The 116,238-nt window shown below is 39.5% G+C and overlaps 1 protein-coding gene and 1 long non-coding RNA gene across 3 annotated transcripts; one reads left to right on the forward strand and one right to left on the reverse strand.

Annotated features, from left to right (window-relative positions):
- Window positions 1-3,355: 3,355 nt before the first annotated feature.
- GMPS (guanine monophosphate synthase) lies at window positions 3,356-70,422 on the forward strand. The gene is given in 16 exon segments (NM_001131091.1): window positions 3,356-3,622; window positions 26,635-26,816; window positions 31,003-31,117; window positions 36,964-37,061; window positions 39,277-39,380; window positions 43,809-44,002; window positions 44,232-44,397; window positions 47,504-47,655; window positions 49,123-49,296; window positions 52,346-52,451; window positions 55,300-55,415; window positions 58,336-58,461; window positions 62,634-62,749; window positions 65,806-65,936; window positions 67,143-67,315; window positions 68,405-70,422. Coding segments are annotated over 16 exon segments (2,082 nt in total). The 5' UTR covers window positions 3,356-3,595; the 3' UTR covers window positions 68,507-70,422.
- On the reverse strand, window positions 68,982-82,082 carry LOC129058694 (uncharacterized). 2 transcript variants are annotated; one of them, XR_008523989.2, is made up of 4 exons: window positions 81,991-82,082; window positions 80,539-80,655; window positions 79,410-79,556; window positions 68,982-69,428 (listed from the first exon to the last, which is right to left on the reverse strand). It is a non-coding gene; the product is annotated as an uncharacterized LOC129058694 (long non-coding RNA). The 2 variants fall into 2 exon arrangements; XR_008523988.2 differs by having other exon boundaries at window positions 81,835-82,048.
- Between the last annotated feature and the right edge of the window lie 34,156 nt (window positions 82,083-116,238).

Here is a 116,238-nt window from a genome sequence, read left to right on the forward strand (position 1 = left end):
TATCATTAAAAGAGACTTCCATTCAGCAGGCATGGATCTACAGGAACAACAACAAAAAAGGTTTCCAGACTTCTGCTTCTATCAAAGAGGAGGCAGCAGGGATTGGATTTACCCTCCTGCCTGAACCAAACAAAAAAACTCAGACAAAATATATGAAACAGGGCCAGGCACGGTGGCTCATGCCTGTAATCCCAGCACTTTGGGAGGCTGAGGCGGGAAGATCACTTGAGGTCAGAGTTCGAGACCAGCCTGGCCAACATGGTGAAAGGCAGTCTCTATTAGTAATACAAAAATTAGCTGGGCGTGGTGGCGCACACCTGTAATCCCAGCTACTCGGGAGGCTGAGGCAGAAGAATTGCTTGAGCCCAGGAGGTGGAGGTTGCAGTAAGCCAAGATTGCACCATTGCACTTCAGCCCAGGCGACAAGAGTGAAACTCCATCTCAAAACAAACAAACAAACAAAAAAAGCAACCATTGTAATTTAACACATTCAAAAACTGAAAAAAGAAAAGCTATATAGTCATTTGAATAGCCACAGAAAAAGCATTTGACAGCATCCATTCTTGACCAAAACTCTCAGCAAAATAGGAATAGAAGGAAACTTCCTCAACTTGATAAAGGGCATCTATGAAAACCTACAGGTTATTGGTGAGAGACTGAATGTTTTCTCCCTAATAAGTGTCAATGAGTAGCCAGGCGTGATGGGGGCGGGCCGGGGGAGGGGGGAGCGGTGACGCTGTAATCCCAGCTACTCGGGAGGCTGAGGCAGAAGAATTGCTTGAACTCAGGAGGTGGAGGTTGCAGTGAGCCGAGATTCGCCACTGCACTCCAGCCTGGGCAACAAGAGCGAAACTCCAACTAAAAAAAAAAAGAAAAAGAAAAAGTAAGTGTCAATAAGAAGTTTGGGAAGAAGTTTTGTTTTGAACTTGTTGAGTTTGAGGCCTAATATGACATTGACAATCGAACTGAGGATGAATATAGTTATCTGGGTCTGGAGCACAGAACAGAGTTGTTAAAACATAGAGCATATTAAGGGTATTTTAACAACAAGTCCATATTTTATTTATTTATTTATTTATTTATTTATTTTGAGGTGGAGTTTCACTCTTGTTGCCCAGGCTGGAATGCAGTGGCATGATCTTGGCTCACTGCAACCTCCGCCTCCCAGGTTCAAGAATTCTTCTGCCTCAGCCTCCCGAGTAGCTGGATTACAGGTGTCCACCACCACGCCTGGCTAATTTTTTGTATTTTTAAGTAGAGACAGGGTTTCACCATGTTGGCCAAGCTGGTCTTGAACTCCTGACCTCAGGTGATCCACCCGCCTTGGCCTGTCAAAGTGCTGGGATTACAGGTGTGAGCCACCGCACCTGGCCAACAAGTCTATATTTTTAAACAAGTGCTCCAAGGAAGAGTAAGATGAGAAAAGGATTAGGAATAGAAATACTGAAGAAATCCAACACTTAAAGCTCCTGAAGGACAGATATAGGAAAAGGAGCTAGCAAAGGCAACCAAGAGCAATCACAGAGATGAAAAGACAACTTGTTGGTGCATTTTAAGGAAAATCCAGTTTCAACAAAGAGGGATGGGTCAATAGAGTCAGAAGCTAAAGAGGAAAGAATATCAGGATCCTATATTGTGTGCATGCCAACATTCTTAGCCATTAAGCACAGGTGACCACTAGAATTTATTTATTTATTTATTTTGAGATGGAGTTTCACTGTTGTCGCCCAGGCTGGGGTGCAATGGCATGATCTTGGCTCACTGCAACCTCCACCTCCTGGGTTCAAGCGATTCTCTTGCCTCAGCCTCCCGAGTAGCTGGGATTATAGGCACATGCCACCACGCCTGGCTAATTTTTGTATTTTTAGTAGAGACGGGGTTTCATGATGTTGGCCAGGCTGGTCTGGAACTCTGACCTCAGGTAATCCACCCGCCTAGGCCTCCCAAAGTGCTGGGATTACAGGTGTGAGCCACCACGCCCAGCCTAGAATATATTTAAACTAAGCATTGTTTAAGATAGATGGGATTTACCCAATCCTTAATGCCAGTATATCACATCACATTCCATTCCATTAGAGGTGGATATTTATGTAAGTTGAGGTTCTCCTATTGGTTACTACACTCTTCTTTAGATTGTGCATACAGACCTACCCAGAGAAGCCAGTATCCATGGCTTTGGAGAGTTCAAATATTCAATTTTCCGTTCAAAAAAGGGTAAGCGAAATACTTGAGTCTCAGGCCCACTAGGACCTTAAGGCTATCGTTTTTGTAAATATTTCACTGATAAACTGTCTACACTTTCCCAGATTGGGCAGGCCTTACATTCTATACTGAGAGGCACATTATCTCACTAAGCCTCAATTTCCTCATTTGTAAAAAGGATAAGAACATCAATCCTACCTTACTACTTTCACGGGATTGGTTAAAGTTAGCTTTTAAAGTGTTTTCTCACTCTGGCTCCTTAATACCCTAACTACAGTCTGACACAAGAATGACTGCAGCAAAATGTTGGCTGTATTATAATAACAATATTTGTGGAAAGGCTTTGTTAGCTGGAAGCCATCTCAAGTATTATTCTTTATACCCCAATCTCGATTTAGGCCTCTAGGTAACCAAATTCAAAGTAACACCTCATCTTGATGGTTGCCAAGGGGTAGGTGGAGGGACTGCAGCCCCTTCCCCACAAACAATTCCAATAAAAACACTGTTGTGCAAACAGAGCTTCACGACCAGTTCCCTGGGCCAGCTGCTCACCAGATTACCACTCCCAAACTCCCTTTTCTTTGGAAATACTGCACCTGCTGTAGAACTTTTTGTGGGGAGCTGTATAACTTTTGAAGTATCTAAGTGATCAGTTCCTACAATGACATCCTTGAGACATGGCCACGGAACTTTCCAAAGCAGCCTTGGCCTCCCTCATGTCCAACAACCTGAGATAAGGCCACGCCACCAGCTAAGAGTCCCGCCAGGGGCCCAGCTCTCAGGAGGCCTCTTCGGTGCCGCCAGCCTCCCGCAGTCGTCCAAGGTAGCCGGCAAATCCGGTAGCAGCAAACTAGCTCGGATTCGGCTTCGGTTTTTCTCCTGGCCGGCGCCACAGGCCCCTCCTCCCGGGGCGGGCTCCTCGGTGCGAGGGCAGGAGGGGCGGAGCCGGTGGATGCCGCGGGCTCCTCCTCCCAAGGGCGGGCCGCCGGACACCCGGCCGGCTTTGCCGGCGGGGACCGGGCTGGGGGCGGGGCCGGGCGCCGCGAGCCCCTCCTCTCGAGGGCCGGCCGGTTTGGCGGTGGCTGCGGAGGGTAGCTGAGGCTCGGCTGCCAAGCCGAACGGGCTCTGGCTCCTCCCAGTGGCCGGCCGGGGCGGAAGCAGGAGGCGGGGGCAGCGTGCGCGCTGCTGGTCTTCTCTCCCGCGGCGCTGGGGCCCGCGCTCCGCTGCTGTTGCTCCATTCTGCGCTTTTCTGGCGGCTGGCTCCTCTCCGCTGCCGGCTGCTCCAGGACCAGGCCTCCTTCTCAACCTCGGCCCGCGGCGCCGACCCTTCCGGCACCCTCCCGCCCCGTCTCGTACTGTCGCCGTTACCGCCGCGGCCCCGGCCCTGGCCCCGATGGCTCTGTGCAACGGAGACTCCAAGGTCAGCGTGGGGGTCCCTGCAGCACCGCATCCCGGCGGAGGCGAGGCTCCCGAACCGGGGAGCCACCCCGCGGGGCCCTTCCCCACCCCCTTCCCGCAGCCCGTCCGCGCAGCCCTGCGGCCCGGGCAGCCACGCGTCGGAGAGTCCCTGGTCGGGGCCTGTGGCATGTTTTTTCTCGGGAGCGGCGATGCTTTGTTGATTCTGTCTGCGTGTCGAGGTCCGGGCGTCGGGGAGGGCATCAGCTCCCCGCGGCCGCGTCGCTGGCCCCCGCCTCCCCCGCGCCGCTGTGGGGCGCAGAGCCCGCGAGCGCGGCGCGAGGGTGGGGGTAGGGAGGCGAGGGGGCTTGTGTGTCTGCGTGTCAGGGTGGGAGCATCCTCGGCTCCCACCGCGTCCCTTTGGGAGGCTGGGGGCCCGTTGTGGCGATCCCGGGGCCCGCCGAAGGCAGGGCAGGGTCGGGGCCTCCTGTGCGGCGTTGGAGCTGGGCCGGCCTCTGGTCTTCCCGCCACCCCGTTTCCCGCCTGCCCTCGGCGAGGCCCGCTCCATTCCCCCCGCCAGCCCTCCGCGGCGGTTAGGCCGGTTCTGGACGAACCCTGCGGAGCTGCACCGTCTTCCCCCAACCCCCACGCCCCTGCAGGCCCGCGTGAGGGCTGGTGGCTCCAGGGTCGCGCACTCCGTTTTCCCTCCCCGCTTCCTTCTCAGAGAGGAAAGGGTGTGTGTCCAGGTCCCGCCCCCGTCCAGCTTGCTCCCTGTTGAGCTTGCTGGTTTGCGGGGTAACCCGCTTCCCCGCCTTTGGGGTCCCTCCCCGGGACGCGAGCCTTGCCAGCTCGCCCGAGGGCTGGGCAGTCCGGAGTTCCGGAGGGCTGGGCAGTCCGGAGTTCCGGAGTGCTGGAAAAGTTACCGCCTTGACGTACCCGGCGGGGAGAGCACGTTTGACCGCTTCTGCTCATCTCGCCTCCAACTCACTTTTTTCTTAGACCGTTCCTCTTACTTTCGTCCCGCTTCTGAATTGGGCACCTTCGCTTTCACCTCTGTATTAAAATTTTCATTGACCTGGAGTTCTTTCCGACCTTCACTAAGTCAGTTTTGCCAGCGGGAAACCGTGCAGTTTTGAATTGCGATTTGAGTAAGATATACCTCCTCCTGTACGCTGTTGAGGGCCTAGCTTTAGGAAAAAACTTAATTAAATTTCATCCGGGGGGGTGGGATTATATACTTCGAGTGGGATTTGGTGCTCTACGTCAGATAGTAGTGCCTTGTTCAGGCAGAATTGTAACATTGTTTTTAAAAGGTGGTGCTCAAGGGTCACATCTTAGGAGGTCCTCTTGAACGGTTGCTTAGCACCCGGTAATCATTCAAAAAGTATTTGTCGAACAGTGAGTAAAAGATTATAAGGTAGCTGATTTTAACTCTTTTAAACCAAGGCACCAGTGGTGCTTAGGTCCAGGGAGCTCTTAAGACACAAACCTTTAGTTTCTGACCTAAGGAGCAAATGTAAACCCCATTGTCCAGCTCTTTCCCGATTACTAGTCGACTTGCAAAGCATTTTTCTGCCTAGTTTTGAGCCTTACAACTCATTGGAAAGATTCGTGTTTATGCTGATAGATGAAATAACTGGTGTTAGAAGGACTGAAATTTAATTTATGGGCTTTGAAAAATACATAGTGCATTTGAGAGGAGTATTTTCACAAAACTAAGTGACAGGAAAGTATAAGATTTGTTTCCAGAGTATATAAGAGGATTTTTCTTTTTCCTAACTGGTATTTTTTCTTTATTTTGCTCGAGTTGGAATGACAAAGATAATCTTATCAGTTTGCTATATTTGAGCCTAAGGTGAATTAATTTTATTTCAAGGTTCTTTATGTTTTATAGCATAATTAAACATTTTAAAAACTATGTTAACAATTAATTGTGGACTGAATTGGAAGCATTTTCAAGAGGAACTTCTGGAGAATTAACATATTTCATCAAATCTGTGACTATTATATGTACCCCTGAGGAATAAAGTCCTGACAAACCATAACATGCCATTGATCATGAACATTTTAAGTAAAGAGATATTAAATATGGGGAAATACCTTATATCACCTACTTTATTATGCCTATTTCTAAGAGGCCCACCTGGAAATAAGTAGGAGTCTTATTTTCCATAGCCTACCACTGAACCACCTTTCCCTTGGGAGGAAAAGCTTACTTTGTGCATTGATTGGGCCTTTGCTGTGTGTATCTTAGTTCATAAATTAAAAGTTGGGCAAGAGCTGGTTTTGATTCCTGTTTCTGGTACATTTCAGTTATCAGGATTTTCTAAAACAGCATTTTTGCATGATAGAAACTACAGAGGGGCCTAAAAGCTATAAAAGCATTTGGGTTATTTTAAGTATTTTTTATACACAATATTTTATTTAATTTTTAATTTATATTATTTTTTTGAGACAGGATCTTGCTCTGTCACCCAAGCTGGAGTGCAGTGGTGTGATCACAGCTCACTGCTGCCTTGACTTCTTTAGCCTCCTGAGTAGCTGGAAGTACAGGCGTGGATCATCCTGCCCTGCTAATTTTTATTTTTTGTAAAGACAGGTCTCGCTATGTTGCTCAGGCTGGTCTGGAACTCCTGGGCTCAAGCTATCCTCCCACTTTAGCGTCCCACAGTGCTGGGATTACAGTAGTGAGCCACTGTGCCTGGCCAGCATTTTATTTATTTAAATTTTTTATTTCCGTATGTTATTGGGGAACAGGTGTTGTTAGGTTACATGAGTAAGTTCTTTTTTTTTTTTTTTGAGATGGAGTCTAGTTTTGTCGCCCAGTCTGGAGTGCAGTGGTGCGATCTCGGCTCACTGCAAGCTCTGCCTCCTGGGTTCACGCAGTTCTGCTGCCTCAGCCTCCCAAGTAGCTGGAACTACAGGTGCCCGCTACCACTCCCGGCTAATTTTTTTGTATTTTTAGTAGAGACAGGGTTTCACCGCGTTAGCCAGGATGGTCTTGATCTCCTGGCCTCGTGATCCGCCTGCCTCAGCCTCCCAAAGTGCTGGGATTACAGGCATGAGCTACCACGCCCGGCCATGAGCAAGTTCTTTAGTGGTGATTTGTGAGATTTTGGTGCACCCATCACCCGAGCAGTATACACAACACCCAGTATGTAGTCTTTTATCCCTCACCCGCTTCCCACCCTTTCCCCCTGAGTCTCCAGAGTCCATTGTGTCATTCTTATGCCTTTGCATCCTCACAGCATAGGTGATCAGCTTTTCTTTAAAAACTTTTTATTATGGCAAGGGTGTATTTGACATAGTAACTTGAGTTTTATTAAGGCAGCATTATCAGAAGAGTGCTTTGGGTGACTTGTCAAGTTTCCTACTCTTTTCCCCTGTCTAAGGGTGAAACTCCTCGTTGGAGTAAAGGTGGTACCTGTCCTATCACCTTCATTGAGAGGTTATCACTAGGTTATATCATACTTGGATGAAAGATGTTTTATAAACACTCCCTTAGTGATTGCATGTGATACAGAATCTTTAATGGCATTTAATAATGTTAATTTTAAGTTTGGAATTTCCAAATTTAAGATTTTGAATGGAATGGGAGTATAACTTGGGATTTTTATCTGGGATGTACTGAGAATTAAACAACTGTATCACCTTTTGTCACAACTTAGTAAATTTTTTAGTTAGATAAAAGTTAGATTTTTCAGATTTTATTCCGTTAGGCTATTCATTTACAGTGGAAGAACTGCTGCAGACAAAAGGAATGGTTTTTAGTGTAGTATGTTTTTAGACCTGAAAGGTTTTGAAGTTTCTCCAGGAATCTCGGATGACATTGCCTTTAGCGTGGGCCAACTTGTCACTTAAGGAAAATAATTCAGTCTTTTAAGAATTTTTACAAAAAGTATAGACTTGTCCTATACTTGTACAAATGCATTTGATACTTTTTTAAGGTTAATGAATTACATTCCAAAGGATGTTGTTTGAAGTAAAGAATAATTATTTGCTACCCAGAATAATCAAATTTTACTGTTGTGGTACATTCTTAAACTTTCTTTTCTTTTTTTTTTTTTTTTTTTGAGACAGTCTGGCTCTGTTGCCCAGGCTGGAGTACAGTGGCACGATCTTGGCTCACTGCAACCTCCGCCTCCCTGATTCAAGTGATCCTTGTATGGTCCTTGTACCTCCACCACCCAAGTAGCTGGGATAACAGGCGTGTGCCACCATATCCGGCTAATGTTATATTTTTAGTAGAGACAGGGTTTCACCATGTTGGCCAGGCTGGTCTCGAACCCCTGACCTCAAGTGAGTCGCCCACCTTGGCCTCCCAGAGTCGTGGGATTACAGGTGTGAACCACTGTGCCTGGCCTTAAACCTTGTGTTTTGTTTTGTTTGTTTTTGAGACAAAGTCTTGCTCTGTCACCCAGGCTGGAGTGCAGTGGCATGATCTCCCCTCATTGCAACCTCCGCCTCCCAGGCTCAAGCAATTCTCCTGACTCAGCCTCCCGAGTAGCTGGGACTAAATGCGCATGCCGCCGTGCCTGGCTAACTTTTGTATTTTTAGTAGAGATGGGGTTTCACCATGTTGCCCAGGCTGGTCTCGAACTCCTGGGCACAGGTGATCTGCCTGCCTCGCCTCCCAAAGTGCTAAGATTATAGGCGTGAGCCATTGTGTCTGGCCCTGACCTTAAACTTTGTTTTTATGCCTCTTTCTAACCTAAACCATATTTAGATGCTGAAAATGAATGAAAGTGTCAGGGTTAATGCATAATTCTGAAGCACTTTGTGAATCAACAGAAAAGTAATTGTTTCATAGAATTTTAAATCTTTGTGTGGCATATACAATTCTAGGTTGTGTAGAATATTTTTTTCATGCTTATTGTGGAATAAAGATGCTTCTGTATTTGCTCAAGAATGATGGCGGTTAGAAAAATTGCCTTATTATAGTAAAAACATAACAGTCAATTGGTTTTCTTGTTGGTGGATCCTTGCTATGGCTGAGGTTTATGGTTTTGAGGACCTAGGAGATTATATAGTTAAGTCTATACGCTCATTAAGATTGTTATAATGTGAAAGGGAATAAGATCTCTAAATTGGGGCACATTAGCATAAAAAAAGAAGGTGTGGAAAATTTAAATTTATAATAATTGCTGCAAAATAAAATATTACATACAAAAAATTGTAGATTTACACAATACAATTAGTAAGTTAATGGTAAAACTCCTGTAGCAAGAGTGTTCAGATTACTGTCTTCTGGACATTATACACAGGGACATATAACATCTCTTTCCTGCATGTGTTACACAAATACCCCATATTTCCCAGTGACCCAGCTTATAATGGCTTCGAGGCTCCTTTGCATCTTGCAAGGTGAGGAGTGGCTGTAACACAACTGGGAGGTACACTGAGTAGCCGGCAGGAACAGCAACTTCAGATATTTCTCCTGTCATCACCCAAGACTAGATAGAGTTAGCTATCCTTAATTGCCTGTGTCCAAGAGTACTTGATTTTATTAGAAAAGAGTCAGGAAAGATGTGTTACCAGTATTTGGCATTCAGACTGAACGAGAAGTTAAAAATGAGAACCATGTTTACTATGCTTGCAACCCACACAACACTAGACAAAGCCATAGCCGAAGGTGGTATTAGATATAAGGTGAAAGTTTAACAAACCTGTCCTATTTTACTTTAAGGCAGTTATTCATAGTATGTTGTTAAAAAGGAAAATCTGAGACAAATGTTAAGCTGGGTGGGATATCGGAATAACAGATGTACATCAGGAGAGTCCTGGGCAGACTGGACCATATGGTCACTCCAGTTATAGAGCACATATTGTTCTGAGTTTGGCTCTGATTTCTCCCCAGTGATGTGTATTTAAAATTTGGCTAAAATTTAAGTCTAGTGTGTATACATTAGCATTATTTTTCTGAGTGAATTATATAATGAGTATTATTCTAAAATTCTTGAAAATTGAGTGTCATTAATTATCTGTGTTTTAAAAGTGGTGAGCCAGCAGTACTGAACCTGACCGAAAGGTAAGATGATCTTCTCTAGTCTGCTATAACACTTGCAAGGGATGTTTCCCAAACCTTTAAAGCTGCCTGGACATGTGAAGTTTTCTGTTTAGTTACTCCTGTTTGTCACTGGAAAAACAGTAACCTTTTAATCTCAAAACTCACAGCGGTCCATGTAAATTTAATTTCTACCTCATTTGCAATTTGGAGAACAAGTCTCAGTAATTCTCCTGAATCCTATTATGAATGTAAATTTAGGACTCCAGATTTCTAAAATTCTACTTTGGACAAATTTTGGATCAATGATCTCTGATTAATTTGGGAAATTTTAGATGAACAAAAGTACCTGTAGATATATCATTATTTTGATGTTATTGGTAGTAGTAGAACTTTATTATACTTATTATTTGGCAAGCAAATTAAAAGAAATTTTAGTCAACATCCATGTCCACAATCTGGATTCTACCATTTACTTTTCCTAAAAAAATTTTTATAACAGCTTTATTGAGATATAATTGACACACCATGTACTTTGCTTATTTAAAGTATCCAACCCCATAGTTCTTAGTGTATTCACAGATTTGTACAACCATCACCCCCCATTTGTACAGTCAATTTTAAAACATTCTCATCCCCCCTCCCAAAAAAAAACCTCTACCCTTTAGCAAGGGTCCCCATTTTCCTGCAACCACTCCTCCCTCCCAATCCTAGTCAACCACAAATTCATTTTCTGTCTGTAGATTTGCCAATTGTCTTAGTCTGTTGGGGCCGCTAAAACAAAATACCAGAAACTGAGTGGCTTATGAACAACAAAAATTTCTCACAATTCTGAACGCTGAGAAGTTCAAAATCAAGGGACCTGCAGATTCAGTGCCTGGTGAGGGCCCACTTCCTGGGTCATAGAAGTGCTTGATGCTGTGTCCTCACCTTGGGGCTTTTTTTTTTTTGAGACAGAGTCTCACTAGTACAGTGGCGCGATCTCAGCTCACCGCAACCTCCGCCTCCTGGATTCAAGCCATTCTCCTTCTTCAGCCTCCCAAGTAGCTGGGCATGCGCCACCATGCCCAGCTAATTTTTGTATTTTTAGTAGCAACGGGGTTTTGCCATGTTGACCAGGCCGGTCACGAGCTCCTGACCTCAGGTGATCCACCCGCCTTGGCCTCCCAAAGTGTTAGAATTACAGGCGTGAGCCACCGTGCCCAGCCCCTAGGGCCTTTTTTATAAGGGTACTAATCCTACCCGTGTGGGCTCTGCCCTCATGCTCTACCCACCTCCCAAAGACCTCACCTCTTAATATTATCACATTGGTGATTAGGTTTCAACATACGAATTTTAGGGGGACACAAACATTCAGACCATAGCACCTATTTTGGACATTTTGTGACTAGAATCTTAAAATATATGGTGTTTTGTGGCTTTCACTTAGCATAATGCTTTCAAGGTTCATCTTGTAGCATGTATAAGTACTTTATTCCTTTTTATTACCTGCTAATATTCCATTGTATGTATACCACCTTATATTTATCCACTCATCAGTTGATGAACATTGGGTTGTTTTCACTCTGAATATTATGAATAATGCTGCCATGGACATTTCTGTATAAGTTTTTATCTAGACAAAAGTCTTCATGCTCTTGATTATATACCTAGGAGTGGAATTTCTGGGTCATATAGTGACTCTGTTTAAACTTTTAGTGAACTGTCAAAGACTGTTTTCCAAAGAAGCTGCAACATTTTATATTTCTGTCTGCTGTGTAGCAGTTTATGTCAGGATTCTCCAGAAAAACAGTAGGCTATAGATAGATAAATAGATAATAGATATGTATATAGAGAGATATATGAGAGGAAATTTGTTAGGGGAATTGGCTGACGCGATTATGGAGGCTGAGAAGTCCCACGATAGACTGTCTGCAGGCTGGAGAACCCACCAAGCTGGTAGCATTACTTAGTGTAAGTCCGAAGACCTGAGAATCGGGAGTCCATGGTGTAATTCTCAGTCTGAGTCTGAAGGCCTGAGAACCTTGGTGGGAGAGGGATGGGGGGAGGGTGATGGGAGAGTGGCTGCTGGTGCAAGTCCTAGAATCCGAAGGCCACATCCTGAAGTTCTTATATACAAGGGCAGAAGGTGTCCTAGCTCCAGAAGGGAGATAATTCGACTTTCCCCTGCCTTGACTTTGTTCTGCCCTAGTCTCAGCTGTTGGATAATGCCTGCCCACATTGGATGAGGGTGGATCTTCCTTTCTCAGTCTACTGATTCAAATGCCAGTCTCTCCTGGAAACACCCTCAGAGACATACCCAGAAATAATCCTTTACTAGCTATCTGGGTATTATTAGTCTAGTCAAGTTTATACCTGAAATTAGCCATCACAATTTCTCCACATCCTTTTCTGCACTTGTCTTTTTTTTTTTTTTTTCCGAGACAGAGTCTCTGTCACCCAGGCTGGACTGCAGTGGTGCTATCTCGGCTCACTGCAGCCTCCACCTACCCAGTTCAAACAATTCTCCCACTTCAGCCTCCCAAGTAGCTGGGATTACAGGCATCCACCACCACACTGGCTAATTTTTGTACTTTTAGTGAGTTGAGGTTTTCCCACGTTGGTCAGGCTGACCTCGAACTCCTGATCTCAGGTGATCCGCCTGCCTCGGCCTCTCAAAGTGCTGGGATTACAGGCATGAGCTACCACGCCTGACCCACTTGTCTTTTTGATTATAGCCATCAGAGTAGCTGTGAAGTGGGATCTCATTTTGGCTTTGATTTGCATTTCCCTAATGACTGGTTATGTGCATTTTTTTCACGTGCTTATTGGCCATTTCTGTATTTTCTTTGGAGAAATGTCTGTTCAGGTCTTTTCCCCTTTTTTTTTTTTTTTTTTTTTTTTTTGAGGGGGAGTCTTGCACTGTTGCCCAGGCTGGAGTGCAGTGGTGCGATCTCGGCTCACTGCAACCTCCACCTTCTGAGTTCAAGCAATTCTCCTGCCTCAGCCTCCCAAGTTGCTGGGATTTCAGGTGCCTGCCACCATGCCCAGCTAATTCTTTTGCCCATTTTAAAATTGGATTATTTTTCTTTTTTATTGAGGTTTTTTTTTTTTTTTTTGAGACAGAGTCTCGCTCTTTCGCCCAGGCTGGAGTGCAGTGGTGTGATCTCGGCTCACTGCAACCTCTGCCTCCTGGGTTCACACCATTCTCCTGCCTCAGCCTCCGGAGTAGCTGGGACTACAGGCGCCCACCACCACGCCCAGCTAATTTTTTGTATTTTTTTTAGTAGAGATGGGGTTTCACCATGTTAGCCAGGATGGTCTTGATCTCCTAACCTCGTGATCCGCCTGCCTCCCAAAGTGCTGGGATTATAGGCGTGAGCCACCACGCCCAGCCTTTATTGAATTTTAAGAGTTTTTTTTTTTTAAGTATAGAGATAAGTTTCTTATCAATATGATTAGTGATTATTTTCTGCCATTCTGTAGATTATCTTTTTACACTTTCTTAATGGTGTTCTTTGAAGCACCAAAACCTTTAATTTTGAGGCTTAATTTATTTATTCTTTTGTCACTTTTGTTTTTGATGTCATCTAAAAAACTGTTGGCCTCATTCAATACATATCACAAAGATTTGTGTAATTACCTATGTTTTCTTATAAAAGTTTTATAGTTTTTGCTCTTATTTATGTCTTTGTTTCATTTTTAGATAATTTTTGTATCTTTTCTAAGGTGGGTTTAATCTGACTTAGGGTTTTTTAACAGACTGGCTCTTAGATTTGGATGATTGTTGGCCTTGTTATTGACCATGGCAGAGCTTGACCATGAGTGCCCCGAAGGCTGAGGGTAACAGTTGCTCATTGTAGTATCTTTTTGTATCAGTTTTTCCTCTTTAGTATCAGTTTGTGGAGAGAGGTGGTAGTTTAAAAAACTCACTAATAGGTGTTTTGTTTTGCTTGTTTTTATTGTGGTAAAATGTACGTGCAGTGAAGTACATAGATCTTTAAGTATGTAGTTTGAGTTTTGACATATATATGTACTCATGTAACCATCACCCCAATCAAGATATAGAACATTTCTGTCACTCACAACATTCCCTTGAACAATAAATAGAATCAGAAGCACTCTGGATTTAACGAAGTTGTTTTTAAAAAATGCAAACTTGGTATTGGTGCAGTATTTTTAAGTTAAAAGTTTTTTTAGTTATTAAGAAAATCTCTATCGGTTTGTCTGTTAGGCGTATTATCTTGCCTAAGGTGGTACATCTTGGGTTAACCACGTCTGGCTCTCTAGAGGTTAATAGTGCTTCTCAGTGGTTTCTTTTCTCTGATGTCTTTCCTTCATTAGTTACCCTCTTATTAAAAGAAAAACATGTGCGTTTGTATTTTAATGTCTGAAGCTAAAGAATCAGTGTAATGTTTATCATAAAGACAAAGTCACAGAGAGATGACCATAATTATAGACATTTTGTACAGTTTTGACTTACATTCTTATGTATTTCTGTTAGCAAAGGCGGAATCAAAATATGTTATTAATATTTATTTATTGTATATACTTATGGGGTACAATGTGATGTTTTGACGAAGTGTTATTAATTAAGAGCCTGCTATGGATGCTTTGATATTAGTTTTTTGTTTGTTTTTTCTTTTTGAGACGGAGTTTTGCTATTGTTGCCCAGGGCGGAATGCAATGGCGTGATCTTGGCTCACTGCAACCTCTGCCTCCCGGGTTGAAGGGATTCTCCTGCCTCAGCCTCCCAAGTAGCTGAGATTACAGGCATGTGCCACCATGCCCAGCTAATTTTGTATTTTTAGTAGAGACAGGGTTTCTCCATGTTGGTCAGGCTGGTCTCAAACTCCCAACCTCAGGTGATCCGCCCACCTCGGCTTCCCAAAGTGCTGGGGTTACAGGCGTGAGCCACTGCTCCCGGCCTGATACTAGTTTTTTAAATGTTACTTAAGCTGGTGGTAGAAATGTCTTCACAAAGGCATATGATGATACTAGTTTTTAAAATTGTACTGTGGCATTTCAGTTAGCTATTGCCACGGTAATGCTGATTAACAATCACAAAATGTAAGTGGCGTACAAACATAAGCACTTATTTTTTGCTCATGAGTTTGTGGGTCAGCTGACATTGCTCAGCTCCACTTGATCTTGTCCTTTTCCTGAGACTAGTACACTCATGATGTTCTCATGGTGGCAGAAGTCTAAGAGGCAAGTGGAAACATTAAGACTGCTTAAAGCAGCACGGCCTGGTGGCTCACACCTGCAATCCCAGCACTTTGGGAGGCTGAGGTGGGCATATCACTTGAGCTCAGGAGTTTAGAACAGTCTGGGCAACATGAGGAAACCCTGTCTCTACTAAAAATACAGAACATTAGCCAGGCGTGGTGGTGCACTCATGGGTGGTCCCAGCCACTTGGGAGACTGAGCTGGGAGGATTGCTTGAGCCTGGAAAGCAGAGGTTGCAGTGAGCTGAGGTCGCACCACTGCACTCCAACGTGGGTGACAGAGTGAGACCCTGTCTCAAAAAAAAAAAAAAAATAAATGAAGACTGCTTAAGACTTGGTGTACTATGACTTCTGCCCTCATTATATTGGCCAAAGCAAGTCTTGTGCTTGAGCCCAGTGACAAAGGTGAGGAAGTATGTTCTATCTATAACAGGACAAGCTGCAGACTTAAGTGATAAAATCATGGGTACAGGGAATGATGAAGAATTAGGGCCAACGATGTTATATACGGAAAATTGAAAACATTTGCATAAGTACAGTGAAGAGTATAATGATCTCTCATGTCCCTATCCAGTTCAGCAGTTATCAACATGTGACCAGTCTTTCATTCATGTTTATGTAGTGCATCACGGTAAGAGAGTTACATATGTCTGGTTGTCTGTTTTTGTATGTTAAGCTGCACTGGTTTGAGATGTTACTAGCTTATCCATCATTATCAGTTTTCTCATTAACCTTTGACTTAATGGTTTTAATAGCCACCGTTCAGTGCTTCTCAAACATCTGCAATGAAGACCATTTAAAAAACATTTCCAGTACTGAGGACTGCTACTTTTGTAAAATACAATAAATTTCTAGACAAATGAAAATTTAAAATCTAATATATTTTAAAAGCTCCCAATTTTTATTATAGATGCAACAGAAATAAAATTACTTTGTCAACTTGTTATGCAAATTTATGGATGCTTATATAAAACTTATGGATTCTTTTTTTGTCATGAACTGGTAACAGTTTGCTTAAAAACGTTCCTTCACTAACTGTGTGGTTACCCTAGTAGAGTCAGAATACATGCTTGATTCATTCTCAGTATTAATATTATTTTACCAATTTTGTAAATAGTTTTTTCAGATTTTATTCATTATTTCCAATGATGCAATTAATGTATGCTGTATAATAGAAAGGGTCGTATGTAGAAAAGAGACTGCGTTTATGAAGTACAGAAACATCTTGAAAAATGGACCACATACTACCACATACTAAATATTTGTGAAATTGTGACACTCTATTACTTGAAGTTTAATTTTTTTTCTTTTTCTTCTTGAGAAAGAGTCTCACTCTGTCGCCCAGGCTGGAGTGCAGTGGTACTATCTCAGCTCACTGCAGCTTCTGCCTCCTGGGTTCAAGCCATTCTCATGCCTCAGGCTCCTGAGTAGCTAAAACTGTAGGCGTGCGCCACCACGCCTAGCTAATTTTTTTTTGTATTTTTAATAGAGATGGGGTTTCACCATGTTGCCCAGGCTGGTCTCAAACTCCTGAGCTCAAGGGATCCACTCGCCTCAGTCTTCCAAGGTGCTAGGATTACAGACATGAGCCACTGTGCCTAGCCTAATTTTTTCTTAAGGAAAAAAATGTATAAATGTGCTAATATTTTAGGAATAGTGATCACATGATAATCAAAATTGAGAGTGTTCACCAATTCAGTATATTTAGAAAAATATAGCCCTTTGATTATCTTTCATCTCTTCATAAAAACTGTCTTGTATTTTAAGATCATCTTTATTAGTGCACTGATAGTATGGGAAGACAAACTGAAAAGAACGAGTCAGAGTTTGGGTATCCATCTGTATTGTTTTCATTTCTTCGCTTCTTTGCAAGATGCCTTTGGTTCTTCATGCAAACAGGCTACACATGTGCACATACTTGAAATCACCTTCAAAAGTAATTTTTGTTAAAATACTAGATCTCAGTCACCTCAGGAATGCAGAGTGAGTCAGGACAACTAAAGGTGAATGTAAGAAAAAACCCGAGGAGTTTAACAGAACAACTAATCAGACTGAATATAGTTCAGAACTTTTCCTTCTAGTATTTTAATAGTTTGACAACAGTTTTTACTGAATGTTTACCCTTTTCAAAATTGTGTATGTTGCCAGCTTTAGGAAACAAGCAGGTTGATTCGGGCTGATTGATATTGGTTTAAACCTACCCAAAGATAACCTTGTTCCTCAGTTGGCTAATGCTTGTTATTGAATAGAAAAACTAGCTATAATAAATATTTTAATCTTTATTATATTAATATATTAATATTAAAAGGATTTAAATATCATGAGGCAGGCCAGGCATGGTGGTTAACACCTGTAATCCCAGCACTTTGGGAGGCTGAGGCGGGTGGATCACCTGAGGTCAGGAGTTCAAGACCAGCCTGGCCAACATGGTGAAACCCCGTCTCTACTAAAAATACAAAAATTAGCTGGGCATGGTGGTGGACTCCTGTAATCTCAGCTACTTCGGAGGTTGAGGCAGGAGAATCACTTGAACCTGGGAGGCGGAGGTTGCAGTGAGCCGAGATTGCACCACTGCACTCCAGCCTGGGCAACAGAGCGAGACTCTGCCTCCAGAAAAAAAAAAAAGAAAAAAAATCACGAGGCAAAGAACAGTATACTTTCATTTTAGTCAACAGTGCCAACTTTTTGTAGTTACTTGAGAACTGGTCACATACGTATATTGTGTCAACAAAATAGTATTGCCTTAACTTTCTGGAAAGACAGGTCTTAGGATAATTGAAACTCACAGGTCTTAGGATAATTGAAACTCGAGGGGAAAATAGGCTTTGATTTCAAAGATTAAAAAATCAGATTAGAAATTGTGGCCCTGGACCAACTTTAAATTTCCCCTCAAATTTGAAGAAAAAGATAATAGAGAATTGTTCTATTTTCTTACCCCTAGTGTTCATAATGTACACATTACATACAGTAGAACTGTATTCAGTTTACCTGAGAAGATAGAATTCGTCAACCCAATTCCATGGTTAGGGTATGTGTATGGGGTTCTGGCTGTCTTTAGGTGGGTGCTAGAACTGGTATCTAAGTTGAAGCTAAATTGCTTTTTAGTTCATTGATTTAGATAGTGCATTCAGCTGTTCGTTATGTTCTGGGAAGGTGCCCACATGAACTTGAAAGGAGCTATTGGCCCTTTGTAGATAGGGTAGAAGAGAGTCTGGATTACTTTGAAAAACTAAGAGATGTGTTTGGTTAGCAAAAGAAGATGAAGCTGCAGTCAGAGGTACAAACTGGTTCAGTTAAGGAGGAAAAATAATTGAATTTGAAACAATATACATAACACGTAGAAACTAAATAGTAGTCTTTAACTAGCTTGAAATCTCATTAGGTAAAAGAGTTTTCTCAATGTATGAAGTTATTAACCAAGAGCAGTGAAAAGCTGAGATAACATATGTCAGTAGAGACTTGTATTTCCCAAGTCTATCAAACATTGAAAACTTAAACATAGTAATTTATTGAAGGCATTCCCATAGAATCCTATGTGTTGTGTACTCAGATTAAAGGAGATAGTGAAAATGAACTCAGATGAATTAAGTGATTGAAATTTTTGTTTATATTTAATATTTACACATTTGTTAATATAAGACTAATGGAACAAAAGTTAGTGATCATAATTTAGGCAAAATGAAACAGTTGGTAATTGGTAAGCATTGTTTATATGACCAAATGTAGATCTAATATTGTACATTATTACATCAGGGTATGTCTTGTGACTTCCAGATTTTTCTCAGGTATAAACACAGTTTTCTAAAGGCATTTTATACATTTGTTACCTAAAATGAACAACTGTGTAACTGTCAGCTATACCTAGAATTTTTTATCAGAAGTATTTCAGATTTTGGATTTTAGAGTATTTGTATTATACTTACTGTTTGAGTGCCACTAATCCAAAAATCCAAAATGCACCAGTGAACATTTCCTTTGAGCATCATATCAGTGCTCAAAATGTTTCGGATTTTTGGATTAAGGATGTTTAACCTGTATATAGAAAGAGACTTATTTAGACAAACTTGAAAGACTCATGTACTACTTACACATAGCGTTTTGTTTTGTTTTGTTTTATTCTATGTTTTGAGAGAGTCTCGCTCTGTCACAGCCCAGGCTGGAGTGCAGTGGCATAATCTTGGCTCACTGCAGCCTCCGCCTCATGGATTCAAGTGATTCTAGTGCCTCACCCTCCGGTGTAGCTGGGATTACAGACATGTGCTACCACGCCTGGCTAATTTTTCTATTTTTAGTAGAGATGAGGTTTTGCCACGTTGCCCAGGCTGGTCTCAAACTCCTGGCCTCAAGTGATCCTCCCATCTCAGCCTCCCAAAGTGCTGGGATTACAGGTGTGAGCTATGGCGCTCAGCCTTCAGTTGGTTTTTAAATGTTTTGCTGACTAAAATATTAAGGGATTGCACTTGTCCATTCATAATTGTAGGAATAATAAGTTGCTACACTTTTCTAGGGATCTTACTCAACTGTTTACAGAATACATAGAGAAATGGCGTACTTGGTGAGTTATATAAAAATCTAGCATGTCTGGCTGAGTGCGGTAGCTCACACCTGTAATCCCAGCACTTTGGGAGGCCGAGGCAGGTGGATCACGAAGTCAGGTGTTTGAGACCAGCCCAGCCAACACAGTGAAACCCCATCTCTACTAAAAATATGAAAAATTAGCCGGGCGTGGTGGCAGGTGCCTGTAATCCCAGCTCATCAGAAGGCTGAGGCAAGAGAATTGCTTGAACCTGGAAGGTGGAGGTTGCAGTGAGCTGAGATCGCGCCACTGCACTCTAGCCCGGGCTACAGTACAAGAGTCCATCTCAAAAAAAAAAAAAAATTTAGCATGTCTATTCCTGATGACTTTTTTTTTTTTTTTTTTTTTTTTGACATGGAGTCTTGCTCTGTCACCCAGGCTGGAGTGCAGTGATGTGATCTCCGCTCACTAGGTTTCACCATGTTAGCCAGGTTGGTCTCGATCTCCTGACCTTGTGATCCGCCCTCCTCGGCCTCCCAAAGTGCTGGGATTACAGGCGTGAGCCACCGTGCCCGGCCTCCTGATGACTTAGCTGGGCTCACCTCTGTTTCTTCCCTTGAAGCCTTGGGATGTCTTCCTGTTCTATGGGAAATTCCTTGAGACACACTGGGAATCCCTTTCCCTTAAGGAAAAGCTTTTCTGCAACTTTATGTAACTCAATATGAGTTAACATAATATTAACAATGGCAATGATAGTTGTGTCATTGGACTAGTGGAATTTTAAGATATTAATATTTAAGATATATTGTAATTTCAGAGATGTGTGGCTTCTTTCACTTGGCAAGTTTGAAATGATTCATTTATGTTTTGGGGATTTTTCAGCCGGAAAGGACAGCATACCACTCTGGAGCAATAGAGAATTTTAAAAGAGCAGTTTTGGCTAAAGAGTAGGCCAGGTTCTTATAGGTCTTGGGAAATATTTTGAGCTTTATTGAACAGTCTAAGGGGAAGTCACTGTAAGGTTTTGAGCAAAGGAAGATTTGAATCTGATTTTTTTTTCTTTCTTTTAAGCACACTGGCATGTTATCCAAACTCAGTATCACCAGTAATGGAACAAAATGACATTGTGTCTTTGCCACTGTATCATATCAACAGGAGGCATGATAACATTACCAATGTAAATTTCTTGTCAAATGTTTATCTAGAATCTGATCATGATACAACAAAGAGATCCAGTGTGGGACATTCTACAAAAAGCTGGTCTGATCTTTAAAAAAGGTCAATGCCATAAAAGACTATAAAAAGGTGAGGAGGTGAATAGTTGAAGGAGACAATGTATGACAATGTGTGTACTGTGTGTGTGGTCCTTGATAGATTATGGAATTTTTTAAAAACCATAAACACCTTGTTTTTGACAATTGGGGAAACTTATATGTAGATAATTATCAATGTTAACTTTCTTGGATGTGATAACGATATTGTAGTTACATAGGAGATTGTCCCTGTTTGTAGGAGATGCATGCTGAAAAGGTTTTGGGGGAGTGAAAGGTATACAGTTTATTTTTAAGTCGTTCAGGTGGAAAAAAGTATACGTAGATGGAAATAAAGCAAATACAGCAAAATGTTACTGATCATTGATATAGATGAAGAGTGGTGTTTATTGTACCAAACTTTCAACTTTTCTTTAGGTTAAAAATTTTTTAAATAAAAAAGGATAGGGTAGAACAACAGAACTACAGAGTCTTACTTTTTGATTTAACACTTTAGGTTCCAACTTCATTCAGTGTTATATGTGAGATGATGGCCTCTTATGAAAAACCTCAGTAAAATTGACCAACATTCCTTTATTTTAATTATTAAAAAATTTTTTAAGAGATAGGGTCTTGCTGCATTGCCCAGACTAGTCTCCAATTCCTGGGCTCCAGTAATCCCCCCTCCTTAGCCTAAAAAATTATGTGTGCTTTTAATTTAAAATACCCAAAGGCTTTTTTTTTTTTTTTTTTTAATCTAGTAATTTTGTTGGAGTATGTCTTAGGGTTGGTCATTCTGAGTTCATAGACTAATTTTGATTCATGTTCTCTCTTGCCTTGTGTAATTTTAAAAGTATCTTTTAGCTACTATAGAAATAGTAGCTAGTTTTGAGCTGAGGATGTCTTTCTTGCTTATTCTCATAGAGACATCATTGTGTTCTTTATTCCCTCTCTTTTTTATTTTTATTTTTTTGAGACAGGGTCTCGCTCTGTCACCCAGGCTGGAGTGCAGTGGCATGATTGTGACTCACTGTGGCCTCAACCTCCTGGGCTCCTCTCACCTCTGCCTCCCGAGTAGCTAGGACCACAGGCACATGCACCCACTCCCAGCTAATTTTTTTTTTTTTTTTGAGATGGAGTTTCACTCTTATTCAGGCTGGAGTGCAATGGTGTGATCTCAGCTCGCTGCAACCTTCACCTCCAAGGTTTGAGCAATTCTCCTGCCTCAGCCTCCCAAGTAGCTGGGATCACAGGCATGCACCACCACACCCAGATAATTTTGTATTTTTAGTAGAAATGGGGTTTTACCATGTTGGCCAGGCTGGTCTCGAACTCCTTACCTCAGGTGATTCACCCTCTTTGGCCTCCCAAAGTGCTGGGATTACAGGTGTGAGCCACAGCACCTGGCCTAATTTTTGTATTTTTTGTAGAGACAGGATTTCTTTATGTTACGCAGGCTGGTCTCGAACTCATGGGCTCAAGCAATCTGCCTCCCTCCACCACCGCCTCCCAAAGTTTTGGTATTACAGGCTTTAGTCACAGGGACCTGGCCTCCCTTTTTTTTTTACTTTTAGTAAGTTTGTATGGGATTTAACTTTTATACTTTGTTTCCTTTTTGTGCGAATTTAGTTTTCCTCAACTTTTAAAAGGAAGCTAGTCAAGATAACGTTTCTAACTTCATATAACTTCCTCTTCTGTTAAAAAATTATGGCACTTGTCTGCTAAGGATTCCTGGCTCTGTCCCTGTGCCCCATGTTAGTCTGTTCCTTCTCTGTTCCTTCTCCTTTTTTCCTGTCCTGTTAATTTTGATCATCTCCCAGCAGTGGCTCTTCATAGCAGGCCCTCTCCTGGAAAGGATCTCTGACTGGTTAGTGTCAAGGGTTCATGGGGGTTAAACTCCTCTGGCCCCTTTATGTCTTACCTTGGGTTCCCTGCCACTTGTGTACTATTGGTGTGAGCAAACCTCCTCCTAGCGCGCTGCGGTTCTCTAATTGGGTGCTGTGCCTTCTGGGTTGTACCTCTTGGGTGTTGGGAATTCTCCTGTTTTCAGGTCCTTTAATAAGGCTGGATTGCTTCCCACGTAGGTGCTATAGATAGCACTAGGGTTTGTGGCTGTGGTAGTTTGTCACCACCAACTTGTATTTTGGGGTTCTTGTAAATGTCTTTGCTATCTAGTTGTTCAGTGATTATGTGGGATCCAAGAAAATCCCAAAACATTTCCATAAACATTTCCATCTCCACTTTTCCAGAATCTGCTAGATCTTCTTGCCCTATTCTTAAAGAGTTTACTGTATATGGTTTAATTTTTTCCTTAATATTTTTTCTTTATATCTTAAAATGTATCTATGAATATTGCTTACTTTATTATGATGCACTCAGGGCAGTGAGGGATATTCACCTTAAGTCTTTAGGCATTTGTCTTTTTAATAGCTTTATGTAAATAGATATGGTAGATTTTTCTGTCTTGTGATGCTGAATTTTGTCTCTGCATTGATGTGACTAAGTTTCTTTTTTCTCATTAGGATGGTTTTTCTAATCTCTCGAATCTAATTATCAAACTTTACAACTGTGTGTGAAGTGGGAGCAAATAAATTCCAGGTTTTGAGGAAGAGGAAGTTTGCTTTTACTAGTGGGAGCCTTTTTGTTTTCTCCTGAATTGTCAAAGCTGTGACAGTTGCTGCATAGGCAAGGTCATACCCACGGTAGAAGGAAATAGGGCAAGGATTCAGTTTCTTCAGTAACCTCTTGTGTCACAGAATTGAACATTTATTGCTAAGGAAACAGGAAAATTCTTTTAAAATACATTTTTTGAGTAAAGATTAGTTTACTTAAATAAATACAGGCAGTCCTTGCTATGCAGGATAAGTAAAACAGCTAAAAATAATAATGCAAGCTGAAACCATGCAAAACAATTTTAATAGTGGGAAAATTACAATTGTTTTGTGATCTTTAAACATTTTTGTTAAAACACTAAAAACTTTTGTCAATTACAAAAGTGTAGGGAAATAAATAGTAAAACTACTGTTTACTACAGTATAACTTAAAATACTAGGAACATTGAGAATTAAAGTATTTTATTTCTTTGTAAAAAGCTTATCAATAGTAGTTTAAACAGCACTTCTCTGTGTCTTTTCTGTGCCTTGGTTGCTTCCAACATTTTATCCTTTGCAGTTTTAATGTCATGAAATATCTCCTAGAGTTTCTTTAATGTGAAGTATTTTCCTGGAGTCACTTCCTTTGGGACGTTGCCATTCTTTCCATCACAACCAGTTTCCTCACTGATATTGGTAAGTTCTGTGGCTGTGTATCTAGAGGCTCTCAAACCGTGTCAGCCTTGCCACAGTCAGTATTTTCTTCTGTAACTCCATATATTCAAATTTCACTCCAGCATTATCACTTTTCATTTCTTTGCTGCACTTTAATCTTTGTTGGCCAGCCCCCTGTTTGGATTATCTGTATTTGTAAAAAGTCCTTTGGGGTTTATCACTGTGAGACAGGCAACACACTGCACTCTTGGCTGTTTGTTGTCCATTGACCAATCACCAATAGAATGAAAGAAGGGAGGTGATTGGTCACTGATCCTGATGTTCATCTGTTATTTACATGGTGGTTTGTGGACTAAAGAACTGGCAATGAAGTTTGTCCTTTATATAATTACTCACAGTAACGTATGATAACTGAAATTTGAGCCATGTTGTTGGGGACTGGTAATTAACTAAACCTTGGTATAAACCATGGTAATTGAAATTTGTGCATATTAGGATTATGCAAGGCAAGAACTCTGCCTGTAATGTAAAAAAGCATACTTAGATTTGGTAAAAATGGTAAAGATAATAATGGGACTGAGTCTGAGAAATTTATGCAATAATGTAGTGTTTAAAAATATTTTTTAAAAAGTTAAGATTAAGGAATTATAGAGAAAATCCATGAAGGGGTGTGTGTATGTGTATACATTAATACTAAGTAAGGGTAAAGGTTTGAAAGGACAAAGTTGTAGTTTGTTCTGTGATTTCACTTTTCTACATTATTAAATATTCATATGACCAAAACCTTCATTTCTATGACCTGAGTAATTTCTTCTGGCACTGGATTGGCTCCCTCTCAGAAATCCTCCTCTGTAGATGACTGACTTGCTTGTTACTTTTTGTTTGTTTGTTTGTTTTTTGAGATGGAGTTTCGCTCTTGTTGCCCAGGCTGAAGTGCAATGGTGCGATCTTGGCTCACGGCAACTTCCGCCTCCTGGGTTCAAGTGATTCTCCTGCCTCAGCCTCCCGAGTAGCTGGGATTATAGGCGCCCACCACAATGCCTGGCTAATTTTGTATTTTTAGTAGAGGCAGGGTTTTTGCATGTTGGTCAGCCTGGTCTTGAACTCCTGACCTCAGGTGATCCGCCTGCCTCAGCCTCCCAAAGTGCTGCGATTACAGGTGTGAGCCACCATGCCTGAACGCTTGTTCCTTTTTGCAGCAGAGGGAATAGTGGTGTTGTAGGTGAGGCCTGCATTTATTTTTTGCAGATAAATGGAGAAAGGAGGAATGATGGAAAAGATTACACAAGTGGCTAAAGGACTGACTTAAGGTTTTTATGTGCAAATTTTACAACTAGAGGGAGAAAACCTCCCTAAATATGTTTGTTGTAAACATTTAGGACATATTGAAGAGTATAAAGAAATAAAAATATAAAATCACTTATAGTTCCATTACTTAGATGAACTGCTTCATCACTCTTAATATTTTGGTGTATGTCCAGCCATACTCTTCCTTTTTTATACATGTATACAGACTTTTGCACTTTTATACAAGACATATTGAAGTGGCATTGTACTGTACATGCTTCCTATAAGTGGATTTCCAGGGTACACACAAACTTTTAAAGCGTTTCTTTATGTAAAATTTAAAATATACAAACAAACAAAAAAGCAAACAAAAAAACCCCCAGGATAGAAACCAGACTAGTACAATGAGCTTAATGTACCTATCACCCAACTTAAGTGATTTCAGTACACGGGCAATCTCGTTTCATCCATAGCCACCTACTTTTGCATTATTTTGCAGCATCTTCCAGGTATGTATTTCAGTATATTTCAGTTAAAAACTTGACATTTTGCCAAATTAACCTTCCAGAAAAGTGTTATCCATGTATACCTGACAGCGATTAGATTTAAAAAGTCTTTTTATTTTTATTTATTTTTGAGACAGAATTTTGCTCTTGTTGCCCAGGCTGGAGTGCAATGGCATGATCTCAGCTCACTGCAACCTCCACCTCCGGGGTTCAAGCGATTCTCCTGCCTCAGCTTCCCCGGTAGCTGGGATTACAGTGCCCACCACCACGCCCAACTAATTTTTTGTATTTTTAGTAGAGACAGGGTTTCATCATGTTGGCCAGGCTGGTCTTGAACCCGTGACCTCAGGTAATCCACCTGCCTTGGCCTCCCGAAGTGCTGGGATTACAGGCGTGAGCCACCGTGCCCAGCCTAAAAGGCCTTTTAAAAATCGTAGTGTTATGAGTTAGATGCATATATATCATTTTCCTCAGATAATACACAAAAATCCTAACACAGTGAATTTGGCCATGCTTATACTCTAGCATCAAACTTCTAGTTTCCCCATCAGTATATATCCCTCATAAAAATGTCATGACTATTGATAGGGTGACCAAATAACTTATTGTCCAAACTGGGACACTTTGAGATTGAAAGGATGCACTGTTAATAATAATGCCCATGTAATGAACATAAACCAGGACTATATTTTGGCACAGCTGGATTGTATGCTCATCCTACCATTAGATCATGCATGTAAGATATATATACACATGATCACTATATTACATAGTCAATAAGTGGTAGCATTTATTAAGTTTAAGTGTTTAATATATGCCCATGCATGGATATATATTAAAATCTTCCCTTTAAAAGGGGTATTTTGAATTGGTAACTCAGAAAGTCCTAAGTTTTCATTCCCATGTGTTTTTGGAGCTGACAGTGATCATTAATTTTTTTTTTAAGTACTGTAGCTTTAATTTTCATAATTGAGACTTTGTATTTGTATTGATATTTGCAGCTGGAGAATGCTGGAGGAGACCTTAAGGATGGCCGCCACCACTATGAAGGAGCTGTTGTTATTCTGGATGCTGGTGCTCAGTATGGGAAAGTCATAGACCGAAGAGTGAGGGAACTGTTCGTGCAGTCTGAAATTTTCCCCTTGGAAACACCAGCATTTGCTATAAAAGAACAAGGATTCCGGTAGACTTTTCACTAATCTTTTCATGAGGAGATTGAACTTAGATTGTGGAATATTTTATTATTAATTTGCTTGAGCACTGAATTTTTCTACAAAAATAAGATATGGAATGGTTTTATGAGAAATTTCCCATGGCTCTGATTTGGGGAGAAAAAGGAAAAATTTAAGCTTTCAGTTTAAAAAGATTAATTTTAATTGCACAGTTAAAACAACTTATTATCATTTGAGTATTTTATGTTTTACAGGATTTGTGGGTCAGAGTTAGATGTAGCTGTTGTGGCCATTCATTCATTTACCCAAAAGCATTTCATCAAAGGAAAGTAGGAAGTCGGCTAGAATACTCCAAAGAGAAGAAATCTGTGTACAATAAGTGTTTTTGCTTCCTATCCCAATAGACTAGTTTCTAAAGTATGGAGAAGATTTCTTAAATCTAATATATGGGCTAATTTTGACAGCTTGTACCCTTAGAGCTAGTCAAAATAACAGCCAGCTTATGTAGTTTCTTCCTTTAACAACTATTTTTGGTTAATGTCATGCTTTCTTTTTTTTTGAGACGGAGTCTCACTTGGTTACCCAGGCTGAAGTGCAGCGGCACGATTTTGGCTCACTGCAACCTCCACCTCCAGGGTTCAGGTGATGCTTCTGCCTCAGCCTCTCGAGTAGCTGGGACTACAGGCGCATGCCACCACACTTGACTCATTTTTGTATTTTTAATACAGAATGGGTTTCACCATGTTGTCCAGGCTGGTCTCGAACTCCTGACTTCAGGTGATCCGCCTACCTAGGTCTCCCAAAGTGCTGGGATTACCGGCGTGAGCCACCATGCCCGGCCAATGTCATGCTTTCTAATGCTTTTTTTTTTAATTGTTGTTTTTTCTTAGATTAAGACTGTTACGTAGAAGCAAGCAACTGTAGTTTATGTCCTTAATTGGCTCTTAAACTCTAATATTAGATGTACTATGCTTCTCCCAAAATTTAAAATTTTATTTTTCTTAAAAGAATTGTCTTTCCAGTGTGAAAGTGGTTAAAAGAACTTTTAAAGACTTCACAGACATGTGTGCATTATCCTGTGTTTTGTTGGTTCTGAAGTAGAGTGAATTAGAAATTAGAAAAGGCGGGTTTAAATTTAACTCTGCTCTAGTGTTAGGATACAGATAACAAATGACTCTTTCTTTTAAACTATGGAATTTTAGAGTAATAAGGGACCCTTGAGTTTATCTAATTCAGCTGACTTTATTTACCAGTAAGAAGTAGTTTTTTAGAGGGATCAAAAAACTATATGATAAATCTGAATGGCTCTCTGTCAAATCAGAGCTCCATCATTCCCCTCACCCAAAACAAACAAAAAATCCCCAGCAAACTAACAGACTGAACAGATACTAGAATAGGATAGCTGAATACTTGGCAAGAGAAATCTAACGGTGTTTTATGTCACTTGATCATAAACAGTGTCTAGGTTCAGCTTGTACCTAGAATTTCCCTTATGTAGTAGGAGAATAGGAACTATACTGCTGTGGCTTTTATTACTGTAATCCTTTCTCTAGAAATAACTATTTGACCACCCCTTTTCTAGAACATTTTGTGACATGAGAGACATCTTAACCTACCTATTTTTATTTTTATTATTATTTTTTTGAGATGGAGTCTCACTCTGTTGCTCAGGCTGGAATGCAGTAGTGCGATCTTGGCTCACTGCAGCCTCTGCCTCGCAGGTTCAACCTGGCAGATTCTCCTGCCTCAGCCTCCGGAGTAGCTGGGATTACAGGCATGTGCCACTACGCCTGGTTAATTTTTCTATTTTTAGGAGAGATGGGCCATGTTGGCCAGGCTGGTCTTGAACTCCTGACCTAAGGTAATCTGCCCGTTTCAGCCTCCCAAAGTGCTGGGATTACAGGCTTGAGCCTCCCTGCATGGCCCACCTATTTTTAGAAGCTTGATCTGCCTGATACATAAAATTGGTATTTGGAATGAATTACGGCTTATTGGGCCTTGTGACTGCAAGTTACTTTCAGAATAGCAGGGTAGAAATGGAAGACTCAAAGAGTGATTAGCTTTTAAAGATTTGTTGAAATAAGACTTTCTTAATTGGTTTAAGTACTGCTTGAGTTTTATCCTTAACTAAGTCCATGACTTTTTTGTTTTTTTAATAGCACTAAGAATCTTATATCCTTGAGTTCTTTAGCAGATTAAGGGGTACTGGGCCGTCCCATGGTGGTTATCCTTTGTGAAACTAAATATAATATAATAGAATCTAGAGGTCTTGATTATTAAGTATGTGTTTTATAGAACTTAAGCTTCTGGTTTTTTTTTCTGAGACGGAGTCTTGCTCTGTCGCCCAGGCTGGAGTGCAGTGGTGTGATCTCTGCTCACTGCAAGCTCCGCCTCCCAGGTTCACACCATTCTCCTGCCTCAGCCTCCTAAGTGGCTGGGACTGCAGGCAACTGCCACCATGCCCGGCTAATTTTTTGTATTTTTAGTAGAGACAGGGTTTCGCCATGTTAACCAGGATGGTCTCGATCCACGTGCCTCCCAAAGTGCTGGGATTACAGGTGTGAGCCACCATGCCCGGTGTTAGCTTCTGTATTTTTAATGAGTTAGGTTATAGATCTACCCTTAGGGGTAACCCCATCCCCCTTTAGAATTGTTATCTTAAATATCTCATATTTATCATCTGAGTAGGTTGTCTTCCATCTCTCTTTTGCAGGACACACACTAACAAATGTTTACCACATCTCAGGTTGCCCATACAAAGTTCAAAAGGTGCTTTTGAGCTCATTGAAGTTGCTGTTTTTTTTAAAAAATGATCTAGCTTGCTGAGTATTTTTTTTTTCTCTCACTGTTTTGGTTTTTATTTTTTAAAATTTTTTGTAGACATGGCGTTTTGCCATATTGCCCAGGCTGGTCTCGAGCTCCTGGGCTCAAGCAATCTGCCCGTCTCTGTGTCCCAAAGTGCTATGATTACAGGTTTGAGCCTCCATGCCCTGCCTTACTGAGATTTTTTTTTTTTTTTTTTTTTATAAATTTGACTTACGTTGTATTATTCTTCTGGATGTATTATAAATCTAGCAATATACTTTGTATATTTTTATATGACAGGGAATCACTATTTAAAAAGTGTGTTGCAGTCCAAATTTGTAAGTAAGTTTTGATGAGATTTTACAGTGCCTTTTTCTTTGAAATACAGATAAATCAGATTTATCTGCAAACTCAAAGTGAGTTAGAGAGTACCTTAAATTGAATAAAGGGCGCCTAAGTATACCTTCATTGTGTGAGTGGGCATGTGTGGCAAACTGGAGAGCATGTGTAGCTTGAAGATGCAAGCCTCTTTATGATTCCAATTCATTGTAGTTATGCAGGAGTGAAGGCCCAGTGTTTCCAGATTTTTTTTTTCCCTAAAGAAATTCCAGAAATCTGAATTTTTGTGAAATTCTTGATATTAAAATGTTTTAGTTTTTTTGAGTGAATACTGATGGCCAGTGTAGATGTATTAGTGGCCAGGAGAGGAACATAGGCCTCAGTTGGCAGTTTTCCCTTATTATAGTAGTTTGACTCCCAAGTTAACCCATGCTCTGCAAATTATAAGGTAGCTAAATTATACTACTGACCTGATTTCTGAGAGCAGGGCATGTGGGGCAGAATTGTTATTAGCTCCCTTTCCTGGGCTCAGGGAAAATTGTTGGGGATGGTGGATGCTGTAAACAGGCAAAGTTAGGTAATTTATACTTTCTATTCTGCCATCTTTTGTTGTAGAGTATTTTGCTCTGAGCCATCCAGGGCCTTCATAATACCTTCAGTTGTTGTTCTGTGACCTGCTAGGCTCTGAGAAGACCTGTATTTTCACCATCTCTAGAATTCTTACGTACTTCTTCCATTGATAAGGAAACAAGTAAAACAAATCCATGCTAAGTATCACAGATAGAAACATTGGTATTACCTATTTGGAAGTTTGTGCTTATTAACAAGTAAATGCTGAATTGATAGACTTCTAAACATTGCAGTAAAGTACAGTAAAAATAATTAAACCATGTAGGATGATAATTCGCTGTGATATAATTAGAATTTGCTACATTCTACCAAAAACAACGCAATTTATCGATCTGTGTTGTTTCCCTCAGTGGTACAAGGGAGAGAGGGCATAGACCTTGTATAAAAATTAACAGAGATTCTTCACTGTTCCTTAAATCACAGTGCTATTATCATCTCTGGAGGACCTAATTCTGTGTATGCTGAAGATGCTCCCTGGTTTGATCCAGCAATATTCACTATTGGCAAGCCTGTTCTTGGAATTTGCTACGGCATGCAGGTATGTCAGCAAATTTGTTTTGAAAGCTTACTTATATTTTATTCTGTTTGTGAGTCATACTGTATTAGCATTTTCTCTCTTTAGGATATTTAGGATACTTAGTTGGATGAGATAACTTGTGCATATTATAACTATGTGAATTGCCACACTAGTATGGCAGAACTGGCCTGATAGGGAATCTATTTTCAAAGTAGTAAGTACACTATTTCATGTAACAAAACACTATCCATTTGAAAAAACCTTGGACATGCAAATTTACATAAAATTTTCAGAAATAGTACACAGAGCTCCTGTATACCTTTACCCAGTACTCCAGTTGTTGACATTTTTGAACCATTTGAAAGTTGCACACATGATGCCCTGTTACTTATATTTCCTAAATATTAGGACACTCTTACTGCATAACCACAGTACAACTATCCAGGTCAGAAAAGTTAACATTTACTCATTGTTAGAATCTAATCCACAGACTCCTTCACATTTCACAGTTTGTCTCATTAATATCCCTTATAGGCCACAGATCAGTCAGGACTATGTGTTGTTTTTAGTTGTTGTTTCTTTAGACTCTTTCAGTCTGAAATAGTTCCTCAGTGTTTCCTTCTCTTTCATGACCTTGAAAGTATTTTTAAAAAGTATGTGTTAGTTATTTTGTAGAACATTTCCCAGCTTTGGTTTCTGTGATGATTCCTCATTGTTAGATTCAGGTTATGAACTTTTGGCAGGAGTATCACAGAATTGGTGCTGTGCTTCTCAGAGCATCTTATCAGGAGGCACACGGTGTGGGTTTGTGGCATGACAGATGATGTTAACTTGGATTATTTGGTTAAGATGGTGTCTGTCAGGTGTCTCCACTGTAACATTAATTAATAAGTGTATGTACCTTGGTTTTATATCAAAAGTAAGAATAGGCCAGGCGTGGTGGCTCATGTCTGTAATCTTAGCACTTTGGGAGGCTGAGGCAGGTGGATCACCTGAAATCAGGAGTTCGAGACCAGCCTGACCAACATGAGGAAACCCTGTCTCTATTAAAAATACAAAATTTTGGCCAGGCGCAGTGGCTCACGCCTGTGATCCCAGCACTTTGGGAGGCCGAGGTGGGTGGATCACCTGAGGTCGGGAGTTCGAGACCAGCCTGACCAACGTGGAGAAACCCCCGTCTCTACTAAAAATACAAAATTAGCTGGGCGTGGTGGCGCATGCCTGTAATCCCAGCTCCTTGGGAGGCTGAGGCAGGAGAATCGCTTAAACCTGGAAGGCGGAGGTTGCGGTGAGCGGAGATCATGCCATTGCACTCCAGCCTGAGCGACAAGAGCAAAACTCCTTCTCAAAAAAAAAAAAAAGTAAGAATAAGTAGGACTTACTGAGATCTTGAGATAAGATACTCTTCTTTTCTTTTCTTTTTTTTTTCAATTACTTTGTTTTTAGAGGGGTTTTAGGTTCACAGCAAAATTAAGAAGGTACAGAAATATCTTTTATACCTCCAACCTCTACACATGCATAGGTTCTCCCATTATCAACATCCCACACCAGAGTGATACATTTGATATAACTGATGAACCTACATCAACACATTATTATTCCCAAAGTCCTTAGTTTAGATTAGGGTTCATTCTTGATTTTTGTACATTCTATTGTTTTGGACAAATGTATAATGACATATATCTACCGTTGTAGTATTATACATAGTATTTTGACTGCCCAATCCTTTGTGCTTTACCTGTTCATCCCCCAAATCCTGGCAACCACTAATATTTTTTTACCATCTTTATAGTTTTGCCTTTTTCAGCATGTCATGTAGTTGGAATCATACAGTATGTAGCCTTTTCAGATTGGCTTCTTTCACTTAGTAATGTGCATTTAAAGTTCTTCCATGTCTTTTCAGTCTGGGTAGCTAATTTCTTTTTAGCACTGAATAATACTCCATTGTATGGATGTATCACAGTTCATTCACTCACTCATTCAGTAAGTGACAGTTTACTTATTCATCTACTAACGTCTTGGTGACTTCCAAGTTTTGGTAATTATGAATAAAGCTGCTATGAACATCCATGTACAGGTTTTTGTGTTGACATAAATGTTCAACTTTTTCAGTATATTCTAAGGAGAGTGATTACTAAGTTGTTAAGAGTATGTTTAGTTTTGTAAGAAACTGCCAAAACTGTGTTCCAAAGTGGGTGTACAATTTTGCATTTTATAGTAAAAGCCTCTTTTTTCCTTTCAAAGTTCTTTGAAAAGTGTTTGATTATGAGTTTGACTTGGCAAAAAGAAAGATTTTTTCCATCTAGTAGTCTTAGAAGAGCCTGCACCCTGATTGAGTTGAATATTGGATATTGGCTGGCTTCTTTTTTTTTTTTGTCCCAGGGTGTAATATATTTATATAATTTATTGATTTTCTTTGTCAGAGTACTCAGTGTTAATCATATAGCACAACTTATAATTATATTAAATGGTTGTTAGTATATTGAGAAGCATTGTAACATTTTCTAAGGAAGAATCTCACAAGATATATTTTTAAGGCCTACTTATAGTGAAATATGTCTGAAAAATGCTCCTTTGATTTAAGAGATAATGGCTTAGTGTTTCCCCATTATGGCAGTTTCCTGATATAATTATAAGGCCAAATTGTTCTGTCATTCACTAGGATTTCTTATAGCCAAAGCCAGGCCTGCTGATGTTAAATGCGTAACAATTTTTGCCTTTATTATCATCTGAACTTTTGTAGTAAGATAATGGGATATGCTGATCTTGGTTATTTGGGCAGAATTTGTCCTTCCATAAAATAATGATATATAGATGATGCCATCTAGCTAACGTGTTGTTTGTAAAGGACTGCCACTTAGTGACTAGGTTGGGTAATTTTAGGACCTAGGTGTATACCTTTGCCTCCCATGACATTCTGAAATTTGAGCAATTTCAGTGTCTTATATACCATCTTTTCCCACTAACTGGACTCTCCTGACAGAGGCTTTCTAACTGCTTCCTGGTGATTCTTTGCTTTAGAAGAAAAATGTCTATACTGCTGCCTTTATATCTCTTACTGATTTACACCCCCCAGCCTAAAAAATAGAATATTGGTAGAGCTTTTGAAACTTTCTTTGTATGTCTCCATTCACATTCTTCTCTTCCTATCAGAGGTGACCAACTTTCCTGAATTTTGTTATTCATTCCCTTTCTTTTTTTTATAGCTTTATACATATGTTTATATTCCTAAATAATATGTTAGTTTTGCCAATTGACCTATATATAAGTGAAGTCATACTACCTGTATTATTTTCAACTTTGGTTTTGAGATTCATTCATGTTAGTACATTTTATTGTAAATTATTCATTTTCACTATTGAATTTGTTTGAATATAGCATGTTACTTTTACATTCCAGTGTTCATAATGTTGGCTTTCTAGTTTCTTTCTATTATAGACAATATTGCCATGAATATTTTTTTACTTGTTTTCTAGTGTTGTACATACACAAAATTTTCTCTAGAGTAACTGGCAGTAGGAATGCTGGGTCATAATGTACATTTTCAGCTTCACTAGGTAAATGATATTTTTTCCCCTCAATTTATGTTCCCACAGCAATATATAAAAAATCTTGTGCTCTATATCCCTGCCAACCCTTGACATGATTAGATTATTTTTTTTTGTATTTTCTTATCTGCAAAGGTATTAAAAGGGGGTCACGTTGTAGTCTTAAAGTTAATTTCCTTGTTATTGTAAGATTCATACGTTAATTTGCCATTTGTGTCTGCTTTACTATAGACACTTGTTCATTTTTATATTAAATTATCTTTGTTATTGTGTTGTGGGAGCCTTTATATATTCTGGATACTAAACTTTTCCCAACTATATATATTGCAGATACCTTCTGGATTGTGACTCGTCTCTTCACTCTTTATGGTTTACACTTGGCTTCTTTATGTACTCCCACAAGATTTTGTCAAATTATTTTTACTGGGCAGAATTTCCTTCCCTTTCTCCCTTCCCAATCTAAAACTTATAAAACTTTGACATATAAGAAAGATAAGAGGAGCTGATCTGATTAGGTGGTGGACCTGGAGTACTATATGGGTTTCTTTGAGGCAGTTAGAACCTTGGGGTTTATCCAGGAATCCATACTGGCCACATACTTTGCTAGGGCCCTTGGGCTGTGAAGAGACCTGAAGACATGGAGGAGAGAACATAGTCTATTTTGATAATCACTTTAGTTTGAATGGACTGGAGTAGGAAATGAGGGGGAAGGTGAATCCAAAAATTAGACAAGGGCCAAGTAAGGAAGTCTTGTGTTTAATATAAGGAACTTGGATTTTATCCTGTAGACCAGGCATCAGTAAGCTATGGCCTATAGACCAAATCTGGCCTACCACCTGTTTTTGCATGACCTGCAAGCAAAGAATAATTTTTTACATTGTTAAATGATTGGGAAATTGAATAAAAATTATATTTTGTGATGTGTGAAAATAAAATTCAAGTCTGTGTCCCTGATAAGGTTTTATTGCAACAGTCACACCCATTTCTTTATTATAAGTATTGTCTATGGATGCTTTTGAGCTACAGTGGCAAGAGCTGAATAGTTGCTACAGACACAGTAGGGCCTGCAGAGGCTAATATTTTTCTCTGGCCCTTTAAGAAAATTTACCAACCCTTGCTGTAGATGCTAGAGGGCTAATGAAGAATTTAATCATAGACTAACACAATCATCTTTATATTGTAGTGGCTAACATTGGTAGGTCTCTAGAATATTGCTGGAAGATGGGCAAGACTAGAGTCAAGGGAACTGATTAGACTGTAGCAATGTTTATTAAATTGCATGTTAGTTAATGTGCTACAGAAGAGAGTTTTGTTTCTGAGTCTTTAGTTTGACAAATACTGTGTTAAACAAGTGCTAGCAGGTGTTTTTACTGCTGGAGTGAGCTCAAACCTTTATTGTGGGACAGTTTACTGTGAATGCCTAAGAGGAGAATGTAGAGGGCACCATTTGCTAATGGTTTTGAAGAATATGCTACTCTGAGTTATAAGAATGAACATTTATTTAAGTCATCTGTCTTATTTTCTGTCAGGGGCTGGGTCAACCTGCATTACACATTGTTAAGGCAGATATCTTCTGATACCTGTTGTGGAACAGATGCACTAAGATGAGTAGGAGTGTTTATATCACTGCAAATTTAATGTTTGCAAAAATCTTGTGTATATTTATCTGATGTGGGAAGTTTGGAGCATGTAAATGATAAATAAGAAAAGAAGATTGATTAACAGTGGAGGTGCTGAATTGAAGAGACCATTTGAAATCAGTCTATAAGCGTATGGGACTTGAACAGATGAGCTTAACTGAAAGGCCAGATTTTCTTGCTTATCCCATCTCTACAGCACAGCCTTCGGCAGGCTTTCAGACTGTTCCTTTGGAGCCAAAGATTAAATAGCTTGGAAAAATTTATTGTCTAATTCTTGTTCTGGTACAAGGTTCTTGTTGTCTGCTGTATCTTTTTCTAAACTCAGAATACCTTTTAAAATGCTTTTATATCAAACTCAGATGTAGGTAATTAAGATATCTCTATTTTTAAGCAGATGAATTCATTAAAGTACACTAAGTGGAAAATCTGCCAGTGTTTGACAGAAATTAACTGCAGGTCAAATTTTGAATCCAATTTTGTTTTATAACAATGCCTGTTAATAACTGTATAGTTATATATAACAATACCAAATGATCTACATTTATTAAACTCCTTTTATTTTGGGGATTCAGGTATATCAGGTGTTCTGAAAAGAAATAATATAAATTATTAAATCAGTATAACAAAATGAGTATTTTTCTTTTGATTTCCATTAACATTAATTTTTTTCTTTGAACAGATGATGAATAAGGTATTTGGAGGTACTGTGCACAAAAAAAGTGTTAGAGAAGATGGCGTTTTCAACATTAGTGTGGATAATACATGTTCATTATTCAGGTATTACATTTTTAGATGAATAAGAACAATAGTAATTAATTTAAAGTTGATAATACTATTATTTTTAACAATTAGAGATTCTATAATTCATAAACAAAATTAAGGGTATAGTAGTGACCACAAGTGTAATTGTCATATTTGCCTTCCAGTTGAGTGTCAAGACAATGTGGGATGGTGGTGATGTTAATAGGGAATAAGGAAGGTATTTAAGAAATTTGGAAACACCTGTGCAGTTGTGGAACCCTACTTGGAATAGTATATTGTGATACCAACATTTGTATTTTCCCTTTTCACTCTTTGATCTGTTTTTAAAGATTATTATTTTTCTTTTTCTTTTTCTTTTTTTTTTTTTTTTGAGACGGAGTCTCTGTCTGCCACCCGGGCTGGAGTGCAGTGGCACCATCTCAGCTCACTGCAACGTCCGCCTCCTGGGTTCAAGCGATTCTTCTGCCTCAGCCTCCTGAGTAGCTGGGACTACAGGCGTGAACCACCATGCCTGGCTAATTTTTGTATTTTTAGTAGAGACAGGGTATCACCATATTGGCCAGGTTAGTCTCAAACTCCTAGACCTCGTCATCCGTCCACCTCGGCCTCCCAAAGTGCTAGGATTACAGGCGTGAGCCACTGTGCCCTGCCGAAGATTATTATTTTTCAAAGGAAGATTAATAAAAAAGCCAAGGTTGCTCAAAATAATTTTTTAAACTGAAGTTAGTCATTGTCAAAATGAGTTTGAAATCCAGTGCTTGTTCAGCTTCATAATGGAGAGCTGTTGACACTTACATTCATCCTTATTTCATGTGACTCATCTTGAGAAACATTTCAGGAATCTTGTATGTGATATACCAGAAGAAGCTTTAAACATAAAGATTTGGTTAAGATTTGACATTTTTCTGTCTTTCTAGTTCTAAAATTCTGGGACTCTATCACAACCTATACTATTCCTAAACAACGATGTCAACAACAAACCCCAAAATATCTTTTTGGCATTAATGTACTTTATCTTCTTGCTTTATTTTTAATTTACATTTTTATTCCTTAGTATTATTTATTTTTTTATTTTGTAATTTAATTTAATTTTTTTTTTTTGAGACGGAGTCTCACTCTGTCGCACGCCCATGCTGGAGTGCAGTGGCACGGTCTTGGCTCACTGCAACCTCCGCCTCCCGGGTTCAAGTGATTCTCCCACCTCAGTCTCCCACGTAGCTGGGATTACAGGCGAAATTTTTTGTATCTTTAGTATAGATGGAGTTTCACCATATTGGCCAGGCTGGTCTTGAACTCCCGATCTCAGGTGATCTGCCTCGGCCTCCCAAAGTGCTGGGATTACAGGCATGAGCCACCGCGCCTGGCCGTTCCTTATTATTATTTAATATCGAGTCCTTAGTCAGATTTTCCATAACGTAAACAGTATATTTTTATGGTTGATTTGTTTGAATCAAGGTCCAGAGAAAGTGTACACATTACATTTGATTAATGTTACTTAAGTCTCTTAAGTAACACTTTGTTAACGAAGTATCGTTAATTTGTTTGGCACTAGAGGTCCACATTGGTACTGGGTTGTAATTGTTTCTAGGACTTCTTGATAACAGAGTTGGGCAGTACCTAGTCCTTTAGAATTAGAAAACAGAATCGTTAGTGTATACTTATTTCCAGTTAAAATGAAAGATTATAGGGTTTTTACCTAACTCGTTTGATTTTGTATCTCTCTACTCTTAAGCTGAAAATGTTGATTGCTAATTATATTATTTGTTTTAACCTATGGTATGCCTGTATCTATACTGTACTTACACTTACAGGATAACAGTTTCAGTACTAAGTCCTATTACTACTTACATAAAACTACCGAATGAAGTGTTAAGATCTTTGAAATACCTCTGTTCTTAACATAAATCTCAACAGATATATAATGTTGAAATTATTGTTCTGTAATCTCTTGAAATTATTCCTGTGTGTCTGGTTATACTACCAACTTCATATATTTATTTGTTCTAGTTTCCTTCCAATTTTTATGGATTGCCTTTTTTAAGGTTTAACGTTTTTTATTGGCTTTATTTGTAATGGACGTAATATTTGAATTCTAGCAGTATTCCATTGTCACTTTTTTTTTTTCTGTTTTTCTAATCATGTATGGCAAGCTTGTGTTTCTAAAACAAAAGAACCCATGAATCATGTTTTTAATTAAGATATTTGTGTGTTTTATTTTTTGTACGTTTAGGGGCCTTCAGAAGGAAGAAGTTGTTTTGCTTACACATGGAGATAGTGTAGACAAAGTAGCTGATGGATTCAAGGTTGTGGCACGTTCTGGAAACATAGTAGCAGGTGAAAATTCTAAAAATTTTGCAGAGTTCATTTAAAAAACTTTATCTGAAGAGTAAGCATATGCTTCTGTATGAGGTACTCTTTGATTTTTCCTTTTTCTTCTGATTTTTCTTCTCTTTTTTTAAAGATAATAATGAATGTAGGATTAACTGTTATGAAGGGAATTTAATAATAGGAGGGTTATCCAGAAGTCTCTCACTTACTGGTTTACTGGTTTGCTTTGAAATACGTTGAAAAATGTTCATCCTAATATAAGCTTTTCAAACATAAAACACTATACTTTTATAACTCAGGAAAAATTTGAGAACTCGCTGTCTTCATACCATACTATATTCAGAGTTACTTGTCTTTTATTCCTTTCTTAGGTATATATAGCCCATAGCACCCAAATAAGTACTCAAGACATTTCCCTGAACCGGGGTTGGCAAACTGTGACTTGTGGGTCAAATCTAGTCTTTGCCTTTTTTTAATGTCCAGGAGCTAAGAATGATTTTTACATTATTAAAGGGTTGTAATAAAATACAGGGACTGTGTATGTTGCACAGAGCCTAAACTATTTACTCTCTAGTCCTTTGCAGAAAGTTTGCTGACCCATGCTCTTAAACCATTTTGTTCTCTAATTTTTTGAGGAAGGGGAATTGACTTTCTGGCTGATTGGGGTTTTGACTTGCTTACCTGAATAATGTAAATGGTCACTAATATTCCTGGAAGTTAGTAAAAGAAAAAGGTGGGTTTATCACTAAAGTTCTCTTTGAGATGCCACGCCTAAATAATAAGTTGAAAAAAAGATTTGTCATGGATATGCTGAATTTAGTAATCTGCTTGCAGTTACTTAACAGACATTAGCATAATGTATGCTAATACATTAGCATAGGAATGCTCAAGAATGGCTTTTTACTAAAAAGTTTTTACTTCATAAAAAAAGATCAGCAGTGGTAGATAAGCTTGTGTATTTTTATTCATCCAACAAACATTTGAGTACCTATTATGTGTCATGCACAGTTCTAGGTGTCAAGGATTTAGCAGTGAATAAAATAGGCCAGGTGCCGTGGCTCTCACCTATAATTCCAGCACTTTGGGAGACTGTGGAAGGTGGATAGCTTGAGGCCAGGAGTTCGAAACCAGCCTGGGCACCATAGTGAGACCCCATCTCTACATAAAAATAATTTTAAAAAAAATTAGCCAGGTGTGGTGATGCACATTTGCAGTCCTAGCTACTCAGGAGGCTGAGGTGGGAGAATCATTTGGCCCTAAGAGATCATGACTGCGGTGAGCTGTGGTTGTGCCCCTACACTCCATCCTGGGCAACAGAGGAAGACTCTCTCTCCTAAGAAGAAAACAAAACCCAAAACCAATATAGCAAAAATGCTTGTTTAACACTGGAAAAAGGGAAAGTAAACAATAAAGAAATACAGAATATGTCAGAATCAGATAGTGTTTACATTGAAAAAATGGGGGAAGAGGGTATTCTGGAATATGTATGATTAGGGTTGTTGCAATTTTATAGGCTATTCAGGGAAGGCATTCCTATAAGATGACATTGGACATGAAGAAAATAAGTGCTAACCTTTTTGGATATTTGGGGAAAGAGGAAACAACAGTACAGAGATTCTGGGTGGGGACCATATTTGAGGAGCAGCAGGCATCCATGTGGTTGGAGCAGAGTAAGCATGGCAGGGAGAGTGAAAGAAGGTGAAGTTAGAGAGGTAGTTGGATGCCAGAACACAGGACCTTTGGGCCACTGCAATACTTTGGCTTTACTCATAGTGAGGTGGGGTTTTAAGTGAAGGAGAGATGTGATCTAATTTAAGGAGTAAGCTGGGATGAGGAGAAAAGATACAGGGGGAAAGAGAAGCAAGAAGACAAGCTAGGAATTTATTGGAGTAATCAGGAGAGAGACAGTGTTGTCAGGATCAGGATAGTAGTGATAGATGCAGGAGGAAGATAAAGGAGAGGGTACCTGGAGAATCTCCCACCAGCCTGCCTACTGGGAAAACAGGGTGGAGCCACAGGAAGTTCTCACCCTTTGCAGGAGGGAGGAGCCTGGCCTTTCCTGTTCCTGTGTGGTGACCTCGGATTCAATCTGTGAGATGGGGGCCTGTTAACAGGAAGCCTTCTCACTTTGCTGAGAGTTTTTTTTCCTTTTTTCTCAATAAATTCCGTTCCCCCTTACCCTTCAAAGTGTCTCTGTGCCTAACTTTTCCTGGTCATGTGAAAAGAACCCGGTTTTTTCTACAGCAGTAGAAGAGGAAGTTGTTAGGACCAGGGTGGCAGAGATGGAAGTTGTCAGGACTAGGGTGATAGAGGTAGACATTGTTAGGAGTGATTGGATTCCACTGTTTTGAAGGGAGAGACAGAGGATTTGCTGTTAGATTGAATATGGAGTGGGGAAGAAAAAGTAGAATCAAGTTTTAGCTCCCAAGTTTTTTTGCCTGAGGAACCAAAAGGAAGATGTTTCTATTTACCTGATTGGAAAGACCTCAGGAGTTTGAGTTTGCATATTAAATTCAAGATGGTTTATTAAACATCAAAACAAAGGTGCTGAGTAGGCAGTTGTATATATGAGCTTGGACTTTAGAGGAGAAAACTGGGCTGGAGGTATAAATTTAGGGGTTTACCAGCATACAGACAGAATTTTAAGGTGATGAGAGGATGAGATCTCTTAGAATATTTAGAAAAGAGATTTAAGGGCTGAGGACTGAGTAACTTCCATGTGTAGAGGTGGGCAAGATGAAGAGGAACCAGCAAAGAGATTCAGAAGGAATAGACAGTAAAATAAATGAACCAAGAGAGTGGTATGCTGAGAGCCAAATAAAGTGTGAAATACTGTGGTATAGTAGAATGAGTATGAGTTTGGGAGCCTGTCAGGCCTGATTTAGTTTCTTAATTACCTGAGAGTTCATATAAATTTCTTGATATCTCAGAGCTATAAAATAGGGGTAACACATGCACGTGTAAAATACCTAGCCTAACATCTATTGCCCCATAGGTAATATTTGCCAGAAACACATTAGTCAACTAGGTGAATATATATTTGTGGTTAATAGTAGTCAAGAAAGAAACAGTATATTCTGACAAGTCTAATGTATGAGATTCTTTTAATATAAGAACTTGGTAGCTGTACAATGCATTTGAAAGCCATGTGCAACTGAGAACCAAAATTGAATTATCAATGCACTAGACAGACAAGGCAACTGAAGTAACTTGGGTGGAGAGGTGAGAATACTGTGAAACAATCTCTGTGTGGGACTTAATGTACCGCCCTATACCTCAGTAATTGCTGTGTCAAGAAAGACCTTTATAAAGAAAGGTTATAGCAATGTAGTTTTTGTCTTTGTTATGTATTTCCTTTTCCTATAGCTAAAAATCCACTGAGACATACCAGTTTTAACATTTATAGAGGAAGAAGGCTGGGTGCAGTGGCTCACACCTGTAATCCCAGCACTTTGGGAGGCTGAGGCAGGAGGATTACTTGAGCCCAGGAGTTCAACAGGCAACAAGATAAACCACATCTCTTCAAAATATTTAAAAATTAGCTGAGTGTGGTGGCACGCACCTGTTGTTCCAGCTACTCAGGAGGCTGAGGTGGAAGGATCACTTGAGCCCAGGAGATCGAGACTATAGTGAGCTATGATTATGCCACTGCACTCCAGCCTGGGTGACAGAGCAGTAAATACCCTGTCTAAAAAATAAAATAAAATAGGCCGGGCGTGGTGGCTAACGCCTGTAATCCCAGCAGTTTGGGAGGCTGAGATGGGTGGATTACAAGGTCAGGAGATCAAGACCAGCCTGGCCAATATGGTGAAACCCTGTCTCTACTAAAAATATAAAAGAAATTAGCTGAGCGTGGTGGCAGGCACCTGTAGTCCAGCTACTCGGGAGGCTGAGGCAGAAGAATAGTTTGGACGTGGGAGGCAGAGGTGACAGTGAGCCGAGATCGTACCACTGCACTCCAGCCTGGGCAACAGAGCGAGACTCTGTCTCAAAACAAAACAAAACAACAAACAAACAAATAAAATTGGCTGGGAGCAGTGGCTCATGTCTGTAATCCTAGCACTTTGGGAGGCTGAGGCAGGTGGATCACTTGAGGCCAGGAGTTTGAGGCCACCTGGCCAACATAGTGAAACCCTATCTCTACTAGAAATACAAAAAATTAGCTGGGCGTGGTGGCACACGCCTGTAATGCCAGCTACTTGGGAGCCTGAGGCATGAGAATTGCTTGAACCCAGGAGGCGGAGGTTGCAGTGAGCCGAGATCATGCCACTGCACTCCAGCCTGGGCGACAGAGTGAGACTCTGTCTCAAAAAAAAAAAAAAAAAAAAAAAATGAAACCATAGAGGCAGAGATTGTGAGAAATTAATTGTGGTTATTGCTTGAGTCTTTTCAGCATGAAAAAAATTTTAATTTGTGACTATTTTCTCTATAAAGGCATAGCAAATGAATCTAAAAAATTATATGGAGCACAGTTCCACCCTGAAGTTGGCCTTACAGAAAATGGAAAAGTAATACTGAAGAATTTCCTTTATGATATAGCTGGATGCAGTGGAACCTTCACCGTGCAGAACAGAGAACTTGAGTGCATTCGAGAGATCAAAGAGAGAGTAGGCACGTCAAAAGTTTTGGTAAGCAAATTATTATCTGGAAGTCTACAAATTTATATCAATAATACTGGAATCTAGGAGCTAGAGTCCTCAACACAGCCCTTAAATGTTCTACAGTTTTAGAGTGCTTTTCCAGTTACCATACATATCTTTGGTATAAATAGCACTTTTAGGTAAAGATTTAAGCTGATAGTGTTTATTTTCGTTTTGCTTGTTTTGCTCAGTTTGATTTTTTCATTTTACCCTGTAGGTTTTACTCAGTGGTGGAGTAGACTCAACAGTTTGTACAGCTTTGCTAAATCGTGCTTTGAACCAAGAACAAGTCATTGCTGTACACATTGATAATGGCTTTATGAGAAAACGAGAAAGCCAGTCTGTTGAAGAGGCCCTCAAAAAGCTTGGAATTCAGGTTAAAGGTATTGAAGAACCTCAGAAAAGTTAACTTACATGTTAGGACTTGTTTAATCAAATCTAGTCTTATGGTTTAAATGAGCACAGTTACAGTTTTCTCAGTATGCTCAAGGTTGAAAATGTTTTTTATTTTTACAATTACCTCTGATGTAAGAGAGGTCTCAGTATAAATTTTTAAACTATTGATTCTGCTAATTTTATACATAGATTGATAAATTAACATTTTCCAGCTACTGTTCAGTTCTCTTCTAGTCATTCACTTTTGAAATTATCTTTTCCTGGCCAGGCACGGTGGCTCACGCCTGTAATCCCAGCGCTTAGGGAGATCAAGGTGGGTGGATCACCTGAGGTCGGGAGTTTGAGACCAGCCTGGCCAACATGAAGAAACCCCATCTCTACTAAAAATACAAAAAATTAGCCAGTCTTGGTGGTGGGCACCTGTGATCCCAGCTACTCGAGAGGCTGAGGCAGGAGAATCACTTGAACCTGGGAGGTGGAGGCTGCAGTGAGCAGAGATCATGCCACTGCATTCCAGCCTGGGCAACAAGAGCAAAACTCCATCTCAAAAAAAAAAAAAAAAAAGAAACAAATTATCTTTTCCCACTCTATTTAATGATATTTGTGTATGAGGCTACCCAAGCCCTCCTCAGGTATGGGTATACAGATTATTTTGCAAACAGAAAAGCTTATTGTGGGAGAGGTAAAGATTCTATACTTTTTTTTTTTTTAAATGGCCACTAGTAAACTTCTTAGTCCTTAATAACGTTTACTTTTGTAGATACCTTTTATACTTTTTTAAAAAGGTGCAATTGATAGTTATAATGAAATGAGGTCAGTAGTTTAATGATACAAGTTATTGTACATATTATGGAATTAATTGGAGTTGATACCAAAAGGCTGAATAAAATGAAGACTTGTAGGTAAGTATGACGTGAACATGAGTCTATTTCTTTGAAACTTCTCTAAAATAACAGTAAAAGCATAAAACAGTGTAATACCATAAGGATGTGGGATAGAGGAGATGACAGAAGACAGATGGTTTCAATAAAATGTTGAAAAGTGGAAAGCAGATGGGTAGAGGTGGATTTTCTCTGTTTAAGCTAGGGGGGTCTCTCCCAACATCCTGGGAAGGTCCCCAATGGTATCTTCACATGGTGATATGTTTTTGTGAAATTTGCAGGATATTTTGATAATTTGTGGTTGTTTATTTTCTTTCAACTCTGACTTGTTCTCTGTTAGGTGGTGCTGGAATGGCTGTGGGCATTTTGAGATCAGGCTAAGACAAAGATGAGCTGGGGATGTGCTTAGTATGGGTTTAGTGGTATATATGTGATTTGCAATTATTTCTGTGTATAGTTAAGTACTTGTTAGCCATCCCAGTATAACTTAACGATTTTTAGTATCTTATTTGTTATTCTGTTTCTTGAAGGAGTCCTTCAAATTGTAAAACTTGGATCTGTCCCTGGTAACTGACATAGCAGAATGGAGGAATTCACAACCTTGGGGTGGGATGGGAAGGAAGCCAATAAAAAGCAAGCTGATTTGTGCTGTAGACTTCTGGGGAGGCTCAGGAATTTGAAGCATTGGGTTCTTTTTGGGACATTGGTCTCTGGGTTAGCCTAAAACAGGGATTAGTTAAAAATCTGAGAAGCAGATCCTCTTCCTTAGCACAGGAGCAAACTGCGCTCTCCTTCCCATCAGAACACTGTGGATGTATTCTCTAGAGGGGCTAAACGAGAGGTTCTGGGCTTGAGCCTACTAATACCCAGGCATAGTTGAGGGTGGAGACAAGACTCTACATTAAGAACAGGATTAAGTAAAAGTCTCTATGCTGAATGGTGATTCCTTCTTCCTACCACTTCCTCTGTTTAACTGCCAGAATGCCAGTAGGCAGGAGAGTAGATATGTCTTCTCTGGGTAGTTGACCAGGTACGGGAAAGACCTACAAATTCACTGGCTTTTCCACAATGAAATAGGCAGCTGCCTTGTCATCTTACGGTGAAGGCCTTCAGTAGCTAAGTTTTATTAGCAAATAGAGATCTTAGTTTTTAGTTTCTTGTCATTAAATAAAAAGCCAAGGATTGTTAAATGTATGTTCATTTAGTTTTACAAGACACTAGGGTGTGACTCCAACAACTTTGACTCCGTTTAGGAGCCGGTGCTTTTGACTTCTTTGGGCCTTGTTGCTCTGGTGAAGCACTGAACAGAGGGAAAACAATCAGCATAATTTTTTTTTTTTTTTTTTTGAGATGGAGTCTTGTTCTGTTGCCCAGGCCAGAATGCAGTGGCACAACCTCGGCTCACTGCAACCTCTGCCTCCCAGGTTTAAGCAATTCTCTTGCCTCAGCCTCCAAGTAGCTGGGGTTACAGACATGTGCCACTACGCCCCGCTAATTTTTGTGTTTTTAGTAAAGATGTGGTTTTGCCATTTTGGCCAGGCTGGTCTCACACTGCTGACCTCAAGTGATCCACCCAACTTGGCCTCCCAAAGTGCTGGTATTACAGGTGTGAGCCACTGCACCGGCCCTAATCAGCATAATTTGTGATGTCATGGCCCTAGATCTAAATGCCAGGAGATTCTCACAGAAACAAAATTTAATGAGTGCCTGTATCTGAATTCTCTTACTCAGGATTTATTGATAGTTCTTTTTCTTTTCGAGACTGAGTCTCGCTCTGTCACCCAGGCTGGAGTGCAGTGGCACAATCGCTGCTCACTGCAAGCTCTGCCTCCCGGGTTCACACCATTCTCCTGCCTCGGCCTCCCAAGTAGCTAGGACTGCAGGCGCCCGCTATCACACCCAGCTAATTTTTTGTATTTTTAGTAGAGATGGGATTTCACCATATTAGCCAGGATGGTCTTGATCTCCTGACCTTGTGATCCGCCTGTCTCAGCCTCCCAAAGTGCTGGGATTATAGGCATGAGCCACCGGGCCCAGCTGATAATTCTTGAATAATGAAAATTTATTGAAATCTGTAGGCAGATTTAGGGGAGCTCAAAGGACTGCTCTTCAGCCTGGGAAAGAAACAGCTTTTCTTTCTGTGTTTTGACTTGTTATTTTTGATTAAAAAACATGTTATACCAATTTAAAATGCTTCTCCCCTTTCCTCCAGTAATAAATGCTGCTCATTCTTTCTACAATGGAACAACAACCCTACCAATATCAGATGAAGATAGAACCCCACGGAAAAGAATTAGCAAAACGTTAAATATGACCACAAGTCCTGAAGAGAAAAGAAAAATCATTGGGGATACTTTTGTTAAGGTACCTTTGTTTTTAATATCCTCAACATGTACTATTTTTGATGTGAATCTTAGTATTTGTTTTTCCTTGTCACTATATCAAATAACCAAATTTGCTAATTTTAATCCTTTTTCTTATGTGGCTGAGAGTTTTATTGTATATTGTCATTATATTGACCAGTAGAAACTGTTTTATGTTTTTTTGTTATTGTTTTTTTTGGGGGTTTTTTTTTTTGTTTTTTTTGTTTTGTTTTTTTGAGACAGAGTCTCACTGTGTCACCAGGCTGGGCTGGAGTGCAGTGGCATGATCTCGGCTCACTGCAACCTCTGCCTTCTGGGTTCAAGTGATTCTCCTGCCTCAGCCTCCTGAGTAGCTGGGACTACAGGGGTGCACCATCATGCCCAGCTAATTTTTGTACTTTTAGTAGAGACGGGGGTCTCACCATGTTGGCCAGGATGGTCCTGATCTCCTGACCTCATGATCCGCCCTCCTCAGCCTCCCAAACTTCTGGGATTACAGGTGTGAGCCACTATGCCCAGCCAACTGTTTTATGTTTTAATAAACATGTTTGCTTACATTGCCAGGCTGTTATTTTAAGAATAGATGTCTTTAAGAATAGATATCTTCAGCTTATCATAGACTTTAATTCATTGGTTATCTCAATGGCTAATTTCAAGCTCTTGAATGGAATGTTCACATACCTTTGTTTTTTTTTTTTTTTTTGGAGGTGGAGTTTTGTTCTTGTCACCCAGGCTGGAGTACAATGGAGAGATCTCGGCTCACTGCAACTTTCGCCTGCTGGGTTCAAGCGATTCTCCTGCTTCAGCCTCCCGAGTAGCTGGGATTACAGGCATGCACCACCATGCCCAGCTAGTTTTTTTTTTTTTTTTGAGAAGGAGTCTCACTCTGCCGTCCAGGCTGGAGTGCAGTGGTGCAATCTTGGCTCACTGCAAACTTTGCCTCCAGGGTTCAAGCGATTCTCCTGCCTCAACTTTGTGAGTAGCTGGGATTACAGGCGTGTGCCACCATGCCCGGCTAGTTTTTGTATTTTTATAGAGATGGGATTTCACCATGTTGGTCAGGCTGGTCTCAAACTCCTGACCTTGTGATCCGCCTGCCTTGCCTCTCAAAGTGCTGGGATTACAGGCGTGAGCCACCACGCCTGGCCACTGATTTTGTATATTTAGTAGAGATGGGGTTTCATCATGTTGGCCAGGCTGGTCTCGAACTCCTGGCCTCAAGTGATCCGCCCCACTCAGCCTCCCAAAGTGCTGGGATTACAGGCGTGAGCCACTGTGTTCGGCCTCATGTACCTTTTTGAATCATGTTAGAGGATATGTTCATAAAGGAGTTTATTTTGGGGATTGGTGGATTTTATTTTCTGATCAGTATTTCTAAAGAACTCTAAGAGATTTAGCTGAAAGTATAAACTTTTGCTTTTAAAAAAAGTTACCTCTTACAAGGCTGTTTTACTCCTGTTGATTATAGATTGCCAATGAAGTAATTGGAGAAATGAGCTTGAAACCAGAGGAGGTTTTCCTTGCCCAAGGTACTTTACGGCCTGATCTAATTGAAAGTGCATCCCTTGTTGCAAGTGGCAAAGCTGAACTCATCAAAACCCATCACAATGACACAGAGCTCATCAGAAAGTTGAGAGAGGAGGTAAAAGTTTATGAGAACTTTTTCATAAAGTAGATACATGGAAAGTCTTCCATTCTTCCCTCCTCTTCCCTCCTAATATTCACAGAATTGCACAACCATCATCACATCTAATTTTAGAACATTTTCATTACCCTAAAAAGGAACCTTATACCCATTAGCAGTCGCTCCTCGTTCTGCCTGTTGTTGTCATTATCATCCTGCCCCCACCCCCCAGCTCCTCCTTTCCTCCTTTCTTGCCAGCCCTAGGCAGTTACCAACCACTAATTTATTTTCTGTCTCTATAGATTTGCTTATTTTGGGCATTTTATATAAATGGAATTGTACAATATGTGGTCTTTTATGACTGGCTTCTTTTTTAATGTTTTCAAGGTTCATCCATGTTGCTGCATGTATCAGAACTTTATTCCTATTTATTGCCAGATAATATTCCATCTTATGGGTATAAAGCATTGTATTTATCCTTTGATCAGCTGATGGGCTTTTGGGTTATTTCCACTTTTTGGCTGTTATAAGTAATGCTGCTATGAATATTGGTCATAAGTTTTTGTGGATATGTGTTTTTATTTCTTTTGGTATATGCCTGGGAGTAGAATTGCTAGGTCTTAAGGTTTAACATTTTGATGAACTGCCAAACTATTATTTAACATGACGATACAATTTTACATTCCCACTAGCAATCTATGAGATTCAAATTTTTCCACATCCTCACCAAGACTTGTTGTTATCTCTTTTCTTATTGTGAAAAACACATAACATAAAGTTTACCATCTTAACCCTGATTTTTCTTTTTTTTTTGAGACAGAGTCTCACTCTATTGCCCAGGCTGGAGAGCAGTCATGCGACCTCGGCTCACTGCAACCTCTGCCTCCCGGTTCAAGCGATTCTGCTGCCTCAGCCTCTCAAGTAGCTGGGATTACAGGCATGTGCCATGAGGCCCGGCTAATTTTGTATTTTTAGTAGAGATGGGGTTTCACTATGTTGGCCAGGCTGGTCTTCGACTCCTGACCTCAGGTGATCCGCCCGCCTCTGCCTCCCAAAGTGCTGGGATTACAGGTGTGAGCCACTGCGTCCAGCCTCATCCTATTTTTAAGTATACAGTTCAGTAGTGTTAGGTGTATTCACATTGTTGTAAAACAGATCTTCAGAACTTTTCATCTTGCAAAACAAACTCTATACCCGTTAAAAAACAACTCTCCCTTTTTTCTGGCTGCCACCCTCTGGTAACCACCATTCTGCTTTCTGTTTCTATGTTTCACTACTTTAAATACCTCATATAGGTGGAATCATACAGTATTGCTGTGGAATCATACAGTATTGCCTTTTTGTGACTTGCTTATTTCACTTAGCATAATGTCCTTAAGGTTCATTCATGTTGTAGCATGTGACAGAATTTCCTTCTTTTTTAAGACTGAAAAATGGGCCAGGCACAGTGGCTCATGCCTAGCGCTTTGGGAGGCTGAGGCGGGTGGATCACCTGGGGTCAGGAGTTCGAGACCAGCCTGGTCAACATGATGAAACCCCGTCTTTACTAAGAATACAAAAATTAGCCAGGCGTGGTGGTGGGCATCTATAATGCCAGCTCCTTGGGAGGCTGAGGCAGGAGAATGGCTTGAACCCTGGAGGCAGAGGTTGCAATGAGCCAAGACTGCCATTGCACTCTAGCCGGGGCAACAAGAGCGAAACTCTGTCTCAAAAAAACAGACGAACAAAAAAAGCAGACTGAGTAATGTACTACTATATGTATATACCACATTTTGCTTATCCATTTTTGTTAATCTTTTGGATATATGCCCAGAATTGGGATTGCTGGATCATATGGTAGTTCTCTTTTTAATTTTTTTGAAGAACCTGTTGTCCATATCAATTGCACCATTTTACAGTCTAACCAAAAGTACATAATGACTCCAGTTTTTCCAAATGCTTACAATTTGTTATTTCCTATTTTTTTATGGTTGTGTTATCTGACTTTTAAAAATTTTAGTCATCTGGCTCAGCACAGTGGCTCATGCCTATAATCCCAGCACTTTGGGATGCTGAGGCAGGTGGATCACTTGAAGCCAGGAATTTTGAGACCAGTCTGGCCAACATGGTGAAACCCTGTCTCTACTAAAAATACAAAAAAATTAGCCAGGTTTGGTGGTGCATGCCTGTAGTCCCAGCTACTCCGGAGGCTGAGGCAGGAGAATTGCTTGAACCTGGGAGGCAGAGGTTGCAGTGAGCCAACATTATGCCACTGCACTCCCGCCTGAGCAACAGAGCGAGACTCTGTCTTTAAATAAAGTAAATAAAAATATTAGTCATCCTAGTGTATATAAAGTGGTGTATCTCATTTTGATTTGCATTTTCCTAATAGCTAATGATGTTGAGCATTTTTTCATGTTCTTGCTTATTGGCCATTTGTGTATCTTGGAGAAATGTCTATTCGTATCCTTTGCTCCTTTTTTTAAAAAAAATTTTAAGTTCGAGGGTATAAGTGTAGGTTTGTTACATAGGTAAACTTGTGTCATAGGGGTTTATTATACAGATTATTTCATCACTCAGGTATTAGGCCTAGTACCCATTAGCTTTGCTTTTTAATTGACTTATTTATCTTTTTATTATTGAGTTGTAAATGTCTTTATATATTCTGGTTACGAGTCTTTTATCAGATATATGATTTGCAAATGTTTTCTCTAGTTCTGTGAATTGTCTTTTCATTTTCTCAGTGATAACATTTGGAGAATTATAATTTTGGAACACTAGTATATTTTCTAATTGCTTTGTATTCTAATGAGAACTAGATCAGAGATGATGGATTGGTTTACCCTGATTTATTTATATTTAAAAAGTTTATGTTTAAAATGTGCTTCGAAGAGAAATAATACCACTAAAATATTCATCTAATTCCTTATAGGCACTTAGGAGCAAATACTTTAAAAGATGCATTTTTAATAATAATCTGTTAGTCTAAGAAAAGTGGTAACAGGAAAAGCCAATAATTTATTATGCTTTGTTTTCCATGTCATCTTGGTTACTAGTTTATATTGGTTGGCTTCTTTCCTCCCTGTAGGGAAAAGTAATAGAACCTCTGAAAGATTTTCATAAAGATGAAGTGAGAATTTTGGGCAGAGAACTTGGACTTCCAGAAGAGTTAGTTTCCAGGCATCCATTTCCAGGTAAAAATTAGAACTGAATTTTGTTTGATTCATCTTTAGACCTTCATGTTGAAGAAAAATCAATTCAGACAATTCTGAAATAATCTGTCATCTCAGGGAATATGTAACATGAGAGAAAGGAAAGGATGGTTAGGGAATAATTGAAATCTTTTGAATATCTACTGTATTTACTTCATTTTATTAAATACTCATTTTCCATTGTATCTGCATTTAAGTGTTACATTATCCTTGGGAGTCTGGCATCTGATGTTGCCATCAGATGAGAAAACCAAGACATAAAGATATTTTAATAATATTGCCACACAGTCCTAGTAGTAGAGCTAGGATTTGTTATATTATTTGTACCATACCGTAGTGCGTTCCATGGAAGATGTGACGATTTAAACTTAGCTCTTTAAAATCCTTGTCCTATGTCTGACTTGTTTGAATGGATGAACCACTTATTCTGTGCAGAGAATTCTTGGCACAATGTAACTAATTCCTGAACAAATAATACTTCATTTGCTGTCATATAGAAAAAAATTAGAGGTGATACTTGTTTAAAGTTAGGACTGCAAGTCTTAACCTATTTTTGTTACTAGTTCTTGAGAGGTTGGGCAAATCTGTACCTCAGGTTCTAGCTCACTGTAATAGTGATTAGGGGATGATTTGGGAGAATGACCTAATTGAATTGAAAAGCATAATAATAGCCAGCATTTCTTAAGTACTTTCTATGTGCTAGGCACTCTGCTAAATACATTTTATTGTCTTATTTAATCTTCACAATGGAAACTAGTATTATCCTGTTTTACAGATGAAGAAACTTAGGGACAGCGACGAATTTGCCAAAAGTTATGCAGATTGAAAGGAGTGGAGCCAGAATGATATCCCCAATAATTTTTATCTCAGAGTTTATACTCTTAACGATCATATTGGCTCCATAAACAGCTTTACAAATGTATAAACTATGTGGTGATTAGCACTTGTTCTCAAATCTAGTAATCAGATTGAGATCTTTAGTCCCTAACCTGCATGCCGGCAAAGAATGGTCTGTGGACCGGCGTGGTGGCTCATGCCTGTAACCCTGAGTCTACTAAAAATAGAAAAACTAGCCAGGTGTGGTGGCAGGTGCCTGTAATTCTAGCTACTTGGGAGGCTGAGGCAAGAGAATCGCTTGAACCCGGGAGGCAGAGGTTGCAGTGAGCCGAGATTACACCACAGCACTCCAACCTGGGCAACAGAGCACGACTCCATCTTAAAAAAAAAAAAGAAAAAAGAAAAGAATGATCTGTGAATGTAAGGGAGGGAAGCCAAGTGTTCTATGTCCTTGGTCATTATTTCATCTAGACTCACTTGATGTTTTAAAAATCTATTTTGTATGTTGAGTTTTCTATTATGTAAGATTTCATTGGCAAAAATGGTTTTGCTGCTTTAAAAACTATCTTAAATATGCTGTTTATTCTAAAGGTAAAGAATGGACTAGGGAATTAATTGGACATAGCTGAGGTTTTGCCTATAACTAGGCATCTCAAGTGATGCCTTTTCTGTTGTAGTAAAGCAGCAGGATCCAGTTTTCCATAGATCTATGCACACCTTATGTTTTTACCAACTTTTAAGTATTTGGTAAAATAGAGGTTGGGTGCAGTGGCTCATGCCTGTAATTCCAACATTTTGGGAGGCCTAGGCGGGGAGATCACTTGAGGTCAGGAGTTCCAGACCAGCCTGGCCAACGTGGTGAAATCCAATCTCTACTAAAAATACAAAAAATTAGCTGGGGATGGTGGTGCATGCCTGTACTAGGCACACTGGTGGCTGCTAGGGGAGGGTAAGGCAGGAGAATCTCTTGAACCCGGGAGGTGGAAGTTGCAGTGAGCTGAGATCGTGCCACTGCCCTCCAGCCTGGGTGACAGAATGAGAGTCTGTCAAAATAAAATAAAATAGAAATACCAGTTCACATTTTTTGGTATTAAAAACTCACATTATTTATTAGATTATGTATATATTTTAACAGTATAATACCATTCCTAAAATTAGATTGATAGTTGAAGCTGGATGATGAGTAAGGTAGTTAATTATACTGTCCTCTTTATGTATATGTTGGAAAATTCCCTTACTAAAAACTTTGAATAGATGGGCACATATGTTATAAACTAAAAATATTTACTGGATAATTTTGTGATACTTAATACATGGACTGTAAAAATAGGATAGGCCAAGTGCAGTCAGTGGCTCATGCCTGTAATTCCAGCATTTCCAGAAGCCGAGCTTCTGGAGTTCAAGACCAGCCTGAACAGCGTAGTGAAACCCCTATCTTTACTGAAAAAATTAGCCAGGCGTGGCTGCCTGTCCTTGTAATCCAAGCTATTTAGAAGGCTGAGGTGGGAAGACTGCTTGAGCTCAGGAATTTGAGGCTGCAGTGAGCAATGATTGCACCACTGCACTCCAGCCTTGGTGACAGAGCAAGACTCTATCTCTTAAAAAAAGGGAGATAAGAATGATAGGGAGAGAATTAAACATACTGTCTTATTTGAGCCTCACAATGGAAACTATGATAGTATTATCCTGTTTTATAGATGAAGAAACTCAGGGACAGAGATTAATATGCCAAAAAGTTATGCAGACTAAAAAGTATGCATAACTTAAATGTTACAGCATTCTAAATGTTACAACATTTTTAGAATGTTGAAGCATTCTAAAAAATGCTGAGTTGAATGGGAAACTAATAGCTACATTTGGATACTTATGATGGGCAGATGGATTTTAATTTTGGAAAGGTTTTATATTTTGAAAATAGTGGCATTTTTATATTAGATTTTTATATTAGAAATATAACATTAATGTTAAATACTGTTGTTACTCTTACCTTTAGGTCCTGGCCTGGCAATCAGAGTAATATGTGCTGAAGAACCTTATATTTGTAAGGACTTTCCTGAAACCAACAATATTTTGAAAATAGTAGCTGATTTTTCTGCAAGTGTTAAAAAGGTAATCTTTGATACAGCTAATCATTACAAGAAATTGAATGGATTCTTACTATATACCAGCATTTATAATGAAATTTTTAGGGTTTTATTATTTGAAAATTTGGTGTAATATAACCTTTGAAATGACTGTGGAGAAAATATTCCACAGATATTCTTATATGCACATTTTTCTTTCCAGCCAAACAAGACTGGATATCCTGAGTCTCTAAAAATGTCAGATAAAGTATTTTAAAGCACTCTTTTATGTGTATTTCAAGATCGTAAGGGAAATCCTTTGAGTCAGGAATTTATTGGGAGCATCATTTCAAGAAACCAAAGCTGTCTGCTCCTCTGAGGACAGCTACTAATCCTTTGTGGTCTAGGATTTGGGTTTTAACAATTTCATTCATGTACAGGTGTCTCAGTATGAGACTGGGTCCAAGAAGGGCCAGAGATTGGATCAGATATCTTCACACTATGCAACCCTTTAGCTCCAAATTGAAGATGGATGGAAAAATTCCCCAGTCTACTTTATTCTACAGATTTGGGGTTTTAATTTATGTAATGTGTGTGGTCTGAAAATTGCAACATAAGAATTTTAAAGTGGATCTGGGTTGGTAGTGCTTATGGGAGTTAGACAAGGAAAAATGCAGATTCTCTTTAGAATATCTTCACCTAGGTCCCAAAGGATTCTCATAGATAGATTTCCAACAAATATGAGGTTATAATAAAAAATACAAATCACATATAGAAGTATGGCACCATGAATGAGAAAGGAAAAAACTGTCAGAACAAGACCCTCAAGACTTCACTGGAATTAACAAGCAATATGTAAAGTAAATAGAAATAAGCTATTCATAATAAGAATAATGTATAAGAGACTACTAAAAATAACTGGGCAGATTTGAAAATAATCTAAGTTCTGGGAATGAAAATAATAACTGAAAAACAGCTGAAAGAGAGAATTAATGAACTAAAAGAAAGTTGTTTAGAGATTTTCCAGAAATTAGGACAAATCATCATAAAGAAAATATGGGTAGAAAAGGTTAAGATAGAAGGATAAGGCAAGTGCTAACATATGTCCAGAAGGAAATAATAGACAAAAATGTATTAATTCCTCCACACTGGTAAAAGACATGATGGCTCAGATTCAGGAAATGTAACACATCTCAAGCAGAATAAAGGGAAAGAATTTGACACCTAGTAAGCACATCTTAGAGAAATTAAAGACTGCCAAAGACAGAGCAGCTGCAGAGAACAGATCAATTACCTACCCAGGAAATTATACTGAAACAGTAAAGGCAAGACTTCAAAATACCAAGAGAAAATAATTAACTGTGGTGAACAGCTAAACTGTCTTTTAAAAACAAGGGCAAAATAAAGTTATTTCGAGATTAAACAGAATTTACTACCAACAGTCCCTTACTTAAGAAACTAAAGGCAATGATTTTCAACGCTGGCTGTAAGAATCATCTGGGGAAGCTTTTGAAGTATACTATTCTTGACATATAGCCCTAGAATTTAATTGGTCTGAGATGGGACCTGGGCATCCCAAGTAATTTGTGCAGTTAGGGTTGAGAACCATTGTTTTTTTTTTTTTTTTTTGAGATGGAGTTTTGCTCTTGTTGCCCAGGCTGGAGTGCAATGGCACGATCTTGGCTCACTGCAACCTCCGCCTCCCAGGTTTAAGCGATTCTCCTGCCTCAGCCTCCCGAGTAGCTGGGATTACAGGCATGTGCCATCATGCTTGGCTAATTTTGTATTTTTAGTTGAGACGGGGTTTCTCCATGTTGGTCAGGCTAGTCTCAAACTCCCGACCTCAGGTGATCCACCCGCCTCGGCCTCCCAAAGCGCTGGGATTACAGGCGTGAGCCACTGCGCCCGGCTGAGAACCATTGTTTTAAAGCACTGACTTGAGGAGAAGCAGCAGGATGCCAGGAGAAAGTCGTGAGATACAGGAAGGAATGCTAAGCAAAGAAAATGGTAAATGACTAAAACTGAAACAAACATGGACTGTATAAAATGATAAAAATAATTATAAAATCGAGAGTAGAGGTAAAAATGATATCCACTTCTTCTTGTTTATTAGAAAATATGTAACAATGTTTAGCTGAAGTAACATGTAAGCCACAAAGGGATTGATTTGAGCTAAGGAATTCAAAGATGTCTGTGTTATTTGCCAGAAGGACTGAAGATTGATTATCTTTTAAGTATCCTTGTTAACACTTAAGGGCAACTACTGCAAGAACAGAAATAGAGGATTTAACTTCAAAACCGGTAAAGAGGAAATAAATGAGCTGGGAGAAATCACCAGTTCAAAAGACAGCAAGAAAGGAGTAAGAGTAAAAAATGGGATAAATAGATAATTACAGAAAAAGATTGTAGAATGAAATTCAACTATATTAACCTATAATTAATTAAAAGGACTAACATCCCTAGTTAAGACATAGACGGTCAAACTAGATTGAAAACTAAAATCTGCTTAGTATAGAATAGTAGATATGAAAAGTATAGTCTAGTCACAACAGGCATTACTAATACCTGGGGATAGTAGGAGTGAAAATTAAAGAATGGAAAAACATATACCAGGTAAATAAAAAAGAAATGGCTAGAGCTATATTAATTTCAGACAAAACTGACTTTATGGCAAAAAGCATTAGAGATAATATTTGACTCAGATAAGGTGCATCATTTGCTGGTGACAGGGTACTAAAGCCTGAATGTATGTAAATATAATCGGCATTTCTTATCCTAAGACTTCTTCATAGTCCTGGCCCTCAGGTGTGAATTTCTGGCATAGTGCATAGCACCCACAACTCAAGCAGATACCAAATACAATCCACTGCTAAAAACCAGTAAAATACATAAGATAGTAGTAGATAATAAAAGAGTGAATACCTTATTTCTTAAAACTGAAAAAATGCCTCTTTGGTTTTTCTCAGCCACATACCCTATTACAGAGAGTCAAAGCCTGCACGACAGAAGAGGATCAGGAGAAGCTGATGCAAATTACCAGTCTGCATTCACTGAATGCCTTCTTGCTGCCAATTAAAACTGTAGGTGTGCAGGTGAGTTGTGTGAATTCATTCACCAGTGATAGACTTTTTTTTTTTTTTTTTTTCTTTTCTTGAGACGGAGTCTCGCTCTGTTGCCCAGGCTGGAGTGCAGTGGCGTGATCTCGGTTCATTGCAACCTCCGCCTCCCGGGTTCAAGCACTCTTTCTACTAATATTGAAATAAGGATTACTTAGGAAAATGAAATATGTAAGTATATATACCAAGTTTAGAGAAATAAGAAGGTAATTTTTTATAGAATGTTTAGGGAGTGAATAGTTACAGGAACTAAATAGTCAGGCTGAGATTTTGTAGTTTTGGAACATCTATGAACTCTAACCAAAGGTAAATATTGAAAGCAACCCTTTCCTATAGGGTTGGCATGCTTACTTCTGCCTTGTAGGGCAGGGATCAAGAGGTCGTGTATCCTTCTAGGTGTGAAATATACTGTGGTTTTAGAAGTCTTTAACTGCAGGAAGGCCTCCAGATGAATAAGTTACACCATTTAGGTGTTGTTCTCAGCGTGTGTATTCCCTGTACTAGGGAACATGTTCTACTGATGTTTTTTGTGTTTATTCTGCCTTTCTAGTTGTAAAAGAACATGAGAATAATATCGTTCTCAATTATAAAATACTACTTGCAAAATGACTAATAACTAATAAGATAGTATGTTAATTTCTCCTCTTTTTTTCTGGAGACAGGGTCTTGCCCTGTCGCCCAGGCTGGAGTGCAGTGATGTGATCATGGCGTACTGTAGCCCTGAATTCCTGGGTTCAAGCAACCCTACTACCTCAGCTTCCGAAGTAGCTGGGACTACAGGCAAGCACCATCATGCCTGGCTAATTTTTAAATTTTTTTGTAGAGATAGGGTCTCCCTGAGTTGCTCAGGCTGGCTTTGAAATTCTGGCCTCAAGTGATCCTTCACTTTGGCCTCCCAAAGTGTTAGGATTGGAAGCCTGAGACACTGTGCCCGGCCTTCTTTATCTGATCGTCAAATGAGTTTTTGGGGAGCAAAAGTGTGGGAGGGTAGGGAAGAGGAAGGTTATTTTCTTTTATTTCAAGTTTGTGGGTAAATGGAGACACTAGAAGAGGTGTCAGGAGTTCAACTCAAAAATGGTATAAGTGCCAGTTATTGGGTTAATGTGTTTATAATGTCCTCTTACAGTAAAATTATGTGTAGAAAGAAATTCTACTGTTTCAGAGATTATTGTTCTAAAACCTAATAAGCATTTTTTCTAGATATACAAATCTGTCAGTTTAAATTCTCCTTTGCTCTGAATTCATGCAGTTCTGCCTGTAAATAAAACAAGATAAAAATTGATTGTTGCCAGGCGCAGTGGTTCATGCCTGTAATCCCAGCACTTTGGGAGGCTGAGGCGGGCGGATCACCTGAGGTCGGAAGTTCAAGACCAGCCTGACCAACATGCAGAAACCCCATCTCTACTAATTAGCCGGGTGTGGTGGTACATGCCTGCAATCCCAGCTACTCGGGAGGCTGAGGCAGGATAATTGCTTGAACTCAGGAGGCGGAGGTTGCGGTGGGCCAAGATTGCGCCATTGCACTCCAGCCTGGGCAACAAGAGTGAAACTCCATCTTAAAAAAAAAAAAAAAATTGATTGTTATTTTTAAAGTAAACTAAAATATTTTATTTCATGAAAGTGATAGAGCCAGCTATTGGGTTAAGGAACTCTTGCCTTCCTTTTAAAGGCCAAATGTTGTAAGCTGCTTATGTTGTTTTAAAATCACTATTGAAATAACCTTACTTGGAGTTACTGATACTTTCTTTCAGTGGTTTATGGATTATCTCATTCATGTATAAATTTATTTTGAAATTTGCAGTGATACTTACAGGCAGTATTACCCTAATATATAAAAATAGAATTGTGGACAGGTTATTTAATTCTTAAAAGTTTCCCAGTTTTAAGTAGATTTGTTATAGAGAACTTCCACGTCTGTGTGCTAACTGCTGCTACAAAGGGAGTTGAAATAGTTCCCCACTCTTCTTTCTAGAGAATTGTTACAAAAAATAGATATTTGAGATAATTTGATGAATGAATGATTTCTTTCTTGAAAATGAAACTTATTCAGGCTCTACTACTTTTCCCACCAAAATAAAATTTCCTTTTGTTATTGGATAACTGAATTTAGTCTCTTACCCTTTGAAGCTTAGACCCTTGCAAGCCCAGATGAAAATGATGGTTCATGGTTAGTATAACATTGCATTTTATTTTCTAAATACCAAGGTGAACCGTATTTGTAAAAAATGAAAATACATTTAAAAAAATTATTTGTATTTCTACTCTCCAGTTTTGTATGTGTCTTTCCAGAAACACTTTAAAAAGAAAATAAGAGAGGGGATTTGTGGTACACATTGTCAACTTTTTTCTTTTAACTGAACATCATGAACTTGCCTTTCTGTGCCTTTCCAGGTAGATTGTTCTTAACTGTTCCCTCATATTCTATGCATACCATCATTTATTTAACTATTCTTCTAACCAATGGGCATTTAAACTGTTCTCAGTTTTTTATTATTATAGGCATCCCATCAGTTATCCATGTATTTATATAGGATCATTTTCTGTGCATGTGCATTTTACACTTTTTTTTTTTTTTTTTTTTTTTGAGATGGAGTCTTGCTCTGTTGCCCAGGCTGGAGCGCGGTGGCTTGATCTCAGCTCATGGCAACCTCCGCCTCCCAGGTTCAAGCGATTCTCCTGTTTTAGCCTCCTGTGTAGCTGGGGGTTACAGGCACACTCCGCCATACCCGGATAATTTTTTGTATTTTAGTAGAGACGGGGTTTCACCACGTTGCCCAGGTTGGTCTCGAACTCCTGAGCTCAGGCAGTCCACCCGCCTCGGCCTCCCAAAATGCTAGGATTACAGGCATGAGCTACTGTGCCCAGCCCGTTTTACACTTTTATAAATACTATCACATTAGCATTCACATATGTTGAATTTTCACATTCTTAGTACCTGCCACTCTGGGCATTAGGTACTTCTCTAATCTGTTACTTTTTAAAATTGCTTTTCATAAAAAAAGCAAATTACTTGGATTAAACAGGACACAGGAAAAGAGAATAAATTATCAGTTTTATTTACTTATTTTAAAATTAACTTTTAAGCTGATACTTAAACACGTTGATAAGTAAATGTTTATGAATTGTTTTTGTCTCCCACTTAAGAATTCTTTATCCACTCAAAAAACACGGGCAGATCTTGTCTGCCAAATTATAATTTTTCATAATTTTATTTTATTTTTTTGAGATGGGGTCTTACTCTGTTGCCCAGGCTAGAGTACAGTGGCATGATCACTGCTCACTATAGCCTCGACCTCGCTGGGCTCAGGTGATCCTCCTGTCTCAGCTTCCTGAGTAGCAGGGACTACAGGTGCATGCCACCACACTGCCCAGCTAATTTTTGTATATTTTGTAGAGACAGGGTGTTGTCATGTTGTCCAGGCTGGTCTCAAACTTCTGGGCTCAACTGACCCACCCACCTCGGCCTCCCAAAGTGCTAGGATTATAGGTGTGAGCTTCTATACCTGGCCTTGTCTGCCAAATTAAATATGCTGGTTATCCACAGTTACGCAGGTAATGGGAATGTTGAATACTTTTTTTTTTTTTTTTGAGACAGAGTTTCGCTCTGTCACCCAGGCTGAAGTGCAGTGACGCGATCTCTCAGCTCACTACAACCTCCACCTCCCAGGATCAAGCGATTCTCCTGCCTCAGCCTCCCGAGTAGCTGGGACTACAGGTTCATGCCACCTTGCCTGGCTAATTTTTGTATTTTTAGTAGAGACGGGGTTTCATCATGTTGGCCAGGCTGGTCTTGAACTCATGACCTCTGGTGATCTGCCCACCTCGGCCTCCCAAAGTGCTGGGATTACAGGCATGAACCACTGTGCCCAGCCTAAATTCTTGATATTACCATGATACTTTATGTATGTCTTAACTGATTCAGGTAGGATTTTAATATGGGATTTTAATTTGGAATTTATTTATACCATTAAAGAAGCATTTAGTATATATTTTCATTCAAATTTCCAAAAATCTATTAATAATGTCACCATGCATAAGATATTTTTCAATGCATCTTTTTTTTTTTTTTTAAAAAAAAACAGCTTTGTCAAGTTAAACTGATGTATCTTTTGACTATTAAAAATTATTGATTATCTTTTTATTTTCAGGGTGACTGTCGTTCCTACAGTTACGTGTGTGGAATCTCCAGTAAAGATGAACCTGACTGGGAATCACTTATTTTTCTGGCTAGGCTTATACCTCGCATGTGTCACAATGTTAACAGGTGTGTTTCACAGGAGCTAGGGTGGGGGCTTGTGTAATGGAAGGATGTATTTCTTAAGGGCTTTCAATTAATGGAAGACCAAAAGGCTCAAATGTAGATATAGGTAGGTCATGTAGATAAGAGTAAATGGCTGTGTGTGTAATTCAAATATGCACATAGGTTGCAGTTAAGTAGATATTTAATATTATCTTGTGTTTTGACTCTTCATCACAATGTAATCATCTGTTAAAAATTATTTAAAGGAGAAAGATTTTTATTTTAGTGTAAAATATTAAAGACAGCTGTAAAACATCTTCTAAATTAGTGGCTTATATTAGCTATTGGTTTTATGGTAACATGTTTTATTCCAGAAGGACTGAAAAAAGTATGTCCAGGTTACAGAATTACAAATAAAGTAACACACACACACACACACACACACACACACACACACACCCCCCTACAAAACAAACAACCCCCACCCCAAACAAAAATGGAGACTTGGTTAATTTAGTAGTAACCCCAAGGAAGAAAATCAAAGAAAAGAAATAGGTATGTGCCAGATAGCATTAAAATAGTTACATTTAAATATATAATTTACATTTAGATAAATTTTCCTTTAATTTGCATATTAATTTCTTACACTGGATGTATCAACAGCTGATTTATAATCTATTTCTAATCCTCAATTTCATCGTACCTTATATAGGTCAAAAATTCACTTATTTTGTACTAGATTGCTAATTAAATGTTCTTATTTCACAGTTATTCTCTCTCTTCAATTTTCTTCATGGGTGTTAGGCAGTTAACAACCAAAAAGAATTACTTGAGGTTTCATTTTACTCAAATTGCTGCAGAAATCAGAAGCTTACCTTTTAATATTAACCTAGCAGAGTCTGTATAGTTCGAGATAAGGAGTTACAGGAAAGCCGTGTTTTTACCGATGGGAACATGCTCATTCAAAGGCTTACTCAAATGAACGGAAGACCCTCAAATACAGAAGCATCTTTAATATGCTGAAAAATAGAATTATTACTATCTTCAATAATGGGGGCCAGGCATGGTGGCTCACGCCTGTAATCCCATCACTTTGAGAGGCCAAGGTGAGTGGATCACTTGAGCCCAGGAGTTTGAGACCAGCCTGGGCAACATGGTGAAACTCCATCTCTACAAAAAATACAAAAATTAACCAGGCATGGTGGTGTGTGCCTGTAGTCCCAGCTACTCAGGAGGCTGAGGCAGGAGAATGGCGTGAACCCGGGAGGCAGAGCTTGCAGTGAGCTGAGATTGCACCATTGCACTCCAGCCTGGGCAACAGAGCGAGACTTCATCTCAAAAACAGGAAAAAAAAAAAAAAAAGAATCTTGGTGAACTTTAGATTTCTTTGCTGGGGTCTTTTTGATGAATTGGAGTTTAAAAATATTCTTCCATGTTTGCCAGTTTTTTTCCTAATTTGGATGAGGGAATCTTTGTACAGGGAGGGACTGTTCCAGTTTTACGTTCATATATAGTGTGGGTAAATACCTGTCCCAGTACACTCTAGTGATTACTTTTGTTTGTAAGAAATGAGAAGGTGAAAAGAGCAGGTTGATGGCATTCTCTTAACTTTCTCCTGTAAAGATCTTTTATGAGCTTTAGGAACTATATTGTTTAGAAAAAGTATAACTTACTGTCTATACATGGGTCAAAAACCTTGCTTCTGTTGTAGTATGTTTGGAAGGAGACAATAAAGTAGTTGGTGATACTGGTGGTTTTGTGCTAATATGGTTTTCTTTTGTGTATTTTACCTAAGTACATGTTAAGAAAAGAAGAAAAAACGTTAAACTTTACCATGATAGTTGCCGGGGAGATTTATTTTCTTTGCTAAAAAGAGGACTAAGGAAAAGTGACAATTGTCTACTTGCTGGAGTAGGGAGAACTAGCTAAGTGGCACTCATATCTCTACCCTGATTCCCTCCTGTTTTCTGGGTGAAGATTGTGAAACAGATCCCTTCAAACCAGTGGCCAGCTACACTTCAAGTTGTTAAAATTGTCTGATTCTAATTTCCTCAAGTTATGTTCCAAACTGTACTCTCATTAACATGAAGATATTTGTGGTGTATATTCATGTCTTTCAAACAGACATTTATATAAAACAGTAATGAATCATTTTTTTGGAAGGAAGTAGTAGGATACTAAGTCCTATTTCAATGGCCTTTTTAATGAAGTGCAAATGAGAATCTCTCTAGAATCATTGTTTCTCAAGTAGAGAAAAAAAGATGAGTTTACTAATTTTGGGAAATTCACTGTAGTTTCCTCTTGGAGATTTCCAGTGCATGTTAGCATAGTATATTAATAGTTTCTGAAGTCTTGTCATAAAGACATCTATTTTTAAATTTTAACTAAGTGTATTTGTTTCCTAGGACTACCCATAACAAATTACCACAAACTAGGAGGCTTAAAACAACAGACATTTATTCTCTCACAGTTTAGGAGGCCAGAAGTCTGAATTCAGTGTTGGCAGGGTCATATTGTCTCTGAAGACCCTAGGGGAGGATCTTCCTTGCTTCTTCCTACTATTGAGTGGTGGCAGCATAATCCAGTCTGTCTTTGTGTTCACATGACCCTCATTCCCCTGTGGGTGTCTGTGTATCCAAATTTCCCAGTACTTGGAAGGGTACTAGTCATTGGATTAGAGCCCATCCTAATCCAGTATTACTTCATTTTAACTTGATTACATTTGCAAAGACCCTTTTTCTCCCCAGAGATTCTGGGTGGACATGAAGTTTTGGGTATACTCTTCAACCCAGTACATTAAGTGAAAAGAGAGTTGTAATAATCACTTATATCTTTGCACATTCTGAAATACAGAATATTCCAGAGAACACACTTTGAGGAAAGCATGTAGAACACAGACCTTCCTATAATCTTATATCTTGTCCTATCTGTCTGGGGAGTTGAAGTGGGCAGGAGAAGGGCGTAAAACTAAGTGGGAAATGGAAAGAATGTTACTGTTCTAAGTGCCTTGCTTCTCATACTAAAATGTAATTTCTACATTTAAAATGTAATTGCTCTATTATTTTTACCTCTGTTTCCAGAGTTGTTTATATATTTGGCCCACCAGTTAAAGAACCTCCTACAGATGTTACTCCCACTTTCTTGACAACAGGGGTGCTCAGTACTTTACGCCAAGCTGATTTTGAGGCCCATAACATTCTCAGGGAGTCTGGTAAGTTGCTCATGTTTTTGAATGCTACCCTCTGAAACTAGTTTTTGGAAGCTTGACATTAAGAGTAGGAGGATGTGGCTTTTGCTTTTTAGATGCTTTTGTTTTTATTATTTAAATCTTTGAATGTTCTATGATATTGCTTTTTTTTTTTTTTTTTTTTTTTTGAGACAGAGTCTGTCTTGCTCTGTCACCCAGGCTGGAGTGCAGTGGCACAATCTTGGTTCACTTCAGCCTCCGCCTCTTGTTACAAGTGATTCTCCTTCCTCAGCCTCCCGAGTAGCTGGGATTACAGGCACCTGCCACCACACCTGGCTAGTTTTTTGTATTTTTAGTAGAGATGGGGTTTTGCCATTTTGGCCAGCTGATCTCGAACTCCTCACCTCAGGTAATCAGGTCAGGAGTCAGGTCAGGCCAGCCTTGGCCTCCCAGAGTGTTGGGATTACAGGCGTGAGCCACTGCACCTGGCCTATAGTGTTGCTTCTAAATAAAATATATTCACCTTTGTGGCCATTTGTGGACATGCACAGAGCAGCAGAAAATTTGAATTTCCAGACTTAGATGTTCCCAGCTGAGTTTGAACAAGGTGACGCTATGCCTTCTTGTTTCAGCTCTCATAATGTGAACAAGTCTTTTTCATGGTCTCCTTGATGCTATATCTTTTGCATTTTTATGTCTTTTGCTGGTGATTTTGCTGTTTAAAATGGATCTCAAGTATAGTGTTGAAGTGCTGTCTGGGTTCCTAAGCACAGGAATGCTGTGATGTACCTTACAGAGAAAATCTGTGTGTTAGATAAACTTCATTCAGGCATGAGTTAAAGAGCTGTTGATTGTCAGTTTAGTGTTAATGAATCTATAATAAATATTAAATACAGTGTCTTAAATCAGAAACACATAAAACAAGGTTATATATTAATCAGTTGATGAAAACTATACTGCAAATTATAATAGAGAATAATGAGACCGGACTGTTTCTGTTTATAGCACATCAGTGAAACATCACTGATGTGATCAAATTCTGTTTTTTGCATTTGTGATTAAGTCCAATTAAAATGCTCTGCGAGTAGCTGAAATCAATGCATGATGACAGTCTTAACTATGCTGTGTGTGTATATGTGATTTCAGATATTGCCTGGGAGGATTTAATTGAACTGAGTTAGAGTGCTTTTCTATGGTGCGGTGATTGGTTCTACATATACCTTTCTCTAGGGTATGCTGGGAAAATCAGCCAGATGCCGGTGATTTTGACACCATTACATTTTGATCGGGACCCACTTCAAAAGCAGCCTTCATGCCAGAGATCTGTGGTTATTCGAACCTTTATTACTAGTGACTTCATGACTGGTATACCTGCAACACCTGGCAATGAGATCCCTGTAGAGGTAATTTATATATTTTTTTCTAATGCACGTTCTCAGTACCTCTTACATTTTATAACGTGGTGAATGGAATAGGCTATGCCAGTGCTGTATTTCTTATGTTGGTTTTCTGTTCATAAGATAGGCTTTTTTTTTTTTTAATTTTCACATATTTGATTAAGACACTGGGGCAGAAGAAGGCCTTAAGTTATATATGCTCTCCAAATGTCTGATTACTATATAAAAAGTAATTGATTGTAATAATTTTATCTAATCCTGCCAATTTCTACTTTACAAATAGTATTTCCCAAATAAAGAAGAAAACTCTAGGAGTGAAGAAGAGTTTGTTAGAAATAAGGATGCAATTTGATAGCTTTATGGCCAGACACCGAAGAATTGCCTAAATGTTCTCCCTACTACCAATTCCAACTCAATTTTTGATGCTTCTTTGTCTTCACCAGAACATTCCAAAGGAGCTACTTGCATAATAGCAAGTGAAAATCAAAGTGAGACTCTATTAGTTGGGCCACTGCCCTCCAGTGCACTAATGCGAGGCTGTCGTGATAGCTAGGTAGATGGGTTGGTTCGGAACGTGGCTTAGAGTCAGTTTTCTCTTAGGCTCAAATTTGCCAAATTTGACAAGTGAGCAGGCTATCCTCTCCTCCTGTATACTTGATAATGATTATTACAGTGTACTCTGTGCCACCTCGGTGGCCCTTAGAGTTGTATGTTTAAGCTGCAGATAATTTGCAGAGCATTGGCTGAAACACATAAAATCACATGCTTGGATGCCACAGCAATGTCAAATCGCTATATGTTCTTAAGCACTTGTGGCTCAGTCACAAACACAGCTTGCAGACTAGCACCTGTTTGTGGATCACACTTTGAGTAGTACTGAGTTTAAGTCACTAATATTTTAAACCTTAATAACTTAAACCTATCCCTGCAGAGGGGAATAGGTTCATTATATAAGATTAATCAGAAACCATCCCATATACATGGAGGACAATAGTGCAAATAGTCCAATTTTAATTTTAAATTACAAATGTAAGCCCTCTAGGACTGCTGAACATGCAGTGGATACTGACTTTTCTCTATAATTTTTTTTAATAGGTGGTATTAAAGATGGTCACTGAGATTAAGAAGATTCCTGGTATTTCTCGAATTATGTATGACTTAACATCAAAGCCCCCAGGAACTACTGAGTGGGAGTAATAAACTTCTTGTTCTATTAAAGTACCGTGTGCAGTTTAAATTGATTAGAAATCATTCCCATTATTGACATGCAGTACTGTGAAAAGAGTTACTGGAGCAGCTACATCACATCTGAGTTCTCCACAGCAAAAATCTACGGCTTAAGAGCTGAGTTGGGGATAACCAAAAGGGACTGAAGAGTTTGTACGGGTAAATAATCAAAGCACCATTGCCTACACTCAGACAGATTGATACTGCTTTTGCCTTTGCCTCACTTATTCTTTATGTATAAATTCACTGTTGATGTCTCTGTGAAGATATATGAAGGTGGGTGAGTTTGGGGGTAATTATGGGCTTCTGTCTCCTTACCAGTTTCTAAGAACTGTTAGAAACACCCATTATTTACCAGTGTTACTTAACTATGTATATATACTTTTTGGAGAATCAGTTTTCTTATAAGTAATCTTATTTCTCCAAAGGGTGAAAAAGAGATGAACATATCAGATAAAGGTATAGCCGAGCTATTCCAGCCACTTTTGAAGGACACTGAGGGTATAAAATGTAAGCTACCATAAGATGGAAAAGCACCAGGAATTTGTTGATGTACTTTTGAATTTTATTTCACAGCCTTGGGAGGAAGAAACTATGAGTGGTCTCAGATGTCTATGAATGGTCTTAAAATGTTCTCAAACCATGTTCCACATAGATGCCATGTTATGCAATGTCAGCTTGTTCATTAGTAAGGAGCTTTATCCTCCTAGCCTTATATTACCAGCCCTCCACAGCCTTGCATAGAAAGTTTCTGTTATCTCCTTAGAAGAAACTGGCTCAATGACATTTCTGGTGTAGTGCAGATAGAGGTCAAGAGGAGCATTTTCATCTCTTCTTTTGCTGGTCAGAGAAACAGTTCTGAGATCACAGAAGCCATGGTGCATACCTACAGCTTACAAATGGGAGAGGAAAAATGTTTATATCATCTAGTAAACGGTTGTAAAATGAGCTCTTTAATCTATAGACATATTATTCATTGCTCAGACACCTGTGAAGAGTCTTGATCCATGCAAGATGTTTGCCAAACTTTGTAATCCTTTCTACTAGCTATAAGAGAGGATTTAAGAACTGGTGCAGGACTTGTTGCCATCGCCACCAGTTTCTAACAGATCTTTTATAACATTCACATAAGTACTGTAGACAGTAATAGACTTAAACTCTCCGTTTCTCTCAGTATTTTAGCTAAGAATGTTACCATATTTTTCTCTTAACAATTCCATCTCAGGTTGCTGCTGCTTTTCTAGTTTAAAAGGTCAGATCTATTAATCAGGTATGAAATTTTATTTGGGATTCAGTGTTAGATAAACAACAAAATGATGCGTGGCAGAAGTCATCTTTTTATTCTGGCTGGTCCAGGGAACAAGAAAACTGCTGCTAGACCAGCAAGGGAAGAGTTTCTGTCTGTCTTAACAGAAATCTGTCCCCAAGACAAAGGGGTACTTGACTCCTACAAAACTTAAAGGGTACATTCTCTATCCTGATGAGGAGGTACTCATTATGGCCTTCTGGAAAGAGGCTATGGTAGTGATCTGGTCTTTAGAGATTTAGAGTCACGTTATTTGAGAGCTAGGACAGACAACCTATAAAATGCTTACCAACATGTGTCAGTACACGTTTATGTTTATATGAAAAAAAATTTCTAGCCACAGTGTCTTATGATTTTGTGTTGAAGCAAACAGTAGGAATTTTGGAAAAATAGATAGTAAGAATGTGTGTTCTATGGAACACTGCTCCCCTGAGAAGGTCCATGTAAAAAGGATTAGGTGATCATATAAGTTTGGGGAAAATAAGCTCACTTGTCCTTTCTTGGAGATTCATGGTATATAATATTCAAAGCTCTGAGAAATTCTGAAGTTAAAAACAATTGTTAAATTCTGCTTAATTTAGTGTTTTCCTGATATTTGTTTTTTGAACACCTTTTATATAATCCCTCCTAATATATACTTAGTATATACTTAATATAATATTGGGAAAATTGTTACTCCAAAACACATCTTGACATGACATAGTTTCTTAAAAATCTAAATTTTTTGGAATTCAGAAATTTCCTAATATTTAGCACACTGTCTTCTTTTGCACAGCACTTTTTGCTTTGTGCCATATAGCATTACTCTGTACCTTCACAGTATTTCATCTGAGCCACTAAGGAAAGTTAAAGGTTGCACTTCCATTTTACAGTTAAGAAAACAAGCTCACCTTAGGCATGGTTACTTAATTAATTTCAGAATTAAATTTCAGGTCTCCTTAGTCCAGATTGTCCTTTCCTTATGTGTATTCTGACACCTAAAATTATATAAACTTATGGGATGCTTATTTTTGACTAAGACTAGAATGGTGGCTACCTGGCTAATAACATGCATCATTGGTTATTCTGGGCATATCATGACTTTATTCCCATTGCTTACCATCTACCTGGGACACATCTCTCTTTAATTAAATATATTCTTTTTCTTTGTACCTTTTAGGTAGACAGAAGAATGCAGATCATTGAAAGCATTATTTATTCCTAAGATTGGCAGGCACAGAATCATTTTTAAGAACCAAATACCCAGTCCTGCCTTAAAGGCCCCATCTATGATCATCAGCTCTGTTAGAAATAACAGCCTGGCATAATTCCTAAATACAGGTCTGTAGATATATCCAGGAGATAGGGTTACACTGTTTTCCAACCTTTTTTAAATCCCTTAATCTTGAGGTAAACTGCATGCATTTAGTCAAACAAGCATCATAAAAGTTTGTTTCCTCACTGTTTGGGCTTAACCTCCTGATAGCCCGTTTTACTGAATAACTTGACCCTAACCTGTAGAGAATAAGGGCATTCAAATTAGGAAGGCAGGACTATCCATCTTTAGTGCTTTTCCTGCCGGTTTGTAAACAACAATGTGAACTTGGTCAAGTCATTTCTGTTCTTTATCTGTGACATGAGGTAACTATTAAATTTTCAACATCAAATCCAGCTATAAATTTGTATTTTATAAACAAGAAAAAGCAAAGCAGGAGACAGAATGGAGAAGCTGGATAGTGTTTTTTTTTTTTTTTAAGGTTCTTTTATCATCAGATATGACACAAAGGGAAACATCAAAATGCACCGTAAAGTTAAATCCTAGTTACCTTTTTTTAAAGCTGTTGGCAAGGTTTGACCACTTGGGGAATCTTCTGCTGTGAGATGACACTTGAAAAACACCCATCAAAGTTTTCCTGGTAGGAATCTCTCTTTACTGCGTGTTTTTTTGAAAAGCTGACAGAATATGCTTTGGCTTTGACACTAATGAAGTCACCCATCATCAATTACATACAGCTAATTGTTGGGAGCTAGAGCTAGAATCCAAGCTTTCTGATTCTCTGCATGGAAGAGGTAATGCTCTAGGGCCCTTCAGGGCAAATCTTAAAAGGAAGTTCTTAGTGTCAAATTGACCATCAGGGATAAATGGGCTTCGAAAGTGTTAAATTATCTCCTTACTTACAGTGAGTTTCTAGAGATAGCCCTGTCTTTCAGAAATTCTCTGACATCTGCTTGCCCAATGTTATAACCACTTTTCCACACTACTCCCCTCCAGAAATCTCACTGATATGTGGCGAGGAACACCTTAGCTATCACCCCAATGGATGCTTCTTTCATTGACCCAAATCCGGAATGTAATGGGGAACTGAATACAAGTTGGATGTCTCCACGCTTGGAAAGCACATCTTTTGTTCTTACTGAAGTAGTTTAACACCACCAGATGATTGAGGGATCAGGGTATCTTTTTAATCACTGAAGGACTTTGACAGCAGTAATAGTGGCATTGTTGACTCTTAAATTTCTGAACTTTTCACTTAATGGCAAGTGAAGAGATATAGAATCCCCCAAAGAGTGTCAAGATGCTAACTTCCAACCCTATTTTATGTACTGAAGAGGCCTCAGTGACTCACTGAACTCTAACCTTTTTGTCAGTGTTCCTCAACACTGGATGCCTATTATTACATAACCTGAGGAGTTAAAAAATACAATAACCAGATGTCCAATTAAATAAAATTAGAACCTGGAGGTAGAACTCAAGCATTTACAGTTTTTTTGTTTTTGTTTTTTGTTTTAAAGACAGAGTCTCGCTCTGTCCCCAGGCTGGAGTGCAGTGGTGCGATCTTGGCTCACTCCAAGCTCCGCTTCCTGGGTTCACACCATTCTCCTGCCTCAGCCTCCCGAGTAGCTGGGACTGCAGGCGCCTGCCACTACGCCCGGCTAATTTTTTTGTATTTTTTAGTAGAGACGGGGTTTCACTGTGTTAGACAGGATGGTCTCGATCTCCTGACCTCATGATCCTCCCACCTTGGCCTCCCAGAGTGCTGGGATTACAGGCGTGAGCCATCGTGCCCGGCAAGCATTTACAGTTTTAAATCTCCCAACCAGAATAAATTCTTATTGAGGGCCATACCTAGCCTATCTTCATCAAACTTATAGGTGAATCTTTGTCAAACCTATAGGAGAGAAATGCAGGCCATAGAGATGGTCTTGCTGAAGGTCTTATAGCTAAATTAGTTCAGATCCAGGAACCAGATTCTGGAACTGATTGTACCTATATTATGTTGTGTGTCAGACACTTGCAGAACCTGTTTGGTAATAATTAGGACAGCTGACATACTTGTTGCTAATTTCAAGATCTGGGCAACAACTGTGTAGGCTGCTGTTTCAACCTTTTTCTTCCTACTTTACTTTTCCTTCAGAGAGGAGAAAGCCACCCCTGTTCTGTAGCCACCGCTCCAATTCTGACTCTAGCTAGGTCATGAAACAGACTGAGCTATTATTGCACCAACACATAAATCCTGTCATTTGGGTATTATTCTTTAGAGAACTAGAGATTACCTACCTGCAACCTAAGTTTCCTGAATTAGAATCATTTGAGCAGCACCATCTTAATTAACTCATTAACATTTGTGGCCAAGCGCGGTGGTGCATGCCTGTAATCCCAGCACTTTGGGAGGCTGAGGTGGGCGGATCTCTTGAGGTCAGGAGTTCGAGACCAGTGTGGCCAACATGGTGAAACCCCATTTCTACTAAAAATGTAAAAATTAGCTGGGCTTGGTGGCGCGCGCCTGTAATCCCAGCTACTGGGAAGGCTGAGTTGTGAGAATCACTTAAACCCGGGAGATGGAGGTTGCAGTGAGCAGAGACTGGCCACTGCACTCCGCCTGGGTGACAAGAGTGAGACTCCGTCTTAAAACAAAAACAACATATTTGTTCACTTTTGAACCCTGTGGTGTCTTTTAACTTTGTTAAGGGCCCTTGGTTAGCAAAATTTTGAGAGTTTAGGAAATTTGGCTATTTATTGGGTATATTAAGTACACCTACAAAATCCTCTTGAGTTGTCCAGGAAGCCTAAACCTTGAGCAGTATCTTATTCAAGTGGAGTATATATCTTCAAGAATACAGATTTTTAAGGTAAGTAGTTTTCCGTCTTTGCATCTCCTAAGACCATTGTTACAACCTTGATATTAAACGAAGAAGTGAATGTAAACCTCCTTTTGAACATATTTTTTATAAAGAAATATTTTGTTAATTGGAGTAAGTAGTATTGTTATGAAATCACTGTGTAATTGTTAATTGTAAACTGCAATGTCTATTTTGTGTTGTAACAATGTTGCCATAAAATAGCTTTGCTAAATGTGAAATGACTTTAATCCCTTTTGTCTTCAATATACTTCATAAAGGAGGAAATGATGATTTTCACAATTTGTCACGAAGCTTCCGTGTTTATGAGAAAGTCCAAGAAGTAAGAGCCAAGAGGACAGATATTATCAGAATATGGGACATAAGAAATTGCATATAGTGTCAGGGGTTTCTATATAACAACTTACTTTATTTCCCTTGCATATATAGGAGGGGTTAACATTTTGCTCAGTGTTAACGGGGGACATAATGGACATAAAACATTGGATAGCTTTTTATTTAAATGATGAGCTAAAGGTGTGCATATACACATGCATTTATAAAATTAAAGTCATATATATGTATATACACAGACTTATGTGACTTATTGCATATTCATTTACATTTGATCAAATCTTTTGTCAATTTCTCAAGAACAAATTAACCCTTATTTAATACATAAATCAGATCCTTTTAATTGTTTGGAACTATGTTATCAGAGTTGATTAAACCCATCAAAGTAAGTGTACTAGTGAGTCATCAATATGAAGATTAGAAGAAATAATCACGCTGAGAAACTGAATTCCATAGTTACTTTCAGGCAGTCATGTTACTGTGGTTTATTTCCCTTCAAGTCAGTGCCCTTGCCTGGCCTTCTGCTATCTGAGGAGACTGTATTTGAGACAACTATATTTTGAAAATTTTTTTACTGTTTTAGCATAACTCATAACAAAAGTATTAGGTTTTTAATCTTGAACTCCTATATTTCAAAACTGACATTCTGTCTCTTAATACTCCTTTTATCAAAAGCTATTAAACACCACACAGCTGTTTTTGTTTTTGCTTTTTTTTGGTAGATTATTAGTTATTCTAATGAATTTATATAGATTATATTCTAAGAAAAGCAGCTAGGAATCTTATGTTAACCTCACTGTTTTCAAGTAGTGTGTCAAATTCTAACCATTAAATCCTTTTTTTATATTTCAGAATGCCATTCCATGTGTATATATTACTGTTCTTTTAGGCAATATGAAACCTGCCAAAACATTCTTTTTTAAAAAATAACATTATTAGAGAAAGCTTTTTAAAATTCCCACTTAATATGGCTACATAAATGGTGTGGAAAACACGAACCTTTTGTCAAGATGTCCTTATCTAATTGCATTAGGATGATTGATATTCTGAATAAGAAGAAAGTTTCAGTGGACTAAAAATGTATCTGGCTAAGAAAATCTCATCTTTTGATTCTTTTGGAAAACAGCTTCTATTTTATTGTGAGTAGTAGTGAGGATGTAATAGATTGAACTGCTTATTTATATTGCTTATTTTGTTTATGGGAGAGTACCAAGAATTATGTATATCATGATTATTAGGTGTTCAACGACCTTTTTAAAATTATTGTGAAAATGCTCAAGCAGGCTGGGCGTGGTGGCTCACGCCTGTAATCCCAGCCCTTTGGGAGGCCGAGGCGGTGGATCACGAGGTCAGGAGATCGAGACCATCCTGGCTAACCCGGTGAAACCCCGTTTCTACTAAAAATACAAAATATTAGCCGGGCGTGGAGGCGGGCGCCTGTAGTCCCAGCTACTCGGGAGGCTGAGGCAGGAGAATGGCGTGAACCCGGGAAGCGGAGCTTGCAGTGAGCCGAGATTGCACCACTGCACTCCAGCCTGGGCGACAGAGCGAGACTCCATCTTAAAAAAAAAAAAAAAGAAAGAAAATGCTCAAGCATACACAAAAGTAGAATAATGCAATTAGCACACCCCAGTATTCCTATTACTCAGACTCAAGAATTAGAATAACATGATTTCTTAGTGACTAAATTTGCCATATAGCACACGGTTGAGATTTCTGAAAAGTTGGCAATAAGTACCCAGGGATTTTTTGTTTTTTTTCAGATGGAGTCTTGCTCTGTTGCCCAGGCTGGAGTGCAGTGGTGTGATCCCGGCTCACTGCAGCCTCCACCTCCCAGGTTCAAGTGATTCTCCTGCCTCAGTCTCCCAAGTAGCTGGAACTACAGGCGCATGCCACCACTCCTGGCTAATTTTTGTATTTTTGGTAGAGATAGGGTTTCGCCATGTTGGCCAAGCTGGTCTTGAACTTGTGGTCTCAAGTGATCTACCTGTCTCAGCCTTCCGAAGTGCTGGGATTATAGGCATGAGCCACTGTGCCTGGCCAGTACCCAGAGATTTTTTAAAGAAATGAGATGGCTTGGATAAGTAATTTACTTAATTTAATGGTTATGCTGCTATCCTGGCCTATTTTCCGTTAGATTTTGCTTAAAGAGAAATTTAAAGATTCATCATTGAATAAAATACATTTTGAATGGCATTTTTTACTTGTGTTTTCTTTTTCTGGTCAGGCTGCTAGAGTACCTGATGTGAATTTAGTATAGAGGTTCCCAAACTTTCTCCTTTGACAGTTGCCTTAGTAATTTTAGTAGTGTCCCTAGGCCAAAATAAGTAACAGTTCCATTTATTAATAGTTATGAAACAACTTTAAAATGTGCTAACAACATAGCCATTTGAAAAAATATTATATGTAAATGAAAAAATTCATTCTTTTCATTCTTAAACTGTGAATGGGATATATGCATCTGTTGAGCACTGTATAGCTTATCAAATCACTGCCATCTTCATTTTCTGTTTCATGCTGATTTTTGCACCATACATGTTTTTAATCACCACAGCCACTGAAAACCCAGCCAGCTTTGTAAACATGACATCATTAAATGGAATGTAGCATGATGCTGTGTTGAAAACTGACCACAAGCTAATAGTTCACTTCGTGTCTATGTGAGTTTGTTACAGTGGCTTGGAGTTGCATTGGTGCACAGTTTGGGAACCATGGTGTCTGATTATTGTGATTTTTTTTTCTTTTCTCAATTTTTCTTAACTTTGAAGGATATATCTTAAAATATATATGTGTCCTTGGCTGGCTGCAGTGGCTCATGCCTACTGTAGTCCCAGCGTTTTGGGAGGCTAAGGCAGGTAGATCGTTTGAGCACAGGAATTCAAGACCAGCCTGGGCAACATGGCGAAACCCCGTCTCTACAAAAAAACACAAATATTAGCCAGGTGTGCACCTCTAGTCCCAGCTACTTGGGAGACTGAGGCGGGAGAATCACTTGAGCCCAGGATGTCACGGCTGCAGTGAGCTGTGATCATGTCAACTGCACTCCAGCCTGGTTGAGAGAACGAGACCTTGTCTCAAAAGAAATATATATGTATCTCCTTAATACTGAAAGTGTTGTCTTTGCTGTTTTGACATTTAAGAGTTGGAATATTTTACAAAAATATAGATACTTAAGAATCTTATTGCATCTTCCTGGCGTAGAGGTACAGACATCCCATATATTTCTTAAAGTAGACATGTATAGAATGTCCCTAGATCCACATTTAAAGCCTACTTAAATTCACTTTGGAGCTAGCTTTGTCAGGTAACTGGTATTACTACAGAGATTTAAAACTATCTCCTACCTTTTAGACCATTATGACAGAAGTGAATATTCTAATATACTGGATTTAGAAAAGGCCAGATATGCTATTTACAGTTTTGTTACTCTGTTGGTTTCCCTTTGTAAAGTAAGGGGAAATGGTCACCACATATATTTTTAAATTTTTCCTGTTAAGTAAACAATAATGGCCATCCTTTGGATATGTTTGAGTTTAGAGATGTCGTTCAGTAAGGCAGAGAGGGAATCAGCATTGCTCACATTAGTTTGGAAATAAGTTGCACTTTAAAAGCTTACTAAAGAAGCATAACTATCTTTATATTTTCCTCTTTGTGTGATTTCTTTACCCTGAATTTCAGAAGAGACCATTATAGAAAATGTAAAAATTTTATCTCTGAGAAATAGGAATGAGGCATCTTCAGAGTATCAGTGACATAAAAATAAGATTCCTGGTTGAGTTAGGTATAATCTTGGGAATCTATTTTATCTAATATTTGTTCTAGTATGTTAGAATATTCACTCATAACATGTAGGTCTAAATCTGTTGGTAAAACATTGGCGTGAAATCCAGTATCTTATTTCTGACTGACTCCATGTAGCCGTGTAACCCTGGGTAAGGCAACAATCTCCTTGGCACCAAATCACTCATGTAGGAATAATACTGCCTCTGTGGGTCAAGTGAAAGAATGTATAAGGAATTGATTTACCAGTACATTAAGTATAAAAATATGCATGAGAATATGCTTTATGTATAAAATAAGCATAATATCTTATTTAAAACATGGCAGTGCAGATGAAACGAGTGCTGTAGGATTAATAATCTCATTGTGCTCAATTAGCTGGGACAAATCAAATAAATTTAGACTATGACAGAGTCCCAGATTTTGAAGGTGGTGTGGGGTCACTTGCTTTGAACTATATGGGGCTTATACTTGCATCATTATGAAATTTATGCCACATGATATTAACCCTAACAGAACAGTATACAGACTCCTGTCTCCAAACTTGCATGCTATTCTCCATGCTATCATATTTTAATTTACAATTCAGACAATCTGCCAAGGCACAGATTGTCTATGTAGAGTTCTGAAAACAAACAAACAAAACAGCATTGCACTTAGGGCTGTAACAGAAAAGGCTGAAGCTATACATAGGGAAAAAATATAAGTGGGTTTCCTTTTTGGTGAAGTGTGAAGCCAAGGATGCAGGCTAAGTCCTGCCCACGTTCAGCTTCTTCACTTAGGTGTCTAATACTTGGAATTCTACTATTAGACATTTATTCCTTTGATGTAAGCCTTGCCCTCTTCTTGCAGGTCTCTTTTAAAAAGCAGAAACTGCCAGGTGCAGTGGTTCATGCCTGTAATCCTAGCACTTTGGGAGGCTGAGGCGGACGGATTGCCTGAGTTCAGGAGATGGAGACCATCCTGAGCAACATGACGAAACCCCATCTCTACTAAAAATATAAAAAATTAGCCAGGCATGGTGGCGTGCGCCTGTAATCCCAGCTACTCGGGAAGCTGAGGCACTAGAATTGCTTGAACCTGGGAGGCAGAGGTTGCAATGAGCTGGGATTGTGCCACAGCACTCCAGCCTGGGTGACTGTCTCAAAAAAATAGAAAATAAAAAGTACATAAAAATAGAAAATAAAAAGTACATAAAAATAAAAAGCAGAAACTCCTCAAAGAGATCATAGATTTGATCTCTAATACCTCACTGTAAATAAGCTTGTTCATTTATTCAGTTTTTACATTTTATGAACCAGGCTCTGAGAGTTCAAAGACAAGTAAATTACTGACCTTGACTTGAAAAATGTTTAGTTTAGTTTGGGCTTGGCATAGTGGCTGACATCTGTAATCCCAGCACTTTGTAAGGTCGAGACAGAAGGATTGCTTGGGGCCAGGAATTCGAGACCAGCCTGGGCAACATAGTGAGTCCTTTTGTGTCTACAAAAATTAAAATATCCAGGCATGGTTATGCGCACCCGTGGTCCCAGCTACTTGGGAGGCTGAGGTGGGAGGATCACTTAAGCCTGGGAGATTGAGGCTACAGTAAGCCTGTTCACACCACTATACTCCAGCATGGGCAACAGCAAGACCCTGTCTTAAAAAATAAATAAAAATAAGCTAGGGGATTCTGAAACACTGAGTTATATAGGGGCATGAGAACTAAAAAAATCAGAGTGAGTCTTGAGAGGCCATGTTGGCACTGTGCAAGGTGAGGTTATGAGTAAGCAGGGTAAGACGGTCAAGTGGGAGCAGAAGAGATACACAGAAAGGGGCAAGGGATTCCGGGAGGAAGGGGATGGTGGTGGGAGAAAGATTTCTTGCCACCAGAAGACATCGTGGTAATGTGGGCTTTGTTGTTCTTACCTCTCCTAGGGCTGTGACAGTCTAACTAGTGTTAACTGGCTTGCTTCTCCAGACAGGGAATTACTGCAAAATTGTCTGCAGTGCAATTCCCGGATCCACTTGCCCCAGGACTCAGTCCTGTCAGCATTGGAGAGGAGTGGCAAGAGCAATATTTGTTCTTTCTGGGAGGCTCACATGTAATCACTTGGGGCACCAGAGTACAGGGTGCTGGGCTGGTGTATTCCAATCATGATTCCTGTGATGGGTGGGAACTTGGCATTATTATCCAAAAGAACCAAGCCAGAGAGCAAAGGATCCACAGATGAAGGAATGTAAGTTGACATTAAATGAGGCTGCAAGTGTTGAAAATGTGGGTGACAGAAGGAAAAAACTGAGTTTTGCAGTTTAGGATAATCAAACTCATCATCCTGGTGTAATAGTTAAGAAATAATGTTAAGGTTTACCTGAGTTCTCTTAGCACAAGAGTTAAACACCTCCCAAATCTCCAGCTCCTCCAGTGCACCCCTCCCCCACACCCTCCCGGACCCCCTTGCTCTAGAGAGGCACAAAACCTTACCTGCTTTATTTCTGATTCTACCTGGAAAGGAGTTTCTATTTTAATTGGTTCCTTTTCTTCATCTTTTAGTAAAAAGCCAGCCTGCCTTCATTTAAAATAAATTTGCACCACCGATATCTGAGGGGAAATAAGTGAAGTCAGGTTTTGTGTTTTTGTTTTTGTTTTTTTTGTGTGTGTGTTCTTTTAGATCTTTGTGGTTTCCTAGGAAAAACAAAAATAGGCTATATGAATTGGTGAGTGCAAGCTGTTGAAGCTAGCATAGTATGACTTGGTCCAATTATAAGTTTAAAGTGCGTTTTGGTATCTATCCATCTGAAAGCTATGCAGTCCTAATTATGCCCCGTGCCCTCTGTCTTCTTACTGCCTAGCTATTGAACTGCTCCTTTGTCACTGAGAAGGAAAGGCATGAAAACACAAGCTGTAGTTGATTCTTGAACAACATGGGTGTGAACTGCGTGGGTTCACATATCCCTGGATTTTTTTCAACCAAATGTGGATGGAGAAATAGCATTCTCAGGATATGAAACCTGTGGAGGGAGGATTGGCTTTTCATATACCCAGATTCTTCAGGGCTTACTGGAGGACCTGAGTATGCATGGATTTTGGAATACACGGGAGTCCTGGAACCTTATATACACAAGCGTTGACTATAGTTTTATTTCTTTTTTTTTTGAGACGGAGTCTCGCTCCGCCTCCCAGGCTGGAGTGCAGTGGCGCGATCTCAGCTCACTGCAAGCTCCGCCTCCCGGCTTCACGCCATTCTCCTGCCTCAGCCACCCGAGTAGGTGGGACTACAGGCGCCCGCCACTGCCCCCGGCTAATTTTTTGTATTTTTGGTAGAGACGGGGTTTCACCGTGGTCTCGATCTCCTGAACTCGTGATCCGCCCGCCTTGGCCTCCCAAAGTGCTGGGATTACAGGCGTCAGCCACCGCGCCCGGCCTAGTTTTATTTCTTGATAACTTCAGCCCAGACATAGTTTGAGTGGGGGAGGAAATACACTATTGGCCTCAAGGTTATTTGAGGCTTATCTCTAGTTCTTTCAGATTTCTAAAAGATGGGAATTGGTAAGGACCCAGGAAAACCGTTTAGTTTTATCCCGTAGGGCAACTAAGTTTCCAGCAGTGGAAAGATTGCATTCTGGTTAAAGCTGGAGCTGCAAAGAAAACTCCCATCTTGGGACTCCTGCCTGGGAGCACTTACCACTATATTAGACCGCCTGCCGGGCTGCCCTGAAGATCCTAATGGTCAGGGTAGACTTCCCCCAGCCCCTTCCTAGCACATTTGAGAGCAAATACCTCTTTCCATTGGTCAATCTTGTCTATGTCTTGGGTCATTGCTATATTGTTTATATGCCTTTGCTTCTCCTTCCCCCCATCAAGTTCACTTTAAAAATAAACTCATTCTGCTTCTTTCTTAGAAAGACCAGTGTCCTTTTAGCAGACAAACATCACCTGAAAAAGTTTTTCTTCCCCCTTCAAGCTAATCTGTATCAGATCATAGGGACTGATTTTTCAATGTTAGAAGTCTTTTAGAAAGCAGAGTTCTAAAAAGAGTTTTAGAACTTTTAAAGTGTTCTTATTCTAACTTTTTAAGTGTTTGAAGAAAAGAGCAATTTAATGCCTTCAGAAGCTAATTCATTTACTTATTTAACCAACATTTGAATGCCCAACTCCATGCTTCAGTCACCTCATTATACTGAAATAGAAGAGTCATAACGTGGTTCTCAGATACTTTGATGCTGCTTTAGACAGAGCTATGGAGGAAGTGATGTTTCCTTTATTAACTCATGCAGCTTTTTGATGAGGCCTCCTGGGATCTCAGTAGCGGGCCTGGATGAGACAGAGATAAGCCTCCGACATGAGGGCAGGGTCAGCTTCCATAATTAGGGTTACAGAGAGGCAGAGTGGTTTGGTGGCTAAAAGAACGAACTGTAGAGTCAGACAGGCCTGGGTGCATTACTGTGTGGTACATTTATAACAGTTAAGGAACTCATATTTGTGCATTAGTAACCAGGCACATTTTATTAATAGTTCACTAGATTTTTCCTAATTTCCTTTTTCTGTTCTAGGATCCCATCCAGGACACTATATTACATTTAATTTTCATGTCTCTTCAGTCTCCCCTTGTCTGTAACAATTTCTAAGACTTGTTTATAATGACCTTGACAGTTTTGTTTAGTACTGAAGTGGCGTGGATGTCATTTGTCTGGGGAAATACCTGAGGATCGTTGTCTTATGCCAAGGAAATTGAAGACTTAGACACACAGGAGTGGTTTTAGGAGCAGAGGTTCAATAGGCAAAAGTAAAAGAAAGGAGTATAGCTCTCCCTCCTGCAGAGAGAGGGGTGCTTGAGTGGGACTTCTGGTCCACAGCTGAGAGTGCACAAGATTTTATAGACTGGCTTGAGAAGGCAGTGTCTGATTTACGTAGAACCCAAAGATTGGTTGGACCAGGTGTGATGTTTACATAGCACACAAAGAAGCTGCCCACCCAACCCTAAGATTTTTATTTTGCAAATGTGTTTTCTACCTGGCTGGCACCATGTTATCTGCTCCTTACTGTACACATGGTTGGCAAAGAAGAGGGAAGATGGAGCTGCCATGTTGAACATGCCTAACCCCCACATAGCCTTTTCCTATTGGTACAGCTGCCAGCATTCACCCATGCAAGCTTCCAGCTTGCTTATCTGTGTCAGCAGTTTGATTTTTACAGGCTATTCTTTGTTTTGGGGCAGCTTTTCATTAAAAGGAAAACCTTACTGAGGACTTCCTTACCCTCACTATCTACCTAAGTAATTTCTTTTTACTTCCTATATCAGTACTGGTCAGGTACTTTGTTGAATGCTCCTTGTTTTGTTTTCTTTTTAATAATTTTATTGCGATAGAATTTACATAACAGAATTCACCCATTTAAGGTGTACAATTCAATGGTTTTAAGTATATTCACAGAGCTGTGCAACCATTGCCACCATCAATTGTAGAACATTTTCTTTTTTAAAAGATATGTCACAATTTGTTTATTCACCAACTGATCGACATCCGGGTTGTTTCTAGTAAGGGGCTGTGATGAAAAGAGTTGCTATTGTAATTGCCCATCGGGTTTACCTTGCCTGCTGCCTACACAGAGCCAATTTATCAAGACAGGGGAATTGCAATAGAGAAAGAGTAATTTACACAGAGCCAGCTGTGCAGGAGACCAGAGTTTTTTGTTACTCAAATCAGTCTCCCAGAGCATTTGGGGGTCAGAGTTTTTAAGGACAATTTGGTGGGTAGGGGGGCCAGCGAGTTGGGAGTACTAACTGGTTGGTTGGAAGATGAAATCATAGGGAGTTGAAGCTGTCTTCTTGGGTTGAGTCAGTTTTTGTGTGGGGGCTACAAGATCAGATGAGCCAGTTGATGTATCTGGGTGGTGCCAGCTGATCCATCACATACAGGATGTGCAAAATATCTCTTGGGAGCAGTTTAGGAGGGTCAGAATCCTGTAGCCTCCAGCTGTGTGACTCCTAAACCATAATTTCTAATCTTTTGGCTAATTTGTTAGTCCTACAAAGGCAATCTAGTCCCTAGGCAAGAAGGAGGTCTCCTTATTTTTATTTATTTATTTTTTTGAGACAGAGTCTCGTTCTGTTGCCCAGGCTGGAGTACAGTGGCGCGATCTCGGCTCTGCAAGCTCCACCTCCCGGGTTCACGCCATTTTTCCTGCCTCAGCCTGCCAAGTAGCTGGGACTACAGGCGCCCACCACCACACCCGGCTACTTTTTTTGCGTGTGTTTTTAGTAGAGATGGGGTTTCACCATGTTAGCCAGGATGGTCTCGATCTCCAGACCTCGTGATCTGCTCGCCTTGGCCTCCCAAAGTGCTGGGATTACATCGTCTTTGTTTTAAACTCTAAATTAAGTTCCTCCCAAAGTTAGTTTGCCCTATGCCCAGGAATGAACAAGGACAGCTTGGAGGTTAGAAGCAAGATGGAGTTGGTTAGGTCAGATCTCTTTGGCTGTCTCAGTTATAATTTTGCAATGGTAGTTTCACTATGACGTTATATAAGCTTTCATGGATATATTCATTCATTCATCTTGGGCACATTCTTAGAAGCGAAATTGCTGTGATATATGTTTAACTTTTTAAACGTTATCCAGTATAATTCTTATTTTATTTATTTTTTCTTTCTAAATTTTATTTTAGTTTTAGGGGTACATGTGCAGGTTTGTTACATGGGTAAATTATGTGCTGTGGGGGTTTGGTGTACAGATTATTTTGTTACCCAGGTAATAAGCATGGTACCCGATACATAGTTTTTTGATTCTCTCTCTTCCCACCCTCTACCCTCAAGTAGGCCCTGGTGTCTGTTGTTTCCTTCGTAGTGTCCATGTGTACTCAGTGTTTAGCTCCCACTTATAAGTGAGAACCTGCAGTATTTGATTTTCTGCTCCAGCCTTAATTCACTTAGGATAATGGCCTCCAGTTCCATTCGTTTTACTTCTGGGGACATGATTTCATTCTTATTTATGGCTGTGTAGTATTCCATGGTGTACATGTACCACATTTGCATTATCCAGTCCACTGTTGATGGGCATTTAGGTTGATTCCGTGTCTTTGCTACTGTGAATAGTGCTGTGGTAAACATATGCGTGCATGTGTCTTTATGGTAGAACAATTTATATTTCTTTGGGTGTATACCCAGTAATGGGATCGCTGGGTCAAATTGTAATTCTGTTTTAAGTTCTTTGAGAAATCTCCAAACTGCTTTCCACAGACGCTCACTAATTTACACTCCCATCAGCATAAGTATTCTCTTTACTCCATAACCTTGCTACTATCTGTTATTTTTTGGACTTTTTAATAATAGCCATCCTGATGGTGTGAGATGGTATCTCATTGTGGCTTTTTTTTTTTTTTTTTTTTTTTTGAGATGGAATCTTGCTCTGTCACCCAGGCTGGAGTGCAGTGGCACGATCTCGGCTCACTGCAACCTCTGCCTCCTGGGTTCAATGTCAGTATCCTGCCTCAGCTTCCCGAGTAGCTGGTACTACAGGTGCCCGCCACCATGCCCAGCTAATTTTTTTATATTTTTAGTAAAGACGGATTTCACTGTGTTAGCCAGGATGGTCTCAATCTCCTGACCTCGTGATCTGCCCACCTCGGCCTCCCAGAGTGCTGGGATTACAGGCGTGAGCCACTGTGCCCAGCCTCATTGTGGTTTCGATATGCATTTTACTAATGATTAGTAAGCTGTTGAGCAACAATGTGCTTCTTGGCCATGTGTATTTCTTCTTTTGAAGTGTCTGTTCATGTCCTTTGCCCGTTTTTTAATGGGGTTATTTGTTTTTTGCTTGTTGACTTAAGTTCCTTATAGATTTTGGATATTAGACCTTTGTTGGACGTATAGTTTGCAAATATGTTCTCCCATTCTGTAGGTGTCTGTTTTCTCTGTTGGTAATTTCTTTTGCTGTGCAGGGGCTCTTTAGTTTCATTAGGTCCCATTTGTCAATTTTTGTTTTTGTTGCAATTGCTTTTGGAGTCTTAATCATGAAATTTTTCCTAGGGCCTATGTCCAGAAAGGCATTTCCTAGGTTTTCTTTTAGGGTTTTTTTTTTTTTTTTTTTTGAGGCAGGGTTTCATTCAGTCCCCCAGGATGGAGTGCAGCGGTGCAATCTCGGCTCACTGCAGCCTCTACCTCCTGGGTTCAAGCAATTCTCATGCCTCAGCCTCCTGAGTAGCTGGGATTACAGGTGTGCGCCACTATGCCTGGCTATTTTTTGTATTTTTAGTAGAGACGGTGTTTCGCTATGTTGGTCAGGCTGGTCTCGAACTCCTGGCCTTAAGTGATTTGTCTGCCTCGGCCTCCCAAAGTTCTAGGATTACAAGTGTGAGCCACTGCGCCCAGCCTAATTTTTTATATGATGAAAAGAAGGGGTCCACTTTCAATCTTCTGCATATGGCTAGCCAGTTATCCCAGCACCATTTATTGAATAAGGAGTCCATTTTCCATTGCTTGTTTTTGTCAACTTTGTCAAAGATCAAATGGTATGTGTATGGCTTTATCTCTAGGTTCTTTATTCTGTTCCATTGGTCTTTGGGTCTGTTTTTGTACCAATACCATGCTGTTTTTGTTATTGTAGTCTTGTAGTATAGTTTGGGTAGTATGATGCCTGCTTTCATTCTTTTTGCTTAGGATTACTTTGACTATTCAGGCTCTTTCTTGGTTCTATATGAATTTTAGAATAGTTTCTTTCTAATTCTGTGAAAAATGTCATTGGTAATTTGATAGAAATAGCACTGAATCTATAAATTGCTTTGGGCACTGTGGCCATTTTAACAATATTGATTTTTCCTATCCATGAGCATGGAATATTTTTCCATTTGATTGTGTCATCTCTGATTTCTTTTGGCAGTATTTTGTAATTCTTATTATAAAGATAATTGTAGAACAGTTTTATCACCCCTAAAAAAAACTTCAGTAATAAGACTGACCACTTGAAAAAAATAAAAATAAATAAATAAAAAGAAACTCCCTACCCATTAGTGGTTATTCTCAGTTTCCCCTCAAACTTCCCTACCCTAGGCAACCACTAATCTACTTTCTGTCTCTATTGTTTTTAGGGCTGGGGCAGAAGATTGTCTATTCTGGACATATCATACACATGCAATGAGATATTGTGTAGTCTTTTGTGACTGCTTTCACTGAGCATGCTTTCATTGTTTATCCACATTATAGATTGTACCAGTATTTCATTTACTTTTATTGCCAAATAATATTTCCTCAATTTTGGTTTGCATGGTATTTCTTTCAGAATGAAGTTATGGATTTTGTAAGGAAAACCACAGAGGTGAAGTGCCTTCATGATGTCATTTCGGGAGGAACATGCTATCTCTATGACTTGGCACTGGTGATGTTAACCTTGACTATCACGCCAAGGTAGTGTTGGCCAGGTTCCTTCACCATAAAGTTACTTATTCTTTCCTTTCTATACTCTACTCTTTGGAAGCAACTGGGGGAAGAGAGTGGATGGTGGGAGTATCTACATAAAGTAGAGTTCTGTACAGGAGATTTGGCTCTTTTCTCCCATTCAGTCATTTGTTTCGACCAGTATGTACTCGTGGATATTTGTTTTATTATACTTTGGGACTATGTTATTTATTTTGCTGTTGAAAGTGTTCCAACTTTGGCCACTGGGAGCTCTTATAGGTTGGCACCTTTGTCGCTTTAACATGTCTGATCTTTTTTTCTTTTTGTAAAGCCTTTCTTTCTGTACTATTCCAGGTTCATCTTATATATTCCCTACCCCAGCCCTAAAATCAGCCACTTCTTCAAAGAGCTCTGGTTTCTTTTGGAGAATGGTATAGAAACCAAGATCTAGGAGCTTGTTGCTACTGGGGTGTGTGTTACTGCCTCCAGGCCCTCTCAGTGGACAAGCTAGGAAATATGAGTGTATATTAGCCCATGTGTATACACATGGTTCTAATTGTTTTGATATCTATCTAACTGTGTCTATCTTAAGGTAAACATGGCTTTGAAGTAACGTCACTTTTAAATAAACACATTGTGAGATGGGCAGACACCTCAAGAGAGGTTTAGTGTTTAAACGCTGTGGCCTCTTAACACAGGATAGGACTGTTTGTTCCATAAATGGAAACACAGTTCCAAAGAATCCTCCACCTGATATAACCTATGCATTTCACACTTAGCTGTAAAGGCACTGTGATTCTCCTCAATGGGAGAGAACTCCCATCACACCATGGGCTCCTGTTCTCAGGGTCTCCAGTGGGGTGTCTCTTCTAGGTGCAAATTCTCAGAGTCCAATAACCTGAGACAGCAGCATATTGGTTAAATGAATTAAAGTACATCCATGTAATAGATTATGAAAATTGATGTGATAGAAAATTGTAATCACAAGAAGATACTTTTGGTATATGAAACATTATGTAGTAGTTAAGCTTATTTCTACAAAAATATGCATATGAAAAAAATTTTAAGGATGTTCATTAAAATGTTTTTGGTGAGTTATTGCAGGATAATGAAATTAGAGAGTATTCCAATTTTCCCCCCTTTTTGGTTTGAATTTTCTAAATTCCCCACAACACATGCTACTTTCATAGGAGAAAAAAAAATATTCCCCAAATGATACTCCTCTGAGTATAATTTTTATTTTATTTTTTTTTTGAGATGGAGTCTTTCTCTGTTGCCCAGGCTGGACTACAGTGGTGCGATCTCTGCCCACTGCAACCTCCACCTCCTGGTTCAAGCAATCCTCCCGCCTCAGCTTCCCTAGTAGCTGGGATTACAGGCACATGCTACTGTACCTGGCTAATTTTTTTGCATTTTTTAGTAGAGATGAGGTTTTACCATGTTGGCCAGGCTGGTCTCAAACTCCTGACTTCAAGTCATCCACCTGCCTCAGCCTCCCAAAGTGCTGGGATAACAGGCATGAGCCACCATGCTCGGCCAACTAACAGCACTTTAAACCGTAATTTTGTTTAACCAGTACCTGAAGAAACCAGGAATAGGACTTTTAGATAGAATTAATGGTTTAAAAGTGATTTGCAGAGTCTTGGGGACATGTGAAAGGGAAGTCTTGATAAAAGCAAAAGATTTTGGTACTTGCAAGGGAGCATAAGTTCTTGAAAGCTGAAGAAAAAGTGAAAACACTACAGAAAAGCAGTTGCCTACCAGGAAACCCCAATCTTGTGGTTTGACTTAATGACCTTGTTGGACCAGGTGTTTTGAACTAAATAGGTCTCGGGAAGCTGGGCACCTTGTAAGGTGAAACGAGCTCCATGTTACCTAACTTGTATAAGTAAATCCACAACTAGAAGTCACACCACTGGGGACCTGTGTTAGAGAGGGGAAAACCATGAGTTATCTGCCTGCAGGAGAGACAGCTCAGGCCTCCAGGAGACTTGAACATGCATTCTGTAGCAGGTAAACAGTGACTCTTGAGAGGTGCACATAATTGGAAATGGATGTGTTTGTGAGGGGGTGGGGGGCGATGGTGTACACCTAACGATATACTACAACACTAATTGTTTTATCTTTGGTTAGTTTGTTTCTTGACTTTAATATTGGGTCACTGTCAATAATTAACATGTGATTAATAGTTACCCTAATCAGAGAAATTTATTCAGAAAAACGCAAACTGGTTTACATTGATCTAAATCCATTGTAAGCTTCAGCAAACTTTCTTTCCCAGATATCAAATTTTGTTGTCATATGAGAGTTAAAGGGAAAAAGCTTTCATAGTTTCTCAAACTATTTTAAAAATTCCATAGTTTTTTCTTCTGGCTCTCCTAACTTTTTTAGGTTTTTTTTTCATGATAACATTTTAATTCAAGATTTAAATATTATTAGCCAGGCGTGGTGGCAGGCACCTGTAGTCCCAGCTACTCAGGAGGCTGAGGCAGGAGAATAGCTTGAACCTGGGAGGTGGAGGTTGCAGTGAGCTGAGATCTTACCACTACACTCTATCCTGGGTGACAAGAGTGAAACTCTGTCTCAAAAAAAAAAAAGATTTAAATATTAAATTTCTTAAATCATAAATTTCAACTGAGCACTCAAGAACAAGTGCTAGAAAACTTGGAGACTAGTAAAGATGGGATTGGATAGAACTTCTAGGTCCCATCTAATCTCCATCATAGTGAAATGGAGGACTGAATGAACCAGTGGTTAAGGGAAACAGAAAAGGTTGAACCCAAAGAAGATGAAGCATGGCTAAGTGACTCTACCACGCAGTAGATACGGCCTCAGACAAACTTACTTAACCTCATATAACCTCACAGCTCTGTCAAGTAGGTGTTATTATTTTCATCCCCAGTTTGCAGATGACAAACAGGCAATGAGGGCAAAGCCTTTAGAATACAGCCTGGGCTATAGAAAGTTCTACATAAGTGTTGTTTAAATAAATGCACACAAAAAGGTAATTGGTAGAAAAATTTAATGAGCCAGTTGAGACCATAATGTGTCTGTGACCTTGTCTGTGCCTCAAAACTCTGCTTGTGAATCTTACAGCCTCCAAGGAGCAAAGATGGTTGATGTCAAGTTATTTTCCAGACTGATAAATTTAGATCCTCAGCTGCTTCCTGATGACTGGATACTGCATATTTTTATAAATGTAGCCTTAAAGGAATTCCAAGTTTGGCAACTAGTGCTGCAGGAGATGAGAAGAGAGGATAAACTATCCCTCATATGTGATATCTACCCTGGCTTCATACAAGCTGGCTCATGTATATAGACAAAAATGTAATGTACTTTCCAAAGTATTTTGTAACAACATTTGGCTGGGCATCGTGGCTCACGCCTGTAATCCTAGTACTTTGGGAGGCCGAGGTGGGCGGATCACTTGAAGTCAGAAGTTCGAGACCAGCCTGGCCAAGATGGTGAAACCCCATCCCTACTAAAAATACAAAAATTAGCTGGGTGTGGTGGTGCGTGCCTGTAATCCCAGCTACTCTGGAGGCTGAAGCAGGAGAATAGCTTGAACCCGGGAGGCAGAGATTGCAGTGAGCATAGATCACACCACTGCACTCCAGCCTGGGCAACAGAGGGAGACTCCATCACAAACAAACACACAAAAAGTATTTTGTAACAATATTCTAGAAGCTAGGGGATTGCAGGACAAGGGTATTGTTCTATGAAATTTAACTCCTGGTTTGTAAAATCTAAAAAGCCATTTTCTCTAGTCCACAGTGTGTGTATATATATTTAACTGAAAATTCGGAAAATAGGGAATTTGAGGAAAGTTTCTGCTGCTATATTTTAATATATATTATATATATTAATAAGTATATTTAAAATACACGAATTATACTTTAACTTCTGGGATACATGTGTAGAACATGCAGGTTTGTTACATAGGTATACATGTCCCATGGTGGTTTGCTGCACCCATCAACTTCTCATCTACATTAGGTATTTCTCCTAATGCTCTCCCTCCCCTAGCCCCCGACCCCATGTGTGTGATGTTCCCCTCCCTGTGTCCATGTGTTCTCATTGTTCAACTCCCACTTATGAGTAAGAACATGCAGTGTTTGGTTTTCTGTTCTTGTGTTAGTTTGCTGAGAATGATGGTTTCCAGCTTCATCCATGTTCCTGCAAAGGACATGAACTCATCTTTTTAAAGCTGCATAGTATTCTATGGTGTATGTGTGCCACGTTTTCTTTATCCAGTCTATCATCGATGGGCATTTGGGTTGGTTCCAAGTCTTTGCTATTGTGAATAGTGCCGCAATAAACATATGTGTTCATGTGTCTTTATAGAAGAATGATTTATAATCCTTTGGGTATATACCCAGTAATGGGATTGCTGGGTCAAATGGTATTTCCAGTTCTAGATCTTTGAGGAATCACCACACTGCCTTCCACAGTGGTTGAAATAATTTACACTCCCACCAACAGTGTAAAAGCGTTCCTATTTCTCCACATCCTCTTCAGCACCTGTTGTTTCCTGACTTTTTAATGATCGCCATTCTAACTGGCGTGAGATGGTATCTCATGTGGTTTTGATTTGCATTTCACTAATGACCAGTGATGATGAGCTTTTTTTCATATATTTGTTGGTCACGTAAATATAAACTTGGCAAATTTACTCATATTTTTGGACTTTTGAAAGCTGAGATGCTTTATTTCAGAAAATGTATTTCGAAGTGAATTATTAATACTGTGTCCATTGAACTTCTGAAAGTGTAAACATTTTATGTCTCTTCCTTTATCCCTTGCTATTTCTCCCTATTTCTCTTTTGACTGTCTTCCCTATGCATTCCAGAGAAATGATGTCTGTTTTGACAATACTTTAATATATTTATTAATAAGTGTGTTTCTTGGTCTTAATTCTATTAGTACATTTCACAATTCTCTTTATAAAAGAAAACTATTCAGTTGACCTTAATTCTACATTTCCATAAGTTTCCATAATTATTCATAGACATGCAGATCCTTGATTTAGATAATGATGATTATGAAGCAATGTTCTTAAATAAAACAGGGTAGAAAAAAAATCTCATTGTCCACAGAAAAATGGTCAAATAAAGTAGGGTTCATTTATAATCGAGTATACATGTAGCTGCTTAAAATAATACAAAGTTCCATGGGCTGATGTAAAAATGTATAGCAATCATATTTATATTTGAAAAAATATGTAAATGCCTAGAAAAAAACCATAAACTTTATAAAGTAGTTATCTTTGGGGTAGATGAGTAGAAGAGATAAGGGAATTGGGGCTTTAACATTTTACTTTGTATTCTATATGATAGAAACTTTAAGAGGATAAATTAATAGGTTATTTCTATTTCTGTATTACTTTTAAAGTCCACAGTAGCAATACAATGTTTCTGGCTTTTTGTGTAGACGGATAGAATGTGGCACAACAGAAGAAAAGTTTGTCTTCCACTTGAAATTCTTTTTCCCACCCCTTTTTCTGAGCACATGTGTCACTTTTCTCCACTGGCCTGTAGCTTCTGCAGATCTTCTTTTGTGATGTGAATACTTCAGATTTATTGCTGCATTTTCTCCCATCAAAATTTTACCTGCCCATGTCTCTTTCTCCTGAAGCTTTCCTCCCATTAAATGAAAATGGGAACTTAGTATCAACAAAAAGCTACCTCAAAAGCCTTTTGGAAACAGAGTGTCAATCAATAATATATTAAAAAATATCTTTATATGTTTCCTGGTAATGCTAAAAATTATGAACTTTCCTCAACCTATTTAAAAATTCCATGTAACACGAATGCCTGCTTTAGGCTGCACCAGGTTGGCATTTTGTGATGCTCCAGCTGGCTCAGCTACACCCACAACTTAAGTACAGATAGAGAATCTCCTCTCTGACCCCACACCCTGCAGTGTTTAAAAAATGGAGATAACAGGAAGAGAAAAGAAAAATATGATAACGATTCATGGTATTGAAAATGGAATGAGAAAGGGCAAGAAGCCAAAAGAAAAACACTGTGTCAGACATGGAAGAGAGCCGAAGAAACAAAAATACATTTCCAGGTCCTTACCCAGTGTGGGCACTAACACACTGATTCTCTTGAACTTCCCTGTGTGTAAAGGCTTCCTGGTGTAACCACGCCACCACTAGATGTGGGATGGTGTGGGTCATTTGCACCTATAATGCCTGGGAGCTGGGTGGCCAGGTCTCTGAGCATAGGCAGTTCAACATTTTTACTCCAGGAATGGCAACCTCTGGTAAGTCGACCTCAAAATGTGGGGTGAGAATCGAATCTGTGACCCTTCAGAGACTCTAGGCTCTGGGAAGTGGCTCTCACAGCTGCCCTCCCACCCTGCTCTCCTTGGCCTTTCTGCATAGCAGACTCACTTTCCCAGCTTCAGGGATGAGCTCCCTGGTAGTTAAATCTTTGGTTATCTGATCCTTTCTCACTCTGCCATTCCTTCTTAATTCCTCTTAAAAGCTTGATGTCCATCTTACTAGTGGTTTACTATTGTACTCTCCCAAGTGTTAGTCCCAAGCAATGACCCACAGTGCAGAGAGAGAGTCTTATTTACATTTTATAGCCAGTACTTACCTTGACATATAGTGGCCACTCCATGATTGTTAAAAGAAGGGGGGGGAAAAAAAAAAAAAGGAAGGCAGGAGTGGAGGAGAGAAAGAAATTTATTTTTATTTCTTTGGCTCTCTTCCATGTCTGACTGACAGTGTTTTTCTCTTGCCTCTTTGCCCTTTCTCATTCCATTTTCAGTACCACTAATCTTTACCATATTTTTCTTTTCTCTCTCTGTATCTCCATTTTTCTTCTTATTCTCAGTGTTTACTTCAACTCTGTTTGTTTGAAGCTGCTTCTTTCTGTGCAATAAACCCTTGCTATGTCTCACCCTATTACCTTAAAACAAATTGTTTTTAAACTATAAGAATCAGACCACATGGAAAATATCATTTGACCAACCACAGGGGCAGGGCCCACAGCAACTCAATAGGTTGAAGAAACTAGTTCTTTCCTAACCTTGTTCTTTTGAATCTAATTGGCCATCTAGGTTTTGTCCTAACCCAATTTCTCTTTAGGCTTCTCTCTAGTCACCCTAAAGCTTTTCCAACTACCATCAACAAAGAAACTAACATTTTAGGGTACCAGATCCTTACCCAGTGTGGGCACTAACTAGCTGGTCCCTATAAATAATTGGTCATCCAAGTTTGGCCTACTATTTGATTCCAGTCTCATTAGTTATCCTAAAGCTCTCCCAATTGCCATCAACAAAAGGACCAACATTTTCTGGTACCCTGTTCCTCATTCAATGTGGACATAACCAGGCTTATCCCTATGGATAAAAATTTATCAAGTTTTGTCTTATCAAATATTTTGTAAGACATTACAGTGAAAAGAGTGCCAGTTTCCCCAATTCAACAGTAACCTTAAAACATTTCCGGTTATCATCCACAAACGAACTAACATTTTCTGACTCATCCCTATTAACTAAGATTGGTTACTGAAGTTTTGTACTGCCACAGTTTCATTCCACATCCCTCAGTAGTCTCTTTTACACTCCTGCAGTTAACAGTAATAGATGAGCCAACATTTTCTAGGGTCCAGTCCTCACTAATGTGGGCCCCGCCTGGCTCTCTGGATTCAAGTATACCATTTTAAATAGGCAACCTCAGGCACAATTCTTAGCCCAGTTAAGATCCTAGTTCTCTACAAGGACTTCCTGCCCAACACCATGGCTTCATTACATTCCTTATATTCCTATTCATGCTCAGAAATCAACCCATCAATGTTGACACTTGTCAGTCCAGTGTTTCTGGACCTAGTTTGGATGATTCCAATCTTCTGGGTATCCTCCCAGTGGTCCCAGAGGTGATACTCAATAAGGGGTAAAACTAGGACTCTTGTTAGGTACCCATCATCTGGCAGTTTCTCTTTCTCTTTGTTATCTCATTGTTTTCTTATCTCACTGCTTTCTTAGCTCATTGTTTTTGACACTCTTGTAACTTTCCCTCCCTTTGCCTTCATAGGTTTCAGAAGTGACACCAGAGAATCTCTCCCATTACAGTGAAAAGAATGCCAGTTTCCCCAATCCAACAGAACAGTTCCTGATGTTCTGGTCCCAGACTTAAAAGGAAGTAGCCATCTCTCCAAAAGTTAGTCTGGGACTACTTCATGCTTTAGCTGTTTCTTATGATTCTCTAACAGCCATAAGTCTTATTCTATCCCCCTCCATCATCCCATATGTCTTATTCTATCCCCTTCCACCATCGTCTTTGTCTTCTCTTTATCATGAGTAAAGGCAAAATTCAGACACTTCATCTCCCTTTCCTGGCCCAGCCTACTGCTGCTGAGTCCATAATTATCCTATGGCCCTTCCTTTCCACAAAGCTATCTCAGATGCCTGGGAAGCTCTGCCTTCTTAAGGGGGAGAGGGGGACCCTAAGATTCTGGAGCACCAGCCTCCATGTCCTAAGGCTGGCAACACTTTTCCTCCTGGGGAGAGGGGAGCTCCTTAACCACATTATGTGTTCTGTCTCTCTCTCTCTCTCTCTTTTTTTTTAATGTCTCAATACCCAGCTCAGGCCTCAGAATTTTTCTTCCCTGCTTAGAGAAGAGACACCTAGTGCTATGGTTTACATCTGTGTCTCCACCCAAATCTCAGTTGAAATGTAATCCCTAATGTTAGAAGTGAGGCCTGGTGGGAGGTGATTGGATCATGGGGGTGGATCCTTCATGAATGATTGAACATCATCCCTTTGGTGCTGTTCTCATGAAAGAGTTCTCATAAGATCTGGTTGTTTAAAAATATGTGGCACCTTTCCCCTCTCTATCTCTCTTCCTGCTGCTCCAGCCATGTAAGATGTGCCAGCTTCCCCTTTGCCTTCTGCCATGATTGTAAGTTTCCTGAGGCCTCCTCTGTAGCAGAAGTTGCTATGCTTCCTGTACAGCCTGCAGAACCATGAGCCAAATAAACCTCTTTTCTTTATAAATTACCCAGTCTTGGGTGTTTCTTTATAGCAATGCAAAAACGGACAAATAAACACCTAGGAATCTCAGATCTCACAGGTAACGTTCTTCTACATCAGTCAGAGCTAAAGCAGCTTGGGTATGGAACTGACCATTAATATACATACACCCAGATGGTGAAGTGAATTGAGATTAGAGTATTTTGCAATGAATTCACTATTTACCATGAATCTCCTTCCTCTGGAACAGTTTTAATTGCAGTCTGTGGGTCTTGACCAGCCACACTCCGTCTAGTTCCAACTGCCTTCATCAGCCCAAACCTTATAACATTTCTTAGTTGGATATGCTGCTCCCTCATAAACTGTTGATTAAAAAGAAATCAATCTCTGCCTCTTCTATTGTTCCAATAGGAAAGATGGGAAGGACACTCACTGGAGGTATTGAGACCTGAGATATTTCCATTCCAAAGCCTGTAGTGTCAAGTGCAGTCCGGGAAGATGATTACAGGATATGCTTACAGTACCCTCGGAGATGACTCTTTCCTGGAAAAGTTGGTTTTCCACACATAGGTCGGTTTTCAGTTTCCAGGGTAAAGCGCTTTTCTGGCTGCGAGGTTCCAGCAGAACCCATAGCTCTGTATCCACCTCTACAATCGCATGGCTGGGGCAGTTCCTGACAGGTTCCCCAGCAGTGGTCCTGGTCTAAGCTCCCTCAGAGAGTGTGTTCAGGCTTTTCCTGATTGGTGTTAGGGACCAGACATCTTTTAAATTTTCCTTTAAGCTCTCCTTTTGCTGTTCTCTGAGCCAGTAAATTAAAAAATTTAAAAGATGACTGGTCTCCAGATTATCCTTGCCTCTATGGAACTCTCCTATCCCCAAAGATATACTCCGGATTCCATAGGATAGAGCTCAAGAAAACAATTATGGAATACTAGAGTCTACAGTGGCCTCCAAGGTGTGAGAATTTGGAGGTCATTCAGCCAATCACCAACTCTACTCAGTTCTACCCTCTTGGTCTATTTACTTTTCCATCCCTCTTTTTTTTCATCTTGGGTGTAGAATCCCACTGACAACCACCCAAAATGAGTGGATCCTTTGAACGGCTGCATTTTTTATTCAAAGTTATTCTTCATTATGCTGTGTAATTTTGTAATAGTGTGAAAAGAAGGTTCTTATATAGTATTAAATGAAAAAACCCAATATTATATTCACCCTATCATCATGTCTGTATAAAAATGTGGATGCTGTTGGAGCAGATCTAGAAAGAAATACAAAACTGAACCAGGTGGTATGTTAGGAAAGTGGGTTTGTGAGTGATTGTATAATAGTACAAACTGATTATGCTTTTCTTTTGTGATTACGATTTATTCTTTTCTTTTTCTTTTTCTTTTTCCTTTTCTTTTCAAGACAGGGCCTTGCTTTGTTATCCAGGTTAGAATGTAGTGTCATGTTTATAGCTCACTGCAGCCTTGAACTCCTGGGCTTAATTGATCCTCCCACCTCAGCCTCCTGAGTAGCTAGGACTATAAGCATGTACCACTTGGCTAATTCTTTAATTTTTTGTAGAGACAGAGTCTTGCTTTGTTGCCCAGGCTGATATTGAAATCCTGAACTCAAGTGATCCTCCCGCCTCAGTCTCCCAAAGTGCTGGGATTAAAGACGTGAGCCACCAATCCTGGCCTGATACAAAATCATATACAATGTAATCAGAAAATAAAATGGAAATAAGGGGAGAAGAAATTGGAACAAAAGGGGAAGGAGGTTGGAACTGTTGGCTAAGCTCTTGTAATTACTGCAGCTCTGCAGATCCAGTGAACGATGGAGAGCCATGAAGTACAAAGAGCACAGGACCTGGTGTCAGAAGACAGGAATCTGAGCCCCAGCTAAGTGAGAAACAAGAAGGCAGACCCTGACAGCTGTCAGCTGGGAGCTGGCCTGGCATGGGGTACTCTTGTTGAATGTAAACAATTTCACACAACACCAATATCTGATAAGGTCGTTGTGTGTCCACAACAATGGGAGATGAAGGACCACACTTATAATCATGTCTGGTCACTGACAAAAATAGAACATTGTACAAAATGCAAAAATACTAAACATCCCCTCACCTGGCTCACATGAGTGACCACTGCTTCTCTACCCATTATAGCATTAGCTCTGGCCTGCTAAATAAGAATTATCCAGATATCCAAGTATAGAATTCCTCCCATTATGTGAGAGCACCCAATCCAGAAAAAACAAAACACAATGTGCTTCATCAATACAAGCCCAAATCACAAAATAAGCACTTGCTAAGAAACTTTTATAAAAGGTCCCATGGCTTTCCATTCTTACAAGTATATCATTAAACCCAGTTTTGTTCAATTACAGGTGTGTTCTTGGCCATCTTTGGCTGCATTTTACTTGCTGTGGGTTCTTTCTTCCTTTTCTTTTTTTTTTTTTAGACAGAGTCACGTTGTTGCCTAGGCTGGAGTGCAATGGCATGATCATGGCTCACTGCAGCCTTGACCTCCTGGGCTCAAGCAATCATCCTCAGCCCCCTGAGTAGCTGGAACTATAGGCATGTGCCACCACACCCAGCTAATTTTTAAATTTTTTGCAGAAGTGAGGTCTCACTTTGTTGCCCAGGCTGGTCTTGAAATTCTTGCTTCAAGCTCTCTTCCCTCCTTGGCCTCTCAAAGTGGTGGGATTACGGAAGTGAGCCACTGCACCTGGCCTGCGCTGGGTTCTTGAGCAAAGCATTCAACCTTGTCATTCTTTGCTTTGATCTGGCCAGTGGAAAAAAAGATAATCTCTGGAAGATAAAGTAAGAAATTGCATGTGTAGTACACTGTACACCCTACAATGTTGCCTACCCTTTACTTCCAGTTCTCTGAAAGCGTAATGTTCTCTCACTTGCCTGGCTCTGCACATGCTGCCACTGCTTGCTCTGCCTGGAAAAACATTCCCCAGCTGCCTATAAAACTGCTACTCATACTTTGGCTCTAGGTGCTGGGAATATTAGTGTATTAATTTCCTATTGCTATTGTAACAAGTTGCTACAAATTTAGTGGCTTAAAGTAACACGAATTTACCATCTTACAATAGTGCAGGTCAGAAGTCTGAAATGAGTTTCAACGGGCTAAAATGAAGGTGTTAACGGGACTGTATGCCTTCTGGAGGCTCTGGGGGAGAGTTCATTCCATTCCCTATTCTAGCTTCTGGAGGTTGCCTGCATTCCTTGGCTTGTGGCCCCTTTATTTTCCAAGCCAGCAGCAGCCAGTTGAATCTTTCTCACATGTTGCTGAGGGTGCTATTTTTTTTATTGGATGGCCATATAAGTTCTCTCTGATTGAGTGGTATGTGAACCAGGACCTGAATGAAGTGAGGAAAGAGAGCTGCATGCATATCTTGGGAGGAAAGATTTCTGGCATGGAGGATGGGGAGAGCTACAGGAGCCAGGTCAGGCAAGTAGCTGAGTAGGCCACATGCAAGCACCCTACTTATTTCTGAGTGCTTACCAGCAAGCTGACTGGAGGTTAATTTCTCAGGATCAGTTTCCTTGGTGCACTCTCCTAGCAAAGCAAAGCTTCACACTTCCCTGGAATCTATTCTTCCAACCCCCAGCCAGGCTGTAAACCCCCAGAAGTGGGACTGTTTTGTTTACTGTTGCATTTTGAAAGGTCAGCATGGTGCCTAGGCTCTCCATAAATGTCTGTTGTACAAATGGGAGACTATACTGATTCAATTTAGTGTAACCAGGCTTGAGGCAGAAATGGAACTGCTCTGGATGTGTTTGGATTTGAAATAGGCATGTGCCTCCTGATGTTTGTGAGACAGACAGGTGGGAAGGGCTCCCTGGCAAAACTCCAGTTGCCTGTGCACAGGGAGGAGTGCACACTGGGGTGGAACACAGAAGTTCATGCCCTTTGCAGCAAGAGGAGGAGCCTGGCCCCTCCTCTTCCTGGGTGGAAACTGGAATTCAAACTGTGAGGCCAGAAGTGCACCAGTGGGGGACTCTGGCTATGCAGAGGGTCCCTGTTTACCTTTTTTCCCCTTTTCACCCAGTAAAACCTTACTTTACTCACCCTTCAGATTGTCTGTGAGTCTAAGTTTTTGTGGCCGTGTGACAAGGACCCTGTCTTTAGCTGAACTAAGGAAAAGTCCCGCAACATTTGGAGGACCAACTTTGCTCTGTCTGGATGAGGAGAAGGGCCCTAGGACTTAGGTAGAAGACAGTGGGTGGGCCTGAGGGGTGCTGTGGCCAGAAGCAGTGCTAAGGAACTGCCAGTCCCACTGCTGCCTGAGGTGGTAGCACAATAGCAGCAACATTGGTTAAGAGAGGAACAGGAATGGCTGCAGCCACAAAAATGGCAGCCACCTCGTGGTGGGGAGGCAGCCCTGTCAGCCATGGTGGCAGGGCTGGCAGCCAGAGGCACCATCCCAGACTCCATTCCAAAAACATAAGAGATGGTCACAGATAGAGAGGGCTGAGGTGACAAGTGCTGAAAGTCCCCCATTATGGAACAGAAGAGCCAATGGGTAGACTCCTGCATTCAGGCTGGTGGGGGTCAGCAAAAAGCTATAAATTTTGTCATCTTGTCTTAATAGCACCTTGAGATTACTGGTGGTGAGAAAGAACTAATTACATGAATAAGTTATGTCACAACCAGACTCAACAATGGGATCCTCCCTGTGACAGCCTACAAATTCCCCAGGCGTCATTGCTGGGAGAGGTCACTTGGTGAAAGCATATCTTATTATTCTAGTCTCTGCCCCCCACAATTCCTTCCCTCCCTCCTGTCCTCCCTTCTTTCCTTCCTTTTTTTCTTTCCCTCTTTCACTCAACCCACTGGTATGCTGAAGCTGGCTCTCGCAGCTGGCAAGAGCCGACTGTGCACATCTTTCTCCAACCCTATGTTCAGTGATGTCATATTGGTAGCTTGAAATTGGCTACCAGTTGGTAGAAATGTAAGGGGGAAAATGCAGTATTAGTATGGCCCCAGAACCAGGTTACCTCCATTTGAATCCTGGTTTTGCCACTGCTAGCTTTGGTATGTCAATGAAGTTACTTAATCCTTCTGTGCCTCAACTTCTTCAGCAGTTTAGTAGGGATAATAATAATACCTGTTTGGGGGCAAGTTTTGGTGAGTAAATGAGTTAATATGTGTAAAGTGCTTGGAATAGGGCATAGCACGTAGAAAGCACAGATACTGTTCTAGGTGCTGTGAGAGCTAGTGTTTGTTAGTGGTCATTTCATATTTTCACCTTATAATGAATACATTTCAGAATTTCAGCTGCTGGAAGCCTACTCCCAACAATGGTTGGAGATGACGGGCTCTGCTTGCATATGTGAATTCCTGGTCCCTGTACACAACATATATGTCTCTGGTCCCTTCTTGACACATTTTTTTCCCCAACATTGAGGAGGATGCATGGCATGGGCATCTTTTGAGCCCTGCCGCTGGTCTGTACATCCTGTAATTGCCCTGGCACCCCGAGGCACTCCTTGGCCTTCAGAGCTCTTAGAATAGGGCAGACGGCTGCCAACATCTGTACAAATATCTGCTGAACATTTGCTTCCTGCTTTCCATACAACAGGCTAAGATATACTTAGAATGACCTTCTTTTAAAAGGAGGGAGCCTGTACTCTGTTTAGAAGGGTAAGTCCAATATCCAGGTCAGCCTTGTTTTATTGTGGAACCCAAATTATTTTATTATGAAATTATAGGGAGTAAATGGTATACAGGAAAAAGCACTGTACTAAAAGTCAGCTTAATCCTGAAAGTTTAATTCTTGAGTCCTGGTTCTGTCATTCCTTGTGTATTTGATCAAAATTTGACCAGAATGTAAGTATTTGGTGGTTGAATTAACCCAGATTATCTTAAAGGGCTCTTTCCCTTAGGACATGTTTTTAGGAAAATCACATAAGTGGAATATTCTTGTTCCTTCAGTCAGACTCATTTAAATTCAGGATGCAAAACAATTTATAACAAAAATAAGAAATATTTCTTGTAAGGAAGCCTTAGATGGTGGCCCATATTTATGCAGCCAGTGAGTTATGAAGATTTGAAGCTATCGTGGAGTGATAAAGGTTAGTCTCTTAGTCCCTGAGTCTGGAGGGAAGGGACACACTTGCTGGGAGTATTGGGTTTGATCGTTCTGGGCAAAGCCTAGTGACAGTGGTCAGAAGATCATTTGATAAAAGAGGAATTGAGCTGAAACGTCTCTCCCTTGAAGAAATTCTGGTACAGAATAGGTGCAAAAACCTGATCTTTAAACATTCAAATCATACAGTCAGTGGGTCCCAATTGGGGAACAGTTCTTACAGAGACATTGATTGTGACCCATGGTCCGGAGCCCTTGGAAGCTTAAAAGAGGCAGTGGGCAATATTCTGTGTGCTTTCTCTTTCGTTAATGCAAACGATTTCCTTCTCAGCTTTTTCTTCTTTCACTTCTGGAGTCCAAGTCATTATGTCTGTATTGTTTCTCCTTTCCCTCCACTTTTTCCTTCCCTCTCCTCTCTATCGCCTCTCTGCCTGCAGTTACTCATTATTGTTAATATGGTGCTAGTTTCTTTGAGTTATTTGGTGACCTGAGTTAGTAAGAGTCAGCCTTTGTACAATTAGCATCTTTATTAGTTTGCTAGAGCTGCTGTACCAAAATGCCTCCAGGCTGGGTGGCTTAAACAACAGAAATTTATTGCCTTACAGCTCTGGAGGCCGGAAGTCCAGGGTCAAGTGTCGGCAGGGTTGGTTCCTTTTAAGGGCTGTGAGGAATCTGTTCCATGCCGCTCCTCTAGTTTCTGGTGCTTTGCTGGTACTTTTCGGCATTCCTGGTCTTGTGGATGCATCACCTCAATCTCTGCCTTCATCTGCACATGGCATTCTCTCTGTGTGCGTGTTTATCTCTGTGTTCAAATTTCCCCTTTTTATGAGGACACAGTGACATTGGATAAGGGCCCGCCCCAATGATCTAATTTTAACTTAATTACCTCTGTAAAGATCACATTTTCAAATAAAGTCACATTTTGTGGTACTGTGGAGGGATGAAGACTTCAACATGTCTTTCTGCAAGGAGACACAATTCAACCCATAACAGCATCTGAGGGAATATCTGTGCAGCAAATAGATGTCTAAATTGTTCAATAAAGTAATTACAAATGTTACTGAGCATTTCCTATGGGCTGTGTAAATGTATGAGATATATATGTTATCTTATTTACTTGTTAAAAAAATGAGATAGATACTACTGTGAACTTCGTTTTACAGATGAAGGGTGTGAGGCCTTGAATAAGTGATTTGCCCAAGGCAACACATACGTTACCTACCAATACAATGTTTCAAGCTTAGAACTGTCTAATTCCAGCATCTGAACTTGTAGGCACATGCATAGTGCTTCCAGAATAGACCACTGAGCCTGTCAAAGAAAAATGTCCCATGCTCCTTACTTAATTTTTAAAAAGTAAAATCTATTTTTCCCTTTCTCCAGTTCTGCTAGTAAAGTTGAGACCTGCTTCCCCCTCCATTATTTTGTTTATTAAGGTGTTCTTTTTTTTATTTTTTATTTTTTGAGACAGAGTCTCGTTCTAGTAGCCCAGGCTGGAGTGCAGTGGCGTGATCTCGGCTCACTGCAACCTCCACCTCCTGGGTTCAAGTGATTCTCTTGCCTCAGCCTCCCAAATAGCTGGGATTACAGGTGTGCAGCACCACACCTGGCTAATTTTGTATTTTTAGTAGAGACGGGGTTACGCCATGTTGGCCAGGCTGGTCTCGAACTCCTGACCTCAGGTGATCCCTTCCTAGGCCTCCCAAAGTGCTGGGATTACAGGCATGAACCACTGCGCCCATCCTAAGGTATTCTTTTGATGGATTTTGGTAACTGTACAAAATCATGTAGCCACCACCATAACCTAGATACAGAAGAGGTTCCTTATCCTAAAAAGTTTCCTCCTGGTCCTTTACAATTGAAGCTTGCCCACCACCCCGCCCCAGACCCAGACCACCAATCAGTGTTTTGTCTTTGTAGTTTCCTACAAGCTGAGTTTTGCTTTATAATGATAAAGTCCTAAAAAGAGCAAGTCTTTGTTAATAACCAAAAGAGTCTGAGAAAGAGATGAAGAGGAAGTCTTCTCTTACAGTTACAATGGGAGGAATAACTTCCGTATATTAAAACTTGTTAAAATAATCTGATACGATAAGAGTTAATTTGCTAACATTCATGATATTATTATTATTATTATTATTATTTTATTATTATACTGTAAGTTTTAGGGTACATGTGCACAATGTGCAGGTTAGTTACGTATGTATACATGTGCCATGCTGGTGTGCTGCACCCATTAACTCGCCATTTAGCATTAGGTGTATCTCCTAATGCTATCCCTCCTCCTTCCCTCCACCCCACAACAGTCCCCAGAGTGTGATGTTCCCCTTCCTGTGTCCATGTGTTCTCATTGTTCAATTCCCATCTATGAGTGAGAACATGTGGTGTTTGGTTTTTTGTCCTTGCGATAGTTTACTGAGGATAATGATTTCCGATTTCATCCATGTCCCTACAAAGGACATGAACTCATCATTTTTTATGGCTGCATAGTATTCCATGGTGTATATGTGCCACATTTTCTTAATCCAGGCTATCATTGTTGGACATTTGGGTTGGTTCCAAGCCTTTGCTATTGATTCACGATATTATTAATTTTTCTTTTCTAATGTAAAATGGAGACTTGTAAGAACAGTCGTTATTGCTCAGTTGTCTAACCTTAGTGCTTAAACACAATGTCAACACAGGACAGACACTCAATAATTATTAATTCCATTAATGAATGAATAGGAATTAATGTTGAAGATCTTCCTATCTTTAAAGGAGCCAGATAGGAATCACTAGATTCTCTAAGGCTTTCTTTTTCTCTTTTTTGCCCCAATGAACTGGGAGTTTATAAGGAGTAAGAAAGTTCAGTTTATCATGCAAGCCATTTGCCTGGAAATTGAAAATACATACTTTGTTTTACATCAGAGGCTCTTAAACTTTTTTGGTCTCAGGACCAATTTATACTCTTTTTTTAAAAAAAATTATTTTATTTTAAGTTCTAGGATACATGTGCAGGACATGCAGTTTTGTTACGTAGATAAACATGTGTCATGGTGGTTTGCTGCACCTATCAACCCATCACCTAGGTATGAAGCCCCGCATGCATTAGTTATTTATCCTGATGCTCTCCCTCCCCTTACCCCTCCAACAGGCCCCAGTGTGTGTTGTTCCCCTCCCTGTGTCCATGTGTTCTTATTGTTCAGCTCCCATTTATAAATGAGAACATGTGGTGTTTGGTTTTCCATTCCTTTGTTTAGTCTGCTGAGGATAATGGCTTCCAGCTCCATCTATGTCCCTGTGAAGGACATGATCTCATTCCTTTTTATGGGTGCATAGTATTCTATGGTGTATACGTACCACATTTTCTTTATCCAGACCATCATTGATGGGCATTTGGGTTGATTCCATGTCTTTGCTATTGTGAATAGTGCTGCAATGAACATACACGTGCATTTATCTTCACACTCTTAAAAGTAATTGAGAGCTCCAAAGACATTTTGTTTATGTGGGTTACATCCAGCAATATTTACTCTTTTAGAAATTAAATGAGGAGTTATAAAACTGTTTAGCTGTTAATTCACTTTAAAAAACAATAAACCCATTACATGTTAACATAAATAATATTTTTTCATTAGAAATAATGATTTTCCCCAAATAAAAATAAATTTACCAACAAGGGCAGTACTGTTTTACATTTTTACAAATCATGGGGTATTAGAACACAGATTCTCACCTCTTCTGAATTCAGTTTGTTGTGATGTGTTGTTTTGGTTCAAGTATATGAAGACAATGCAACCTAACAGAAATATGGAGGTGGAGGAGGCTGAGGCAGGAGAATCCCGGGAGGGAGGAGAACCCAGGAGGTGGAGACTGCAGTGAGCTAAGATCACACCACTGCACTCTAGCCTGGGCAACAGAGTGAGACTTAGTCTCGATAAAAGAAAAGAAATATGGAGGTGGAAAAATGAGGCTTATTTTAGTGGCCTTTTCAATTAATTGTGGGTATTCTTTTTTGATACTATATCAAAGCTTGGCAAAGCTTGGTAGTTTCTTAAATGTTGGTTGTGATGTAGAATTTGAAATCATGTCATTGGCCTTTTCCTACTCTGTTACTTTAAAATTAATTGGTCTATTTTGCAGTTTGAATTGACGTTTTAACATCATGCATTGGTCATTTGGAAAATATTGGTTTGCTGAGTTATACAGATCATCCAAATGTGGCACAGTTCATTTTACAACATAAGAAAATTATATTTGTTAGGCCAGCCATGGTGGCTCATGCCTGTAATCCCGGCACTTCAGGAGGCCGAGGTGGGTGGATCACAAGGTCAGGACATCGAGACCATCCTGGCTAACACGGTGAAACCCCGTCTCTACTAAAAATACAAAAAAAAAATTATTCGGGTGTGGTGGTGGGTGCCTGTCATCCCAGCTACTCGGCAGGCTGAGGCAGGAGAACTGCGTGAACACGGGAGGCAGAGCTTGCAGTGAGCTGAGATCGCGCCACTGCACTCCAGCCTGGGTGACAGAGCGAGACTCTGTCTCAAAAAAAAAAAAAAGAAAATTACATTTGTTAATATCAGCACTGATCTCATCAGAGAAGCCTTTGAGTATTGGGAAACTTTTCAAGTTCCTGGTAGCAGTTACAAGTTCTAAAAAATTCTAATTTCAACTTTATATTTTGATTTGTATTATTAGGAACAAACACTGTCAGTTGTTTTCCTTGAAGTGACGGGCTCACTTAGTTCGTTTTTGAGAGAATGTCTATCAAATACCCAAATCTGAATGGCCTAGTTTATCTGTCAGCTCTTCTTTCAAGTAAAAATAGTATTCCATGGGAAAAGCAGTTCAGCTTGCAAAGCAAACAATCGCACAAATACTCTTCCTCGAGATAACTATCAAAGTTGGATATGAAGCTGAAGGCTTCCATGTGTACTTCTCATTTCATCCCAAAGAATATTAAAAAGACATGTACTAAACGGGTGAGATACAATAAAATGTGGTAGTTTTTACTGCTTCATCAAAGACATTTGTAAGTGAAACTGGCTCCTAGGCCTCATGCCTCACTCCCTGCTAATGCATGCTGGTGAAGAGTGCAGCAGCTACTGGCATAGTTTGCTCCTACACTGATTTATGCCAAGCCACCAATAGTTTCACCCACCATTGCTGTTACACCACCAGTGCAAATGTCAACACAATTAAAAATGCAAATAATGTTTTAGTGTTATTATGGACATAGTTTTGACCTCACAAAATTTCTGAAAGGGTCTTGGGGCCTCCTAGGAATCTGAAAACCACATTTTAAGAACTACTCATCCAATGGAAACAGCAAAAACCAGAGTGAGCCTCTAATCAAACAATATGTTCTCAAGCCAGTAACACACATGATATATGCACATGCTTACTTGTACAAGATAATGTCATAGGTGGTGAGCTACAGCATTATATAAAGAAGACATATTAAAATTCTCAGAAAACAGAGAAGAGTCACCTTATAACCATAAAAAATGTGATCAATTGAAGAAGAATTTTCAAAGGAAAAACAAGAACTTCTTACTTTATCAGTGGTTCTTAAAACCCTCAGCAATAAAAATTCAGGTTACAAGTAACAGTGATATGTTTCAAGAGTCAGGCCAGGCATGGTGGCTTACACCTGTAATCCCAGCACTTCGGGAGGCTGAGGTGGGTGGATCACCTGAGGTCAGGAGTTCATGACCAGCCTGGCCAACATGGTGAAACCCCGTCTCTACTAAAAATACGAATTAGCCAGGCATGGTGGTGGGCATCTCTAATCCCAGCTACTCAAGAGGCTGAAGCAGGAGAATTACTTGAACCTGGGAGGTGGAGGTTGCAGTGAGCCGAGATCGCGCCACTGCACTCCAGCCTGGGCAACAAGAGTGAAACTCCATCTCAAAAATAAATAATTAAATAAATAAATAAATAAATAAAATAAACAAAAAATAAAGAGTGTTATATAGTGAAATATTGAGCAGTTGCCATTCTTCATGAGGATCTTTCAGAACTCAACTTCAGTTTGAATTTTCTCAGGTCCAGGCTATTGTCAATCAGAAGTCAATCTGATATTTGATTATATACAAACATAGAGAGCATAGATATAAGTTACATGACATAATAATAAAATAAACACTGATAAACCCACCATCTAGTTTAGAGCTGGAACTTGGCCAGTGCCCCTTAACCCATCCATATTCTTCTCTCCCGTTCTGTCCCTCTGCTTCCCCCACCAGGGGGAGACATTATCCTAAATTTTGGATTATTATCCTCTTGCTTTAAAAAAATAGTTATATCACGTATATATTTGTCATTAAATCATATTTCATTGGGTTTTGTGATTTATAAATGGTTTTTGTACTGTATGTACAAAACTACTGTACGTAGTTTTGTAAAACATGTTTTTTAAATTTACTGTATATTTCTATGATTTGTCCATGTTGTTGCATATAGCTGTGATCCACTCATTTGCATTGCTGTACAGTATTTCATTGTATGAATATACCACAATGTACTTATCTGTTCTCCTGTCAATGGTCATTTGAGTGTTCCCAGTTCCTTGCTATCATAAACAATGGTGATGTAAAAATAATTGTACATGTCTCTTGGTACATCTGTGTAAGAGTTTCTCTTGGGTATATAGAAGCGGTAGAATTGCTGGGTTGTAAGATACACACAGACTTACCTGTACAAGATAATCTCAAATTGTCTTCTAAAGTTTTTGTACTAATTTTAGTTCCATGTAGGAATGTATAGGAGTACAGCGATTTCCACTGGTCTACTTCCTTCCCGATACTTGCTACTGTCATTTAATCTAGTTGATGTAGAATGGTGTCTTGATGTGATTTCGCTTTTTATTTTCTAGGGAAGGTTAAACGTCTTTCTACATGTATATTCACCATTCTTGCTTCCTCTTCCTTGAAATACCTATTCATATCTTTTGCACATCTTCCTATTTAACATTTTTCTTATTGATTTGTAGTTCTTTGTGCATTCTTGGTATTGATTATTTGTCCGATATCGTCATGTGTTGCTTAACAATGAGGGTATGTTCTGAGAGATGCGTTGTTAGGCGATGTTGTGTTTATATGAAGATCATAGAGTGTATTTACACAAACCTAGATGGCATAGCCTGACTATACTTATACCCAGGCTATGTGGTAAACTTTCTTCTTGGCTACAAATCTATACGGCATTTTACTGTGATGAATACTGTAGGCAATTGTAACACAATGGTAAGTATTTGTGTATCTAAGCATATCTAAATATAGAAAAAATACCATAAAAATAAAGATAAAAGATAACAAATGGTACACCTGTATAGGGCACTTAGCATGAATGGAGCTTGCAGGACTAGAAGTAGCTCTGGCTGAGTGAGTGAGTAAGTGAGCAGTGAATGAATGAGAAAATCTAGGACATTACTGTATACTACTGTAGACTTTAGCAACACTGTACACTTAAACATTTTTGTTAAAAACTAAGACACAAACACACACATTAGGCTAGGCCTACACAGGGTCGGGATCATTCATATCACTGTTTTCCACCTCTATATCTTGTCCCACTGGAAGGTCTTCAGGGGCAACAATATGCATGGAGCTGTAATCTCTTATGATAACAATGCCTTCTTCTGTAATACCTCCCAAAGGCCCTGCCGGAGGCTCTTCTTGAGGAAATGTTACTCTTTTCCAAAATATGTCTATGGTGGTTTACTTGGTTTGTTTCTTTTATTTGTCACAGATTTGCTTGTAAGCAGATAATGCACCATGAACTTTCCTCTCTATTAATGAAAACCTTTTCGTTTGATGTCCGTCTTTTCAGACTTTTTAAAGAGCTTATTGAGGTCTGCAAAAGCTCCTGCTAAGCCCTATACTGTGAGTTTTCTCTTTTTTTCTTTTTCTTTTTTTTCTTCTACAGTTCCCTTTTCTCTTGGCTCTTCTTCAGCTATGTATTCCTAGGTGATAAGAATTTTTCAGCTCCATTATAATCATATAGCATCATTATCATATATGCGGTTCATCGTTGACCAAAAAGCCATTATGTGGTGCATGACTGTATATGTGTTGCTAGTGTATTTTCCCAGTTTGTGGCTTGTTTGTTCACTTTTAAAGTTATCAATGTTTGGTTTTATGGACAGGACTGTTTTTTTGTTATTGTTGACAATCTTTATCCTGAGGTCATAAAGTGTTCTCCTTTTAATCATCTGGCTGAGGTCTGCCATACAGAGTTGAATTGAAGCAATGGTTGAGGATATAGTAGCTACTGTGTTAGTATAGCTTGGGCTGCCATAACAAAACACCACAGACTGTGTGGCTTAAACAACAGAAAAGGTTTTTTTGTTATTGTTGTTTGTTTGTTTGTTTTTGAGATGGAGTTTCTCTCTTGATGCCCAGGCTGGAGTGCAGTGGCATGATCTTGACTCACTGCAACCTCCACCTTCCAGGTTCTAGCAATTCTCCTGCCTCAGCCTCCTGAGTAGCTGAGACTACAGGCACACAGCACCACACCTGGCTGATTTTTATATATTTAGCAGAGATGGGGTTTCACCATGTTGGCCAGACTGGTCTTGAACTCCTGACCTCAGGTGATCCACCCGTCTTGGCCTCCCAGATTGTTGGGATTACAGGCGTGAGCCACCATGCGTGGCCCAGAAATGTATTTTCTAACAGATCTGTAGGCTACAAGTCTCAATTTGAGGTGCTGGCAAATTCAGTTTCTGATAAGGATTCTCTTCCTTACTTGCAGACAGCCACTTTCTTGCTGTGTCCTTATCTGGCCTCTTCTTAGTATGCACAGAGGGAGAGTGAACTCTGGGGCTTCTTCCTATTCTTAGAAGGATGTCAGTTTTATTGGATTAAGGCCCCACTCTATGACCTCACTTAATCTTTATTACCTTCTTATAGGTCCTATCTCTGAATACAATCACATTGGGAGTTAGGGCTTCAAAATGTGAGTTTGTGGCAGGGGTTGGGGGTGGGAGGGGTGTATACAATTCAGTCCACAACAGATTCTATCTTTATTTGTTCTTTGAAGAGAATCCTTTTATCACTAAGAATTAAGTTTGTGCTTGGTATCTTTTATCAATGCAAGCAAGTTCTCTTTCCTAGTTTATTTTGGGAATAAGTCATGTCTGCATGTTTAATTTTGTCAAATGCTTTTTCTGCATCTATTTAAATAAGTATATGTAAGTTTTCTCTCCTTTAATCTGTGAACATGAAAAATACATTTGTAGATTTTCTAGGGTTAAACTACCCCTGAATTTCTGTTATAAACCAAACTTGGTCAAGATATGTTATTGTTTTTATGCCCTACTGGATGTGTTGTGTCAATATTTTGTTTAGGAGTTTTGCATTTATGTTTATAAGTGAGATTGGCTTGTAATACTTCTTTCTCATATTGTACTTCTCTTTTTTGATGTTGAGTTTATACTCACCTGATAGAATACATTAGGGGAGTATGCTCTCTTTTTTTCCTTTCTGGAAGAGGCATTATGGTACAGTGATAAGGAGCATGAATTCCTAAGGTGCCACAATGCGTGCTGATGGGTCATATAGCTGTAATTCCAAGGTACAGTGAGAGTAACTTGGGATGAGGCCAGTGGGCCTATGTTACCCAAACTCAAATTCTTTTACAGAAATACCTGTATGATGATGTCATCAAGTTAAAAGCTAGAAAAAATAATTTGTTTTTAAGCCCTTAAATAGTCAAGTTCTATTCACTGTTGAAGGATACTACTGGCTACGATCCCAATGGCCTAAATTTTCTCAATATTTCCATTTTTATCACGAATGTGGACTATTATAAACCTTAGAAATGTCACTGTAAAAATGTAAACATGATCTAGTATCCATATAAAATGGCTATAGAATGTAAAAATACTTACTCTAATAACTGGATGCCCACAGAATACCCTCACTCCTCAGGAGGCCAGATGGGAAATAAAGGAGAATTTTCGGAAATGCAAATTCGAGAAAAAACCTCACAGATATTTAACTTCACTTGCATGAGATTTCCTTTGTATTGCCCTGTGTTTCTCTGGCTGTCTAAGAGAAACCAAAATTGTACTTGTTGGCAAAATTGTCCTGAGCTTTAAAACTAAGTAGATGTTGGGGGTAGTATTGTAAGTTGCTTTACTAGTGTTTCCGGGCTTCACTTTCACTGTGTCTCTTGCTCCTTTACTTTAGAGGGTGACAAATGCAACAAGGGGAAACTTTACTCTCTGTTGTCAGGAACAGTTGTTGGAGTATTCAGAGCTGTAATTGGCTATGTTTTTCTTTTCCCCCAGATTTCTTCCATCTTATAATTTTGAATGAAGCTCAAAGGGAAGCTGCACTATAAAGCTAAAACTTTGAAACTCAAGGATTCCAAAGGGAGATGTTTCAGACTTGTGTATATTTTTACACTTAAAAACCCCATGCTGGGCATGGTGGCTCACACCTGTAATCTCAGCACTTTGGGAGGCTGAGGCAGGTGGATCGCGAGGTCAGGAGTTCGAGACCAGCCTGACCAACATGGTGAAACCCTGTCTCAACTAAAAAATACAAAAATTAGCCAGGCATGGTGGCATGTGCCTGCCTGTAGTCCCAGCTACTCGAGGGCTGAGGCAGAAGAATCACTTGAACCCGGGAGGCGGAGGTTGCAGTGAGCCGAGATCGCTCCACTGCACTCCAACCTGGGCGACAGAGTGAGACTCCATCTCAAAAGAAAAAAAAAAAACACAAAAAACAAAAAACCCAAATAACAGGACTCTTGCCATGTTCTCAAACTCAGAAATTCTTTCCTCAGTTGTGCCTAATCTACCAATGAACCCATATAAGGCATTCTTCCTTTCCATTACAGTGTTTTTGATCTCTAGCAATTTTTAAATTTTTTCTTAAAATTTCTATCTCTCTGCCTTCATTACCTAGCTGTTCTTACATGTTGCCTTCTTTTCTATTAGGACTCTTTGCTTATTAATACAGTTGTTTCATTTTTATTTATTTATCTATTTTTTTGAGATGGAGTTTTACTCTTGTTGCCCAAGCTGGAGTGCAATGGTGCTATCTCGGCTGACTGCAACCTCTGCCTCCCAGGTTCAAGTGATTCTCCTGCCTCAGCCTCCCGAGTAGCTGGGATTACAGGTGCCTGCCACTACACCTGGATAATTTTTGTATTTTTAGGAGAGATGGGGTTTCACCATATTGGTCAGGCTGGTCTTGAACTCCTGACCTCAAGTGATCTGCCCACCTCAGCCTCCCAAAGTGCTGGGATTACAGGCATGAGCCACTGTGCCCGGCCTACTCTTGTCTCTTTGAGAGGTAGCATGAATCTCCAATTCTCCACATAACATGTAGGTGGATTAAAAACCTTAATATGAAAAGTAAAACTTTATAGTTTATGGAAGAAAATACAGGATGCTGTCTGAGGACAGTCTAATTACACAAGACTCGAAGTAGTAGATACTATAAATTAAAAATTTATTTTCATCAAAATTAAGAATTCTTATTTAACAAAGTTCATCATAGACAAACAACCTACAGGGAAACAGATTGGAAAAGCTATTTTCAATGTATAAAACCAACAAACTATTTAGAATATTCAGGGAATTCTAGCATATAATTCTAACTTGTAGCAAGAAAAAGTCAGAAAACACAGAATATTAATAAGTAGTTAACAGAAAGGGAAACTTATGTAAGCATTATATCTCTTAAGTGAATGTAATACGAAAAATGAGTTTAGAATAAATTAACTCAATTTTCTCAAATCAGGTTGACAAAAATGAAGTCAGGTAATGTCAAATACTGGCCAAAGATGTGAGGACATGAGAATCCTCATCTATGGCTGGTGGAAGTATAAACAGTCATTCCAGTGAGCCATTTTAGCAGTGCAAAGTGAAATTAAGAATACATAAATACCACGCCTAGAAATTCTATGCCTGGAGAAATTTCAACATCTGGAGAATCACTCGCATAGAGTTTTACAAAAAGATGTCCTCAAACAGACACGTGATAATGTTCATAGCAGTATTACTTGAACTAGCAAAGATCTGAAATTACACAGGTGTCCATCTCTAGAGAAATGTTCAAATAAAACAAGGTACATACATTTAAAGGAATATTATGCAGCAGACAGATGCTCCATATAAATAAGATTTATATATCACAATGTAAATATATATGCATCAAAATAAATATTCATGAAATATGGTTTGAAGATCAGACTTTAAATATAGTAGAGTGGGTGTCTATACCTGGAAAGAGATTGGGATTGGAAGGAGGAATAAAGAAAATTAACATAAAACAAATTGAAATAGAATACAATAGCCTTGCAGGGGCCACCAATGATAGCATACTGTGAATTCAGGAATATTATCCATTCAGTTCTGTAAACCTAAAGTTATAAAAGACTTCAACTAAAAAAAAAAAAAAAAAAAAAAGAGCTACTACAGTAGTCTCCCGTTACCTGCAGGGGATATGTTCCAAGTCTCCCAGGAGATGCCTGAAACCTTGGATAGTACTAAACCCTGTATATACAGTCGTACCTTGCTTTACAATGGGGATACATTCAGAGAAATGCATCATTAAGCAATCGCATCATTGCATGAACATAACAGAGTGTACTTACACAATCCTAGATGTCAGAGCCCACTACACACCTAGGCTATATGGTATAGCCCTTAGCTCCTAGATTGCAAAACTGTATAGCAAGTTACTGTACTGAATACTGTAGGCAATTTTAGCACAATGGTAAGTATTTGTGTATCTAAACATTTCTAAACATAGAAAAGATCCAGTAAAAAATATGGTATGTGTTCTTATGGGACCAGCATAGTGTGTTTGGTCTGTCATTGACTGAAACATCTTTATGGGGTGCATAACTGTACTATGCTTTTTCCTATACATACATACTTATGATAAACTTTAATTTATAAATTAGGCACAGAAAGAGATTAACATCAGTAACTCTTAATAAAATGGAACAATTATAATAATATATTGTAATAAAAGTTATGTGAATGTGGTCTGTCTCTCAAAATACCTTGTAATGTACTTATCCTTCTTCTTTTTTTTTTTTTAGACAGAGTCTTTCTCTGTTGCCAGTGCGGTGACACAATCTGGGCTCACTACAACCTCTGCCTCCTGGGTTCAAGCGATTCTCCTCCCTCAGCCTCCCCAGTAGCTGGGATTACAGGCACAAGCCACCATGCCCGGCTAATTTTTGTATTTTTCGTAGAGACAGGGTTTTGCCAGGTTGGCCAGGCTGGCCTCAAACTCCAGGCCTCAAGCGATCCACCTGCCTTATCCTCCCAAAGTGTTGGGATTACAGGCATGAGCCACCACGCCTAGCCTTATCCTTCTTATTGTGATGAAGAGGGAACAGAGTGGAATGACATGAGATTTTATCATGGTACTCAGAACGGTATACAATTTAAAACTGTGAATTGTTTATTTCTTGAGTTTTTCATTTAGTATTTTCAGACTGTGGCTGACCACAGGTAACTAAAACTAAAGAAAGCAAAATCATAGGTAAGTCAGGGATTACTATATTTCTTTACATTTTGGCCAAAGACAACTCCTCTAGTTATTTTTTTCAAACTTGTGAAAATGGAATAAATCCCATTGTTAGGCCTGATCTGAGCTCTCCAATGCCAAACATTAATCTAGTTGTTGCAGTTTCCTGTTACCCAGGGACACATTTGCGGTCTTCCTATTTTGTTTTCAGTGTGTTAATCATCTCCACTCAAAATC

This window comes from Pongo abelii, chromosome 2 (assembly GCF_028885655.2).
Source record: "Pongo abelii isolate AG06213 chromosome 2, NHGRI_mPonAbe1-v2.0_pri, whole genome shotgun sequence".
Lineage (NCBI taxonomy): Eukaryota > Metazoa > Chordata > Mammalia > Primates > Hominidae > Pongo > Pongo abelii.